General features: G+C 43.5%; 1 protein-coding gene across 2 annotated transcripts; it reads right to left on the reverse strand.

Moving 5' to 3' along the window:
- Positions 1-10134: 10134 nt before the first annotated feature.
- On the reverse strand, positions 10135-89937 carry FLNC (filamin C). Of its 2 annotated transcripts, XM_044279950.1 has the most exons (48): positions 89073-89937; positions 63128-63376; positions 60611-60708; positions 45773-45923; positions 44537-44655; positions 40997-41074; positions 39861-40023; positions 39517-39717; positions 34460-34597; positions 34219-34345; positions 33272-33408; positions 32712-32905; positions 31936-32049; positions 31673-31816; positions 31121-31244; positions 30858-31018; positions 30211-30301; positions 29770-29939; positions 29518-29635; positions 29115-29377; positions 27531-28128; positions 26017-26190; positions 24913-25075; positions 22805-22965; positions 22550-22717; positions 22338-22461; positions 22100-22256; positions 20471-20660; positions 20350-20373; positions 19958-20205; positions 19766-19861; positions 18321-18420; positions 17586-17726; positions 16993-17121; positions 16667-16840; positions 16394-16555; positions 15843-16046; positions 15602-15754; positions 15245-15367; positions 14877-15116; positions 14487-14756; positions 14251-14388; positions 14005-14120; positions 13750-13882; positions 13476-13652; positions 12966-13184; positions 12671-12880; positions 10135-11262 (listed from the first exon to the last, which is right to left on the reverse strand). In XM_044279950.1, the coding sequence occupies exons 1-48, from the start codon at positions 89422-89424 to the stop codon at positions 11075-11077; spliced, it is 8172 nt and encodes a 2723-aa protein (XP_044135885.1). In that variant the 5' UTR covers positions 89425-89937; the 3' UTR covers positions 10135-11074. The 2 variants fall into 2 exon arrangements, with proteins under 2 accessions (XP_044135885.1, XP_044135886.1); XM_044279951.1 differs by lacking the exon at positions 19766-19861.
- Positions 89938-144179: the final 54242 nt, after the last annotated feature.

Consider the following 144179-nt stretch of genomic DNA (forward strand, 5'->3'; position numbering starts at 1 on the left):
TCATAGATGTTAATAGAGTAAAAAAGTGATAAGGCAGGTAAGCAGCCGGGAGAGAGAGAATTAGATGGCAAAGTCACCGATCAGTAAACTATTAGTTATCAGAGTTTGACAAAGATAACACTCTACTTTTCCGGATATAATAATAATATTGTCCCGCAATACTACATGCATTAATACCATTCGATTTCTGTACCCTCTACAGCTTATATACCCATCCGTCCACCAATATGGAATCCACTCATAATGCACATAAGTCACAAGCATATACACATATATAGACTCCTCAGCAATATTTAAAGGGCTTCTGTCAGCCCACTAAACCGTTTTTTTGTTTTGTTTACTAATAATCCCTATACTGCGATCTCTGCATACATAAGCTAAATAATCATTTTGGTTCAGTAGAATTTGATAAAAAGGTATTTTTAAAATTTGTAAATTACCTTGCTACCAGCAAGTAGGGCAGCTACTTGCTGGTAGCAGCCGCATCCTCCGATCCTAATGACGCCCCCTCCACATTGTGATTGACAGGGCCAGGGAACGGAATCGTTCTCTGCTGGCCCTGTTTGAATTCCAAATCTCGCGCCTGCGCCGTACCTGTCTTCAATCGGCGCAGGTGCATTGAGGATGGAGCGGCCGAGCGAGCGGCTGCCTCCCAGTGCGCCTGCGGCGATTGAAGACAGGTACGGCGCAGGCGCAAGATTTGGAATTCAAACAGGGCCAGCAGAGAACGATTCCGTTCCCTGGCCCTGTCAATCACAATGTGGAGGGGGCGTCATTAGGATCGGAGGATGCGGCTGCTACCAGCAAGTAGCTGCCCTACTTGCTGGTAGCAAGGTAATTTACAAATTTTAAAAATACCTTTTTATCAAATTCTACTGAACCAAAATGATTATTTAGCTTATGTATGCAGAGATCGCAGTATAGGGATTATTAGTAAACAAAAAAAAAAACTGTTTAGTGGGCTGACAGAAGCCCTTTAAGTGAGAGGTTAGGAGAGTTAGTGAATTAGTAGATGCCAGCAAAATTGCAAGTTGCGGAGTTAATGCGGTTACAGAGTCAGCGTTCCGGTATCCCCGGTACTCAGAATATACGTTACTCACAATACTTCAGCTGGGCAGGGTAAGTCCATGTCCTTTTTTTTTTTTGTATCCCCTTAAGCTTCCATCCAGAGCTTTCACCGGTTCAAATACCGTAATTCCCAATAGGAGCATCTGCTGGTAAAAAGTAGATTGATTGCAGCGAAATTATTGACGGACTTTAGATAATTATGTCCCCAATCAGGACTCCAGCCGATCTTCTAATCGAGAGCCACAAAGAGAGCTCCCGTCCAACTCACATCCCAACCCACAGATCGTTCCCCCAAAACAGACCCAAAGTGTGCCGCTAATATGGCAATAGGGTTGTCTGTTTAGATCAATAAGGCTAGTTTCACACTTGCGGCAGGACGGATCCGACATGCTGTTCACCATGTCGGATCCGTCCTGCGGCTATTTCGCCGTGCCCGCGGACCGCCGCGCCGTCCCCATTGACTACAATGGGGACGGGGGCGGAGCTCCGGCGCAGCACGGCGGTGCACGGAGAAAGCCGCCGGACTAAAAAGCCTGACATGCAGTAATTTTAGTCCGGCGGCCTTTCTCCGTGCAGCGCCGTGCTGCGCCAGAGCTCCGCCCCCGTCCCCATTGTAGTCAATGGGGACGGAGCGGCGGTCCGCGGGTACGGCGAAATAGCCGCAGGACGGATCCGACATGGTGAACAGCCTGTCGGATCCGTCCTGCCGCAAGTGTGAAAGTACCCTAAAGCAACACTGCCTTATATCATACAAAGGCAAGTGTCGCATGCAGTTATAAAATACTGCTTGGAGTAATTCAACTATGTGGGGGCGTGCTCGTCTGCCCGGAGTCCTCTAGTAGTATCCTCACACCTCTGCCCATCCGGTACCGTCACCCAGGTCTCGGTCGGGTCACCCACGCCAGCACACAGCCCGCAGGTCTCCTTCAACAGATCTCCAGGATCGACACCCGCAGACAGAGGGAAAGGGGCCAGCAGACAACCGGTAAGAGACAGCTGATCCGGACACACCCGCATACAGTAGCGCACAGGCCGGCAACTACAAAATTTTTACCGCCGGTGGTCCATGACATCCAGGGCTCTGTAGCCGGGACAGCAGAGAGCAGGTAACTAGTGGCAGGCAGCGGATAGTTGGGAGCGGGTGGCCGCCCAAACCATCCGCATATACCCCCGGCAGTCAGGCACACTCCCGAACTCCTAATCGGCATTCAACGGGTCATTCCCAGGAGCGCACAGCAGCCACAGGACATGAGGCAAGCGGGGAGGAGAGCACGACACGTTTACGCTGCTACGTCATGCCGTCCTGCCTCCAGGATGAGACACAGTTGACAAAAAGTTAGGTTCTTTTTAGGTCAACAAGTCAGGAGGATGACCAGAGTGAGGAAGTGGTGGATGATGAAATCACTGACCCAACCTGGGAAGGGGGCAAGCCGAGCGAGGACAGCAGTACAGAGGGGGAGGGATCTGCAGCACCGCAGCAGGCTGGAAGAGGCAGTGGGGTGGCAAAAGGGAGAAGGTGGGCCACACTAAACAGGCCCGCAACTGTTCCCCAGAGAAGCCCCTTGTGGCAATCTCCCTTGCCAAGGGGTAGGTGTTCCGGAGTCTGGTGCTTTTTTGAGGAAAGTGGGGACGATAAAAGAATTGTCATTTGTAACCTGTGCCATACCAAAATGAGCAGGGGCGTGAACACTTTTGGCCAGGGACGCTACATTTGCCTGACAGCACACTGGGTAAACGTTGTGGAGGCCGGGAGCTAGTCGTACCCTGGGATGGCACAGGTGCTACCGACGTTAAGGATTGCAGGCCCTACTTCCATCAGGATTTCGACCACCAACATTAGTGGCTGCAACCCCCCTTTCTCTTCCTCCTCCTCCACTTCCACCTCTGAATTCTCATCTTGCAGCACCAGTCAGCCATCAGTAGCTGGAAGCAGTGTAGCACTGCAGTGGGGAATACTACACCTATAAGATATAGTTTATAAAGCTAAAGTGCCATGCACAATGCTGTACTATAAGCCTCACCAATTAATTTTGCACGACAAACATGGTAGTATAAAAATAAGTAACTCTTTTATTAATACATATAATAACATAGACATAGGCGATAAAATACACAGGACAAAAATAGGGACCCAATATTAAATGGAGAAATTAATAAGATAAGACTGCTATCCTCCTACAAGCATGTTCAAGCAAATACTTATACCACCCCATAAGCGACAGCTTCACAGTGATAGGGTATAACAAACATCAGCAGCATGCTATATAAAGTGCCAAGTGCATATCCAACATGTGGAGGCAAGAGGATAAAGGCAGGTTGTAGTATACTAACCAGATGAATGTCCCAGACACCCCGACGCACATTTCGCGTTAGCTTCCTCAAGGAGATATGAGGGCTGTCGCTTATGGGGTGGTATAAGTATTTGCTTGAACATGCTTGTAGGAGGATAGCAGTCTTATCTTATCAATATCTCCATTGAATATTGGGTCCCTATTTTTGTCCTGTGTATTTTATCGCCTATGTCTATGTTATTATATGTATTAATAAAGGAGTTACTTATTTTCATACTACCATGTTTGTCGTGCACAATTAATTGGTGGGACTGCAACAGGCCATGCTGGAACTAATTTGCTTAGGTGACAAACAGCACACTGCGGCAGAGCTGTGGCAGGATATAAGGGACCAGACTGAGCTGTGGCTCTCACCACTCAACCGAGAACCAGGCATGGTTGTGTCTGATAATGGCCGTAACTTGGTGGCGGCTTTGGAGCTCAGCAAGATCACACACATCCCATGCCTAACCTACGTGTTCAACTTAGTGGTTCAGCGGTTTCTCAAAACCTACCCCAATTTGCCTGAGCTACTGGTGAAGGTGCGCCGCGTGTGTGCCCATTACCAAAAGTCATCTACAGCTGCCGCTGGTCTGGCAACGCTGCCAGCTCACCAACTGTTGTGCGACATGAGCACACGCTGGAACTCCACGTTCCACATGTTGGCCAGGCTTTGTGAGCAGCAGAGGGAAGTAGTGGAATACCATCTGCAACATGGTCGTCGCCTTTCCAGTCAGCTTCTGCTCTTCACAAGCGACAAGTGGGCATGGATGTCTGACCTCTGTGAGGTTTTACGTAACTTTGAGGAATCAACACAGATGGTGAGTGGCGATGCCGCTATTATCAGCGTGACCATCCCACTTCTGTGTCTACTGAAACACTCGCTGCTCACAATGAAGGCGGACGCATTGCATGTGGAAGAGGTGGAAACAGGGGAAGACAGTACACAGGGTGATAGCCAGACTACCTTCAGCTCATCTCAGCGCGAATTGAATGATGAGGAGGAGCAGGAGACGGTTGCCTCCGCTATAGAGGGTAGTACCCATAGCAGATTTATTCCATCTGTTCAGCGTGGATGGGCCGAAGAGGAGGAAGAGTATGAGGAGATAGAGAGTCATCCTCCTGATGAGGATAGCAAAGTCTTGTCTGTTGGGACTCTGGCACACATGGCTGACTTTATGTTATGCTAACTTTCCCGTAACCCTCACGTTATATGCATTTTGGCCAACACCGATTACTGGTTGTTCACCCTTCTCGATCCCCGCTACAAAGAGAACTTCTCATCTTTCATTCCTTTGATGGAGAAGACGAGCAAAATGGTGCAATAGCAGAAGGTCCTTATGGAAAAATAGCTCCAAAAATTTTCATCTAACAACGATGGTAGCAGAGTACGTAGTTCCTTGGGCAACCGAGGAGGGGAGACAAGGGGAACACACAGCAGTTCCAACAGAAGCAGGGCAACACTCTCCAAGGCCTGGGACAGTTTCATAACACCCCGCCAGCAACCTCACCCTGATGCACGGCCTAATGTCAAAAGGAGGGAGAAGTTTCAGAAGATGGTGAAGGAGTACGTAGCAGACCTTGTCAGCATCCTCAGTGATCCGTCTGTGCCTTACAACTATTGGGTGTCCAAGCTGGATACGTGGCACGAACTGGCGCTCTACACCTTGGAGGTGCTGGCCTGCCCTGCCACCAGCGTTTTGTCACAGCATGCATTTAGTGCTGCTGGGGGCATAATAACTGATAAGCGCATCCGCCTGTCAACTGAAAATGCTGACAGGTTGACTCCTATAAAAATGTGGATGTCACTGTCCCCATGAGATATTCCCACCATCCTTATACCAGACACAGTACCCAATCCTTAGTGTCTTTCAGGAAGGGATAATGCAACTGTGTGGTACAAATCTATTGTATGGTGGCCATAAATGTGTATGGTCCGATACTGGCTTCATAGGGGTAGAGTTATACGCTGGTCTTACTCCTTTTCCTGCTGGCGTCAGATGCACTATTAGGCTGGGGCTTAATAATGCCACATTGCAGCTTGTGTAGATCAGGTATAATTTACCCCAGTTTGGCCTGTCCCTGCATCACCCAGTTTTTGGAAAACTGCCCTATGAGTTTGATGAGTGTGGACCATACTGTATCTCCATGTCTTATTACATGGAAGCACAAAGAGGATTTTTTCCTCATGGACAAGTAACAAATTGTGATATACTGTCATATGCTGAATAACATGGACTGCATGTAAGGCTCTAATTACCCTGTGGGGTCTTCCATCACCCCTTCCAGTATTTTATACAGCAAGAAAAGCAGTCTGTGAGGGGGTCTATAGCTTCTCCAAGCCATATTAAATAGAGTATTATATGACTAGTACTGCTTCTACTAACCTCAGATCACTAATTTATATGTCTATACTCACCCCCAATGTCTCCACTGTGCTCCAGCCAGAATACCGTGAGAGGACTTCTCATTGAGTCCTCTCCATTATGTGAGCTTCCTCATGAGTCCTCCCAATGTATTCCAGCACTGGTTTGTGGGAACTCAGTGGGGAATGGGGGTGAACATGGACATATAAATTACTGATCTGGAGTCAGTGGGAGCAGTAGTTATAGGAATCCAGCATGGCCACTACACAGTGTGTGGAGATGTGTGCAACCATGCTTCCAGCTCCAAACAATGTTAGCTCTGGTGGCCGCGGGTCCTACTAGCTGCTGTTCAGTTAGGGTGCCAGGTATCACATCCACACTGATCTGGTGCTGATGGCCTATCCTAAGGATAGGTCATCAATATCAAAGTCCTGGAAAACCCTTTTCATAGTGCTTATGAGAGGTGACAGATGTATAAGGCACAGCGCTGTGCATGGAGCCTGTAGATGGCGTAGACCAGGGATGCTCAACCGGCGGCCCTCCAGACGCAAAACTACAACTCCCAGTATGCCCAGAGAGCCTACTGCTGTCAGCCTACAGCAGGGCATGGTGGGAGTTGTAGTTTTACAACAGCTGGAGGGCTGCAGGTTGGTCAGCTCTGGCGTAGACTTAGGCTCTGTTCATATTTCCATAATTTCTTCCTTATTTCTGTTCCATCAGAGGAGCAGAAACAAGGAAAACACAGAATGCCAGATCCATCATATGATAGAGACATGGGGTCCACCGGGTTCTGCCATGGTGTCTGCCATTAACAGGAGAATAGTGCTGCATTCTGCGCTATTCTTCTTGTCCAAATGGCAGAATCCTCTGACTGAGGCTCTGGATGGAAATGTGAACAGAACGTTAGCGACTCTAAAGGTGCACCAGATTTATGACAGTGGCTCAGGCTGGATGATAAATCTGGCACACGGCTAGACACATTTCTCTAATATTTTTCCACCGATTAGTTTGCTTACTATTAAATAAAATGTTGTGCCAACTTTTTGGTGCAATTTGGTTCAAAATGGTGCATTTTAGGCCACAGTCATTTACTGCTAAGTCATGCCTTCGTTGTGAGCTAGGTGCAGCAGATTTTTCTAAAGCTAGATTCATAAAAAATATGCCAAACTGCGCCAGATACAACAAGGGCTTAGTGCAATAACATTAGTAAATGTGGGCCAATGCTAGGAGAGGGGAGGACTGGGAACCTAAAATGACCCTGGATTTTTTTTTTTTTTTTTATAAAAGTGGTCCCATGTTGTAGTGGGAGAGGTCCAAAATACCATTCCAGCAGAACCATATACCACAGTGCAGCACAATATATTGCCCCAAAAGCAGCCCCTCTGTTTTGGCCATCAATAGGTGCCGTTTTCTTTCCTCCTCCTCCTCCTCCAGTTCTCTCTGATTAAGACATGGTGCAGGGGGCTTAGGAGGCGAGACGTGGGCCACAGCAGTTGAATTCAGGATAGAGGTCGCTGGCTGGGTACATAAGTATCTGATTCTTACAGTGTTAATTACTGCTGAGAGCTCAATATGTACCAGGCCAGCGGCAGAGGGCTTGGGCAGCCCCATGGGCATCGGCCCACCAGGAAATTTCCCTTTAGGATTTATGGTTTTGTTCAGGGATAGCCAACCTGAGGTTATCCAGCTGCTGCAAAACTACAACTCCCAGCATGCCCAGACTGCCTATAGCTATCAGCCTACAGCAGGGCATGGTGGGAGTTGTAGTTTTCAAACAGCTGGAGAGCCGCAGGTTGGCCTTGCCTGGTTTAGTTAAAGAAACACTCTAGTATTTTTTATTAAGTCCCCCTTTTGCAACTTACACCAGGGACAGTGTACTAAAGTGCAATCCCTTATCCGCTACTTTATTACAAGGGACATGAACTGCGCAGGACTTCTGCCGCATCAGCTGGAAGTAAGCCTTTGTGTGCAAAGAGGTATCTATTGAGAAAAGAGAGCCATCTCGCTAGCGCCACCTTATGAGTCACAAACAGATCTATGAGAGTGAGTCTCATAGACTTGCATAGAGAATCCTACTTCCCGGTGACACCGCAGACGCTGTAGAAGTCCAGTAGGCACATGTTGTGGCACCATCTGAGGTCTTTTCTCATGCAGTAAAGCAGCCGGTAAAGTATCGCACTAGTACCCTCTCCCGTGTGTAGACAGTGCTTCTGGAAGGACACGGACCCCCTGCACCCCCCTGGGTGTTGTATATTTTACTTTCCTCGTATGATTTATAACCATGTTATACCAAGTTTATTTTCATTGCAATTGGATATGACATGTTGTTTAATTCAACTTTGCTGTAGCAAATGCACCAAGCATAGCAGACCTTTCCCGGAAAAGTGCAGTATTTCCAGATGATACTCTATCTATTGCGAAACATCATAGTGATAAGCCAGAAAGAAAAAAGCAGATGCACACCCCTTATTAACCGGACACCCCAGCAAATATAATTTCCAATATGTTTTTTTACTTCGTAATCAGTGACTTCACTACCTGCTCCCTATGGGACTTTGTAGTGCGCATGGACCCTATTGGCAGTTAAATTTAACAGCATAGAGAGCATGCCATTGATCAGACTGACCAGAAATTTGGGCCTCAATCCTACTAGACCTTGCTCACTTTAACTATTATATTTTGGTGATATTATATTTAACCTCTATGGAAGCCATTTTATGGTTGTATACAAAATGGAATCGGAATGTCATGTATGGTCCCTTTGGCATGCTAATGCCTCCATATAGTGTTCATATAGTACTCCTACAGCTAAGGTAAATGGCTGATATAGTGCACATTGAGCACCTTTACAGCACAGGACCATGGAACAAGACACTGCCAAAATAACAATATAGGATCATGTCTGAGGTCACAACTAATGACTATGCCCCACTATTTTATGTCCAGCAGTTCTGTTCCTAAGAATACTTACCCTCCAGTTACTGAGGAAAGTATATCATTCTGGACCTTTTGGCCAGTGTCAGTGGCATGAAGCTTCTTCCCTATGGCAGGAAATGATGGTAGTACAGTATGTATATTTCTTGATCAGTAATCTTTTAGGACCCTCACTCACCAATTTAGGGTGGATTCCCATATATCTGGTCATCGGTTATACTTTCCCTCTGGGGTAGTAGAGAAATTCCAGAGGGAAACTGATGGCTGTTCCCATGGTGCTCTGTTGGATCGCTCATGTCATCTTGTGCATCAGTGTTGATGCCAGACGCCTCCCAGGACAAAGTACATGTAGTATCCAGTGGTTTTGTGTCTGTCTGGTGTCCATAGCCTGAAAGTGCCAAAGTGTCTAATTCAGACTGTGTTATTCTCTGTCTGAAGGGTATTGATTCCAGAACCAGTTGCAGGAGGTAGCAGAGGACCTAGATCCCCAAGAGCAACTAAGAGGTGGAGTATGTAAACCTTCATTGCCTTGGATAACCAGGGAATTTACTATTAAAGGGGTTGTCCAGTTTCTAATATAGATGACCTATCCTCTGGCAAGGTCATCAATATCAGACCAGCGAGAGTCTGGCTCCTGGCACTCCTGCCAATCAACTGTATGAAGAGAACGCAGCTCTCCTAGCATTGCGGGTGACGCTAGGGAGGCTCGTCCACGTCCCCACCTGCCATTGGCTGATCCCCCCGACACCGGATGTTTTCATCCGCGTACAGGGAGAAGCAGCGATGCGGGGACCAGGAGCGGCGCCGGGAGTGGGGTAAGTATATTACCGATGAGGAGGGCTGTTTATGATATTGGAGAACCCCTTTTACTCCTGGCACCCCCCTAACTACCAGCACCCAGCAGATCTGATATTGATCACCTATCCTTTGCTCTCCGGTATGAGAACGGAATGCATTTTGGCGCATTCTGTTCTGTTTAGTTACGTTTTGTCCCCATTGACAATGAAGCTTTTTTTCTGGTATGATGGATCTCAATACCGGAAAATATTAACGCTAATGTGAATGTAGCCTAAGTGCACCGAGGGCAGACCCAAGTACCTCTGTGCACCCTTGCTCCTCCTGCTTCCTCTGCCAGCCCCTCCCTCATCTCAGGTGAGATGACTCTAAAAGAACCTTGTCAATCAGGAGGGGCTGGCCGAAGAAGCAGGAGTAGTAAGGGTGCACAGAGTGGTACTGTGTCCAGGGTTCATTTTCTCTAAAAGTCTAATCACAAGGCTGGTGCCAATTTGGTAAATCCAGTAATGCATTAATTGTTGAATGAAATGTCCGTCATCTGTTTTCTTGACTTTGGCCGTCTGTGCTACATACAGTAGATGACCGATCACTTTTGTAGACATAATGGATGACGCAATAAAGAAATCACTGTAGACATCGGGCACATTAGCAATGCATTTTTATTTTGTTCAGTATGCACCAATCATATTATCAGTAACAAATGACACAATGTTATCATTGTCATTGATGCATAGAAAATATCTTCCTATAAAATGCAGTCACATAGTAAGCACCATGTGATATTGGCTCCGCCCTTATAACAGTGCTACGACAACCAATTATATTATTTAGAGACTGTCCTGATAGAGGTCATAGAGCTAAACATGGATATCGACATTAAAAGAGCTAAACTTCAAGTTAACAGAAACTTGCATCACTTTATCATGAGAAGTAAAATAAAAAATAAAAAACATTTTCAAAAACTGCAAGATTTTCTCCAGACCACATGTTCTCATACAAAATGTATGGCTAATAGAAATCTCTGAGCTCGATTTTTCTGCGTGGGTTTTACTAATGCTGGTTGGTTATTGTTGTGCTTCACTATCAGTGATACTCTTGTGATTGAGGACATAGAACAAACTAAAATATAAAAGAGCCTTTAAGAAAATATTAATATGGAAACATCATTGTACCTTCCCAATAACCAACAGGGACCATATTATGACTCCATGACCTCTATCGCCTCCCCCTTACCCATTTACCCAAAAAGTACCCTCCCCACAAATAAAAATAGAAAACAAAGCGCATATAAAACAACACAGGTAGCAACAATAGAAAATATAACACCAACCATAATATAAAGGAAGATTTTGTAAAAAGCAGAAAGGACATGGACATTGTGGGTGATGTGCACACTTGTTTTCCATTACCATGCCATCAAAGTCCTTAGGTTGGATGAACAAAAGCACTTTGTGAATTATAGCTATGACAGTTTATTTTTATTTTTTAAATCAGTGCATTTGCATAAAAAAGATAAGAACTTGTCCCTCACTGGCAAGGTAGTAGGCTTCTTGCAGAGCCTCTTGGGTTATGAATCATTTTTCAAGGCACTGAGACTTGGAAGGGACTTCCAGGAACATTCTGGTCACCCCACTTGACAATGAGAATATAATCCCCTTTGTCTTTTACAGTGTAGGTCACATTGTACAATCGATTCCCCATGTGCTTCACATATACTTCCTCGCATGGTGTCTTTGGCCCATGGACTCCTACCATCAGCATGTTGGTGCCTGTGGAATAAAAATGTAAGTCAACTGTAAGTTAATCTAGTTTTAGCCATTGACTGTAGCTATATACAGGCATTTAGTTGCCTTTCTAGCCGCCAAAAATTCTCTTGGCACAATATTGTTTTGGACAGTAATTTTTTAGCAGTCTAGCATTTACTAAAGTGTTTACAGCACTATTGTGGCACAAAAAGTCATACATTATGGTGCACGCCATAATTTGCGACTTTTTCAGCTTCTTGACACTTTTTATAAGGATAGGAAAAGGGGGCAGGCTTAGCATGAGGGGCTGGCCTTCACACGGCCCGAAAGATTGACTGCAATTTAAGACAGACATTGGCATAAATTATACCTGAAGTCGGGCGTATACTTCAGTTTCTGTCACACGGAGTGGCAGAGATGAGCCCCAACTTATTAAGAGGCATCTGCCGCTTATAAAATTAGGCACATCTCACTCACCGGGATTAAGACTGAAGTATGGGAACGCCAGTCTTGAAAATGCCCCTCAATGTTTGTGTTTAGTCTTAGCTTTATCCATCAAAATGCAATTTTACAAAACTTTTTAATTAGGCAAATGACACACCATAGTAATACAGTTCAGAGATATGCAGTAAATAGGGATGTCATTGTATGCATCTGTATGCCTATAGGATTAAATACAGTACATCTGCAACTGACTTACAATGTAAAAAAATGTATATTTTTACAGAAGGGCATAGTAGCCTATGCTTGTAAAGTACTGTAAAAATAGAAGACATAGACCTAACAAACACACATCAAAAGGACACACTTTTGGCATGTTAGCAAAAGAGAAGTCTATGGCTACGGTACATTACAGCATACAAATTATATGTATTTTTATATACTGCCATATACATTAAAAATGGTGACATGGGTTTAATACTTAGTTAATAAAAGCATGTGTTATAATTAAAGGGAAGATTTAATTAGCCATAGACATGGCTCCTGAAACCCCTAGTGATCAGTTGTTTTTTTACTGGTGGAAGCTGCACTAGGGGAAATGTAGTACTACACGGCATCCATTCCATCTAGGCATGGTCAACTGTATAATATATGTTTGGGTTAACTGGTTCCCCCACCCATGACATCTATACAGCACGTCCAGATCAGATTGAAATGTTTTTTTCTACTTTAAAATAGAAAATATGTGAGATGATTGAGAATATATGCATGTAAAGGCTTGAGAAAGTCTCTAATTTGAGCCGAGGCATTGCATAAATTCATGCAGTGAATAAATGGAAGAAGCAATTTACAAAGAATTCTCTTTGCTGTTGTCTTTTCTACATGCTTTGAATAAGGGTCTCGTCCATCTCATGCAGTTTTTACATTAATTACTGAATATGAACATATGTACACATGTAACTGAACCTACATATATAACTAACACTCTCACCTGCTTTGCTGCAGTCTACAGTAAAAGTGTTTTTCTGTCCAACAAAGGCTTTTGAAAGACCAGGGCCTCTAGAGACTACTTTGGAAGCATCAGATGCAAATTTAGGCACTGCCATTCCATAGCCTCCTACAGAGGCAGAGGATTTTGTAACTGTCTCTACCAGCACTGTAGAGGTTTCATGCAGGCTGTGACCACCAGAGAGCCTCACTCCTGTTTAGAAGAAGACAGAAATGTTGGCTTAGAGAGAAATAAGAATAACATGTTTAGGTTGTGGTCTTAATTCATTATACGTTACCTGTCACACGGGCCTTGAATGGACTTCTAACTATGTGTTGGGGTCCTCCATATTTGATTGAGATTAGATAATTCCCAGGAGCCATTGGAGTATAAGATAATTTATAACCATCAGGACAATCTTGACAGTCCAGCTTCACCTTTGAAGGTCCATCAATTGTCACAGATAAAGATCCAGACCCAGCATTCAAAGTATTCACTACAAATTCAGAAGGTCTCCCTATATCAAGAACATAACAGAGAAGACAGATGAACATTAGGAAGGGCAAGACCAACTGTATCAAGTTCATACGAAGAAAAATAATACTATAGCACCACTCAACTCGTAAAACTATAACTACATCTAAGTGGCTGAATACGTGAACAAAGGTGTAACAATCAATGGCTGTAGAAATGAATATTCTATCAATTATGTAAATCTATAATTTTGTGAACCACAAATATTTACACACATAGAATATTTTATATTCATCATGAAATACCGTTTTATAAAATGTGTAAAAACGCTTACCGGTGACTCCACCCTCAAGCCCAGGTCCATATGCCGTAACCAACCCAGGATCACCGGCTTGACTTTGCTCACCCACACGAATTTTGAAAGGGCTTCCTGGGATATGGCGTCCATTAAATTTGATGTCAATTGAATGAACTCCATTTTCACGAGGAATGAAACGTATTGAGTATTTATCTAAAGTTACAATAAAAAATGATGGTCATAAACTACATAAACATTATACTAGGTTATGTCAGTCTCTTTAAGAGTCATCAATGATAACTTCTCTTACCACTGTCCACTTCTGACACATAGCATTCTTCTACAATACCAGATGGGGTGTGTACTTTAGCATCTATGATCCCACGAGCTCCATTTAACTGAACTGCAAAAGTGGCTGGCTGACTGACCTTCAATCCAGTCTCCTAGAATGATATATTGAGAATTTTGAATAGTGTTGAAGGTATAGAATTGTTTTGAAACACCAATTGAGTAAAATAGTGTTAAAATATATTCTAAAAAAATAAAAACATAAGTAATATTTTACCTGTAGACTAGTGACATTCAGTCTGCATGCATCATCTGAATGGGAGGCTACTGGCACCACAAAAGGGCTGTCAGGGATGTGCTCATCATTAAATTTGATTGACACTTCATAGTCACCTGAATTACAGATATGGTTACTTAAATGGAATCAGTGTACTACAAACATTACAATATATACTGAGGTTGGCCGAGAACAATGCTGCAAAGTACACTCATTCATGTTTGATTTCAAAATGCATGAGCTCACCAGCTTCCTGTACAATGTAGGAGACTCCACAGGACCCATCTTTGCGATCTTCAAAAGAGATCTCTGCTTTACTAGGACCTTCAACTGCAATGGACAGACCACCAGCTCCAGCCTCTCGAGTCCATATGCTGAATTCAGCTGTAAGATTGAATTGCAGACATACAGAAAACTTTTAGATATCATTTTCACAAAAAAAAGTCTTGTACATTCTTGTTTATTCTTTCATGACTGCTCACCAGGGACACCAGCAACTCCACGCTCCAATCCAGTGCCTCCTGCTCTCACTTTGTGGGCTCCTCCTTCACCCATAGGCCCTACTGTGAACTGGAAAGGACTTCCAGGAACATGTTGACCTCTGTACTTTACACTAACAGTATGAGATCCCATCTCTTGTGGAACAAAACGCACACTGTATGTGCTGTCTTCTCCATCAATAATCTCTGCATCTGCTGTTTTTCCAGAAGGGCTGGTGACTTGAGCTGTCATATCTTGAGAGCCTACTTCACCTGAAAAGAATATTGAATATATTCAAATACATTTGCATCATTAATCATTGAAGTAAAGTACATGCATCACTTTAGGAACAGTTTGCATCAGTGAGTGCCGCATTAATCTGCAGTACTTACCTTCCTGTCGTGCAATGCTGCCAAATGAACCTAGACTCTCCCGGCCAAGGAAGTCTCCAAAAACATTGTGAAAGGGGTCACCTCCAACCTGTGTAGATTCTTCAACCCGCACTTCACGCTTTGTTTCACCTCCACGTGTCTTGCTGATCTCTGTGCGTTCAGTGCGTGTATATGTATGACTGCTACGTGTGAATGTGCGTGTGAGGCGCTCCTGGGCTGAGACCATCTGGAACCAGTTGCCTAAAAGAAAACAAGGGGAAAACACAGCACATAGTTCAGAGGTCAGTTTTGACTAAGGCTCAAACAATCCAGTTTTCAGTACCATTGTACCAAGCTTATTTGCATCACAGTTTATTAAGGCTCCATACCTGGAATCTTGAGGTTGAGATCACATGTGCTACCGATACTGGCAATAGAAGAAGCTTGACGTTTTCTGGTTATGCTTTCTTTCATACGTCCTTCACCTGTCACCTTCACCATAAAAGGACTTCCTGCAGGATACATGGGGGTTCATTGGGAGCATTGATTAGCATTTGCTTTTCACAGACAGATTACATATAAGCAAGTCTTTATATATCTGAGTGAAAGTACAGTGCCATTCAGCATTAGTGAACTAAAAATCTAGGTATTTCACACACTTATGGTAAAATGATTCATGTTATATAAGTACATAAAAGATAAGGCACTTTGAGTGTCATATGTACTGTATGTATATAGCTACACACCTGGTACGTGTTTATCTGCAAACTTGATGTTTATGATGTATGTTCCTGGCTCAGTAGGACAATAAGACACTTTACATGTTCCATCTTCTACATCCTCACAATTTATATCTACTTTGCTTGGGCCTTCAATAGACAAACCTAAACCTCCGTAGCCTTAAATAGAAAGAAACAAATAAACTGTTATTCACAGAAGCAGATGAAACACATATCAAATAGGTTCAGAAGAAAATATGAGCCATACCTGCATTTCTGGTGTCAACTATGAATTCAGACACCTCAAATGTAATGCCTTCCAGCAGTCCCTTCCCTGAAACTTTCACTTTGCTTGCATCACCAATCTCCGACTGTCCAACCAGGATCTTGAATGGGCTGTTTGTAACATGTTTTCCATTCTTCTTTACACTTACCACATGCTCTCCCACCTCTTTAGGCGTGAATGAGATTCCTGGAGTTCATGATAGACAGTAATCAAAAATCAACGTTTAGTTGGGTAGTAGTGTAGAAGTGAAGTTGCCAACATTTTTATGTGGCCTATGGAATGTATGGGCTGTGTTATTCACTTTGCTCTTTCATTTTCAGTTCTGAATAGTAATGTAATTTGATCATTATCATTTCCCTTAACTTTGACCATTCGCTATTTGGTAGACTTAAAAAATGATACAATATTCGTATACAGAAATATTATTTCTAATGGCTCCTCTCTTTTCCCAACTTCCTAGATGTCTTTTTCTTAATTGTTCATAAATAACGTCATCAGAGGTTTCCATATAAATGTATAATACATTTTCTTACCAATATGCCTATTAGGCAGTCTCTTTAGTAGGCAAGGTTCCTCGTTGCCAGATGGGGCTCTGATACTGGCAGTTAACATACTTAAATCTGTCTCTGTGATCTTGAGGGACACATCGGTTGAGGTTCCCACGTTGAGTTGGGAAGTTCTCATGGAGTCATCACCTATTGATATAAAATATTTTAGAAATCTGTAAAAAGAACATATGTATAGACAAAGTATATGGCACCTTAAGAGAATGACAGACCATAGGAGCTGCATTCCATTAAAATCACCTGTAATCTTTGCTGTGAAAGGACTGCCAGCAATGTGCTTGTCATCAAATCGCACAATGATGTTGTAGTCTCCAGGAGCCGTGGGCAGATAAGACACAGTGCATGTACCATCTTTATTGTCCTTGCATGTGATTTCTGCTTTGGATGGACCTTCTACAGCCAGTGATAAGCCACCTGTTGGAGGACAGACAGTTTAGGAGATATTTGGTTCTTATGTGTAAAAATGAATCTTTTAAGATCAAATATAAACTAACAATAAAACAGCGAGTTCAACCTTTATTTTTCACAAAAGAATGGAAAACTGTGGTTTCAAATCAGCCACATACCTTCTCCAGCATCCTTTGTAATAATAGTAAATGTGGCAGGCTTGTTTACCATGCCGTGGCTAAGCCCTGGTCCATATGCGCTCACATGTCGGCTGTTAATGGCATCTACGTAAAACTGCAGTGGGCTCCCTAAAAGTAAAACATTAATAACAACATTAATGTAGGCTTCTAAACTTGACAAAATTATATTTTATAACAAAGCAATAAATTACGTTAGGAACATTACAGGCCTAAGTGCAGGAAAAGGGAATTATTCTGAGGACCTACCCTCCAGCTATACTATACAAGTGGACAGCTTCTATTTATTTTTTTATTAATCAAACATGTCTAATATCTTACTTGAGAATCAACCTATAAGAAATAGACAATAGTGAGAAGTGACTGGATCCCAATAGGGTTGTTTTCTGCAGGACCTTCCAGGCCCAATATTATCACTTTAGAACTTGAGTCTACCAGAAGTTGGACAAGTCAAGCTGTGGCCTTATTTATATTGTTTTCTACCCTAAGCTTTATGGCCTAAAAATTCCACCACACATGTCCTTCTCATGTTCAGTTCTTCTAAACCATGTCACTGTTAATCATAAATGAGTTACCTGGAATGTGATTTCCATCATATTTAATGTCCATTTCATGCAATCCCTTTTCCACTGGAGCAAATTTCACAGTAACTGTGCCGTCTTTGTTGTCAGTGATGTTGGGTCTAGCAGTCTTGCCAGATGGCATGCGGACCTCACCTAGATACAAATATAGGAACATGTATATCATTTTTCTGTAAATGATATCCTATAATTTGAGTCAAAATATAAGCTATGAAAATGGGTGGATATTTTACAGTAGATGGCTAGACAGACAGACATACAGTATACATAGTAGCACAATCTCTTATTCTGAGTTATAGCAGTCCAGGGCTGCATTCACAGTTCTCCTGGTTGATTTTGGAAAGTGTAAACAAGCTTATAGACATTGTCCAAACAGCTTCGCTGAGATCATATTATGCATTTGCGTACTTTGGTTTTCCTACCTGAGATTATAGCACAGTGTCTGTTGTAAAGACCAGAGTTCACAGAATGCAAATCACCAGAGAAAACTCTTTAAACATAGATTGTCATAATGTAGCAAATTATTTTATTCGAAGTATCCATTACCTAAATTTGTAATGTTGTAGCTCATGTATAGGTATATACTGCCCTGACTTGTTTTAAATTTCAACTATTTGAATTGTCACTAATTTATGAAATCAACAAAAGGTTGTCATAGGCTGGCTCGTGTTACTGGCATCACTGTATAGTAATCTAATATTATTCAGGGTCCTGGCTGGATTACCATACCTGTAATCTCTCCTTTCTGCACAGTGAAAGGAATCACTAGATTGAATGGCCTGAGCATGGTGTCCAGATTATCAACGGGAACAACAGGTTCTTCAGTAGCCTGCAAGGAGTCAAGCAGAGCAATAAGCCATCATAGTCAGCACCGAAATTGACAGCATCAAATATTACATTTGTGAAATACAATAAAAGAGAAAAAAATGAATAATTTAAAGAGAACCTGCCAAGTTGTAGATGTAGTTTATTGACGGGCAGCATGTTACAGAGCAGAAGGAGCTGAGAGGATTGATATACAGTTTTGTTAGAAAAGTTCCAGTATAGCTTGGCATTTAGTTAAATTCCTGCTCTTTCTAGGCTTAGGAGTCCAGTGGGTGGTCCTAATCAATGATTGACAGTTACCTCTGCATGCGCAGTTATACAGGGCAGGCTGTCATCCAGTTTCCGCCACTGAAAGAGTAGGGATTTAGATAAATGAATCCTTTCCCACAAATATACATATCAATCTGCTCAGCTCCTCCTGCTCTATAACATACTGCATGTGCAATGTGACAGATTCCCTTTAAGGGAAGCAAGGTATAGAGGATGAGAAGATAAAGGTGGATACAAGAAGACATCATAAAATAGTCCGCAGAACAAATGTGAAGCTTAAAGGGGAAATCCACCCAAAAGTGATCTCCTGGTAGATGGAAGAAACAAGTAAACAGATAACAGTAGGGGAGCTACCAATTTACAAAATGTTGCAGCAACCAAGCCCCTTTTGTTGAGTTCAGTGATGTCTGTTCCTGTAATTCCCAGGCTTTATAAGAGGAGCCTCCACCAGGGGCCGGTGCTTTGCTGTTTTTGAACCTATCATTGATAAACCATAAGTTTACACTGTTGTTTGTTTGGCATCTACTGTTTGGTCCTATACTACAACCAAATATATTTAGTGTTGCCCACTCAAGCTTCTTCTAGTGTACTTAATTGAGTCAATATTTTAAAATGGATATCCCATTTAGACAACCTTTCTGATACCATTTAGACAAAGTATCTGATAGGCTGGGGTCAATACTGATGGGACCCTGCTGATTAAGAGAATGGGGTTTCGTGCTCCTCATTTGAATGGTGCTGTAGACACACATGCCAGTCCGCTACTCCATTCATTTCTACGGGATTGCCGGAGATAGCCGAGTACAAGCATTCAGTTATTGCTGGCTCTATTCATGCACAGGTCCCCGTTCTCATGGTTGTCAGTGGTCATACCCTCACCAATCAGACACTATCCTAACTATATGATCATCCAGCCCATCATAGCTTTAAGCATCTCTTATGAATAAAATGGACTGAACGGTGTAAGCACAGGATAGAAGCAAATAGTATAGGCTGTATATAGGAAAGTAATGGATGAAGATCAGAGTTCTAGATTGATAGGGATACAGCAAAAGAGCAGAGCGTTCTCTCTGTTATACCCAGTGAGTTGGATAGCCGGGGAGGTGTGCAGCATAGGGCTGATGTAGCTGCACAGTGTCACATGGCTCCTCTATGATTGGGATGGTATCACAAGCCTGGCAGGAGGGAGGCAAGTGAATAGTTAAACGATGGTAAGGGCACAAAGTAAATGGGGAATACTGGACATGAATCAATGGCCTCTGGAAACTTACCACCACATGGAAGGGACTGTTGGGAATGTGTTCTCCACCAAAACGAATGGTGATGATGTATTTCCCTGGTTCAGGTGCTGTGTAGTAAATATCAAAAGTACCATCCTGGTTTTCTACCACATCTACATCGAGTTCTGCTCCATCGGGTGTAGAAACCTTGCAGGTAACCTTTCCCTTTCCTGCAGCTTTAGCATCAACTGTGATGACTGTCTCCTCTCCAATTTGAATGGTGGGTCCGAGGCAAGCTCCTGAACAACCCAAGAAACAATATTATTTTCTAGATAGCAGTTATTGAAATATATTAGAAGACGTTTGTGCCAACACATTTATTCCTGAATGCAGTGAATTTATCATCAGACATATTTTTATGAACAAATACATAAAAAACTTACCTAATCCATGTCCTCCAAGGGACACTGAAAAAGATTGGAGAAAATGTCTAAATGTAAATAATGTATTCTGCATTATATATTAGATTATTTTATTTCAGAGATCGTTCATATCGGAGCTCACCTGTCACTAAGCACTTGCTGGCATCACCAGTGGGCACTGCATGAATACGGAAAGGAGAATAGGGAATTTCATCTCCCCCGTACTTAATGGTAATAGTGTATCTTCCTGCCATGTCCGGCACGTAAGACACTGTGTATGTACCGTCACCATTTCCCCGAATATTAGCTTTCTTTGGCTTTCCTTCAGGGTCCTATGGATCAAGGAAACGTAATAAAGTATTTGCTTATATACGCTTTTAATTATACTGAAAAAAACTATATTATACAGATATATGCCTTCTTAACTCATTTGATGCCAATGTCTTGCAACAAAAAATATTCCAACTCCACTTCTAATATTCCATAATTTCCATTCCATGCAAAGACCATTTTTGGTCATTACCAGTTTAGATCCTACTACCACAAACTAACAGGGGTCTTCAGCTTATTATGACCTCACCTACAGTGCCACTTTTTGCCACTTTTGTAGCTCGTTGGATTGATTTTAGCTTTTCAGTGAGGCTGGGTTTCTACTTTAAACTTTTTTTTATATGCAGTTTTTAAAGTCAAAGCTAGGAATGGATCCTAAATGAGGGACACATATAAATAAAAGTTCTTTTTGAATCCATTCCTAGCTTTGGCTTAAAAAACTGCATAAAAAACTTGAACATGGAAACCCAGCCTGATGTATTCCATTGGACTGCAGCTGCGGCTTGATAGTTAAAGTTAATCAGTAGCGGTACAAAAAGTCTCAGAGTAGCCCCAGCCTTAATCATGTCCTAAAGATGGCAAGGTACCCTTTCTGTCTGCAGAATATCATGTATCCAGAGTTGTGTGACTCACTAATGCCTGTGCGAATATTTCACCCCTGCCAGATGGTTACTGTTAGCTGGGGATTAATTCTGGTATTGACTGAGCTCCAACTTCTCTATCACATTCCCACCTATTTAATGTAAACCATCAGTGGAGTATATGAGTAATGGGATTGGACACTTAGAGTGTAACTATGATATATGTTCAAATACTAACTTTTATAAAATTCTAACACTCAGACTGTGAGATCACATGATATATTATATATACGTATGTAATATACATAAAGATAATGACTTCATATTGAAGGAAAGCTGTGAAATGACACATATATTATTATCACATGCCCACTTTCTTTATATGGCAGCATACTAGAAGTTAAAGTGATATCTCAATTGAGGGTATTTCTGTAGTTTCAATTTAGCTGGGGGTTTTCTGTCTTTTTCTTTATCATTTTCTATATTTTCCTTTGTAATTTAGACTGAAGTATCTCCCCTTGTGTCCACTAGGTGGAGATTTAGCGTGGCTCTCAGCAGTGCTTAAATATGAATGAGCTCATCCTAACGGGATGTACAAATCTCCCAGCTGCTCGAGAAGTCTTCAAAGGGGTCACGTGTTTTTATAAATATACCATATGGACAGGGATTGTGTTTCTAGATAAGCAGTGATTCAGTTAACTGTTTTATGGCTTTCACAAAGGTAAATGTGGTTGGTTTAAAAGCAACTACAGTGCTATGGTTTGTATATTGTTGCTATACTGACCATTAATATAAAAAATGGTTGAATACATGAAACACTATAAACTCTACAAGGAATAAACCAGTAGCATTGTACTCACTAGAATCTGAACAGTCAGGAGCCCCTCTCCGGCATCACGAGCATCAATGGTAAACTCAACAGGTAAACTGGCTGGGATGCCTGCTGTGTTGAGTCCTGGGCCACTGGCACGCACTTTGCTTGCATCATGTGTTGGCAGTACCTTGATCTTGAAAGGGCTGTATAAAAATATATCTCATCTTAAAGTCTGTCGATACTATATTTTATAAGGCTTACAGGCTCTTAGTTGACCTTCTTACCTGCGTGGAACTTCCTGGTCTGCATATCTTACAGACACAGTGTATGGACCATCTGTGGCAGGAGTATAATTTGCTGTGTGAGTCCCATCACCATTATCTCGTACATCAACTGGCTCTGCCAAACCTATAGGATTCAACAAAAGAGGCACGTCATATTTTTCTGGAGTCAATCTCTTCATTTTTGTACTTCTACTTTTACTGCTCTTAAGTACCTGACGGTCCATGCACCAACACCTCTAGAGGTGCCAGGCCAGCCTTGCTGCAGTCAACAGTGAAGGTCTGAGGGACATGTGCCCTAACACCAGTCCCCAACCCAGGACCTGAACATTTCACTTTGCTGGGGTCCACCACCTCCTTTACTGGCACACGGAAAGGACTTCCTGCAAGAAATAATAACTTTGTAGTCCCGTATCAGTTCAAACTTTGCTTTCTTTTGTAGCAAAACATAAAAGTTACATTTAATATACCTGGGATTGGTCGCCCACCAAAGGTGATATTGACATCATACTCTCCTGGTGTGAAAGGAATATATTCCACACTACAGCTGCCATCTTTATTATCTTTACATGACATTTTTGCTTCAGAAGGACCTTCAATTGCAAGTCCAAGACCACCAGTGCCAGCACCCCTGTAGTAAGAGAAGCAAGTTTTTTTTAGTTAGCTGAAAAATAACTTTATAGAGATTTTTGGGTTACGTAACTAAAGCTTATCGATTTCAAGAATGTGAAAAGTAACCAGAGGGCATCATATCAAGACTTCAGAGGCTGTCATCACCATCTATAGCAGCAAGTGAGCTCAGAGTGAAAAGATTCAGATAGTTAGGTCTCTACTCTGTGTCATATGCCTATTGCTGGTCATATACATAAGATGTAAGTTAGGCAAAATGGCCGATTTTGACTCTAGTGGGTATTTGTGTCAAAATTCTATTTGGATTTAATTTGTCTCTTTTTCTCTCGCTCCCCAAAATTTGCCTGAATCAAACCATTAGCTATTCAGATAGAACTCTAATTTTTACAAAATCAATCTTAAAGCCAATTCATTTTAGAATCAATATGCTCATCTCTAGTGGCCTACCACTGTTTTAAAATTAAGATAAATTTGTGATAACCAATGCCAGAATGCTTCCTGCTGAAAAACTGTCATAATGGATATTTTTGAGCATTGTCAGCTAAATCTAAACATGTATTTTGTGCAAACCCATTCTGATGTTATAGACATTTTTAAAGGGTCACTGAGTTTTTAAAATTGTTTTGATATGTCATAGAGACATATCAAAAGTTTTGATCAGTCGATTGGTCTGAGAACCCCATTGATGGCTAGAACGAGAAGAGAGAAGTGCGCGGCATATTGCACTCTCTTTACTCTCTGTGAGAGAGGAAGTGAGACAGACTCAGTAGAAAGTCTATGGGCCTGTCTCATTCCAGTCTCTTGCAGTGAAGGAGTGTAATATGTGAGCCTACTTTTAGGCTACTTTTACACTTGCGTTCGGGGTTCCGCTTGTGAGTTCCGTTTGAAGGCTCTCACAAGCGGCCCCGAATGGATCCGTACATCCCCAATGCATTCTGAGTGGATGCGGATCCGCTCAGAATGCATCAGTCTGGCAGCGTTTGGCCTCCGCTCCGCTCAGCAGACGGACACCTGAACGCTGCTTGCAGCGTTCGGGTGTCCGCCTGGCCGTGCGGAGTCAAACGGATCCGTCCAGACTTACAATGTAAGTCAATGGGGACAGATCAGTTTGACGTTGACACAATATGGTGCAATTGCAAACGGATCCGTCCCCCATTGACTTTCAATGCAAAGTCAGGACGGATCCGTCTGACTAACAATTAGACAGACTTTTTTCTGAAATATAATGCAGACGGATCCGTTTTGAACGGATACCATCGTTTGCATTATAGGTGCGGATCCGTCTGAGCACATACCAGACGGATCCGCACCGAACGCAAGTGTGAAAGTAGCCTTAATGACATATCAAAAGTTTTACAAAAACTCAGTGACCATTTAAATTATGTCTCTGATTTTCCAGATTATCAATGTTCCAGTTTACAACTGACTGGCCACATTTGGGTCAATCCTGACCTTAACTGCATGGGCAAATTTGTTCTTCCTTCATTCCTCGATCAACCAGGTTCTCAAATGAAGTTTCTTCTCCTCTCTTCCATAATCTCTGATAATCTGCACCTCATCACGAAGAGATGGTGAACCCCCTTAATTCCTGGATCCCATACCAGCAGCTATGGCTGCTACTATGGAAGTTATTCCCATGTTTATGAAATACTTTGGATAGCCATTACTTGCAGTTGGAAACATCCATTCATACATTAAGGGTACCACAACCTGTCCAGATCATGTGCTGCTGACACAAACACCTACCTAATTAGAATATACAACCACATAATATAAAACTAGTACCTTGTAATATGTCTTGGAACTGAGTGACCAGCACATTTTCAGAACAACTTTTGTTCACTGACTACAATGTTTTCATTCACTGACTACAAGCACACATCCAGAACAGCTGTATATTATGACAATGGCATTTTAATACATCTGAATGTCTACACAATGCTCTCACCTTGTTTCCACAGTGAAGCGATTAGACTTGTTAAGAAATCCACCTTCCAGTCCAGGGCCATATGCTCGTACACGGGTTGGATCACAGCCTTCGGTGACGGAGACACGGAACGGACTCTTAGGCACTGGAACGTCATCGTATAGTATCTCTACTAAATGAATGCCTGTGGGTTTAGAAGACAGAGGTGAAAAAATGTATCCTGAAGAGAGCATACAGCAATAGCAGAAACTAGAGTAACAGGAGGAAACTGGCTTAGTTGCCCATAGCAAACAATCAGATTCCAACTTCTATTTTTCAGAGCTACTTTGAAAAATGAAAAGATTCAGTAAGCTAGTTTCCCTTTACACCAGTTTTGATAAATCTCCCCGATAGAGTTTTGCTTATGATGGGCATAACAGACAAAAATGACTGCTTTCTGCTTATTCTGAATATAGCACATTATTTGGATTAAAAAAGACCTGTCACCACTCCTGACATGCCTGTTTTAATAGCTACATGCATCCCCCATGTAATACCAATTATGGAAAATCTATCCTTCTGTCCGTATGTTGTGCCATTCCTTTATTATTTCTATTAGAAGTTATGAATGAAACACTAGCAGTCTGTAGTAAGGGTACAGAGGGGTGGTAACCATTTGGGGGTGTGTACCTGCACAGTCTGACTCTATCCAATCAGTGTTGCCATTGTCAGACTGTGCAGGGACACACCCCTAACTGGTTACCTCCCCTCTGTACCCTTACTGCAGACTGCTGGCAATTCATTCATAACTTCTAGTAGAAATAATAAAGGAATGGCACAACATAGAGCCATAAGAATAGATGCTCCAGAATAGTTATTACATGGTGGGTGCATGTAGCTATTAAAACAGGCATGTCAGGAGTGGTGAAAGGTCCTCTTTAAAGAACCTCAAAGTCAGTGTCGATTTTAGACATATGCCAATAATCTGCATGTCGCATGTTTATTACCGGATTCTTCTGTCCACCTCTCTTTATACTTAAATATATCAAGACGACAACATAGTTAAAATGATAACATCAAAAATGATTGGTTGGAAACAAAATGGTATTGTGTGATTTCATGCCATAGTTTAGACTTGCATCTTACCATCCTCATAGGCTGTATACTGCACATGATATGTTCCATCCCCCTTATCCGATATAAAGCTTTCAGTGACGGCACCAGAAGGGCTGATGATACGGGTGGTCACATGACTTCCACCAGTTTTAGTTAATGAACGGGCGTCCACAGTAAATTCTGTCAGAACCTCACGTAATACACCTGGTGGAAGGAAAAAAATGAATGACGTGTTCCTTATGTACTATTTAAATTTTCTATATTACTGCTTACAGAAAAATGTATTCCCATATGGTAATTAAGGTTAAAATGAGGGTTGATCCTGCTGATTTTTCTTGTGAAAATCAGTTGTGGCGTTCCTGGGGAAAAAATATGACTTTTTTAAGATTACTCAGTGTACTGTGGGGCATAAAGCTGGGGAGCTGAGGTGCAGTGAAGCCCTCATTTGCATAGTGAATAAAAGTATATATTTCTTCTTGGGAACACCGCAATTGATTTTCAAATGTATCATTTTAATCAGCAGAATCAACCCTACTAGGCAACATGTCTGGTTTAATGGGGTTGACTGGTGTTCTTTAAAGTTGTTTCAAGTTTGCAATCACAGACTTTAAGCTTCTGAGCTGAAATTTCCCAGTATCCCTTGCTGCTTCAGTGTCTACAGTACACAGACTTTATTCTGGGGATTTGCATCCAGTAAAGTGAGTTCTTTCTACTAGGGGCTGTAATGTAGAAGCAGCTAACCATCCCACTGCAATGTAGAAGCTCAGCCACCTTATATTATAGTATAGCATGTAACTTGGAATAAAAGACGTGAAGCAATGTATCTACAAAGCTACTCAACTTTTTTCTAGACTACATCCAAGCGTAGGCTATAAATTGCTTTTTTGAGACTAGATGTAACCTCTTTAAGGCTACTTTCACACTATTGTTTTAGTTTTCCGGTATTGAGATCTTAGGGGCTCAATGCTGGAAAAAAAACGCTTCCATTTCGTCCCCATTCACTATCAAAGTGGACAAAACTGGACTGAACAGAACGGAATGCTCCAACATGCATTCTGTTCCGTTTAGTTGCGTTCCCATACCGGAGAGCAAACCGCAACATGTTGTAGTTTGCTTTCCGTCCTGGGAAACTGATCAAGACGTCGTGACCCCCCAATGCAAGTCAATGGGGACGGATCCGTTTTCTCTGACACAATCTGGAACAATAGAAAACGGATCCGTTCCCCATTACCTTTCAATGGAGTTCATGACGGATTCGTCTTGGATATATTAAAGATAATACAACCGGATCCGTTCATAACGGATGCAGATGGTTATATTATCAGTAACGGAAGTGTTTTTGCTGAATCCTGCCAGATCCAGTAAAAACGCTAGTGTGAAAGTAGCCTACGACACTACCTCATTTTTAAAATCATAGATACAAGGTAATCCTACAGTCTACTGTATAATAAGCTACAGCCATTATAGAGATAATTTATGATTAGTGCATATGTTTTGCGTTAGACATACAAAGTATATTTTGATATTGTACCCAGTTTACCTACCTCTGGGCTCTACCCCTGGGCCATAAACCTTCACTCCGCTGGTGTCCACAGCTGGTTCCACATTAACCTGGACTGGGAATTTTGGCACTGCATGTCCTCCATATTTGATTGTGATGGTGTAAGCCCCAGGGCACGATGGGATGTATGTAATACTATAGGTACCATCACTGTTATTTTGAATGAGAACCTCAGCTTTAGCGCCCGAATCTGATAGGATCTCAATAGTGAGCTCAGCATCACCAGCTTTGGAGCAATCCACAGTAAAGGTGGCTACCTCGCCAGCCTTTCCTCTTTCTAGGCCAGGTCCACTTGCGGTCACTTTGCTTGGATCAAACACAGGCCTGATGTCAGCCTTGAATGGTGAACCAGGGATATGGGCTTCAGCAAACAAGATGTTGATAGAATATTCTCCTGGCTCGGTGGGGAGGTATGAAACGGAACAAGAACCATCTCCGTTATCCTGGCATTCAATCTTGGCTTCACATGGTCCTTCTACCGTCAAGCCAAGTCCTCCTGTACCAGCCCCTTTGGTGTCAATTGCAAATGGAGCAGGCTTACCCACAAAGCCTCCTTTCAGTCCTGGTCCATAGGCACGAACCTAGACAGGAAATATGGTACACATTTATCCGTGTGAACGCTTGATAACACATCCAGATTGAACTGCTTAGTATCGGAGATGCCTTTACTTATTGCTGTTCTATTATGTTCTCTATTTCCTTAAGTTGCAGTCAATTTAGTCATTTCCTTTAACCAATAATGCCTGATGTTTTACACATGTACAGGATCCAGGCACAGACTAAGTACCTACAGTATGTCTGCCAAAATCCAAGCCCACATTTTTGTACAAGCTGCATTAATGCTTTGTAGAAATAGTGATTGTGAAAAGGTGTTACCGGTACAACAACCTATACAAGGCAATGATGATTCTCTGCCAAACAGGAACACTTATGGTAGGAAGTAAGAACAATACATCCATCCTACAGTGTGTAGTATTCCCAGATGTCAGAATTCAGCTATTTTTAGGACAGAGCATTCAGTGTTGCTTCAAATCCATTTAGAATGATGTACAGTTATAGAGAAGAAAATTTATCTAACCTATTACCTAATTATCTTTGAATCCAATGACCCCAGAGTATCAGTGTCAAAGGACAGTTCCTTTACTTTGTCTTGTCTAAACTTACACTTATTTATCTTAAGATGACCTGTCATAACAAGCTGGCAGGAGTAATATTGTATAGGAAATGTAAATGGGAGATGTTTGGGGTATACATTCTCCACCCCTGAATCTGATGTTTCTCCAAAGATTTATTTAAACATAGATATGTCTCCCCCTCCTTTCTGGCTGCTCCAGCCTGACTCTCACCCTGCATCTTGCACACACAATAATGAGAAACATATGGCTAAAAACCATGTACGTGCCAGAAATGAAAAAGAAAAAACCATCAGGAAAGAAGAATACAGACCACATTTGAATGATATAGGTGGAGCAGCGATGTGACAAATAAAATAGGTAAAGTACAGAAAAAAGCAGAACTTATAAGAGCTACACACTAGCATTACATATGAAATATTTCATATTATTACCTTAGAAGGATCAGGTGGCATGACGGCCTCTACAGAGAATGGGCTTCCAGGCACAGGGTGGCCATCATAGCTGATCTCCACCTTATATGGTCCCTCCTCAGGAGGCATATATTTTACAGTGTGAATTTCACTGGTGACACCAGTTTCCACTTTGCAGGGAATAGGACGACGTGATGGAGATGTGATCTTCACATCTACCTTGCCCTGACCACCAGCTCCACTTGTATTTATGGAGAACTCTTGATCCTTTCCAACATCCACCTCTGTATAAATGAAAGGAAAACATCAGATTAAATTGCAAAGAAATGGCACGAACAGAGCCTACATATTTGGGTGCACACATTTATTCATTCCATATAATAAAGATACTAAAAGAAAGGAATTGTATTGAGATGCTACTTACTATTGTTAAGGCCTTGCACTTTCACCTTGCCAAGATCAAGAGGTGGTGCTACATTCACAATAAAAGGACTCTTAGGGATGGGGTCCCCTCCATATGTTACTGAGATGCTTATATTACCCTGTTAAAGCAAAGGGACATGATTGATCATGTGTATAGAGATATTGCATTGCTACCTGCTACTTCTACAAGGAAGCAATTACTAGCAACTAATTGGTGTACTATGTTGAGGTTGATCATAAACAGCAAGCATACCTCCTGGATAGCTGTGTACTTCACAGTGTATGAGTAGTCATGGTTGTCAATGATTTCAAAGTCTTGAACAACTTCACCCTTCACGGTCCCAGTAAATTGAACGTCCAGCCGAGCCTTTCCAGCACCCTTGGTGTACACTGTGAAATGAGTGGGCTTACCGACCTCCACTCCTGTATGGGAAAAAAGAGGTATTAAGGAAACGTATCTTTTCCTTCATCCCATGCATGATACAGAACAATAAAACTATGATAAAAGAGGCAATAATGTGAAAATATATATATGTACAATGCGTAACTACTGCAACACACTTTCTTGCTACGATTTTGGAGCATTTTTGAATTAATATCAGTATCTATAATCAATGCTTTTATTACAATGTATCTCTTCACTTAATACTTTGTATGAGCTAACCATCTAATAAAAGCTGACAATATCTCTTACCTGTGCGGTTGAGCCCTGGACCTTCTGCTCTTACTTTGTTAGCATCATGTGATGGGTCTACCTTGACTCGGAAGGGGCTAATTGGTATTTCCTATAGGAGATAGAGGTATACAGTACATGTACAGGTACTTTTAGGTAAAGAGATGATACAACTTAAAATATTGTCACTTTTGTATGTTTTTTAATTATAAAACAAGGTCTTGAAATAGGTACAGAGTTATATGCTGTTTTAAAGGAATATTTCCATCTCAGCCATACCTAGCTGAGAACAAAATATCTGTCATATGCGGTGACCAGAAGTGGCTGGGATTACAGAAACACGCTATTCTATTTCTATTACTCCAGTTGAAGTGAATAGAAGCTATAGAAACAGCATAGTACAGCAGGCTACACTGTTTCTATAACTCAGGACCTACAGATCCAGCATAGCTTGTGGGGCTACGCTATTTCCATACAGTAGCTCTCATTCACTTATATTGCAGTCTACAGATACAGTGTCCGCTCGGCTGTTTCCTATCTCTGGCTGCCACATACGAGAGGTATTCTGATCTCTGCTGTGAATGCCTAATATAGGAATACTTATTTCAAATGTAACATAAAGTCTTAATTTATTAATACAAATTATTTCCGCACTAATTTACTCTTACCTGGTCAGCGAATAAGACCATAATGGTATATCTCCCAGCTCCTGGTGGAGTGTATTTCACAGTGAAAGTATCATTATCATTTTTAATTATGTCAAAGTCAATATCTGCTTCTGCCGGTCCCACAACACCAGGGGCACATTTGATTCCAATGCTGACATCTCCTGCAGATAAATAAACGCAATGAAATAATCTTAGTAGTACTGTATTAACTCTAGAACTCTTCTGGAATGCTGTATATGACATATTTCCCCATATTGCCTTACCTTGTCCTGCCTCACTGCAGTCCACAGTGAAATAAGTTGGCTCATTGGCTTTCAGACCTGTCTTTTCAACACCAGGCCCATAAACTTTAACTTTGCTGGGGTGACTTCCTTCCCCCACTGCCACCTGGATTATTAATATATAGGGTTAGGGGACAGTACTAAATATTTATTGGGTACACAAAATATTTTAAAGGGAACCTGTTAGGTTCACTATGAAGCCCTGTCTAAACTCTCAGGATATGGAATAGGGTTTCTTAATAAAAAGCAGAGTAAATCCTGACCGGACTCCTAGAAGAGACAGTGAGAGTCCTGGTTGCCCCACCCACACATAATGATTGGCAGCTCTCCCAGTATCGGCATATGTATATCGATTATCCTGTGTGGGAGGATGTAATCAGGACTCTCACTGTCTCTCCTAGGAGTCCTGTCAGGATTTACTCTGCTTTTCGATATAGGAATCCTGCTGAGTTTCTCTCCCTTTTTAATATCCTGCTTTCAGATAGGGCACCAAAAATCACCTGACAGATTCACTTTAAACAACTAATGCCTTACCCGGTATGGGCTGTTAGGGATATTGACTCCTCCCCATGAGATGATGATGGTGTGTTTGATTGGTTTGATTGGTACATACACACACACATATGTGTTGTCCCCGTTGTCTTTGATCTTGATGTCAATGGGTGTTCCCTCTGCATCCTAAAAGAAAAAATGAAACGTTAATATATTTTTTATGTTTTCCCCCCCACAAATACTCATTCATGTTAAGTGGGATGTATGAAATCTAGGGTACATCAATATTCCATGTGGTCAGTTACCTGAGCATAGATCTTCAGCTCAGCAGTCCCAGCAGCACGGGCATCAATGGTGAATTCAGCAGGATGTTCTACAATGACACCTGTGGGTTCCAGACCAGGACCATAGGCCTTCACCTGGAAATAGAAAAGACTATGAACTTGAACCTACAGTAATATTAATTTCTTGGCAACTCTACATGTGGAGCTTTTTTGATCTTGTAAACCTATTTATATACTTCCAAACTCGTTTGAGAAAGAGTCCAATGTATATTTTGAGTAATCCAAAGCAGGATTATCTCTGTCTCCCTGGCAGAATGCCCCACAAGCCCCTAGTCAGCTTCCAGTTCATGAGTTGGATATATACTCTGTTCCTTTGATGGTAGTAATAGTTTTGCAGTCATATAATTTATGTTTGGAAAGGAACGAGGGATTAGAAGATGAGCCTACAAAGGTCAGAGCCCAGTTAGACAAATGTGTCCTCCTCACCCTCCCTCACAGCAGCTGGTCTGAGAGCAGGGATAACTGTGAAATAGGAGAGGGAAGTAAAGTGAACAGAATGGTGAAGGTAAATAGACGTGTTAACGAAAAACCACTGACCTCAACTTTCTTCATAGAAAATATTCCAAAAATCTATTTGCTCCACTATTCAATTCCCTAATGCAGAGATTAAACCTGTAGATGTTCCCACTGTGGCTATTTAAGACAAACTTAGCCTAAAAATGACAGGTAACTAATACATCTACCCGTGATGTGTCATCTAAAACTTTACACAGTCTATATTATCACCAAGCTATTACCTTCTCCGGAAAGGCTTTGTTGCTGGCTGGCAGAATGTGAGCAATGAAGGGGCTATCCTTGATATCTTCATCATCACAGATCACATGCACGGCATACTCGCCAGGCTCAGTTGGCCAGTAGCGAACATCACACGATCCATCTCCCTTGTCATCACATTCAATTTTTGCCTGTGAGGGCCCCTCAATGGAAAAGCCTAGAGAATAGAGATCAGGAGTAGTAAAGGTTCATGGATTCTCTGTAGAGGAATTGCTTGGGGAAAATCTGCAACATTTACAAAAGTAGCAAAATGGATGAAATTTAAAAGAATCTCATTCGCACACTGCTGTATGTTTTTCACAATGAAATCTACACGTAGAGTACATTAATGTGCACTGCAGATTTCAAATCTACATCATTTTTTAATTTATGCTAAGGATTTCCTCCACTGCCATGCAAAAGGTGAAATCTGCAGCAGATCGTCAGCATTTCAGCCAATTTTGTAGCAAATTTTCAGTTTTCCGTATGTTTGGCCGTTCATATCATTGGCTTTTTGTATCATGTTTACTCTTAAGACACTTACCAAGTGTTCCAACTTCTGTACCGATGGCTTCCACTACAAAATCTGCTGATTTGCCCACCATTCCAGTTTCCAGGCCTGGACCCCATGCTCGCACTTTCTGTATTCCTACTTCAGGGCTTACATAGACCTCAAATGGGCTGTGTACGATGTAAGAGGTAAAATGAGAATGTAAGCTGGAGAAATATAGCACTAGAAGACGGTATACGGCACATATTAAACAGTAAACTGAACTCTCTTAGGCTGAATCCATACGTTTGTCCGAAATGCAAACAACAAAAAGGGCAAAACACTACAGAAACATGAATGAAACCAAAAACTAACATCCTGGCCCAGATTTACTAATCCTAAAGATGGTGCAACCTTAGTCAGGTTGTCTAGACCTGCACCAGATTTATCTCAGGGGCTCGGGCTGGATCATACATCTGGTGCAGGGATAAAATAGACACTTTTTTTGTCACTCTCGACCAACTATTGGTTGACTTACTTTGGTAAAGAATTTTACACCATTTGTGCACGAAATGGTGCATCTTAGGTGTAGATATACTGTATACATATATTACACAATGTACATACATTGCCAATACATTTATCTAACATTTGAGGATATTTACGGTAATCAGGGACTTCTCATAGCTACATAAGCCTATATTAGGCCATGTCCCTTTCCCACAAAACCTCCGAAAAAAGTAGAAGCCCTAGCTGTGCCACATTGTATCAAAATTGCATCACATTGTGCCACTTTTTAGACAGATATTTAGGCGCAGACACATTAGTAAATCTCTGCCAGAGTCTTTTTTTTATCCCTGATTATTAATCTAGACCACCAGAAAGGTGTTTGCAATCTAAGGAATTTAAATGTTGAATATTGGAAGTTCTGTTTGGCTTAAAGGGAGGAATACCCCTTTTATAGAAAGTCTGTTGTGGTACAGAAAGCTTTTTAGCCTAACCTTCTAGGAATTGCGTATCCACCCCATGTGATTGTTACAGTGTACTTTCCGGGCACCACTGGGTAATAGTCACACTCGTACACACCATCCCCGACATCACGGACTTTCACCGGCTCCTCTGTGCCCTCTGTTGAATAGGAAATAAGTGACTTAATAGCTTTCAAGCATAGTATTATCATCGTGAAACTATGAATGATCGTTGGCTGGGGTTTGATATACAGTTTGTAATTTATTTACTTACTGGGTCCTTTCACTGATACTTTGAGTTCTCCACTTCCAGCTCCTTTGGTGAATACTTTAAAATCAGCAATTTCCTTGACACGGACACCTTTTGGCTGAAGTCCGCGACCTGAAGCTCTGCAGGCATTAGGGTTACATGCTGCAAGAAAAAGAAAATGTGTTCCTCCCAAGACAAAACTACCACAAACCACATCCACTTAAAATCTCATGTAACTATAATTTACACTGCAACACTCATGTAACAAAAAAGTTTTTCTCCTGAGGATAGTCAGAAAAACGGATCCCCAGCAAATATGCACGTATCATATAACATGTGCCCATTCCTTAATATTGTGTATTTGCATAACATGAGAATTCAAAGCCACATGCAAAAGCAAACAATAGACATACAAGGTATCAGTTTTAATTTTAGAAGACTGGTCCCCAGTGGTGCATCTGACTCCCCTGACAAACTCTTCTATGACATGGGAGGAAACAGAGCACAGAGAAAATCTTCTTAAAGGAGTTGCCCAACCCCAAAGCCATTTTGATTATGGAGCTGAAAGTGATCAGCATACGGATGCAGCACAGTTATTTTTAACTCAAATGTCTTAACTCATCGTGATATCCCGAAACAAAAGCCATTGAAAAGCAATTGAAGGTGTCGGCTTAACACAACTAGTTAAGCATGTGTGTTAACTCTACTACATCTGTAAACTAAAAAGCCACTCACTTATCCAGCGGTCATTTGCCGCTTGGGGATACCTTTTCACCGAAGAGACCAGTGAATGGCTGCAGCAGTTCACTTGACGATGGATGGGATTTCCCACTTTTCTCTCGGTACTGGAATGGGTGGCTTTTTTTTCTTTAAGCTAATCATTTTCAGGGCCATAATTAAAATAGCCTTGGGGTTGGACAACCACTTTAAATACTGTAATTATTATTATATGATATTCAGTAAGCGGTTATGATAGAAAACAATTACTACATATACAAATAATTTAAGAGGTTGTCTTACATCAGAAAACCTGGTAGCTTATTTCCAAAAGTACTGCCAAACCTGTCCACAGGTTGTGTGCGGTATTATATCTCAGCTCCACTGAAGTGAATGGGACTGATCTGCAGTGCCGCACACAACCTGTGGATATGTGTGGAGCTGTTCTAGAACAAAGCAACCATGTTTTTTGAAATCCTGGATCACCTCTTTAAACGTTGGATTTCCCAAAGCAAGTGGCTATTACCATTGGGACACACAAACGTAATAAAAAAAATACACTACTTTACTCTATTTAAGCATAGATGTAAAATACAGTCCAAGCTACAGGCAGTATGCTCTTTCTATGATTAGTTCAGTGAGCAGGCCTGCTCCATGACTGACAACCTCCTTTGTAGGCAGTAAGTGTGAACACAGAGATAGCGGTCAATCACTGAGCAGTACTGCCCCCTAGACTCCTAAGCATAGAAATAGCAGGGACTTGGATCACTAAATTACAAGTCATACCCACATCTTTTCCCACAGAACTATTATATGAATCTACTTATCTCCTCCTGCTCTATGACATGCTGCCTTCAGATAGGACTGCAGGTACAATGTGACAAGTTCTATTTAAAGGCATTTTTTGGGGGTTTAGCATATATATCAATATCAGATTGGCGGGGGTCTGACCTTTGGTACCACTGTCGATCAGCTGATTGAAGGGGCCACAAAGCCCACAGTCTTTTCATTGTTTACATTGGGTTGTCTACCTGCATGTCATCTACTTAGTAGCGGTGGTGCAGGGTTCTGCAACTTCATTCCGTTCACTTTATGAGACGAAGCTGCAATAGTCTTCAACTCTGCACCATGGCTCCTAAGTAGGCGGCTTGTAGATAAATGGACCAATGAGGAGGTTGCAGTGCTTGCCCAACCACCAAGACCCCTTGAAACGGCTGATCAGCATGGGTGCTGAGACTCAGACATCCAGTGATGTGATATTGAAAACCAAAAAATCCCATTGATGCATTGATTATTTCGTAAATTAAGAGCAATGTATCAGATCTGAACCCGTTGGCGTGCTGGTGTCGTATTTCGGTCGCTGCAGAGCTGCATGATTTCTGGGACATGCAGAAGCCTACTCAAACCTCCTGTCAATGGTATTTTTCCGTATCTTCCCCATTGACGCCCTAACAGGCAATAGGTGGGCAGCTCATGCTTACAGCATGCAAGGACAAAGTTGTCACGAATTCTAATGTAAGTTCACAAAACGACTCCCATGCACAGGCTATACTACTCTCTCTGGGCACGCCATGCTAAGGCTTTTGCCCTTTCACTCTTGCCAGGCCATACTAACTTGACTTGCGTGGTTTAGGTTTGGGTGGAGGTGGGGGAGCCACTTTCTTGGCTTTTTCGGGAGGCAGGGTAGCAATAGCCTGAGGGGTGACCTGAAGGGGAGGGGTGCTGAGAGCCGGGGGCAAAACCGCAGCTATTGGAAGAGCAAAGAACATAGGGGAGAGAAAGTCATGTAAAGCAAAGGCGGAATTATGCAGCGCACTTACTGATAAAAAATGGTGACCGATTATATAAGCAAACAAGGACAAGTACATACATGGTCAATGGCAGACAATGACAGCTTGACATCCGTACACACATGCAGTGATTCATGCAAAATATTGGGTAGAGTATATCTCTGAATGACTGCGAAGTAAATCAGTGCCATTGGTCACCATTTGCAGTGTCTTACAGTACATTTACATAAAAAGCTGAATAACTTTTATGATATTTTACTTTGTTGAGTTTGTAGTGATTTTGACTTACATGAAGGTTTTTCCTCTATTATTTATAAATCTAAATTCTCAGGGTTTCCCTTTATTAGAGACAGTTTTTCAATTAGGTTGGGGCTACACGGTGATCTTGTCCACGACACCCATTGCACAACCAAAGATTGCTGTGTAGCAGTTCAGCCATTGAACTGAATGGAGATGCAGCACAGCTCACAGAAAAATCCAGCAGCCTTGGGTTCATCTGTGATTCTGGGGTTACGGTCGCTGCAACCCCATTCAGTTCAATGGCTACACAGCGATCTTTGGTTGTGTGACAGGTGTCGTGGCCAAGAGCGCCGTGTTGCCTCAGCCTAAGGGCTAAGCTGTTGTTTTGAATTAAAAAAAATATATATTTTTATCTAACAGGAAAAAAAAATACAAGAAAAATCTCAGAATTGTTATAGACCTGTAAAATACAGAACTTGCTAACCTTTTCAAGTGTGTATGCAGATATACATATATGGTGAACTGTGGTTAAAAGTGGAAGGATGTTTATTGTTAAAGGGGTGGTGCCACAAAAAATATTCTAAGTTTTTCAAACCAGCACCTGGATCTGAATACTTCTGTATTTGCAAGAAAATAAAAATTTAGCACAGCCTCTAAGCTATTCACTATAATCTATCTGTATAGCGCCACCTGCTGTTTGCTCTTTTTCTAATTTCTCTGTCCTGCTCACATATTCAGTTCCAACCTTAAACTGCCACCAGCTGCAGTAGAAAGTGCATGCCCCTGAGAATCTAGCAGAGAAATTGGAGCAATGAACGGGGAAATCTCTGGATCCATGTCAGGCTGGTTCTAAGATTCTGGTTCTTAGCTTCTTAGAAAGAGACTGTCATATACTATATGATTTTTATATGGATCATGGAATAACCCCTTTCAGTTTGCATGTTACTGATTTGTTGTAGATGAAATCTGCACCAAAGCCGCAAGTAAAACTGGTCAGTTGCATATTTAATTGCTGATTTAAACATTATTAAAGTTAATTTAAAAAATCTGTAAAAAACGTGTGAAAAAGAAAAAGACAAGAAAAGGGGCCTTCATGTGGATTTGAAAGTCCAATCTGAGTAAAAAATCTGTAGCATGTAGACGGAGATTGGAAAATCCTTTAGACTTGTATTGTATTGTGTATTGTTCTTTAATTTGGTGCAGAATCTGTACCCCAAATTGGCAAGCAATTCACAACATGTGAACTTAGCCTTGATGGGATTTCTTCCAAGGACAGGGGCGTAGCTATTGGGGGTGCAGAGGGAACAGTCGCTACCGGGCCCAGGAGCCTGAGGGGCCCAAAGACCCTTGTGCCACATAAGAAGACACTGGTATTACAGAAAGTGTATGCAAGTTACACCTCTGGCTGGACAGAAGGGGTTTGGTCAGTGTCGGACTGAGGTACCTAAGGCCCACCAGTAAAATTTATTTTGGGGGCCCACAGTACGGACACATTGAGATATAATAAATAATCTAACAAGTTTTTTATATGAACATAGGCTGGTTGAGGTGCTGTACATTGAATATATGTATGTAGTGCAGTAAGCCTACTGTGTTATGTGCCACTTGTGCAGGGGGTGGGAGACTAGGGGCCCACCTTGCTCAGGGGCCCACCGGGGGATTCCCCTGTACCCCTGTGGGCCAGTCCGAGCCTGGGTTAGGTTAAAAATTTAGTATGGAGGAGGGGGAGTGCAGTTTAAATTTTTGCCTCATGCAGCACAAAGTTTTGAGGGAAGGGGGGCCCAAGCTGAACTCTTGCACCAGGGCCCATGAGCCTTTAGCTATGCCCCTGCCCAAGGACAAACCCTATTAAACTATTTGCTTCAAGTCTGACTTTTCTAGCACCAATCAGTCAACTGTCTTCTCTGGGGGAAGCCATGACTGGCCATACATTTTCCTTGTAATAGATGAAAGCATTTAAAAAAGAGTTGTCTCCATGAGTTCAGTAGCAAGGTAAGACAATGCAAGTTATTGTGTCACTGATAACTGCATCTAAAGTCATACTTGCACATCTCTAATATATCTAACATTATGACCGAAAACATGTAAAATGGAGCTCATAATCATATTACTTATATGCATAGTCAACAGGTCTTTGATGAATGGTTGGAAAAAAGAAGCTGGTTAATCGGTTTTTAAGTGAGGAGAGTGAATACTGTTAGAAAAAGAAGAATATGATGTATGACATAAAAACAATCATGTAGAACAATTAGAATAATTTAGAACATGAAGTGTGATGACACAGGACATGGATATTTGTTCTCCACAATGATTTCTCAGATGATATCAGCTTACCTTCTGCTATGTTAACAACATGTGGACATTTGGGAATCTGAGCTCCAGCGAAGTTAATGAAGACCTTGTGAGGTCCCTCCATATTAGGTCTGTAAGTGCAGCGATAGATATTATCACCTTTATCTTCCAGAATAACTTCCACTGTGTCATGACGATTCTGGGGATCAACGATGACCACACCAACATCACCAGACCCAGCACCTAAGGAAAGAAGGTAGACAATGTATCTATTACAAATCCATATAATAATTTACCCAATATGTTAAACTATTCCTTTACTATACAAGTTACATTTATTGTGATTAATTACTGTCTACTAAAATTATCATTTTGGTGACATTAACCTGCAGTGTAGATATCAAAATACGTAGGCTTGTTCGCAACATTTCCCACAGGTTCCAGACCGGGTCCTCGTGCTGTAACCTTGTTAGCGTCTCCAAGTGCCATGGCTACATTGACGTCAAATGGACTCTTGTTGATGTTCTGACCAGCAAATAACACCGTGACCTATAGATTAAAGGACAAAATCAGGGTCCTTGCTTATAAATGTGCACATACCATAGTTCCAATAGATGATTATCTGAACATTTAGGCTATGTTCACTTGTGGGATAATAATCTAATGTATATTTGTGTCTAAGGCTGACCCTCCAATTTCTACTATGGATGTAGAGTCTGCAGAGTTTCAAGAGGATAAGACCAATTGTCATTAATAGGCTAATCCTTGGGGATCCAAATGGATTATTCATGTAAACCCCATTCCCACGTATTATTGGGGACAGATTGTCATGAGAATTGATGTGGGGTTCGGCACTGAAATCCAAGTCAAATTCAATCTGAGTTAACAGACTTAAGTGTAAAATAAAGAAAATTAAAAGATATGTTCTATACATTGCTTTTAGAGCTCTTTGAAACTTTGAGGCTCCTGGGAAAAAAGCACTGGATGGGATGGAAAACTGAATTAAAACTGCCTAAGGACACTTGGCATAAGGTAAAATAAAGCAGTTAACACATTTTGAGAATTACAATTTTTTTCCTTTCCCTAAATTGGGGTATACCATAGTAGAATTTTTTATACCTTATCGTACAAGGGTTGAGAAATATTTATTATAAACTGATACAGAATAAAATCAATATAGTGCCAGAATATAAGAAACCTAATATAGGGTTCAGAATATTCTTCATACCCAGAAAAGTAGTGACTATTACATTTAGGGTCCATTCACACGTCCGTTGTTTCTTTCCTGATCTGTTCCGTTTTTTGCTGAACAGATCTGGACCAGATCTGGACCCATTCATTTTCAATGGGTCCTGAAAAAAAATCTGACATTGTGCTGTCCGTTTTTTTTCAGGACCCATTGAAAATGAATGGGTTCAGATCTGGTCCAGATCTGTTCAGCAAAAAACGGAACAGATCAGGAAACAAACAACGGACGTGTGAATAGACCCTTACAAGAAGCCCTCATAGATTTGTGTCCTACCTTGTGGAGGCCTGCCACTTTTGGCACATAGCTGACTGAATATGTTCTTTTCTTGTCATTGTTGGGGATAACTTTGGCCTGTTAAAAGACATATAGATTAAGAGATAGGAAAGGAAACACATCTGCTGAATGTCAGCAGCACTCATTTAAACAAGATAGTACGATTACAGGTTAAGCATGGCCATCTCTTTATTATTTCTTGAGATATTTTTCAGAAAGCAAATCTGATTAACATTATTTTTATTTAACCACTTTACATCTGGGCCATTTCCCACTTCCAATCAGAGCCATTTTTTGCAAATCAGACATGTGTCACTTTATGTGGTAATAACTTTAAAACGCATTTACTTATCCAGGCCATTCTGAGATAGTTTTCTCGTCACATATTGTACTTCATGACAGTGGTAAAATTGAGTCAAAAAATGAAATTTTTAATTATAGAAAGAATACCAAATTTACCCAAAATTTGGAAAAAATTCAAAATTTCTATTTCTCAACTTTTATAATCGATAGTAATACCTCCAAAAATAGTTATTACTTTACATTCCCCATACGTCTACTTCATGTTTGGATCCTTTTGTGAATGTCATTTTATTTTTTGATTAGAAGGCTTAGAAGTTTAAAAGCAAATCTTGAAATTTTTCTGAAAATATCCAAAACCCACTTTTTAAGGACCAGTTCAGGTCTAAAGTTACTTTGTGAGGCTTACATAATAGAAACCACCCCAAAATGACCCCATTTTAGAAACTAAACCCCTCAAGGTATTCAAAACTGATTTTACAAATGTTCTTAACCCTTTAGTTGTTCCACAATAATTAAATGAAAATGGAGATTAAATGTCAGAATTAAACTTTTTTGGCAAATTTTCCATTTTAATATTTTTTTTCCGCTAACAAAGCAAGGGTTAAGAGCCAAACAAAACTCAATATTTATTGCCCTGATTCTGTAGTTTATAGAAACACCCCATATGTGGTTGTAAACTGCTGTATGGCCAAAATGCAGGCCGCAGAAGGAAAGGAACGCCATATAGTTTTTGGAAGGCAGATTTTGAAGACCCCCTGGAGTAGAAACTCATTTTACAAATGTTGTTAACTTTTTAGGTGTTCCACAAGAACTAATTGAAAATGGAGATTAAATTTCTGAATTTCACTTTTTTGGCAAATTTTCCATTTTAATCTGTTTTTACAGTAACAAAGCAAGTGTTAACAGCCAAACAAAACTGAATATTTATTTCCCTAATTCTGTAGTTTACAGAAACACCCCATATGTGGCCATAAACTGCTGTACGGGCACACGGTAGGGCACAAAATGAAAGGAGTGCCATGTGGTTTTTGGAAGGCAGATTTAGCTGGACTGGTTTTTTGACACTATGTCACATTTGAAGCCCCCCCTGATGCACCCCTGAAGTAGAAACTCCCCAAAAATTACCCCATTTTGGAAACTCCAGGATAAGGTGGCAGTTTTGTTGGTACTATTTTAGGGTACATATGATTTTTGGTTGCTCTATATTTTACTATTCGTGAGGCAAGGTAACAAAAAATAGCTGTTTTGGAACAGTTTTAATTTTTTGTTATTTACAATGTTCATCTGACAGGTTAGATTTTGTGCTATTTTTATAGAGCAGGTTGTTACGGACGCGACAATACCAAATATGACAACTTTTTTTGGTTGTTTGTTTCAGTTTTACATAATAAAGCATTTTTACACAATAATATAATTTTTGAAACAAAAAAATCCTTTTAGTGTCTCCATAGTCTGAGAGCCATAGTTTTTTTTTATTTTCTTGGCGATTGTCTTAGGTAGGGTATAATTTATGCAGGATGAGATGACGGTTTAAATGGTACTATTTTGGGGTGCATATGACTTTTTGATCGCTTGCTATTACACTTTCTGTGATGTAAGGTGACAAAAAATGGCTTTTTTGACACCGTTTTTATTTTTATTTTTTACGGCGTTCACCTGAGAGGTTAGGTCATGTGATATTTTTATAGAGCAGGTTCTTACGGAAGCGGTGATACCTAATATGTATACTTTTTTATTTAGATATTTTAGTGTCTCTATATTTTGAGAGCCATAGTATTTTTTTTTTTTTTGTGTGTGATTGTCTTATGTAGGGGCTCATTTTATCGAGGTGACTGTTAGATTGGTACTATTTTGGGGGGCATACGCCTTTTTGATCGCTTGGTGTTTCACTTTTAGTGATGTAAGGTGACAAAAAAGTGTTTTTTAGCACAGTTTTTATTAAAGAAAATTGACAGTGTTCACCTATGGGGTTAGGACATGTGATATTTTTATTGGGCTGGTCGTTACGGATCTGGCAATACCTAATATGTCTACTTTCTTTTATTTATTTAAGTTTTACATAATAATATAAAAATAATGATATTTTAGTGTCTCCATATTCTGAGAGTCATAGTCTTTTTATTTTTTGGGTGATTGTCTTTGGTAGGGATGAGATGACTGTTTGATTGGCACTATTTTGGGGTGCATATTACTTTTTGATCGCTTGCTATTACACTTTTTGTGATGTAAGGTGACGAAAAATTGCTTTTTTGTGGCACTGTTTCTATTATATTTATTTTACGGCAGTCACCTGAGGGGTGGGGTCATGTGATATTTTTATAGAGATGGTTGTTACGGACGCGGCTATACCTAATATGTCTACTTTTTTTTTTATTTCACTTTAACACAATAATAGCATTTTTGAAGCAAGAAATTATGTTTTAATGTCTCCATGTCCTGAGAGCTATATATTTTTTATTTTTTTTTGCGATTTTCTTATGTAGGGGCTCATTTTTTGCGGAATGAGGTTACTGCTTTATTGGTACCATTTTGTGGGACATATGCCTTTTTGATCACTTCGTGTTGCACTTTTTGTGATGTAAAGGTGACAAAAATTGCTTTTTTTGACACCGTTTTTATTTGTTATTTTTTATGGTGTTTATCGGACAGGATGGATCATGTGATATACTTATAGTGCCGTCTGTCACGGACGCAGCAATACCAAATATGTCTATTTCATTTTAAAAAATCCTATTTTTTAAATTACCAAATTGGGGAATTCTTTTTTTTATACATGTGAAACTTTTTTTTTATAAAACACTTTTTTTTTTAACACTCTGTGTCCCTAAGACCTTTAGGGGACATTTGACTTTATTTTTTCACTATTGATTTCTCCTGTAACTGGGGCTGACAGCTCATGCACTCTCCCGGCCCCGGCATAGCGCTTCCTGATCTGTATACACAGGGCTTGTTGAGCGCTGTGTATGCAGTGATCCAGAAGGCAGGGACACCTGGGAACTGTCCTTGCCTTCTCTCTGGGTTGCCCTGCTTTCACTGACAGCAGGCAACCTGCTCTGCAGCTGCACAATTAGCGTGCAGCTGCGATCTGTGAATAGACTTTCCAGAACGTCCATTCAAAGTTAAACATCCACCCATAGGACGTTTATATCCTATGGGCGGATGTTAAGTGCTTAATATCATTATTAGTAGTAGTAGTTTGTCCATGAGTAGACCACAATGAAAGTATTAAGTCTTCACCTCTTCAGTGTGCCCCTCAGGATCTTCTACATAAACCAGCACTTCTCCAAGACCAGCTTCAATGGTCTCCACTGTGAAAAAGGCGGGCTTCAAAACCATGTTTCCGTGAGGTTCAATACCTGGAAAGATATACCATTGTAGCAGTGGATCATAAAGACAAAGTCAAGCATTTAATCACCTAGAGCACTTAGTGGTTCATGGACTTCACTCATGAGACCTCATGTGTGTCTTCCATGTTCTATCCTAGAAATAAAGCTTCTATAGGGTATATATGGCAAAATTAGAGGGTGCCGCCATTTATTTCTCATAAATTGTAGGCACACAGACATACAATATGGTCGTAACATTTCTATAATCTCTGTACATTGGATATGTGTTATTCTCCAACGACCAGGAGCCCTAACAGGAGCAACAGCTTTGCTGGACAGCAAAACAATAGTCCTGTAAAATGTGTACAGCAAACATCAATGTTCTTAAATAGTACATATAACTTGAAATAGTGTAGCAAGACACAGAAAACTGGTGTAGAGACTTATCAAAACTGGTGTAAAGTAGAACTGGCTTAATTGCCCATAGTAACCAGAGTCCACCTTTCTTTTCTAGAGCTCCGTTGGAAATTAAAAGGTGGAATCTGGTTGTTTGCTATGAGCAGCGAAGCCAGTTTTTCTTTACGCTAGTTAATCTTTACATGCAGATGTACATGTAGTGATGTGTAAGCTTCTGTGTGGAACATTATCTTTGTATTCCACTATATTTTAAGGATGTTTCAGGAGCTGTAGCGCTGATCTAGCTGTGTTCTCATCCCTTCCTCTGCAGAAAGGCATGGCGATGCTGGGTCTCAATAAGGCCTCATCGGAGCTTGTGTTTTGGTCTTGCCTGTCTCCTAATTGTCCACATTTGGGAGTTTTGGCAGCAGGCAGTTTTACTGCTACAGATCAACATATTGTAACAATCGTGATGCTGCCAAGTAGAGATGGAGCAGAGCGGACTGAGAGCATGAGCTCACCCAGACATCGTGTTACACGAAGAGAGCCAGCTGAAGAAGAACTGCGGGGGCTACCTGATTTCCCACTTTAACCCTTAGCTACTAACACAAGGGGTCTATTTCAAAAAGTGATCAAAAATCCACCTCTAATATGAATAATTAAAGAAAACAGTTTGATGTCTCCAATATTGTGTGAAAATAATGGTTAATATAGAATTTAGAAAAGCACCGGTAACACATAATTCCCATACCTGGACCATAAGCATTGGCTTTCTTAGGATGCAGCTGCTTAGATCGAAGAGGTGCTCCAGGCTTCAGCTTTGCTTTGGGGAACTGGGACAGATAGGTCATGACTGAGTGTTCATCTACGTTGGGATCCACAATCTCTTCAGGGGCGATAACCTACAATACACAGTAAACATAAAAATAGATTTTATTAAAAAATCTATGGATTTTCAGTGATTAATTTGTTCTTTTTAAACGTAGTTACTAATAATGATATGTCTCTGTTGAAAACACTGTGGGGCAGATTTACTAACCCTATAGATGGTGTAAGCTTAGACAGGGGCTCAGCCTGGATGATAAATCTGGTGAAGGGACAGACACTCTTCTAGGACTTTATACCAAGTATCGGTTGGCTTACTTTGAGAAAGAATTTTATGCCAGAATTGTGGTTCAATATTGGTGCAAAATAGCACATTTTAATTCATACACCTTTCTGACAAAACCACAAACAAGCTGGAACATTTTGAAAAAAAAAAAACCTAGTTCTGCCACATTGCAGCAAATTTCACCAACTTGTGCCACTCTTTAGAGAGATTCTAGGCACATTAGTAAATCTGGGCCTGTGTTTAGTTTCATGTGTGTAGAAGGATTAAGCTCATACCAAAAATAGACCTAGTGCTACGAGTACAGTTGGTGCTTGTGAGACTGTCAGCCAACTTGGCCAGACACACCAAAATTGGATGAAGTCCTGACAGTGGACGTGCAGGCGGTTAATCTAGACTACTTCTGTTATTTGGGACTAGAATGTGAAGAGACATACAGCTCAATGGTGATCATCTGCCCATTACTGTAACACACATGATGGGAATGATCTAATCAAGCTTACTTCTCACAGAAGTCCACTCACTTCTACATTTTCTTCTATGTCTCCTCCTACATCAAATGTTATAAATTCATTTCTTGCTGAATGTTTTTATATTTCTTCATCTGCTCTGATTTTCCCCACTTTGTCCGGGATTATCTTTGATCTTCTGTGTTTATCTAATTTTCCATCAAGTGCCCACACAAGGAGATGAAATCATATCCGATGATATCTCCCAGTTATATGTGCAGTTAGTATGGGCTAAAGAATAGGGATGAGCGAACTCGAACTGTATAGTTCGGGTTCGTACCGAATTTTGGGGTGTCCGTGACACGGACCCGAACCCGGACATTTTCGTAAAAGTCCGGGTTCGGGTTCGGTGTTCGTCGCTTTCTTCGCGCTTTTGTGACGCTTTCTTGGCGCTTTTTGAAAGGCTGCAAAGCAGCCAATCAACAAGCGTCATACTACTTGCCCCAAGAGGCCATCACAGCCATGCCTACTATTGGCATGGCTGTGATTGGCCAGAGCACCATGTGACCCAGCCTCTATTTAAGCTGGAGTCACATAGCGCCGCCCGTCACTCTGCTCTGATTAGCGTAGGGAGAGGTTGCGGCTGCGACAGTAGGGCGAGATTAGGCAGATTAACTCCTCCAAAGGACTTGATTAACTGATCGATCTGCAGCTGTGGATCATTGAGCTGCTGATCCTCAATTGCTCACTGTTTTTAGGCTGCACAGACCGTTTGTCAGTCTCATTTTTCTGGGGTGATCGGCGGCCATTTTGTGTCTTGTGGTGCGCCAGCACAAGCTGCGACCAAGTGCATTTAACCCTCAATGGTGTGGTTGTTTTTTGGCTAAAGCCTACATCAGGGTGAAGCTGTCACACCAAGTGCATTTAACCAGCAATAGTCTGTTCATTTTTTGGCCATATACAAAATCAGGGGCAAGCTGCGCCTGTCACCAAGTGCATTTAACCCTCAATGGTGTGGTTGTTTTTTGGCTAAAGCCTACATCAGGGTGAAGCTGTCACACCAAGTGCATTTAACCAGCAATAGTCTGTTCATTTTTTGGCCATATACAAAATCAGGGGCAAGCTGCGCCTGTCACCAAGTGCATTTAACCCTCAATGGTGTGGTTGTTTTTTGGCTAAAGCCTACATCAGGGTGAAGCTGTCACACCAAGTGCATTTAACCAGCAATAGTCTGTTCATTTTTTGGCCATATACAAAATCAGGGGCAAGCTGCGCCTGTCACCAAGTGCATTTAACCCTCAATGGTGTGGTTGTTTTTTGGCTAAAGCCTACATCAGGGTGAAGCTGTCACACCAAGTGCATTTAACCAGCAATAGTCTGTTCATTTTTTGGCCATATACAAAATCAGGGGCAAGCTGCGCCTGTCACCAAGTGCATTTAACCCTCAATGGTGTGGTTGTTTTTTGGCTAAAGCCTACATCAGGGTGAAGCTGTCACACCAAGTGCATTTAACCAGCAATAGTCTGTTCATTTTTTGGCCATATCCCAGTCTAATTCTGTCACTAAATCCATACCGGTCACCCAGCGCCTAAATACTAGGCCTCAAATTTATATCCAGCTAAATCTGTCCCTAGTGCTGTAGCTGGGCGAGTTATTTAGTGTCCGTTCAAGCACATTTCTTGTTCTGGGTTGAAATACAATTCCCAATTTAGCAATTTCATAATTTAGTGGTTCCTGCTATATCAGAGCTCTTTGAAATCTATCCCAAAAAGGGTATATAATATTGAAGGTGCACATAGGGTCATTCAGAGTAACTTCACACACACCCGCTACTGTGTATTTCCAAGTCTAATTCTGTCACTAAATCCATACCGGTGACCCAGCGCCTAAATACTAGGCCTCAAATTTAATTCCCTCTAAATCTCTCGTTACCCACCGCTGTACTGTTGTTGCTGGGCAAGATATTTAGTGTCCGTCAAAGCACATTTTTTGTTCTGGGTTGAAGTACAATTCCCAATTTAGCAATTTCATAATTTAGTGGTTTCTGCTATATCAGAGCTATTTGAAATCTATCCCTAAAAGGGTATATAATATTGAAGGTGCACATAGGGTCATTCAGAATAACTTCACACACACCCGCTACTGTGTATTTCCAAGTCTAATTCTGTCACTAAACCCATACCTGTCACCCAGCGCCTAAATACTAGGCCTCAAATTTATATCCAGCTAAATCTCTCGTTACCGTTGTCCTGTGTAGCTGGGAGAGTTATTTAGTGTCCGTTCAAAGCACATTTCTTGTTCTGGGTTGAAGTACAATTCCCAATTTAGCAATTTCATAATTTAGTGGTTCCTGCTATATCAGAGCTATTTGAAATCTATCCCAAAAAGGGTATATAATATTGAAGGTGCACATAGGGTCATTCAGAGTAACTTCACACACACCCGCTACTGTGTATTTCCAAGTCTAATTCTGTCACTAAATCCATACCGGTGACCCAGCGCCTAAATACTAGGCCTCAAATTTAATTCCCTCTAAATCTCTCGTTACCCACCGCTGTACTGTTGTTGCTGGGCAAGATATTTAGTGTCCGTCAAAGCACATTTTTTGTTCTGGGTTGAAGTACAATTCCCAATTTAGCAATTTCATAATTTAGTGGTTTCTGCTATATCAGAGCTATTTGAAATCTATCCCTAAAAGGGTATATAATATTGAAGGTGCACATAGGGTCATTCAGAATAACTTCACACACACCCGCTACTGTGTATTTCCAAGTCTAATTCTGTCACTAAACCCATACCTGTCACCCAGCGCCTAAATACTAGGCCTCAAATTTAAATCCCTCTAAATCTCTCGTTACCGTTGTCCTGTGTAGCTGGGAAGTTATTTAGTGTCCGTCAAAGCACATTTCTTGTTCTGGGTTGAAGTACAATTCCCAATTTAGCAATTTCATAATTTAGTGGTTCCTGCTATATCAGAGCTATTTGAAATCTATCCCAAAAAGGGTATATAATATTGAAGGTGCACATAGGGTCATTCAGAATAACTTCACACACACGCTACTGTGTATTTCCAAGTCTAATTCTGTCACTAAATCCATACCGGTGACCCAGCGCCTAAATACTAGGCCTCAAATTTAATTCCCTCTAAATCTCTCGTTACCCACCGCTGTACTGTTGTTGCTGGGCAAGATATTTAGTGTCCGTCAAAGCACATTTTTTGTTCTGGGTTGAAGTACAATTCCCAATTTAGCAATTTCATAATTTAGTGGTTTCTGCTATATCAGAGCTATTTGAAATCTATCCCTAAAAAGGGTATATAATATTGAAGGTGCACATAGGGTCATTCAGAATAACTTCACACACACCCGCTACTGTGTATTTCCAAGTCTAATTCTGTCACTAAACCCATACCTGTCACCCAGCGCCTAAATACTAGGCCTCAAATTTAAATCCCTCTAAATCTCTCGTTACCGTTGTCCTGTTGTAGCTGGGAAAGTTATTTAGTGCCCGTCAAAGCACATTTTTTGTTCTGGGTTGAAGTACAATTCCCAATTTAGCAATTTCATAATTTAGTGGTTCCTGCTATATCAGAGCTATTTGAAATCTATCCCAAAAAGGGTATATAATATTGAAGGTGCACATAGGGTCATTCAGAATAACTTCACACACACCGCTACTGTGTATTTCCAAGTCTAATTCTGTCACTAAATCCATACCGGTGACCCAGCGCCTAAATACTAGGCCTCAAATTTAATTCCCTCTAAATCTCTCGTTACCCACCGCTGTACTGTTGTTGCTGGGCAAGATATTTAGTGTCCGTCAAAGCACATTTTTTGTTCTGGGTTGAAGTACAATTCCCAATTTAGCAATTTCATAATTTAGTGGTTTCTGCTATATCAGAGCTATTTGAAATCTATCCCTAAAAGGGTATATAATATTGAAGGTGCACATAGGGTCATTCAGAATAACTTCACACACACCCGCTACTGTGTATTTCCAAGTCTAATTCTGTCACTAAATCCATACCTGTGCACCCAGCGCCTAAATACTAGGCCTCAAATTTAATTCCCTCTAAATCTCTCGTTACCCCGGTGTACTGTTGTTAGCTGGGCAAGATATTTAGTGTCCGTCAAAGCACATTTTTGTTCTGGGTTGAAGTACAATTCCCAATTTAGCAATTTCATAATTTAGTGGTTTCCTGCTATATCAGAGCTATTTGAAATCTATCCCTAAAAGGGTATATAATATTGAAGGTGCACATAGGGTCATTCAGAATAACTTCACACACACCCGCTACTGTGTATTTCCAAGTCTAATTCTGTCACTAAACCCATACCTGTCACCCAGCGCCTAAATACTAGGCCTCAAATTTAAATCCCTCTAAATCTCTCGTTACCCGTTGTCCTGTTGTAGCTGGGAAAGTTATTTAGTGCCCGTCAAAGCACATTTTTTGTTCTGGGTTGAAGTACAATTCCCAATTTAGCAATTTCATAATTTAGTGGTTCCTGCTATATCAGAGCTATTTGAAATCTATCCCAAAAAGGGTATATAATATTGAAGGTGCACATAGGGTCATTCAGAATAACTTCACACACACCGCTTCTGTGCATTTCCAAGTCTAATTCTGTCACTAAATCCATACCGGTGACCCAGCGCCTAAATACTAGGCCTCAAATTTAATTCCCTCTAAATCTCTCGTTACCCACCGCTTGTACTGTTGTTAGCTGGGCAAGATATTTAGTGTCCCGTCAAAGCACATTTTTTGTTCTGGGTTGAAGTACAATTCCCAATTTAGCAATTTCATAATTTAGTGGTTCCTGCTATATCAGAGCTATTTGAAATCTATCCCTAAAAGGGTATATAATATTGAAGGTGCACATAGGGTCATTCAGAATAACTTCACACACACCCGCTACTGTGTATTTCCAAGTCTAATTCTGTCACTAAATCCATACCGGTGACCCAGCGCCTAAATACTAGGCCTCAAATTTAATTCCCTCTAAATCTCTCGTTACCCACCGCTGTACTGTTGTTGCTGGGCAAGATATTTAGTGTCCGTCAAAGCACATTTTTTGTTCTGGGTTGAAGTACAATTCCCAATTTAGCAATTTCATAATTTAGTGGTTTCTGCTATATCAGAGCTATTTGAAATCTATCCCTAAAAGGGTATATAATATTGAAGGTGCACATAGGGTCATTCAGAATAACTTCACACACACCCGCTACTGTGTATTTCCAAGTCTAATTCTGTCACTAAACCCATACCTGTCACCCAGCGCCTAAATACTAGGCCTCAAATTTAAATCCCTCTAAATCTCTCGTTACCGTTGTCCTGTTGTAGCTGGGAAAGTTATTTAGTGCCCGTCAAAGCACATTTTTTGTTCTGGGTTGAAGTACAATTCCCAATTTAGCAATTTCATAATTTAGTGGTTCCTGCTATATCAGAGCTATTTGAAATCTATCCCAAAAAGGGTATATAATATTGAAGGTGCACATAGGGTCATTCAGAATAACTTCACACACACGCTTCTGTGCATTTCCAAGTCTAATTCTGTCACTAAATCCATACCGGTGACCCAGCGCCTAAATACTAGGCCTCAAATTTAATTCCCTCTAAATCTCTCGTTACCCACCGCTGTACTGTTGTTGCTGGGCAAGATATTTAGTGTCCGTCAAAGCACATTTTTTGTTCTGGGTTGAAGTACAATTCCCAATTTAGCAATTTCATAATTTAGTGGTTTCTGCTATATCAGAGCTATTTGAAATCTATCCCTAAAAGGGTATATAATATTGAAGGTGCACATAGGGTCATTCAGAATAACTTCACACACACCCGCTACTGTGTATTTCCAAGTCTAATTCTGTCACTAAATCCATACCGGTGACCCAGCGCCTAAATACTAGGCCTCAAATTTAATTCCCTCTAAATCTCTCGTTACCCACCGGTGTACTGTTGTTGCTGGGCAAGATATTTAGTGTCCGTCAAAGCACATTTTTTGTTCTGGGTTGAAGTACAATTCCCAATTTAGCAATTTCATAATTTAGTGGTTTCTGCTATATCAGAGCTATTTGAAATCTATCCCTAAAAGGGTATATAATATTGAAGGTGCACATAGGGTCATTCAGAATAACTTCACACACACACGCTTCTGTGCATTTCCAAGTCTAATTCTGTCACTAAATCCATACCGGTCACCCAGCGCCTAAATACTAGGCCTCAAATTTATATCCCGCTGAATTTGAATACAATACATTGGGCCAAATAATATATTTGTTGTTGTGGTGAACCATAACAATGAGAAAAACATCTAGTAAGGGACGCGGACGTGGACATGGTCGTGGTGGTGTTAGTGGACCCTCTGGTGCTGGGAGAGGACGTGGCCGTTCTGCCACATCCACACGTCCTAGTGTACCAACTACCTCAGGTCCCAGTAGCCGCCAGAATTTACAGCGATATATGGTGGGGCCCAATGCCGTTCTAAGGATGGTAAGGCCTGAGCAGGTACAGGCATTAGTCAATTGGGTGGCCGACAGTGGATCCAGCACGTTCACATTATCTCCCACCCAGTCTTCTGCAGAAAGCGCACAGATGGCGCCTGAAAACCAACCCCATCAGTCTGTCACATCACCCCCATGCATACCAGGGAAACTGTCTCAGCCTCAAGTTATGCAGCAGTCTCTTATGCTGTTTGAAGACTCCGCTGGCAGGGTTTCCCAAGGGCATCCACCTAGCCCTTCCCCAGCGGTGAAAGACATAGAATGCACTGACGCACAACCACTTATGTTTCCTGATGATGAGGACATGGGAATACCACCTCAGCATGTCTCTGATGATGACGAAACACAGGTGCCAACTGCTGCGTCTTTCTGCAGTGTGCAGACTGAACAGGAGGTCAGGGATCAAGACTGGGTGGAAGACGATGCAGGGGACGATGAGGTCCTAGACCCCACATGGAATGAAGGTCGTGCCACTGACTTTCACAGTTCGGAGGAAGAGGCAGTGGTGAGACCGAGCCAACAGCGTAGCAAAAGAGGGAGCAGTGGGCAAAAGCAGAACACCCGCCGCCAAGAGACTCCGCCTGCTACTGACCGCCGCCATCTGGGACCGAGCACCCCAAAGGCAGCTTCAAGGAGTTCCCTGGCATGGCACTTCTTCAAACAATGTGCTGACGACAAGACCCGAGTGGTTTGCACGCTGTGCCATCAGAGCCTGAAGCGAGGCATTAACGTTCTGAACCTGAGCACAACCTGCATGACCAGGCACCTGCATGCAAAGCATGAACTGCAGTGGAGTAAACACCTTAAAACCAAGGAAGTCACTCAGGCTCCCCCTGCTACCTCTTCTGCTGCTGCCGCCTCGGCCTATTCTGCTGCTGCCGCCTCGGCCTCTTCCTCCGCCTCTGGAGGAACGTTGGCACCTGCCGCCCAGCAAACAGGGGATGTACCACCAACACCACCACCACCACCTCCGTCACCAAGCGTCTCAACCATGTCACACGCCAGCGTTCAGCTCTCCATCTCACAAACATTTGATAGAAAGCGTAAATTCCCACCTAGCCACCCTCGATCCCTGGCCCTGAATGCCAGCATTTCTAAACTACTGGCCTATGAAATGCTGTCATTTAGGCTGGTGGACACAGACAGCTTCAAACAGCTCATGTCGCTTGCTGTCCCACAGTATGTTGTTCCCAGCCGGCACTACTTCTCCAAGAGAGCCGTGCCTTCCCTGCACAACCAAGTATCCGATAAAATCAAGTGTGCACTGCGCAACGCCATCTGTAGCAAGGTCCACCTAACCACAGATACGTGGACCAGTAAGCACGGCCAGGGACGCTATATCTCCCTAACTGCACACTGGGTAAATGTAGTGGCAGCTGGGCCCCAGGCGGAGAGCTGTTTGGCGCACGTCCTTCCGCCGCCAAGGATCGCAGGGCAACATTCTTTGCCTCCTGTTGCCACCTCCTCCTTCTCGGCTTCCTCCTCCTCTTCTTCCACCTGCTCATCCAGTCAGCCACACACCTTCACCACCAACTTCAGCACAGCCCGGGGTAAACGTCAGCAGGCCATTCTGAAACTCATATGTTTGGGGGACAGGCCCCACACCGCACAGGAGTTGTGGCGGGGTATAGAACAACAGACCGACGAGTGGTTGCTGCCGGTGAGCCTCAAGCCCGGCCTGGTGGTGTGTGATAATGGGCGAAATCTCGTTGCAGCTCTGGGACTAGCCAATTTGACGCACATCCCTTGCTTGGCGCATGTGCTGAATTTGGTGGTGCAGAAGTTCATTCACAACTACCCCGACATGTCAGAGCTGCTGCATAAAGTGCGGGCCGTCTGTTCGCGCTTCCGGCGTTCACATCCTGCTGCTGCTCGCCTGTCTGCGCTACAGCGTAACTTCGGCCTTCCCGCTCACCGCCTCATATGCGACGTGCCCACCAGGTGGAACTCCACCTTGCACATGCTGGACAGACTGTGCGAGCAGCAGCAGGCCATAGTGGAGTTTCAGCTGCAGCACGCACGGGTCAGTCGCACTACAGAACAGCACCACTTCACCACCAATGACTGGGCCTCCATGCGAGACCTGTGTGCCCTGTTGCGCTGTTTCGAGTACTCCACCAACATGGCCAGTGGCGATGACACCGTTATCAGCGTTACAATACCACTTCTATGTCTCCTTGAGAAAACACTTAGGGCGATGATGGAAGAGGAGGTGGCCCAGGAGGAGGAGGAGGAGGAGGAGGAAGAGGGGTCATTTTTAGCACTTTCAGGCCAGTCTCTTCGAAGTGACTCAGAGGGAGGTTTTTGGCAACAGCAGAGGCCAGGTACAAATGTGGCCAGCCAGGGCCCACTACTGGAGGACGAGGAGGACGAGGATGAGGAGGAGGTGGAGGAGGATGAGGATGAAGCATGGTCACAGCGGGGTGGCACCCAACGCAGCTCGGGTCCATCACTGGTGCGTGGCTGGGGGGAAAGGCAGGACGATGACGATACGCCTCCCACAGAGGACAGCTTGTCCTTATCCCTGGGCAGCCTGGCACACATGAGCGACTACATGCTGCAGTGCCTGCGCAACGACAGCAGAGTTGCCCACATTTTAACCTGTGCGGACTACTGGGTTGCCACCCTGCTGGATCCACGCTACAAAGACAATGTGCCCACCTTACTTCCTGCACTGGAGCGTGATAGGAAGATGCGCGAGTACAAGCGCACGTTGGTAGACACGCTACTGAGAGCATTCCCAAATGTCACAGGGGAACAAGTGGAAGCCCAAGGCCAAGGCAGAGGAGGAGCAAGAGGTCGCCAAGGCAGCTGTGTCACGGCCAGCTCCTCTGAGGGCAGGGTTAGCATGGCAGAGATGTGGAAAACTTTTGTCAACACGCCACAGCTAACTGCACCACCACCTGATACGCAACGTGTTAGCAGGAGGCAACATTTCACTAACATGGTGGAACAGTACGTGTGCACACCCCTCCACGTACTGACTGATGGTTCGGCCCCATTCAACTTCTGGGTCTCTAAATTGTCCACGTGGCCAGAGCTAGCCTTTTATGCCTTGGAGGTGCTGGCCTGCCCGGCAGCCAGCGTTTTGTCTGAACGTGTATTCAGCACGGCAGGGGGCGTCATTACAGACAAACGCAGCCGCCTGTCTACAGCCAATGTGGACAAGCTGACGTTCATAAAAATGAACCAGGCATGGATCCCACAGGACCTGTCCGTCCCTTGTCCAGATTAGACATTAACTACCTCCCCATAACCATATATTATTGGACTCCAGGGCACTTCCTCATTCAATCCTATTTTTATTTTCATTTTACCATTATATTGCGAGGCTACCCAAAGTTGAATGAACCTCTCCTCTGCCTGTGTGCTAGGCCTAAATATATGCCAATGGACTGTTGCAGTGGTGGGTGACGTGAAGCCTCATTCTCTGCTATGACATGCAGACTGATTCTCTGCTGACATGAAGCCAGATCCTCTGTTACGGGAGCTCTCTCCTCTGCCTGGGTGCTGGGCCTAAATTTATGACAATTGACTGTTGCAGTGGTGGGTGACGTGAAGCCTGATTCTCTGCTATGATATGAAGACTGATTCTCTGCTGACATGAAGCCAGATTGTCTGTTACGGGACCTTTCTCCTCTGCCTGGGTTCTGGGCCTAAATTTATGAAAATTGACTCTTACAGTGGTGGGTGACGTGAAGCCTGATTCTCTGCTATGATATGAAGACTGATTCTCTGCTGACATGAAGCCAGATTCTCTGTTACGGGACCTCTCTCCTCTGCCTGGGTGCTGGGCCTAAATTTATGACAATGGACTGTTGCAGTGGTGGCTGACGTGAAGCCTGATTCTCTGCTATGACATGCAGACTGATTCTCTGCTGTCATGAAGCCAGATTGTCTGTTACGGGACCTCTCTGCTCTGCCTGTGTGCTAGGCCTAAATATATGCCAATGGACTGTTGCAGTGGTGGCTGACGTGAAGCCTCATTCTCTGCTATGACATGCAGACTAATTCTCTGCTGACATGAAGCCAGATTGTCTGTTACGGGACCTCTCTCCTCTGCCTGGGTGCTGGGCCTAAATTTATGACAATGGACTGTTGCAGTGGTGGCTGACGTGAAGCCTGATTCTCTGCTATGACATGCAGACTAATTCTCTGCTGACATGAAGCCAGATTGTCTGTTACGGGACCTCTCTCCTCTGCCTGGGTGCTGGGCCTAAATATATGCCAATGGACTGTTGCAGTGGTGGCTGACGTGAAGCCTCATTCTCTGCTATGACATGCAGACTAATTCTCTGCTGTCATGAAGCCAGATTGTCTGTTACGGGACCTCTCTGCTCTGCCTGTGTGCTAGGCCTAAATATATGCCAATGGACTGTTGCAGTGGTGGGTGACGTGAAGCCTCATTCTCTGCTATGACATGCAGACTGATTCTCTGCTGACATGAAGCCAGATTGTCTGTTACGGGACCTCTCTGCTCTGCCTGTGTGCTAGGCCTAAATATATGCCAATGGACTGTTGCAGTGGTGGGTGACGTGAAGCCTCATTCTCTGCTATGACATGCAGACTGATTCTCTGCTGACATGAAGCCAGATTGTCTGTTACGGGACCTCTCTGCTCTGCCTGTGTGCTAGGCCTAAATATATGCCAATGGACTGTTGCAGTGGTGGGTGACGTGAAGCCTCATTCTCTGCTATGACATGCAGACTGATTCTCTGCTGACATGAAGCCAGATCCTCTGTTACGGGAGCTCTCTCCTCTGCCTGGGTGCTGGGCCTAAATTTATGACAATTGACTGTTGCAGTGGTGGGTGACGTGAAGCCTGATTCTCTGCTATGATATGAAGACTGATTCTCTGCTGACATGAAGCCAGATTGTCTGTTACGGGACCTTTCTCCTCTGCCTGGGTTCTGGGCCTAAATTTATGAAAATTGACTCTTACAGTGGTGGGTGACGTGAAGCCTGATTCTCTGCTATGATATGAAGACTGATTCTCTGCTGACATGAAGCCAGATTCTCTGTTACGGGACCTCTCTCCTCTGCCTGGGTGCTGGGTAGTGTTGAGCGCGAATATTCGAAAAGCAAATTTTTTTCGCGAATATCGCAACTTCGCGATTTCGCGAATATTTCGAATATAGTGCTATATATTCGTAAAAACGAATATTCGTTTTTTGTTTCCCCCCCCCCCCCCCACAAAATTACAGTACACATATAATTGATTGTTTCCCAAAGGTCCAACAGCTCAGATCTTACTCACATTGCCTAGAAAGTGATTGAGGCGCGAATCTTCGTAAGGCGATTTTATTAGCGCACATGCGAATATCGGCACGTCCCAGAACAGAGGCAAAGGGCTTTGCATTCATACATTAGTGAATTGAGTTGCGAATCTTCGTAAGGCGATTTTATTAGCGCACATGCGAATATCTACACTTGTCCCAGAACAGAGGCAAAGGGCTTTGCATTCATACATTAGTGATTGAATTGAGCTGCGAATCTTCGTAAGGCGATTTTATTAACGCAAATGCAAATATCTACACTTGTCCCCAGAACAGAGAGGCAAAGGCCTGTGCATTCATATAGTATAGCACCATATTCGCGAATACGTAGAACTTCGTAAAATTCGATTTACGAATATTCGTATTTTTTATTTTACTTTCCACCTTACAGATTACATTGATCTGTACTCTGTCAACTACTGTCATCACCCCCCACTGTATCTCGATTGATTCCCAAAAGTCTCACATTCCCTAGAAAGTGATTGAGGTGCGAATCTTCGTAAGGCGATTTTATTAGCGCACATGCGAATATCTACACTTGTCCCAGAACAGAGGCAAAGGGCATTGCATTCATACATTAGTGATTGAATTGAGTTGCGAATCTTCGTAAGGCGATTTCATTAGCGCACATGTGAATTTTGCATAGCATATGTATTATGCGATAATTCGAATTATCGCATATGCGAAATAATAACGAATTTGAATAATCGCGAATATTTTACGAATATTCTTTCGAATATTCACAAAATTTCGCGAATTCGAATATGGGACATGCCGCTCAACACTAGTGCTGGGCCTAAATTTATGACAATGGACTGTTGCAGTGGTGGGTGACGTGAAGCCTGATTCTCTGCTATGACATGCAGACTGATTCTCTGCTGACATGAAGCCAGATTGTCTGTTACGGGACCTCTCTCCTCTGCCTGGGTGCTGGGCCTAAATATATGCCAATGGACTGTTGCAGTGGTGGCTGACGTGAAGCCTCATTCTCTGCTATGACATGCAGACTAATTCTCTGCTGACATGAAGACAGATTCTCTGTTACGGGACCTCTCTCCTCTGCCTGGGTGCCGGGGCCTAAATATCTGAGAATGGACTGTTCCAGTGGTGGCTGACGTGAAGCCTCATTCTCTGCTATGACATGCAGACTAATTCTCTGCTGACATGAAGACAGATTCTCTGTTACGGGACCTCCCTCCTCTGCCTGGGTGCTGGGCCTAAATATATGCCAATGGACTGTTGCAGTGGTGGCTGACGTGAAGCCTCATTCTCTGCTATGACATGCAGACTAATTCTCTGCTGACATGAAGACAGATTCTCTGTTACGGGACCTCCCTCCTCTGCCTGGGTGCTGGGCCTAAATATATGCCAATGGACTGTTGCAGTGGTGGCTGACGTGAAGCCTCATTCTCTGCTATGACATGCAGACTAATTCTCTGCTGACATGAAGACAGATTCTCTGTTACGGGACCTCTCTCCTCTGCCTGGGTGCCGGGGCCTAAATATCTGAGAATGGACTGTTCCAGTGGTGGGTGACGGGAAGCCAGATTCTCTGCTATGGAACCTCTCTCCAATTGATTTTGGTTAATTTTTATTTATTTAATTTTTATTTTAATTCATTTCCCTATCCACATTTGTTTGCAGGGGATTTACCTACATGTTGCTGCCTTTTGCAGCCCTCTAGCTCTTTCCTGGGCTGTTTTACAGCCTTTTTAGTGCCGAAAAGTTCGGGTCCCCATTGACTTCAATGGGGTTCGGGTTCGGGACGAAGTTCGGATCGGGTTCGGATCCCGAACCCGAACATTTCCGGGATGTTCGGCCGAACTTCTCGAACCCGAACATCCAGGTGTTCGCTCAACTCTACTAAAGAACACTATTTTAAAAGTTAGTTCAAAAATGTCCATGCCCAATGGTAATAGTTGTGATGAGTACTTTAAACAAAGTATCAGTAACCGGTGATTGTTGATTACTCAGATTTCCTTTGATTTCATAATGCTGCTAAAAAAGTGGTTTCTGGCGTCCTGGCAATAGTAGCTGATCACATGGGGTTCTGCCTAATCTCTACAAAGACAGGCTATGCATAGTGGGCACCCTTTATCAGTAATTGATCCCTTTGTATGACCAAAATCTATGCAGGCATACAACTTATAAGTCACTGGCGTATACAAATGGTGTAAAATATATTTTATTTAGTTTACTATTCATAATTAATATTCATTTGGATTGTGCCAGGGCAACAAAAAGTCCTGATCTCTCACCTGTGGTACTCCTAGCCAGTCGTCTGCCTGCTGCATTGCCTCCCTTGCGTTCTCCACAGGTTGGTTGGGGTCCCATGCCTCCCAGTCTGGGCAGAGACCTAGAAAAAAAAAAAGAAATGTGAATTTTTACTGCCGGTGTTACAATTATTATTATTGTTACTATTACAGTCAATCTGACTGATCCGTACATTTGGTAGACACACTGGTAATCTTAAAGGGGTCGTCCCATGTCACTGTTAGTCCCATGTGAGATAGGACTGAGTGCCAATTTTACAGTATAGCAAAATACAGTGGTGCTGTGAGATATAAGAAAATACGTAATGAAGACTAAAATCATATTAAAGGAATGTAAAATTGATATGTATGCATGTGACTTGTTTTATCCACTTGTAAGTGATTGTGTAAACTGCGATATATTCTCTGCCTCTTGCCTTATATGAGATTACACACTTCTCTCCTCCCACCCTCCCTCCATTTGGCAGGCGGACAGTCTGCTAAACTGGATAATGTTACAACAGCATTTCTCCCTTGTCATGGAAAGGAACAGGCAGTAGCATACGGATACCCTGAAAACTGCTCTATGCCTACACATAAAGGCACATTTAACATGACCTTTCCACTACAAACTGTAAAACCTTATTAATGCATTCAAAATCTGTCTTGCAAAAGCTCTAGCTGTGCCATAGACTAATGTAACAAGAGATTGTTTGGTCTGGGAAATATGCTGTGTGTGCCGGCCACATTTCCCCGAACTGAACATTGCTCCTCTAACCCAATCTTACAGCATCATAATGATTTATGATGCCATCAGCTCCTGCCTGATCATGGATCTACTATACTGTACTCACCGTATTATTTGAGTACAGTACAGTAGACCCGTGGTCGAGCAGGAACTCACAGCTCATTAAGATGCTGAGAGTTCGCATTAGAGGAGCAGTGTTCAGTTCAAGAAATGCAGCCATCACCTAGAGCAGGGATGCTCAACCTGTGGCCCTCCAGCTGTTGCAAAAGTACAACTCCCAGTATGCCCTAATAGCTGTAGGCTGTCCAGGCATGCTTGGAGCTGTAGTTTTGCAACAGCTGCAGAGCCGCAGGTTGGGCATCCCTGACCTAGAGCGTGTTCCCCAGAAATGAACACACTGGCCATAGGTGAACACATCACATGATATAGGATTTATAGGCAATATAACATGCTATTCATTGTATAGCAAACTGTGTTTTTAGAATGATTACTTCAGAATGCAATTAAATTATTATAAAAAACCTTTTTTTAGGTTTTGACAATTAATATTGCATTTCCACAAACAATAAGAGAACGCAACAGGCTAAAGCAATACCACATTCACTTTGGTAGTAGTTATGCTGATAGGGCCATTCATCTTCTCAGCTGCCTATGAAACAATTGTATTTAGCGTATGCATATCCATAAGGCAGATATTGAAAGAAAGCAGGAGCGCACATAGCACTGCCGGCAATTCCCCATCCCAAACTATTCAGGGGGAGGAGATGTTCCAAGAATATCTAGGAATATTTCTGTCTATTACCTCATACTTGGATGCCGATCACAAGGATCCAGATCACCCATGGCAGGGAGTGTGATCTTTAAATTATACTTGTTAACCTATTTATTACCAAAAGAACCTTAAGTGTAAGCATCGATGAGACTCTGTCGGGAGTTACAGTATTTGAAAAGACAATGGGCGTCCAAATTCAAAATTCTTTCTTCGGTGTAAAAAAAAAAAAAAAGTCACACCATTCGGTGCAAACGCCATTTTGATCCTAACTGGCGTGGATTTCAGTGCCTGGCACACAGATCTCACAGATGAAACAAATTATTTAAGAGACCTGCACATCTTAATAAATTGGTTAAATCTTTTGCCAGTGGATCTTTCACTAATATTGGCATGTGATATGTCAGTCTTTAGTAAATGACCCCCAATGGGGGCTATTTACTAAGCTAAATGCACAAGATTTCTTGCCTAATTTGTAACAAACATGGCGGTGCATTCCGGGCACAAGATCTGTTATGTGTTGTAGGCACTCTCTGCGCTTGCCTGGACAGTTTGTCTAGGGTGTCTAGAAATAGTCATGTCACTTAGAAAGAGGAGCTTGGCTTAACCAAGTTGCAGTAGAGGTTTGATGCAAAATATTGGTCAAAAAGTAAGATGCCATGATGAAGGATGGTAGTGTTTAAGATCTAAAATGCGTTGGGTTTTTTGGGTACTGCCATGTCCTTATCCAGATGATCTAATAAAGTTTCTGGATCTTATTTTTTTCCTTTAAATGTCTCGCAAGATGCACCAAATCTATCACACAACATGAGCCGCTGCGATAAATTTGGCATATCTTCTGCCTCTATAGTCTAGTTTTAAGCTACGTTTTAGATGGTAAGACATCTCAAGATCTGTAAGATGGTACAATTCCCTAAACTGGCAGCTGAATTTCTATATTCCTTTTATATCATCTAATCTGCATTACCAGTAAATACCCAACATGCACTAAGGGTTCTTCACTTACCTGGTGCACAGTTGTCCACCAGTGCACCCAGTGCCTTTCCATCCTGCCAGTCCCTGTGGAAGTTAGTGATAGGTAGCTGCGGTATCTTGTTCTGAATCCATCCCAGAAGTCTTTGCTTTGGTGTTTGCTTCTTGATATCTTCCTCATCCTCATCTTCCCACATAGGCATAGAGATAGAGTAGTGTAGAATAAGTGTCCAGATAAGACCCAGGATCAGCTTCAGGTTTCCATCTACAATAGCTTTTGAATCTGCAAATAAAAAGAAAATGACAAAGCTTGAACAAGATTGCTGACAAAAAGTTATTTTTAGGATTAGTACATTTTTGTATTTTGAATATATTCAGTATATACAGTATATGATTTTTTACTATGGACAATGGGCATATTGTGGGCAGTTTTTCTCATTGCATTTTACTCAGTTTGGGCTAAAATCATTTTTTTCAGTTGGCCTTTTTAAAAAAAAATTCAGCAGTCTTTCCTCTACAGGCAGTTTCTCTCTGCCTCACAGTGAATGTGTCATGGAGCTGCTCTGTCTCCTGGATCTGTGGCTTTTATCTCTGAATTCCTGACAGCTAATAAACACTCTCTGTAGCCAAACTCATCAAACCAATAAGAATATGGCTTAAATTAGTATTTATGAGCTGTCAGCAGTTCAGAGATGAGGGCTACAGCCATCAGAGCAGCTCCCTGATGAATTCAGTGTGAAGCAGAGAGCAATAGTCTGTAGATGTAGTGAAAGTTAAAGCTGTAAAGGAAAAATTGTTCGTTTTTGTTTATAAAGACAAACTGTAAAATTATTTTAGCCCAAAATGAGTAAATACAGTAATAAAAATGCCCCCCTCAAAGGTATCCGTGGCCTTAAAGGGGTTGTCTCATCTCAGACGATGGGGGCATATCGCTAGGATATGCCCCCATTGTCTTATAGGTGAGGGACCCACAGCTGGGACCTGCTCCTATATCGGGAACGGAGCCCCACAAATCGGTGGCTGGAGGACTCTGGTCCGGCCACTACCAAACGCTCTCCCCATAGAAGTGAATGGGAGCACACCGCACATGACCGGCCACCGCTCCCATTCACTTCTATGGGCCCGACAGAAATAGCCAGCGCTCTGCTATTTTCAGCGGATCCATAGAAATGAATGAAGGGCGTGTGCGAATGCGCAGTGCACCCTCCACCACTTTGCTGGGCTCCGTTCGGGAGCAGCGAGACCTGCACCTATCAGACAATGGGGACATATCCTAGCGATATGCCCCCATTGTCTGAGATGAGACAGCCCCTTTAATGATTTCACTGTAATATAGTACAGCATAGAGTGTAACCCCACTGTATAACCGTGCTAATGTGATCACTATGCTACATAACTCTTAGTTGGTTATATGACTGGAGCATTTTACAGATTGCATAATGAGGCTCATTTATACTGTACAGCATGTTTTATTAACCATAATCTTTATAGTGTAATATGGAGCAGAATATAAGAAGCTGGCAGTAGCTTTAAGAAATGCACCATGTAGCTGGAAATTTTGGAAATACATCGTAATGTAGTAATCATTGCTATATTTGTATTCTTTTTATGTTATTTTATATTAATCTCTGGGTCAATCTAGGTCAGTTTACAATATTTTCACTCAGTGGTAGCAAGGCATTCATTCATAAGTGTGATGACATCACCGTTTCCACAGGGTGATCAGGTTTATTATCTATGAATCAGCCACATGGTCTTCATGTTGTGCAGTCAACAGGTTAATAACAACTTTACATTCTCCAGGACTATCCTTGTCCTCTATGTGTTTGCTGAGTATTCCTCGGGACACACCCTGCCCCACCATACACCCAAATCACTAGATTACAGTATTATCTATTGTCTATTGAGTCACTGTCAGTAAAGAGATTCTCTGCGCAGATAGCTTGGATTTTAATCTGCTTTAATCATTTTTGAATTATGATATAATGACTTAATGTATGCATAGTGCTGTATGAACCTATACGGTGTCTGACCCACCTCGTCATTGTGTGCTACGTAATCCCTTAATGTGCAAATAAAACATTACTGTATTTTCACACCTGCAAAGATTGTTAACGCAAAGGCTAAAGTATTATGTCTAGACAGAGTCATCAGCCGGTGTTCTGCCTGACCTGAAACCAGTACAAAACAGAAAAAGGAAGGGGGAAAGTCACTGAGCTGCATGTATAAGGCTGGTCTCAGGCATAGTAATATTTTCTTTTTCATGTTTTTAGGTGTTTTGGTATTTTTTTACTGCCATTTTTGATGGTTTTTTTTTAAGCAATAACATCAGCTCCAGATGTTGCATGGAAGTCTATTAAAAATATTAAAGGCAGGATAGACAGGTATTCTTTTTGTAGTGTCATTTTATGGTAAAAGTTGCATTTCTTGGGTCAATGTGACTAAGTACCACCCCTGGAGTCCGAAAGACCAACTAACACAGCAAGCTTGGAACCATTGTCATACTGAATGGATTTGGCTTGGGGATCCTCCAAGGTGGTCCCCTGGTTTTTATCCTCTCACCCCACATGGAGATCTGAATTTCTCTGCAAGGTCCACCAAACCACTACCCCTTAGAGTAGTCTCCACTTAGGAGATTTTCCCTCCTTTCTGCTGGTTTTTCCCATAGACATGCATTACTTTTTTGCCCTGTGGCAATGTGTATTTAGGAATGGCTCTTTTGCGCGTGTGTGTGTGTGTGTGTTTTTTTTTTTTTTTTATCAATGTACAGTAGTATTGCCATGCTGCTGTACAGAGGAAGTGACATCAGAAGGGGGTACATACTTTCCTATATAAAAAGGCATGCCAAGCAAAAAAAGCGTGCTCAAACACAGTGAGCAAAAATGGGGGTGAAAGAAAGCCAAAGTCAGTTTGATAGCGCAATGGTGCTGTCTGAACAGGAAGCCACTGAAAAGGAGGACACCCCAGCGTCCATCCAGACCATGCATTGGACAGGGAACAGTCCGGACTGTCCGACCTAAAGCCGAATGTCTGGCCACCCTATTGACAAGAAAAGACAGATATGAACTGCGTAGGTAGTTTCTTCCTGTAGTTTAAGATAGATTTTTATTTTTTTGTAGTTTGCTGCTATGATTAATTTTATTTATTTTAGGCTATGCTGTTCTGTCCAGTAATAAAGGAAACCTGATGGACCCGTCATACTGTAAGTCAATGAGATACTGTATCAGTCAAAACTAAACCTACTATATCTAATTATTAATATACTGTGGTTTGTAAACTATAGAAATCTGTTTGGTAGATTATTATTACTGCCTTCCTATGAATAAAGTAATACCTTTGCATAAACATAATGGAGACATGATGATTTTGAGCTTTTAAGATGGAAGAAAATATAGTAAACCAAAATACTGTACATAGCAAGTATACAGTGTGCAATAGTTCAGATGCAAAGACTGAGTCATGCATCCTCTCCATTCCAATCTCTTCTCAATATTTCCATCAACTAAACAGAACAAACGCAATGAGAAAGCCCAGGAATATGAAGCGGGGGACGTGGGCTGTGGGGGGTGTAGGGGTGGGGTAACAACGTCTCATCTCCCACCGAAGCTGGAAAAGACAGAGGAATTACAGGATATGTTGGGAAGTGACAGAACTGTTGTTTGGATCACAGAAACCCCCCTCCATTCTTTAAAGAGAACCTGTCAGGAGCTTCATGCTGGCTATGAAATCCCGACCGCCTCCCTCATTACAGACTGCTATGTTTTACTCTTAAATCTTGCAACATAGTTTCAAAATGAGCCAGGTGGGGAGAAGCAGCCGCAAGGCCGCCCCATGACTCTTGACTACGTTTCCAGATCCCTTTTGGATCTATGGCCCATCTTTATTATTGTGGATGCACCTGGATTCTGGCATGAGATTTTGTGACACCCCTACCAATCCGCTGTTTTTGGAAGCCTCAGGCACTGGAAACTAAACGCTGGACAGAGCCAGAAGCAGTAGGCTCCATATACTGTGGCCGTGCGGGGATAGTACACCTTAGCTCCTACTCACTTGAGCCGCGGTGGGCTGGCACGGCCATCACACAGTGGAGAAGCTTTCTGCTTCTGGGTCCATTCACTGTTTAGTTTCCAGCACCAGCGGATGCAAAAACAGCTGATTGGTGGGTTGCCTGGTATTGCACGCCCACCAATCTGCTATTGATGATGTAGGCCTCATTCACACGTCAGTGATCTCCATCAGTGATTGTGAGCCAAGACCAGGATTGGAGCCTCCACAGACATAAGGCATAAGGGAAAGATCTGCCCCTGTTCTGGGTTTACAGACGCACCTGGTTTGGGCTCAAAATCACTGATGGAAATCACTGACCGAACACTGACTTGTGACTGAGGCATTATCCTGAGGATGGATCATCATTATCACCAGGATGGAAAGCTCCTTTAAATTGCTCATAGACAGAATCCATGAGCAATGTCATGTGTATGGGCACTATGTACACAAAAAAGGCCACACAATAAAACTATTGATCTACATCTAGTAGGCATGCCTAAAATAGTCGGTATTGGTATGTACTGTACTACCACTGCCTGGCAGGCTCTGTTATCTGGGCACAAGACGGTGATAACACTCTCTCCAGGCTGACGGGAAACTTCTCCCCAATGTTTGGTCCATTTAAAATGTCCTTCGACTACTGAATAAGCAGTGGTTTTAAAAATGATTTCCCATAATACAGGAACATCCGCAGTGTGCTCAAAAAATCATATATACGAGAAGTAGTGATAAGTTGTTTTTTTAGAATTATGTTTGAATACACATTGAAAGACAGTTTTTGTGGCTTTTTTTGCATGTAAAAGCCACCACTTTCCAATCATATTTCATATTTTTGTTTTATTGCTTTGTATTGTTTTGTTTTATTTTGCTTTGTTTTACTTGCAATTGTTTTATTTAAAAAAATTCTTTCCTGTAGAAAAGTCTATGCAAAAATGCCTGAAAAAATACTGTACATAGAACATGCTGCACTTAAAAACAACTCCAAAAAGAGGTAAAAATGCACAAATACAACAAAAAACACTGTATATAGTGCAATTCATCATTCTCTACAGCTGCAAGGAAAAACACAACAGCATTATTCCTAAAAAAAAAAAATTCTGTGAAACCTTCTATAGACATATCTAGTTACCCAACAAATTGGTTTACTAGTCAATGATTACTGTAAGTAGACACCTATAGTGTGGCACTAATCTTCTAGTGATTAATACTTCAAAAAAGTGGTATCCACACTTAAAGCTGCCAAAAATATTGCAAATGCCATCCTTTGGTATACTTTTGCCCTGTGGAAACATAACGATAATTGGTATGGTGTACATATGTCAGACGTGTGAAGAATATATTAATATAACATTAGAAGTTCCTAAAGACTCTAGGACTTCATGATGTTTTATTTGTATGAATGACGTCATCGATGCATAACTAACATGTTTGCAGCATTCCAATGTTTTAAGCCATCACTAGTGCCACAGAGGAAATTTTAGGATAAAGTAGTACATGGGTACGTGCAGTGCACAAACTTAACACATTCACACTAGATGGTAAAAGATTGTCTGGAGACAGCTGCCATAATAGAAGAATGCTGTTGTGACTCCAGATCTACCGACTTTCGTATTCTCAGCTGTTTTGTGCTGCAGTATCAGGACCAACTGTTGAAGTGGCTGGACCATGTGGATGACACCTGTCACTGAGCCAGCAAGCCCACACCACCTGCCCCAACAGTCCCACTCCCATCACACCCATAGTCCTGCCTTATCCCTCATTTAGCCAAAGAATGCATGAGAAGAGTTTCTACTACCTAAGGCTGGATTCCGATGAGCGATGTAAAGTATTTAGCGCCACAATTTTAAGCCACACCTCCCTTTCCTAAGCCATGCCCTTATCCTCAATACTTTTAAAAACTGATGTGGACACATAACAAATATGGTGCAAATTGAGCCCAAATTCTGTCGCACTTTGCTTAGTAAATCTCTCCTTATATGTTCAATGAAATAACTCAAGTCAAAATATTCCAAAACTTAGCTTCGAAGGCCTATTAACTGCTCATGCACATGACTGTTCTTTGTCTGGGAAACAAGACCTGTGTGTTAGCCTCAACTCCTGTGAGGACAGTACAACAGATCCCTGGTCAGATAGGAATTAACTGCCAACATTGGAGACATGGCCAACACACAGGCCATGTTGACTGGACCAAGAACAGGCGTGTGCATGAGCCCTAATGAGGGATTTATCATAATAGACAACTTTTTTTATTTCCATGAAGCCCATCTAAAACATGGACCACGTTGCAGGATGAATCCAATGGTTCTAACAAACAGTGGACACTTGACATATCTCTGGCATGCCAAATGGTAGGCTACAAATTAGTCATTTTGACTTGCACAGTAATCATGTTGGGTGAGGGCACAGGTGATCTCTTTTAAGGAGAGCTACACAGCTGTTAGATATGTCACCTGTCACTTAGGCACTAGTGACAGCTGACTGCAAGCAGCTGGGCCTTCTAGGTAGTCTTCGTCCTCGTTTACATAGAAATGGCTGTAGACTGCAAAAACACTTTAAGGTATAAAAAGTTTCAGACAATTGCTTGGTGTCGTTATACTGCTGAAAATGGCTGAAACACATGCTTGAATGCCATGTCTACAAGTAGAGGGAGCACTGCATCCTGGGGAAGTTCACAATGATAGTTTAACTTACAAGAGACATTTCAGTCCTCAATTCAAAGACCTTCTTCAGACACTATCAGAAATGTACTCGTATATAATATTTTATAAGTGTACAAGAATACTTGTGTTCTATGCTGGTATTACTGTGCTATTATGTATCTGCTTGTATTGCATTATGTCCCTACATTCTGTATTTATTATAATGTCTAAGGAAGGCCCCTAATTAGTAGACTGAAACGTAACACTACATTTTGACTGTCTCACTTGTACAGTAAGTATGCTATCACTATGATAGAGGACCTTTGTGTGTACTGTGGCCTGGAACCCTACTCCACTCTATACAGATGCCCCGTTTATATAGTGTCTTCATGTCTGACAGTATTCAGTATGCATATATGGTTTATTTGTTCATGTCCTACCAGATGTACATTGTAGATGAAACATTTGACTCATTTTATAATACTTGGGTAACAATTTCATTGTAGTGAGCATGCCCCCACATACTGAACCACCTCATTATCATACATGTATGTTTTGCACATGTCCAGTAAATTTTGTGCCTTTTTCTGACTTCAGAATTTTATAAATGTGCCTCCCATGCCTCTGCTCCGAAGTGTGAGTACTTTAGTAGAGTGGAGAGATTCACTCATCTCCAAATTCTATGGGACAGATTTACTACAATTAGGACAATGTAAAATTGTGTAAACCAGTGGCGGATGCTGGATGATAAATCTGATACATCTTTAGACTGTAAACTCTATGTTTATGGCATCTATACGTTGGCTTAGCTTTACTTTTGGCACATTTGTTTGGCGCACAGAGGTATATTTAAGCCATGCCTCTTTCCTGCAAAGCCAAAAGGCCAAAAAAGGGTTAGAAAAGTGTCTAAATTTAAAACACTTGATAAAAGCAGTGCAAAGCATGTACACCAATTTGTTTGGTGCAAATTGCGCTAAAAACTGGCACGTTTCCATTAGTAAACTTGCCCCTAAATATTATTTCAAATGTGGAACAGGTTTGGCATGTATAATGCCAGTTATTCTGATGCACGGATATATATATAACACCATGACAGCATTCATTTAAAAAAAGATGAGTGATCTATGTGCAAAAGCAACAGGTGAAGCAGCTCTATCCATAGGCTAGAGCTGCCTGCTGAAAGCTAATAGACAACTGAAGAAGGAGAATTCAGGAAGCAGCTACAAGGAGAGGTTAAACGACAGGAGACCAATGTAGGAGATCCCAAATAACAGGCACCTAATAAAATGTTCATGTGAAGCGGTGCTCACAGCATAGTTCTGGCAGCTTGTAGCTTTTCTTAAGACCATTCCAGGCTTCTAAATCTAGCAATAATACTTTTATATGATATTTTTGAAGGAAACTTCCAGCAGGGTGAGAATGTCACTCCTATAACCCATCCTTCTCCTGCTGATAGATTGCACAGATGGAAAAAAGAACTACCGATAACCATCAACTGGCAGCATGGTAATGGTGGAACTTGTGCTGAATACAATGCTGGCCACCACAAGGGCATGGAGATCCAGTATTGTTATGTTTGCTGGTTGATAAGCTTCTGACCAAATGATTGCTGCTGGTAAATTAACATATCCATTGGGGAACAAAGTAGGAAGCTTGGGCAAAACATGTTGGCTCTGGGATAGAGTGGGACATATACTTTTGAGACAAGCCATGTGGCTTCAATGGGGCTCTTGGTGAGACAGGGAATGCTTTGGTTGGTCCCATTTACTACCTGCTACAGGACCTCTTTTCTACATAAGAACTGTGGTGTTATAATATAAAGGTTAAAGGTAACCTGTCGTCTGGTTTGGGATCACTAAACCAGCAGCATACCGTTACACAGCCGGAGTTTAGGGTTCCAAATCTGTCTATAGTAAACATACATGATCCCCATAGTAAGGGTACTTTCACACTTGCGGCAGAGAGATCCGGCAAGCAGTTTTCTCTTTTGCCTGATCAGTCAAAACAACTGAACTGAAGACATCCTGATGCAAACTGAACGGATTACTCTCCATTCAGAATGCATGGGGATATGCCTGATCAGTTCTTTTCCGGTATAGAGCCCCTGTGACGGAACTCAGTGTCGGAAAAGAAAAACGCTAGTGAGAAAGTACCCTAAGGCCTCATGCACACGGCCGTTGCCCGGCCGTGGCCGTATTGCGGCCCACAAACAGCGGGTCCGCAATATGCGGGCACCAGCCGTGTGCTTCCCGCATCATAGATCCGGACTCGTTCACTTGAACATGTTTTATTTTTTGGCGGTGCGGACAAATCACGGACCCGGAGAATGGGTCTCGATCCGTCCCCGCCGCCACCGCACGGACATTACCTGTGGATTGGGGGCCACAAATTGCTGTCCCCAATGCACGAAACAGCCGCACTACGGCCATGTGCATGAGGTCTAAATGAAAATAAAACTTACCAGGAGAAGAGTCCAGGACTCTGCTTTAGCAGTATCAGGCACTTCCACACTGACAGTACCCTTCACTACACTGCACATGGGGCACATGCACAGTGAAGAAATCTGTACTGCTCTCAGCTTCATCGGTGCAGTGTGCATGTACCTGATGCCGTTAGAGAAGAGTCCTGGACTCTTTCCAACACATTTCATTTTCATTTACTATTTTTTTGCAGGCAGGGATGAATGAGTTTGCTGTGGGCAGGTTTGGGACTCTAACCCTCAGCCGCATAATGGTTTCTGGGCCCCAAATCAGGGTTGTCCACTTCGTGCTGGATTGTTCTTGTAGGTATTGCCTTTGATACACTTGGGTTCATGCATCTTTGCAATTTGATTAATTGAAACTATCTGAAAAACACCTTAGAACCTGTCTAACATTTTAAGGGTTATGGATGTTTAATGAATTTTCCTGAGATTTATTAAACAAGATGTCTACTTTTTTCCTTAATAATTAAATTTAATGCTATAAGCAGTTTTCATCATGGTTACCTTTTACCATTTCTTTGGTTGGTAATGTACACCACATGTTCTTCATTCTATGTATACCATGAAATAATCCTCCATCATCTATACAAAGCTTTATATGTCAGGTTGTAATGTAATATATTACCCTTACTCTCTAAATTGTTCTTGGGTTACTTGAACGCGGGGCCTTTCCAAGCCTGACTTTCTCGAACGCTCTATGCTATTTGCTGTGTCACTGGCTGAGACTTTTTTATCCCCATTGGCAGCCTTTGGAATGCGAGGACAGGAGACCAGTGACAGCTGTCCCCCAGGATGCCAGGGTGGAAAATGGAGCAATGTCAAGACCAGCCCATTATACTTTTCACCGCCAGTTTACAATCTGCCATCTAGAATCTGTTAGATGTATTATAATTAGTTATTTCAGAATAGAACACCGGGAAATGCTGGGTCCAGTATATTATAAAATATAAGGGGCCTTACACATTATGGTTTACATTTTATATACTGTGTAGGGCTTCTACAGTCATTTCAAAATCCAAAGCAAAATGGTCTGTACTAACGAGAGTCAAAATGAGGGATTTTTATTACTTTACTTTTCTCTGTTCTTTCATATGACCACTATGTAGCTGCATGCTTAAAAGAGTCTTCCAATAGGTGATCAGTATCTGATCGGTGGGGGTCCGACACCTGGGACCCCTGCCAATCAGCTGTTTTAAAAAGGCAGCAGTTCTCCTGTGAGCACAGCTGCCATCTCCCAGCTCACATTGTATACATTTTATAGCGGCTATGCTTGGCATTGGGGCTGAGCTGCTCCCAGGCCATGTGACACATAAATGTGCTTTCACATGGCCTAGGAGAGGCAGAGAGGAGGCTGTGGCACTGCTTTCTCAAACAGCTGGACCCCCACCGATTTTTTTTTTTAAAAAAAACTGAAAACCCCTTTAATTATATAACAAGCTTCTTCAGGGATTTTTTCTTTTTTAAGGAAATTTCTTCTATTTCTATTTACTTCTATTAAGCAGTCAGCTACCAATGTTCAGCCGGGTCACCCTGCAGTGTCTTTCACCAGGCGTCTGGTTTATTTTTATTTTTTATGCTATAACAAACTATTAAGAGGTCTACATATGTTTTATTTTTATTTGGTGTTTTATGATGTTTTGTAAGTTTGTGTGGTCAGGTGTCTTTTTTTTCCCTTAGGCTTTAAAAACACAGCAAAAACCTCACATGTATAAAATGCCAGCTTCTTTTTATGGTCCTGACACTATGCAGCTCTGATCGCTCTATGATGATGGTATAGGGCCATTGTGCAAGGACTATGGTTAGTTTCCAGTGTGGTATCTGGGATCACTCTTTTCAGTGTGGTTGCCCCACTTGACACACCACTGTTTGGGGGGGTAGTTGAAATTGAATGGTCGGTGCTTTAGGGGTATGTAGGTGCCACTGCCCTTTATATTCCTAAATACCACAAGGAGGATGACCTGGATGACCTTAACCCCATTGAAACTCATGGCATTTTTATTACAATGCTGAAAAAAATACATAAATAAACAAATAAATAATGTATATATATATATATATATATATATATATATGGTGTGTGAGAGAGAGATTACTAGCGTTGGATATGCGTTATAGGGTAGATAGGTATGATAAATGTGTTTTCATGCCTGACTGGATGGAGAGGTGATCCTATAATACCTCGCTGTAATATTATCCTTGTCGGTGGATACTGAAGGCAGAGCACAATGGGTGGATTTATCCTTTAATTATACATACGGTACTATGACATATCAGGATTCAGTGACTGACTGACAGGGTAGTGGTTGTAACAGGATCTCTATCTATTTTGGTTGTCATAATTAAGACTGATGCTCGGGGTTGACACTATGGGGTGTAACTGTAGGGGTGCAGAGGGTGCAGCAGCACTTGGACCCTGGTTCATATGCCTCATAAGAGAACAGCCGTACTATATATAACACATTATTGCTGGGGAGACATGGTATAAACTATTCACCAGCTTCAAGTTGCTTCACACAGACTTGTAAGGACTTCTTCACACTCAGTTTTGTCCATTTTTTTACCAAAAACACCTAAAAAATGCCTGACTTCCTCATTGGTCTTTGTAATGTTTTTGAAGCATTTTTAAGGTGCCCATATAGTGTGTTTTACAATCTGGTGTTTTTAATGGCATTTCTGGCAAGCTTGGCATTTTTTTTTAGAATATGTGCCCCCCTGTAATGTCCCTGTCCCCTAGGCCAGTTGCACACGAACGTGTGCTGACCGTGCCCGTGCTGCAAACCGCAAATTGCGGTCCACAATGCACAGGCACTGACCATGGGGATGCGGAATGCGACCCCATTCACTTGAATGGGGTCCGCAATCCGTCTGTCCCGTAAAAAGATAGGACAAGTGCTATCTTTTTGCGGAACGGAACCCCACGAAAGCACTCCTTAGTGCTTCCGTAAGGTTCCATTCCGTGCTTCCGTTCTGCATCTCTGGATTTGCAGACCCATTCAAGTGAATGGGTCCGCATCAGTGATGCGGAATGCATATGGCCAGTGTCCCGTGTATTGCGGACCCGCCGTATGCGGGCCGCAATCCCCGCCACGGGGGGATACTTGGCCGTGTGCAAGAGGCCTTACTCTGTAGAGCTGTTTGGAAAAAAAGCACTGTTAAAAAAAAGTCAACAGAAAAAGCCCTATAGGAAAAAAAATGCTAGGGAATAAGGGGAACAAATCACGATTGACCTAAAAAAAGCACCTCAAGGGTCAAAAAATTCCACTAGAAGAAAATGCCTGTTGCCATAACTGCATGCCGGATCCGGAAATCCGTTTGCAAACGGATACCATTTGTTTCCGGATCTGGATGCGGATCCATTTGACAAATGCATTGAAATACCAGATCTGTTTCTCCGGTGTCATCCGGAAAAACGGATCTGGTATTTATTTTTTTCACATTTTTAAAGGTCTGTGCATGCGCATACCAGAAAACCGGATCCTTTTTCAGGAACACTTGGTACCGGATCCGGCATTAATACATTTCAATGGGAAATAATGCAAGTGTTCTGGAATTTTTGCTGGAGAAAATACTCCATACTCCAGAAAATACTCCGTAAGAGGGACTGAACTGAAGACATACTGATGCACACTGAACGTATTGCTTTCCATTCAGAATGCATTAGGACAAAACTGAAGCGTTTTTTTCCCCCGGTATTGAGCCCCTGTGACGGATCTCAATAGCGGAAAACTTTAACGCTAGTGTGAAAGCAGCCTGAGATTGTTTTGGAAGCAAGCACTTGGATTTCTGCAAGTCCCATTCAGATGAATGAAATTGATATTTAGTCGCAGAATATTTCTGCAACAAAATCTGCCACGTGTGAAGGATCCCTTATATAAGAGTCTGCATAGGACGTTTTTGCTGAATAATTTTTTAAGTGCTTCCGTGGGTTTTCTGTCCATGCCTCTGCACAGCAAAAAAGAAGTGCATGCACTACTTTTTTGCAGTGCGGACTATCGGATGCGAATAGGGACCCCATTCAAGTAAATGGGTATGGGTCAGCGTCCGCATGCAGATCGCAATTTGCGTTCTGCAGCACGGGCCCGGCCGGCACATGGTCGTGTGCATGAGCCCTTAGCTTGAAATTTCATCCATGGGTCATAAAGGAGCAAACATTTCAAATACACATGCCCACGTCATGCCCACTGGTGGCCAGCACTGCAGTATATAACCTCACACATCCCCTTTATGTCAGCCTGTTCACACTTTTTATGTACGTGCTTTGTATCTGTTATTTCCATGGAAAGTCCCAATACAGCTTGCATCCATCTATGAAGACACACTGTATCTGCTACAGACCTCTAGATATTAGATCAGAGCCAAATACAGTCATTATATCTCAGTATACCAGCACATAAGGTACGGTATAAATCCAGCGCAGCCTCCGGCAGTTCATGCGCCTGAACTACAGCGTAGTACAGTACTAGAAACTAGTGTTGAGCGAACTTGTGTTTTAAGTTCGGCGTCTAAAGTTTGGGATCAGGTTATCGAAGAATCGCGTTATGGATTCCGCTACCCCGGACCAATTTATGGTCCGTGGTAGCAGAATCCATAACTCGATTCTTCGATAACCCGAACCCGAACTTTAGACGCCGAACTTAAAACACAAGTTCGCTCAACACTACTAGAAACGTGAATGAGATTTGCCAGATCTCATGTACATGTTGAATATTTTTTTTATGTGCAGACATGCCGTGTAGATTTTTTATTGTTTGTGTGATTCCCCCATTATGCGTAGTGATTTTCCCCATAGACTTCAATGGGGTTGTTAGCAGAAACATAAAATCTGCAACAAAAAATTGTATAAAAATGCATCAAAACTGATAAATAGTACTAAATTATGTGCATTTTTTCATGCGGATTTGGCGTGGATTTTATGCGGTAGAGCGCTGTGTATAGAGCGAAGGGTAAGGCAGGAACACCGGAAAACCGTCCCTGTCTTCTCTATGGGGAGCATGACTGTAGCTACGGACAAAGGGGGGCATTTATTATTAGATATACTCCATTTTTTGGCGTATATCTGTCACAGAATCGGTCGCAAAGGGGATTTGTGACCAAATCTGCAACTTTTCCCATGCCCATGGTTTAAAAATGAGGGAGTTGTGTGGGCAAGGGGGTGGGACGGCCGGCTGGTCTCATTTATCATTTTCTACTAGATTCTACATAACTTAGGCACATCAAATGCCAGCACAAGGGGTATTGAGACTGGCATCTAAAATGCCGCTCTTAATAAATGACCCCAAAAATGTCTACATAAAATTATTATATATATATATAAAACATACAAGTGATATATTCCGTGTCAGAGACATATGTGAGCCCTTGGTATTTCTACACATCATTTTGTACATTTATAGACACGTGCTCAGTTGAAGGGTTATTTATACCCATAAAATCTAGAATGCGTGCCGATCCAGCGCAGACAGATGGCTGTTATACATAGAATCCTCTGAGGAACGCCTATATAGAAATCTGTGGATTTTTCAGATATTTATTTGTCCATTTATCAACAGTGAAAATATAACTTCAAGATGCTGGAAAAAAACATATGGGCATATAACTAAAGTCAAGCCTCACCCGGACACAGCTTTATCCCATAGTATACCAATTCCTGAGGGAACAAGTGATGTGTTATCGGCACAGGCCCAATTATTTGTATTCGTTATATTGGAGCCTGTGCCCCTGTGATAAAACTGGAGCAGCTCTAGACTGTGTAAACTGGTGTAAAGTAGAACTGGCTTAGTTGTCCATAGCAACAGGTTCCACCTTTCAGTTTTCAAAGCTCCTTTGGAAACTGAAGGAAGCAATCTGATATATTGTACATACTGAAATATGATTACATCTGCTGCTTCTGCAGTCACCATGCTTGATGTCTAGCCCTGCAGAGCAGAGGAGCGTTACAGCAGCAGTGCTCCTGCCGCCCCCCTGGTGCTTGAACCTGCTCATTTCCATATGAATAGAAACACAGATATCTCTGCAGCTGTTTATCATTCGGACAAAAGAAATGTATTGTTTCAATCAGCATGATCAACCTTACCAGACAGTATGCCTGATTTAATAGGGTTGATTCTGCTGACAGAGGCTCTTTAAAAAGACATTTGCGTCAAACTAATCCTACCTGGGCGCCAAATGGAAACCTCTATACAGAGTTGACGCCTGTGACTGGAGACTAGCGAAGTTCTTAAAAATTAGATTCGCCGAATTTTACATTGAACTACTCAGATGCCGCATTCATCTCTGATTGCGGCATCTGAGATTAATATCAAGGCCTTTCAGGGGTTGATCAGTTAAAAAAAATTTAATTGTACTTACCTTCTCTATTTGGGTGCAAAGAGGCCATCTTGCTTGAAAATCCAGCATAAAATCTTGCGCCATCACACATGAGATTCTTCGCGAGATCTTCAAGCAAGAGGGCCGCGGCAGCCTCTTCGTGTTCAAATGGATCAGGTAAGTTTGATTTAATTTTTATTTTTACTGCCATTTCAGGGAAAATTGATTTGTTACCACGAAGCAAGGAGGAGATCCGGCTTCACGGCAAATCGAATTTCCCCAGAAATTGGTATCGAAGTACTCTTCAGATGCTTCAATTCGCTCAACACTACCTGTGACCACCACAGACACAGCAAGCTTCGGGGCGTGCTATCGCCCTAACAAATGAACGTTCATAAGATGGGACACTTCATCATCATTTGAAAAGTCCAGTGTTTAGCTTTAGGCCTCATGCACACGACCGTATTTTGTTTCCTTGTCCGTTACGTTTTTTTTGCTCATAGGATGGGGACCCATTCATTTCAATGGGTCCGCAAAAAAAGGGATACAGCACACCGTGTGCTCTCCGCGTCAGTATGTCCGTTCCGCAGCCCCGTTTAGTCCGGGTCCGGTTGTATTAAATTGCAACTGAACAAACCAGATTCGGCATTAAAATCATTGTAAGTCAATGGGTGCTGGATCCGTTTTTTTTTTTCGTTACCGAAAAGAATGAATCTGTCACCAATGACTTAGGGCTTGTTCACACGACCGTATGGCTTTTTCAGTGTTTTGCGGACCATTTTATAATTTTTTTTTGTTTCTGTTCTGTTTCCGTTTCTGTTCTGTTTTTCCGTATGCCATGTACAGTATACAGTAATTACATAGAAAAAAAATGGGCTGGGCATAAAATTTTCAATAGATGGTTCCGCAAAAACAGAACGGATACGGAAGACATACGGATGCATTTCCGTATGTGTTCCGTTTTATTTGCGGACTCATTGACTTGAATGGAGCCACGGAACGTGATTTGAGGACAATAATAGGACAAGACTCAAAATGTAGCGGAATGGAAATGCGGACATACGGAAACGGAATGCTCACAGAGTACATTCCGTTTATTTGTGGACCCATAGAAATGAATGGTTCCGTATACGGACCATATACGGAACGCAATAAACGGCCCGTATACGGAACGCAAAAAACGTTTGTGTGAACGAGCCCTTACATTGATTTTCATGCCAGATCGGTTTGTTCAGTTTCGCAGACCGGACACAAAACTGCAGCCTGATGCATCCTGATCTGGTTTGTTCTGTTTTGTCCCCATTAACAATAAATGGGCACAAAACGGAAGTGTTTTGCCCTGTTCTCTGCCGGATCTCAAAACCGGAATGCGTGAAATTAGCCTTCTAAAATGTAATCTACAAGAAATGAATCCGGGTTTCTATAATCCTTTGTCCTGCTCATTCCGTTCTCACACAAAATGTCAGCTATATCAGTAGTGGCAGCCCTGCTCTGTGTCACAGACACCTGTCACATCTCCTCACGGTGGGGGATAGGGGCACAGGAAGGGCTTATCTCTCCCCGCTCCATGCATACAGAGGAATCACGCTGACCACATCCAACATTTCTAGAATTCATTCACATTGCACGTTATTGCCAGTAATCCCAATGAGAATCATCTTTACAATATTCTGCTCGCATGGTAATAAATGGTTATGTGCGTTCCAACTTCCAACCGAACGTAGACGTAGCCCAGTCGTTCCTTGCACGTTTTTACATTGAAAATCCTTTAGAGGTTGTGGTACTGACAGTGTGTCACCGTGGGGAGGTGTATGGAGATCTTAACAAACAACATGTATCAGCAATCCACAAGATAGGCTATAAGTGCATGGTCGCCGGGAGTCCAACCGATGGGACCTCCATTGATCATGAGAACATGAGTTACGTGTCTGCCATTTGAATGGAGGGTTGGTCACCCATGTGAACTCTTGCTCCATGCATGGCCTTGGCTACCTCCGTCAATCCCCTAAACATTGAATGACGCTGTAACATGCATACATGACCACTTCTCCATTCAGACATTCTGGGGGTATCAGCGGTCAGACTCCCAGCAGTGATAAATGTTGCCTGTGAGCCAACTAAAAAACTTAAAGGGGTTGTCTAGGATTTTAATTTTGAGGCCATCACTATCTGGTCACCCTGTCCCCCCGCTAATTAGTTACACAGCTCGGTCCAGTGGATGGAGACGGTAACTGCAGAGCTACGGCCGTTCACTTTAATGGAAGCAGCCCTGCAGTTACCAGCTCCCTCCACTATACAATAGATGGAGCTGTTTAGTTCTGGCTCCAACTTCTGACTGTGGGGCTACTGTGAAGCAGCTGATCGGGGCGATGGGCCTCCACTGACCAGATTCTGATGGGATACCTATCCCATACTGTATACCGGCTGATACCTCATGGCTGGAAAATTCCATGTATGACACTTTCTAAATACTGATCCTCTTGTCAGACATCCTGCCACGCATGGTCAGCTTCATTGGCATAATTGTTCAGCATTCTCCATTTATATATCTAAAACGTATGTTGGCAGCAGGGGGTAAAGTACAGGGTGTGTGGAATTCCTCCAGTAGAAGAGAACTAAGTGGGTGGAATTTGAGGAATCCTCCAGCAACTGGTGTTTGTGGAGAAGCAAGTAACATACGTTACACATGCTTTTATGTGGCACGCTCCCTAGTGTGCATGTGTGCCTGTGGTGGTGGTGATCCCCGCCGGGGGAAGGGCTGCTGTACTGAGCAAGCGATATGTTGGTGCTGTATAAGCGGATGTATTTATCTCCCTGTGTAAGAGTAGGACTCGTTTGTTTTCAGAAGTACCACCAGAATGTTCATTCATTTAGGAGGAGGTCCATGAAAATAGAAAAGCTGCCTCAGGCTACTTGCACACGGGCAGATTTTCCATGTGGATTTTCGTGCAGAAAATCCTCCGCGTAATACAGTACCAGTTACTTAGATGAGATTTTTAAAATCTCCAGTAGATGATGTGGACATTTTCTGCGCAGCATGTCCATTGTTTGTGTGGATTTTCAGTTTGCAGAGTGTGAGATCTGGTGTAAATCTGAGTCAAAATCCGCAACAAAACCCACATGTAATACAAGTAAATTTTGGTGCAAATCTGGTATAGAAACTCCGCAAAAAACGCACGAACAAACACAAAAACTACACTGCCATGTGAATACGCCCTCATTCAGTACCTGAACCTCACTCCCCAGTGTCATAAGGAAGCAGGGGCGTAACTACCATGCGACTGCTGTGGGGCCCAGGGCAAGAGGGGGCCTAGTCTTAGTTGGGATTATCTCCTCTTCTACTAGAGGTGAAAACTTGGTCAGGACTCTACCCTCTAAACCAGGCATCCTCAAACTGCGGCACTCCAGCTGTTGCAAAACTACAATTCCCAGCATGCCTGAACAGCTGACAGGTATCTGCATACAGCAGGGCATTGTGGGAGTTGTAGTTTTGAAACAGCTGGAGGGCCGCAGGTTGAGCATGCCTGCTCTAAGGCCCCTTTCACACGGGCGAGTTTTCCCTTATAACATGGTTATAAGGGAAAATAATAGCATTCTGAATACAGAATGCATAGTAAAACAGCGCTGGAGGGGTTAAAAAAATAATAATAATAATTTAACTCACCTTAGTCCACTTGATCGCGAAGCCCGGCATCTCCTTGTGTCTCCTTTGTTGACTAGGACCTGTGGTGAGCATTAAATAGAGGTAAAGGACCTTTGATGACGTCACTCCGGTCATCACATGGTACGTCACATGATCTTTTACCATGGTGATTCACCATGGTAAAAGACCATGTGATGACCGGAGTGACATCATCAAAGGTCCTTTACATGTATTTAATGCTCACCACAGGTCCTAGTCAACAAATAAGACACAAGGAAATGCCGGGCTTCGCGATCAAGTGGACTAAGGTGAGTTAAATTATTCTTAATTTTTTTTTAACCCCTCCAGCGCTGTTTTACTATGCATTCTGTATTCAGAATGCTATTATTTTCTCTTATAACCATGTTATAAGGGAAAATAATACAATCTACAGAACACCAATCCCAGACCCGAACTTCTGTGAAGAAGTTCGGGTCTGGGTACCAAACATGCGCGATTTTTCTCACGCGAGTGCAAAACGCATTACAATGTTTTGCACTCGCACGGAAAAATCGCGCATTTTCCCGCAACGCACCAGCCTCTTATCCGGGCAAAAAAACTGACGCCCGTGTGAAAGAGGCCTAAAGGAACAACTTTTAGCAAATGAAGCAGTGGAAAAATGGCCCAAGGGTCAGTGAAAAGGGTTTAGCCAGAAACCCTTCTGTCCTGTGTGGGGGGCCTGGTTTGATCCTTGTTATGGGGCCCTTATTTCTCTATCTACACCACTGTAAGGAAGATTAACATTGACATTTTGTTGCTGAATGTGTAAACGTTCTGATTTGTTGCCATAACATCTGTATATTATGGAGAAGGAATAACCTCCTGAAGACTTTGAAGAAAAATTAAGTTAACTGTTGAGACACCAGGTTACAGATTTTGGATAGAGCGGTGCGTGTTACACAGACAACATCTTGTAGTGTCAGTAATAAGAATGCGCCACCAAATAAAGACAGATGGAGCGGTACATTTATAAGGAGTCATAGGTGTGTGTAAAAACTGAAAGGAGATGCATGCTGAAGTATTTATGTTGAAGTTCATCCTCATCCCCCACTGATAATGAAAGGAGCTGCCAACATTTCTGTCTCTTGACTGCCAGCAAATATCTCTGAAGAAGGGAGTAACATAAAACTGAATTAAGGGTACGACCACATGGCACGGTCGTGATCCGGCCGGGTTGTGGCCGTGCTGCAGTCAAGAATCACGTGGCCCATTTAGCCTGCAGCTGCCTTCCATTTAATTAAGGCTTATTGCACACGAACATGTGCGCTCCGTGGCCGTATTGCGGACCGCATTTGCGGATCCGAAATACACGGGCACCGTTCTGCGTGTATTCCGCATCACAGATGCGGACCCATTCACTTCAATGGGTCCGCAAATCCGGAGATACGGAATGGTGCGTGACGGAAGCACGGAACGGAACCCTATGGAAGCACTACGGAGTGCTTCCGTGGGGTTTCGTCCCATACTTCCGTTCCGCAAAAAGATAGAACATGTCCTATCTTTTTGCAGAACAGCCGGATCACGAACCTATTAAAGTGAATGGGTTTGCGATCCGCTGCGGCTGCCCCACGGTGGGTGTTAGTGCATTGCGGCCCACAATTTGCGGGCCGCAGCACAGCCATGGGGTGCATATGGCATTAGTAAAACATTGCTGCTTTCTGCCAGTGCCTCTGCTATCCTTGGGATATGCCTGTTGCTACAGCCTATTTAATTTAAGGGAGCCATCTCACAAACCCCACTGCAGGCGTTTTGCCACATTTTTTTTGCAAAACACACTGCAGCCAGATATAAGTCAATAGGAAATTGTTACAATTTGTTGTTCTTTTTTATTTTTGTAGCATTTTTCTTTGCTTGGCATAGGGAAAAATGGCTCCAAAAAATGCACTTATCAAAGGTGTGACCAAAAAAACACAGGAATTTCATGGTCTGTTTTACAAACCCAAAATATTAACTCAAAATTGTGTGAAGGAAGTCTTAAAGGGGTTGTCCCACGAAAAATATTCTACAGGTTTAAAACCAGCTCCTGGATCTGAATACTTTTGTAATTGCATGTAATTAAAAATTTTGTAAAGGCACTGAGTTATTCAATAAAATCTATCTGTATAGCACCACCTGATGTTTGTTCTTTTTCTTATTTCTTTGCCCTGCTCACTGATATGGCTGCACATGCTCAGTTTCATCCTTCAACTGCCTCCTGAGCTGTGATAGGGAGAGCATGGACACGCCCCCTTAGCTGCAGCAGAAAAACACTCCCCTTGATCTGTCAGCTTGATATCAATCTAAGAGAGCAATGAATGAGGAGATCTCTGGATCCATGTGAGGTACAGGGCTGGTTCTAGCTTTGTTAGAAAGAGATTGTTATAATTTTCATTTTTTTACAGTATTCATGGGATAACCCCTTTAAGGATATGGCTACATAATGACACTGGCCGCAATGCAGTAGTGATCCTATAGAACTGAATGGGGCATGTGTACCGCGATGGCGACCCCTGAATCGCAAAAAATGCAACCCTCCGCAGTCATGGCACATGTGGGACTCACGCTACGACCTCATTCATTTCTATGGGATTACAGCTACATTGTGATGCCCCGCGACAGTGTTGCCCTGTAGCCATATCCTAAGGCCTCTTTCACATGGGCGTCATGTTTTTTCTCCGGATAAGATGCAGGTGCGTTGCGGGAAAATGCGTGATTGTATTGTAATGCGTTTTGCACGCGCGTGAGAAAAATCTGCATGTTTGGTACCCAAACCCAAACTTCACAGAAGTTCAGGTTTGGGTTAGGTGTTCTGTAGATTGTATTATTTTCCCTTATAACATGGTTATAAGGGAAAATAATCGCATTCTTAATACAGAATGTATAGTACAATAGGGCTGGAGGGGTTAAAAAAAATTAAAAAAATTTAACTCACCTTAATCCACTTGTTCGCGCAGCCCGGCTTCTCTTCTGTCTTCTTTCTTCAGGACCTGGGTAAAGGACCTGTGGTGACGTCACTGTGCTCATCACATGGTCCATCACATGATCTTTTACCATGGTAATGGATCATGTGACGGGCCATGTGATGAGTGCAGTGACATCATCACAAGTCCTTTACCCAGGTCCTGAAGAAAGAAGACAGAAGAGAAGCCGGGCTGCAAGAACAAGTGGATTAAGGTGAGTTAAAAAATATATATATATATATATTTTTTTTTTAACCCCTCCAGCCCTATTGTACTATGCATTCTGTATTAAGAATGCTATTATTTTCCCTTATAACCATGTTATAAGGGAAAATAATAAAGATCGGGTCCCCATCCCGATCGTCTCCTAGCGTGCGTGAAAATCGCACCGCATCCGCACTTGCGTGCGATTTTCACTCAGCCCCATTCACTTCTATGGGGCCTGCTATGCGTGATAAACGCACAATATAGAGCATGCTGCGATTTTCACACAACGCATAAGTGATGCGTGAAAATCACAGCTCATGTGCACAGCCCTATAGAAATAAATGGGTCCAGATTCAGTGCGCGTGCAATGCGTTCACCTCCCGCATTGCACCTGCGCGGAATACTCGCCCGTGTGAACTCAGCCTAAGTGTTCAGTTTTCCTGCAGCGCCACCACAGGAGGAATTAAAAATTACATAGTGCTGATTCATATCAATGGGTTCTCTGTGTAATACAGGACAGGTCCTCCTGAGCAAGAGATACTCGTTGTATCTGCTCTCCACTCTGACCAAGAGCTGAGAATCCGAGATAGAGAACCCTCCTCTTTTATTCCTTGATATGGCATCCTGTATCAAAATGAGTTTTATTAAGGCCTCTTGCACATGAACGTACTTTCTTTCCGTGTCCGTTCCGTTTTTTTGTGTGAACCGTATACAGAACTATTAATTTCAATGGGTCTGCAAAAAAAACGAAAGATACTCCATGTGCATTCCGTATTTCCGTTCCGCAAAAAAATAGAACATGTCCTATTCTTGTCCGCATTACGGCCAAGGATAGTACTGTTCTAATAGGGGCCAGCTGTCCCATTCTGCAAAATACGGAATGCATACGGATGTCATACGTATTTTTTAGGGATCCGATTTTTGCAGACCGCAAAATGCATACGTTCGTGTGCAAGAGGCCTGACTGGACAAGCCCTCTCAAGTCACTTGAGACTTCAGAGAAATTGCAGTCGCTCAACATGTGAATTTTCTGACAATTAAACCTTTCCAGGCAGGTTTTCCCATGGTATTTTAAGTCTCCATGTAACCCTGGCTGGATTAGATTCCTGGTGACCCAATGTCCATCTGTTGTTGGACATGTTTTTGTCTTACAGTAGTCCACAACCTGCAGTTCCATATAGAAACATAGAAAAATGATATTAGAATAAGCCCATCTAGTCTGCCCTTATATCATTTCTATTATGTTTTATCTTAGGATAGAAATATATATATATATATATATATATATATATATATATATATTCAGGCAAGTTTCTAGTCTCTTACTGTTGATCTTCCAACCACATCTGTTGGAAGTTTGCTTCTAGCATCTACTAAAGCTCTTATGGGCAAAGACCTTTCTTCTTTTCTGTCATTGTTTATCTTGATAAATTTTGCTCATTTCTTACTTTCTCAACAGTAAAGCGCTGCAGACTATGTTACAGCTATATATATATATATATATATATATATATACACACACATTATTATCAGGTGGATTATCTATGAAATGTACATAATACCTGCAGCCACACGGCTAAAGAGTCTGCTGGCATCATTACTTTAGAATTCTGCACATTGAATACATGCCTTCGGGTATTTACATTGTATCACAGAGTACCATGGTTATAATCCTAAACAGTGTAATATTTACGCAGTATGTCGGTAATCAGCAAGATGTTCAATACCTATGATGGCGGATAGATGACAAACTCCATAAACTGGATTTTAGTAGTGATTTTGTCATAAATATCCCACTGTACACCTGATAATTGTATACTCACTAAAGAAGGTCACACAATGGATTTGTGCTTAAGCAGTAACAGTATTTTGGCTGGATTTAGATGGTGATGTCATGTGAAGACACCTAGTCGAGTCTTATTAAGGCTTATTTATGTAATTAGTCATTGTAGGCCATTCCCATGTATACAAATCCTACGTACAAATCATTACAACATAGAAATATAGGATCATTTTTGTAACAAAGTGTAACTCTTGACCTTCCACTAGAGAGTAGTAAACTGGAAGGTCCATTACAGTCCATTACAAGTGGTACCAGCCATCAAGAACCTTGATTCAAAAAGGTAGTCCACATGCTATTTGTAGTAAAGAAAACCCCACCAATGGGCATAAGTGCTTGGGTTGTTCTCTTCTGTCAATCTATTCAACCCAGTGACCACAAACAAGGCCACCATCACAGCTCCCACAAGAGTTGTCGCCCCACTTTTCTACAGTTCTCAAGTGTATCGGTGATATCCCCAAGACAAGTTGGAAAGGTTGCCATATTGGTTGTCACCCAGCTTTCACAGAAGCAGAGGCCACTAAAGCTCGTATAGGACTTGCGTATGACGGAAAAAGCTCCTAACGTAGACAATAGGGTTCCATTACCCTAAAGAAGGTCAAAAGAATGTCTTTTTGGTATCCACCTTGGTGGTATCCATCTATACACTGTAAGTATAAACTATGCTATTAATTACAACGGTATACAGTAATTACAATCAGACCTGATAGGTGACTTCTGTAAACCTGAGCAGTAGAATACAGACCTCTGCCAGAGGTAAATGTCAGGAGGTTATTCTGGTATATAAGTCTGAGTGATGTGATCAGAGCCTTAGAAGGGACTGAATAGATATTTCAAAAACTCTGAGGCATTATTATCCAGGCATTGATAGCAAAACTCAACATTATAATTTTTTTTTATGTAATACATGCTAATAACGGTCTAGTTATTGTCCTGTGTTATCAGCCACTTTGCACGAGGAACCTCTGACTTTGAAGTGTGATCTTGCAGGCGTTCCTGTAATCACACACAACCCTTGCTAGCTACCACATGCCTCCATGAGCTGACTAAGCTAGCTGACGAAACCCATGCTTCATTGTGATACAGAACCTTTATGAAACTATATTAAATTGAAATGGATGAAATAATGTCAACTTATGGGAAGGATCACCTAGGAAAATGTTATTCATAGTATTGTTATGGCATATTCACACACAGCACATTTGTTGCATTGAAAGTCAGTTCCATTCATTTTTATTGTGGCAAGCATATGGATTTCTGCAAACCCCATTCAACAATCTCAGGAATTACTGTAACAAGTATGCCACATGTGAATATACCCTTTAATGGACTTGGTGCATGTTAGCCCACAAATTCCAGGTGGCGTACCCTGACGTGGTACACCATTACTAATCTTCCCCTGCAGAGTCTGTGACGTTGATTTCTCCTAATTCATGAAAATTGGTGCCCACCATGTTATAAATAAAGGCGGAGATTTATCAAACTGGTGTAAAGCAGAACTGGCTTAGTTGCCCATAGCAACCAATCAGAGCTGAGAAAATGAAAGGTGGAATCTGATTGGTGGCTATGGGCAACTAAGCCAGTTCTGCTTTACACCAGTTTGATAAATCTCTACCAAAGTATCCATATGACACACAAGAGGAGAATGCCTCATAATGGATAGAAAATTTTGGAGCCTTCCTTACAACATCTCAATATTATAACCTAACACACTGACACTGTGATACATGCTTCCCACATTTTTCTAAGCTGCTTGCAATTTCATTTTCTCTAATAAATGGTTATCAAGAGTCAAAATGTGTTAGTAAAGGATCAGTGAATGACCACACATCCTTACCTATGGACACCAGCTTGATATGTTCTCTGTCCAGGAATTCCAGTGCCACAGAGACATTCTCCAGCTTCATCTGCCTGAAGTTTGGTCTAGAGTGGTACTTTCTGTACATTTTCTTCTGACTCAGTACCTCTAGGAGGGCAATGAGCTTAAGGCCATCAGTCAGGTCTTTCTGAAGGTCCCCTATGCGCTTGTTCATACATTTGAGATGTTCATTGCACCACCTTGTGAAGGTGTTCTGCTGGATCTTCTTCCAGGGGGCATCTTCTGCAAGGTCTTTCTCTGTAGCTGGCATCTCCTCTGCTTCCTCACCCTGGTGCAGCTGATGCTGGTCGTAGTAATCGTTAGTGCTCATGATGACTTTTTATTTGGAGCTTTGTGCTTTTTTATATGGGGATCAACAAGGGTGGAGAAAAAGAGAGGGTGTAAAAAATTGCTGGATCCAAACCCACACTGTGAAATCAAGTTCAAAATGCTGAAACCGAGCTCAACAATCAAATTAGTTCCCTTATTATTCGTCCTCTTGTTGGAAACAGTGAGATGTTTCTTGGCAAGTTCTGGTTAACCCTTTCACGCCTTCTCAGTGGTAGAACAGAGCTGGGAGGCCTGTGAGAGTTATCGCAGTGCAATAGGCTTCCACCTTTTCCACTCCTTCCTGTCTTCTGTTTCCTTTCAGGGAATCCTTTCTTTGTGGAAAGCAGAGGTGCACAGATAAGTAAAGCAGAACTGCGATAAAGATGACAAATGTAAAATAATGTTGTAGAGAAGCTGACCCAAGAGATGGAGATGTCCCAGCAAACAGGAAGAAAGAGCAGGAGAGACAGCTGACAGCTGAGAGCAGAGGGATTTAGCAACTTGTTTGAAAGTGTGGAGTCCTGGATGGAGATGGTTTTAAAGAAAACTGATCCCCCCTCCCTCTTTAGCCCCCTAGCAGCTTCCCTCCCCTCAAACGTCAGAGGCATGGACTCCCAGGAATGCCTTAGCCATGACCATATACAACTAAGATGAGTATTTTCTAATCCCAGTGCGATAATGAGCAGGGTCTGGATTGGGTGCTATGGATAGCGGCACTTGTGATTGGTTTTCATGGACCATGCTCCAACTGCTTGTAACATCTCAGTATTTTTAGATACCCCATGTCAGTGAGGTCTGTCTGTGAAGGGAGAGGGGGTAGAGGGAAAGGATCTTACAACACAAGTTAACAAAAGCAGCAGATGTAATGCAAAGGAGACCACCACCTCCCCAAATGAATCACCTCCCCCAGTATATTGCCATTAATATGTCAGCTACCTATGCCAGTATATGGGAAATATATTTATAACTAGGAAAGGCTGTCGTCAACTCAATCTTTTAAAAATATTATACAGGTCACATGCAGTGATGCAGAGCGGCTCATGTACTATAAACTGTGGTGACACTTTTGGACATTGCTCTGACACTACCAGCAAAAAGTGTCAGGCAGTATACGGTAAAGCCTAATATATTGGCGTCATTTGGAAGTATACAGAATATTGGACGCGTACGATATGGGACATTGTTCATGTACACTGTGACCCATGAAGCTGTGCATCTGAGACAAATTTGTGCCAATTTCTCAGGCAACACAAAGAAGTCCAGAATACAGATTTCGATCCCACCAGAAAAGTTCCACTAATTTAGTGAAAGATAGTTTACAGACACATGCATGGTTCAAAGCAGCATGAAGCAAGCAACTTTACTGCGCAGGCTGAGTTTATTTTCTAATGTCGGTTTTAATAAAAAGTAGCAGAATGTGAATGGAAATAGCTCTCAGCTGGAATAATTAAGGAACCTGGTTCTAATCTGGGCACCGTGGATTCTCTTAGCCTGGATTATTCTAGTAAACGCCAAGCAATTCTCTCATTTTGTCTTTTTAGATGTGAATGGTGTGCGTTTTGTCACCTTTCCAGTCACTGATCTTGGCATATGAGTTACTGTGCTTCCAGCATATTCTCCTTAGTAAGAATTCTCCAGATAGAAGGACAGTCATGTACTTAGTGCTGCTGAGGTACCCACTGGTGACTTCACTTTGTGAAGGGTCAAAGGCGAGGTTACTGACTCACAAAATGTTTCTGTGGTTAAACAGAGCTGCAGGCATGGAACATGTTAATGTACGGTAGGTCACTGTTTGGGAATGCTCTTTAACTGTCCAGCAGCAGAATAGGGATGTCCTCTGGACTTCCCCTTAGGAGTCCCAGTAATCATTTCCACAAGCCTATTTTTTTACAATTACTAGACAATGTTGAAGACCATTCCTGTGTGGGGACATGGGGCATTGACTAATATAGCTTTTATGAGATCCCATTCTAAATCTAAAGGCATTAATATGAAGTTGGTCCCCCTTTTGCAGCTAAACAAGTTCCAGTCTTCTGGGAAGGTTTTCTCCAAGATTTTGGACGGTCTGTGGGCAGAAGAAGATTTGTGAGGTCAGACACTGATGTTGGACGAGAGGACCTGGCTCACAATCTCCATTCTTGTTCATCCCAAAGATGTTTGATGGGGTTGAGTTAAGGAATATGTGCATGCCAGTCAAATTCTTCCAAACTCACCCAACCATGTTTTTATAGACCTTGCTTTGTGCCCTGGGGCACAGTCATGCTGGAACAGAAAAGGACCTTCACCAAACTATTCCCACAAAGTTGGAAGCATACAATTGTCCAAAATATCTTGGTATAATGAAGAATTACGTTTTCCATTCTGTGAACTACGGGGCCTATCCCAGAAAAAACAAACCCATAGCATTCTCCCTCCTCGACCAAACTTTAGAGTTGGCACAGCTAACGCTGTCCTGGCATTCATTAAACCCAGATCCATCTATCACATCACCAGACAGAGAAGCGTGATTCACATTTCCAAAGAGCATGTTTCCACTGCTCCAGAGTCCAGTGGTGGCAAGCTTTGCACCATTTCATCTGTAGTGTGCCTCAGGAGAAGTAAGGAGGAACAGTAGCAATAATGGTGGTTGTACAGTAGTACCCACTCACTCTGTTGCTCCCCTAGGCCATGCAGTGATGGGAAGGGCGTACCTTTCTTCCCTTCGGAACACACTCTACCTGCTTGATGACAGTTTAGTAACTCTTGATATTGAAGGTTTTGAGGCACAAAACAGGGTTCATCATGCCAAAATTTTGCACTATAGCAGTGCAGGAAGCAATGATGGGGCAGTTGTGTGGCAGAACAGTTCTATATTGAGGAATTCAAATGCCAACACATCAGGACAGTTCTTTTAGCATGCGTGGACTGGCAGTTGGTACACAAAATTCACTTCCCATGTCCTCTTCTTAGTGAGAAATCCAGTGCAAGTGCCGTTCAACAGATTCGCCGCGCCTGCGCACAAGAGCGTATAATGCGCATGTCCCGGCCCTACATCCCGATCTAGCCGGCCTTGTGCCTCTGCTCATAATGGGGAATGAAGTGTGCAGGCGCAGTGAATCTGTTGAACGGCGCTGGCACTGGATTTCTCACTAAGAGGAGGACATAATCAGAAGAACCTAGGACGGCCAGAGAGGTGAAAGGGGAGGGGTTTCGTATGAAAAGCGACGAGGGGCCTGGGCAAAGGCCGCATAAACGCCGCCCTTGGGCACCTTCAGAAGCTAATTAACATTGAATAAAAGTGTTTTTCTGAGAAAATCAGCGATGGACAGCAATATGGAAGGTAGCATTGTAATATGGGGAATGTAATGGAGATATCCTGATTATGTTCTATAATGATGATTTTATGTGAAAGACTTCCTTTAAAGGTTACACAGTTGCACAGGTAGTTCATAGGCCAGAGTGGCTCTTAAAGCGGTCTTCCTCCTTTCTCACACTTCACTTCTTTAGCAGACTTGTACTTCAGCATCCAGGCATGAGGTGAAATACTTCTTCTAAAGCAATGCAACCAATAGGGCGGCCTGTTAAAGGCAGGCTATGTTGTGCACCTTTTTGAACAGGTTGCAAATTCACACTTTCACTGTGGGATGTGGGCAATATACTCACACAATCTGTGAAGTGTGTTTCCAAGTACCAGAAGAATTCCTTTTTTATCTAAACTGCTTCTCCAGCATTCACATATAAAAGTCCAGTATGGAGTAAACAGGCCGTAACCTCCAGCCCACTAGATGGGGTTGTTTATTCTTTTCCCATAAGGTAATGATTGTTAGGATTAGCTTGCTCTGCTCTGGATTTAACCAGGGAGAGTCAATCAGTAGATAACAAAGTGGAGGACATCTCTAGTGCTATTGCAAAGAAATAGTCCAGATGCCAAGGTCATGTGTGATGAAGTCTTTGGAGAATTGCTGTCTGATCAGGACCTCTAGTTTCCATAGCCCTGTGTCAAGGAGTTGAAAGTCTTATGGTGCCTAGACACACTCATGATGCAGATTGATCACCTGTGTACATTTTCATATCCTGCAGAGGACATCTGTGGAGCATTTGTACTGTGAGTACGACAACCTGCCTAAAAAGGTGCAGCACTATGTCTGACATTAGGGACCGCCCCTGGTAGCATCATCTCATAAACCTTCTAATATTGCACCTTCTTATTCATGGGTATTTTGCAACAACAGTCACCTAGTGAAGTGCAGTGTGAACATAATAGCTCTGAAGAGACAACCGAGTCTGTTCACTCCAACTGGAGCCATAAAATGTGTGAGATCTGTGACAAATTGCACTTGTGTAGGAACTGCCAGTCCATGCATGCTGACTGAGAACTGTGTCCAATGCAGTTGAACTTGCATCTTCAGTAAAGAACTGTTTGCTGATAATCTGATCTGACCTACTTATTTCCTGCACTGTTACACTGCACCAACATCTACAGCTGCACCAAGGGACCCTGTTTTGCACCTCGAGCACCTCAACCATTATCAGGCAGGAGAGCCCTAAAACCAGAGTTCCCCGAAGGGAGTAAAAGGTGTGCTATTTATCATCACTGCATGGCCCAGGGATCATCAGAATACAACTACTCCCATCCGGCCACCCTCACACATGCCCCAGTGGCTCGCTGCACACTTGGGTATGGTATTAGAGTATGTGGATGTCATAGTGGTGGTCTCATGCTTCAAACCTCCCCTAAATGACAGAGCAAGTATGAGCTACATAGATCAACTTTTGCGTTGCTTTTGCTCACATAATACATGGTCCATAATCTATATGAATAGGTACTCTTTAATACACTTTCATGCTACATTCGGGGGTGCACCTAGCCTTTCTGCTGCCTGAGGTGAAAACTTAAACAGTGCCCCCCATGCCAATTTCTTAAAGGGAACCTGTCATCTAGATTTTGGGTATAGCGCTGAGGACATGGGTTGCTAGATGGCCACTAGCACATCCACAATATCCAGTCCCTATAGCTCTGTGTGTTTTTATTGTGTAAAAAAAAACAATTTGATACATATGAAAATTAACATAAAAGAGTCATATCTTACTTGTGTGACCAGAGAAGAGTCATATTTTCAAGCTCTGACTCATCTCAGGTTAATTTGCATATGTATAAAATCTTTTTTTATACACAATAAAAGCACACAGAGCTATGGGGACTGGGTATTGCGGATGTGCTAGTGGCCATCTAGCAACCCATGTCCTCAGCTCTATACCCCAAATCTCGGTGACAGGTTCCCTTTAACCTAACCCCTTTGCCACAATCAAAGCGCTCATTGCCCATGGCTCCCCTCTTGCCCCTACCTGGTGCTGCCTCACCTGGCCTCATTGGTGGTGTACCCCTGGCTACATTCTCAGTTGCATTGGAGTTTTCCAGGCTCTTGCAGCTTCCTCTGCCACTAATGGCAGATCGAAGGGGGGGTTCCAGAATCGGAACTTTATACAGTCTGTTCAACAGCGCTGCAAATGAAAGATGGTTGTCTCAATGCAGAAGTCCCCTAAGAAATCAGGCATAATGGAGAAGAATAACTTTATCCAATGACCACAGCAAGGGAAATGTGCTGTACAAATGAAACTTCAGTTTCCATAGAACTTTTCCAAGTCGAGACTGTCCCTTAAAATCAGGGGCAGTTGGCAGACATGGTCTGATACTGTTCCTTCCATCTGGTGATCCCACCTAATAAGGATATGTGATGTTTTAGGCATCTCTGTGAAGCAAGGCAGCAGCCTCCCAGCTCAGTAAATATTGGAGTGAGGTAAAAGTATGTGCTGTACGAATAAGATTCTGTCGTTTATTTTACTAACACCTTGCCATGCTCGGATTACAGGCAGAATTACTTCACAAATAAACTGAAACACTTCACTCATTTTTGTCTGGTACATTGTTACCTTCAAAAAAATGAAATAAAAAACTTCACACAAATATTTTCATGTTTTTGACCTACTCCTACTAAGGACATGTACTGGTGATTTCTTCTACACCAACACCGCACAGCTGGCATAGAATTCAATCTAGGCGTATGGCCTGCTGGAGTATGCACTAAATTTACCTCGTCATAAATTAAGCACATCCTCCAGTGGTGCTGGGGGATATCAAGACCGGCATTTAATTTCAAGTCTTCATAAATAAGCCCTATATTTTTATCCTGTACATGTTGGGCAGCTGAAAACTGCAACGCTTAACCACGATGATTGTCTTTATGACCCTTCAGCCCATGAGAATACGTGCTCTGCCCTGTGTATTGAAACATTACTCCCAATATAAGGTACCCAAAAGATAATGAAACACAAACTGTTTGAATGGCCCTGTGCTGTGAGCAATTCATACGTTAATAAGCAGAGTTGACCTTCTGTAGGTATTCATCATCATGCCTTAGATTAGAGTCTACAATGACATTGCCATGTGTACAGATCCTGGTACCAAATTATAGATACTCTATGTAAGGCGTCTCAAACTTGGTCTCATATATTAGTCGCACGTTGAAAATTTTCCAGTCGATGGGCCGCAATATTCACATTTATCATATGTTCAGCACATATATTTGTCACACTCACCACCCCAAACTTAGGCCTCATGCACATGAACGAATTTTCTTTCCATGTCCGTTTCATTTTTTTTTCGGACTGTGTACAGAACCATTCATTTCAATGGGTCCACAAAAAAAATGGAAGTTACTCCGTGTGCATTCCATTTTCGTATGTCCATCTTTCCGTTCCATTCTGCATTACGGACAAGGATAGTACTGTTCTATTAGGGGCCAGCTGTTTGGTTCCGCAAAATGCCCACGGACGTCATCTATATTTTTTGCGGACCGCAAAATACATACGTTCGTGTTTATGAGGCCTTAAGCTCAGCCGACAACACCTGGGAATGACACCAAGAGCTCCCCTAGTGGTGACATTGAGATTAGAGAGAGGTATCACTACTTTTTAGAGGCATTCTAGTCAGTTTTCAAAAGAAACTTTCACATGGATGGAAAACAACTTCTTAATAAAGACCCCAGAAGAGACCCTAAAATGAATGGAGATTCCCAGATCAGACCCCAGTTTTTTACAGACCTCAGATCAGACCGCAAATCTATATAGACACAGTCTTCTCTCAGCTCACCAAGCACAGCGATGTATATTGTATAGCGGCTGTGCTTGGTATCGCACTGGTATTCACTTTAATGGGGCTGATGAATGTGACATCACATGGCCTAGAAAAAGCTCAAGAAGGCTGCAGCACTACTGCGAGCTCTACTGCCATCTGAAACAGCTGATCGATGGAGGCAGGCGCTCCATTGGAACTTATGTGTGACAGCCTCGTATCATTCAGGAGGACCAGCCAGGAGCGCTCGCTCCCGCTTTCTGACCTCCCAAATGCTGTGGTCAGTTTAGTCACTCTCCTTTGTACTTTTTCCAGTTCCAAAGCATCCTTTCTATGGACTGGTGCCCAGAACTGAACTGCGTATTCCTGGTGAGACCGCACCAATGCTTTGTAAAGTGTTACATAGTTACATATTTAATACGGTAGAAAAAAAACATACGCCCATCAAGTTCAACTAAGGGATAGGTGGGGATGCAAATCCCAGAAGGAAGTGAGACTCAGATTTCTACACTTTTTCATAAGAATTAATGTTTTTTACTTTTCAGAATTTGTCTAAACCCTTTTTAAAACTGTCTACTGTTCCTGCTGTGGCCACGTCCTGAGGAAGTCTATTTCATAGCTTCACAGTTCTTACAGTAAAGAAGCTTTGACGCTTCCGGAGACTGAACTTTTTCCTCTCCAATCTGAGGCAGTGCCCCCTTGTCTTTTGAGATCATTTTACACGGAACATCTTTTCACCGTATTTTTTGTATGGCCCATTTATATATTTGTATAGGTTAATCATGTCACCCCTTAGACGTCTCTTCTCAAGACTAAATAAATTCCCCTTATCATTTTAGTCGCTCTCCTCTGTATTTTTTCCAGCTGCAGTGCGTCCTTTCTATGTACTGGTGCCCAGAACAGAACTGCATATTCCAGATGAGGCCGCACCAACGCTTTGTAAAGTGGTACAATTACATCCCTGCCCCTCGAGTCCATGCCTCGTTTAATGCATAACAAAATCCTGGTAGCCATAGAAACAGCTGATTGACATTGTATGCTGTAATTTAATCTACCATCCGCAAGGACACCCAAATCCTTCTACTGTAAGTGACTCTACCAGTGCTACATCCCCTAGGACATATGAAGCACAGAGATTATTACTACCAAGATGCATAACTTTACATTTGTCCACATTGAACTTCATTTGCCAAGTTGATGCCCAATCACTCAGAGTGTTCATGTCAGCTTGTATTTTATAGACATCTTCCATAGACTGCACAGTACTACGTAGCTTGCCTTGGTGTCATCTGAAAATGCAGCGACCCATGAGAAGCCAGAGCGGATGATGGGAGTGATAATTGCTCAGTCTTACAGTCAATCACAGTGGCTGTCCTCTCACTATAGCTCTCTAGTGCCAGTGCAACATAAGGAGGGAGCACCCTTTCTTCCCTTGGGACACATCCTGATTCTGGGGCTCCTGCCTGATAGTAGCTGGGCTGCCCTTGACATTAGGTGTTTGGATGTGTGCAAAGCAGTGTGTATAGACTGCAAAAGCCAGCATATGGTGTAGGAATCAGGAGGCCAAGCCAGAGTTAGAAAAATATTTATCTCTCTGTACTCTAGTGCAAAATAGGAGTAGTAGTACATCTAGTTATAGAAAACACAGTTCCAACTTTTCACAGTGCAACTCTCTCCCAGAAAATAGTGTATGGAATTTGTCAAGGATGGGGGTTATGGACTTCTTTTCCCTCTTTCTCAATAGAATCTACGGCAGGCAATAGTACTCTGGCAGTAATTGCTGTAATGTCAACTGTGGGATAGTGTTGATCACGAATATTTGAATTGCGAATTTTTATCGCGAATATCGGCACTTCGAGAATTTGCTAATATTTCGAATATCGCAAAATATATTCGGAATTGCAAATATTTGATTTTTGGGAAAATACCAGTTCATGCAAATTTTATGTGAATTTTCGCAATCAAGAAAATAATGCCTGGAGATCATGAATTCGCGAATTCGCGAATATATGGCGAATATTAGCCCAAATATTCGCGAAATCTCGCGAATTTGAATATTGCCCCTGCCGCTCATCACTACTGTGGGATACAGAGTTTTGATGACATGTCTAGCCAGGATATGTCCAAGTGTGCAGGGTGTCTTAACCGTGTGCCTCCACTGCAGTATGGTCTAAATGACTGTAGTTGCAGATTACCTTACTGATTCCTATGCTTGGCCATGCAGAATCCAAGTTCTCCTTTTCTCTATTTTATATTATCTAAGTTATAAGAGATCAGAATATGTGTAAGATCCTCACCTGCTTTGCACTCCAGGGGAACCAAGAGGGGTCCTCGTGGAGTTGCGGGACAGGTTATGCGTGTCTCTGATGCACCAGCGCTGACCCCTTTGCGAGCCAGTGCGGAGATGCGTTCGCGTGGACATCGGAGGGGAGGACCGTCGGAGTCCCGGGGACAGAGTGGCCAGGCGAGTGACAAGACGCCGCGGCCAGGGTTGTCTCCTGCGACTTCCGTTTCCGCATCTGGGTCCACGCGCTCGCATACTCGCGCTGAGTCAATCATGCGTCCGTGCGTACGCACGAGGGCAGGTTCGCAAAGGGATACATGGTCGCGAGTACGCACTTCTTATGCACTTCGTCGACCAGTGGCGCATATTATACTGACTCACAAGAGCAAAGTGGATTAGGGAGCCAGCCATGGGTTAATCAACTTGTGATTGCCTTAGGCCTTGTACTCAGGTGCAGGGCAATTTGTTCACTTATGGTAGTGGACACTTGGCACCCTGGGATTGGTCAGCAGGCATTTAAAAGGAGGTCTCTCAGGGTGATCAGTGCCCACTGTTATTTTCCCTCAACCAGGTATAGGTCACAACTCCTAGTGACTGAAGACTGCCAGGAACTTTGTCCTTACAGCGGACCCAAGATCTGGAGTGACTCGACTGCCAAGTGCACAGCATCATTCAGCACTGGTTGGGACTATTCCTGGAATCTCCTTGCCTGTTTTTTTGTTATTATTCCTTGTTACCAGCAAGTGTCCTGGACGTTTATGAATAAACACCTTTTTGCTTTCATCACTGGTCTGTTTGTTGGTGCCTTGCATTACAATATGGCTATTGTGACACAGTGAGAGGTTTTGTCGGGGAAAACATGTATTTTCCTCCCAGCATATGCTGCTTGGGCTGATTTACAGCCAGGTGAGGTCAAATACTGGACTGGATTTTAAGTGCCGGTCCGGGTTTTGGCAGTACCTGGCTGTCCTTAACCGCCTCCAGACCGCCTAACGCAGGATCGCATTCCGGAGGCGGCTGTCCCAGGCACAGTCACGCATCTATGCGTCATCTCGCGAGACGCAAGATTTCCTGTGAATGCAAGCACACAGGCGCGCGCGTTCACAGGATCGGAAGGTCAGTGAGTGGATCTACAGCCTGCCAGCGGCGATCGTTCGCTGGCAGGCTGTAGATGCGATTTTTTTTAACCCCTAACAGGTATATTAGACACTGTTTTGATAACAGCGTCTAATATACCTGCTACCTGGTCCTCTGGTGGTCCATTTTGATTGTAACGACCACCAGAGGACACAGGCAGCTCTGTAATAAGTAGCACCAAGCACCACACTACACTACACCCCCCCCCTGTCACTTATCAACCCCTTATGAACCCCTGATCACCCCATATAGACTCCCTGATCACCCCCCTGTCATTGATCACCCCCCTGTCATTGATCACCCCCCTGTAAGGCTCCATTCAGATGTCCGTATGTGTTTTACGGATCCACGGATCCATGGATCGGATCAGCAAAACACATACGGACGTCTGAATGGAGCCTTACAGGGGGGTGATCACCCTATATAGACTCCCTGATCACCCCCTGTCATTGATCACCCCCCTGCAAGGCTCCATTCAGACGTCCGTATGTGTTTTGCGGATCCGATCCGTGGATCCGCAAAACACATACAGACCTCTGAATGGAGCCTTACAGGGGGTTGATCAATGACAGGGGGGTGATCAGGGAGTCTATATGGGGTGATCACCCCCCTGTCATTGATCACCCCCCTGTAAGGCTCCATTCAAACGTCCGTATGTGTTTTGCGGATCCGTGGATCCGCAAAACACGGACACCGCGGATCCGCACAAGTTAGCGGGAATTTTTTTTTATTTTTTTCACTAACTTTTTTAGACATTTATATTCCAGACTTCTTCTCACGCTTTAGGGCCCCTAAAATGCCAGTGCAGTATAAATACCCCACATGTGACCCCATTTCGGAAAGAAGACACCCCAAGGTATTCCGTGTGGGGCATATTGAGTCCATGAAAGATTGAAATTTTTGTCCCAAGTTAGCGGAAAAGGAGACTTTGTTAGAAGAAACTAAAAAAAAACAATTTCCGCTAACTTGTGCCAAAAAAAAATAAAAAATTCTATGAACTCGCCATGCCCCTCATTGAATACCTTTTCCCATTTTTTTTATACAAAGTTGGCATTTGACCAATATATTTATCTCACCCAGCATGGGTATATGTAAAATGACACCCCAAAACACATTCCCCAACTTCTCCTGAGTACAGCGATACCACATGTGTGACACTTTTTTGCAGCCTAGGTGGGCAAAGGGCCCCACATTCCAAAGAGCACCTTTCGGATTTCACAGGCCATTTTTTACAGATTTCGAATGCCAGGGCAGTATAACTACCCCACAAGTGACCCCATTTTGGAAAGAAGACACCCCAAGGTATTTCATGATGGGCATAGTGAGTTCATGGAAGTTTTTATTTTTTGTCGCAAGTTAGTGGAATATGAGACTTTGTAAGGAAAAAAAAATAAAAATTCATCATTTTCCGCTAACTTGTGACAAAAAATAAAAAGTTCTATGAACTCACTATGCCCATCAGCGAATACCTTAGGGGGTCTACTTTCCTAAATGGGGTCATTTGTGGGGGTTTTCTACTGTCTGGTCATTGTAGAACCTCAGGAAACATGACAGGTGCTCAGAAAGTCAGAGCTGCTTCAAAAAGCGGAAATTCACATTTTTGTACCATAGTTTGTAAACGCTATAACTTTTACCCAAACCATTTTTTTTCCCCAAACATTATTTTTTATCAAAGACATGTAGAACAATAAATTTAGAGAAAAATTTATATATAGATGTCGTTTTTTAAAAAAAAATTACAACTGAAAGTGAAAAATGTCATTTTTTTGCAAAAATTTCATTTAATAACAAAAAAAAGTAAAAATGTCAGCAGCAATGAAATACCACCAAATGAAAGCTCTATTAGTGAGAAGAAAAGGAGGTAAAATTCATTTGGGTGGTATGTTGCATGACCGAGCAATAAACGGTGAAAGTAGTGTAGTGCAGAATTTAGTTATATATATGACATTACAGGTCTTATACAGTCTATTAAAAGTATCCCCCCTGTCCACCTTATAAATACTGAAAAATAAAGTTTTATAACCTGCCTGTCTCGTCACCAATCTGCCCAAGGGGCGGCGTTTAATCTCAAATTGCGCCCAGCCGCTCCCAACTGCCGTTCTGAAGCCCCGCCCAGCTCATCAATATTCACTTTGCTGGGCGGCGGCTACAACTCTCCCCAGTCAAGATCCTGCGCATGGGCAATTGAATCCTCTTGGCATCGTCCGCGTCTAATCTTCTGCGCTTGGGCCCGGCCGTGGTTACATCGTGTCTGCGCAGGATCTTGATGGGGAGAGTTGTAGCCGCCGCCCAGTAAAGTGAATATTGATGAGCTGGGCGGGGCTTCAGAACGGCAGTTGGGAGCGGCTGGCTGGGTGCAATTTGAGATTAAACGCCGCCCCTTGGGCAGATTGGTGACGAGACAGGCAGGTTATAAAACTTTATTTTTCGGTATTTATAAGGTGGACAGGGGGGATACTTAGATGCTTTTAATAGACTGTATAAGACTGTAATGTCATATATATATATAACTAAATATGCTGATTTGGCCTGTCAGTGTCCCTTTAAGGCATCCATCTCCACAATGAAAGGTCTCTCTTGACCTGGCTGAATGAACACAGGAGCGCTACTGAAGGCCTTTTTAAGAGTTTCAAATGCTTCAGTAGCTTCAACAGACAAGTTATCCAGGTCTGCCCCTTTTTTTGTGAGGTCGGTCAAGGGTCTAGCAATTACGGAAAAATTATTTATAAATCTGCGGTAATAATTTGCGAACCCCAAAAAACCTTGTAAGGCCTTTAAGGACGATGGCCTTACCTAATCCATAATTGCTAATACCTTGCTACAATCCATTTTAAAAGTGTGAGGAGTGAGAACATACCCGAGATATAATATCTCTTGTACCCCAAAAATACATTTCTCCTGTTTGGCCAATAATGTGATAAATTTAAATTTAGATTTATCACATTATTGGCCAATTTGAATATCAATTATCGTAATTATATCCCGTTTTAAATACAGTAGATCAAATAAACTTTATGATTTTAAGGGTTTGCTTATTCTGTTGGACCACATGTTTTGTTTCAAGTAACTCTATTACATCAATTGTATCATATTACTGGATTTGTTGTTTCTCCTGTTTGGCAGCTAATTGATTCTTCCTCAAAATCTCCAACCCTTGTTTAACATGAAACACATGACTCTCAAGGTTAGGGGAAAAAATCTAAACATCATCCAGGTAAACAATCACACATTTACCCAAGATATTGGATGTTTGAAGAGTCTGTAACTCTTTACAGTACCTGGTGCACTGGAAAGGCTATGGACCGGAGGAAAGGTCCTGGGTACCAGCTAAGGATGTTCATGCCTCTAGACTTGTTAATAAATTTAATGTGGAACATCCTGAGAAGCTGTCTCCTGGAGCCTTGGGTCCAGTGGCCCCGCGTAAAAGGGGGTGTACTGTCACAGTGTGCTCTGTGCGGAGGCGGGGACGGCAGGGGCATGCTCACGTCATCAGAGCGCCCAGCGTCACCAGTTTCCATGGTAACCGCAGCTCACTCGGTGCTCGGCTATATTAGAGCTCAGGAGTCATATGATACTGGCCACTTCACATGACTCCACCAGCACCCTATTTAAACAGGCAATCTGCTGGCCACAGATTGCCTGTTATTGAGGTCCTTTCTGCGATTACTTACATGGTTTGCTGTTCTCCTGCTCATGTTAGACTTCCGTCCGTCTCATTCCTTGGGCTTGGCGTTCCTTCCTGGTTCTGACTTTGGCTTTCTCCTGACGATCCTCTGCTTGCTCCTCTGGTACCTTGCTGCTCTCCAGGTTTTGACTCGGCTCGTTTGACTGCTCTGTTGTGTGTTTTGTCCGTCTTCCCTGAACTTATCCTAGTTGAGGGTTTGTCGACCAGTTGTCCCTTGTCACTAGGACTTGCGTGGCATGTAGGCAGGGACAGGGGTGCGGGTTTAGCTCAGTGGTCCCTTCCCTAACCCCTATGTGTGTGACACCAGGTCTCTGTGTTGGGATCTGGGAGCCTTGTGTCTGGATGAAGGCTTGCTACCTGTTTGGTGTGAAAACAGGTTGGTGCTGCTATGGTCAAGGACTCTTTGAAGCAGAATTATCGCATGGTGTGAATTACCACCAACACCGCAAGGTGACTATTTGTTTGATTATTACTGCTTGTTTTGTCACTTGTCTAAAGTGTGAATAAAACACTGAACTGTTTGAACTTGTTGTTGCCTCTATACTGCGCCCACTAATCCTGTCTACCAGAGCGAAATCCCACAATTGGTGGAGGATGCGTGCATGAGCAGTGAGGTTGGTGTGAACGCCGATTTTGGGGGGGGTTTCTGCATTTTTCAGGCACGGTTGTTTGTCGTACATTAAACCAGCTGTATTACAACCAGTGGCCCTTGACAAAATGGAGGCCTTTGTGAAGGCCCTCATGGAGCAGTGAGAGACAAACCTGCAGCAACGCGAGGCTAATAAGCAGCAGCAGGAGACTAACCAGTTGCTGCTACAATGCGTGATGGCTTTGCAGACAGCAAGAGCAACCCCGAGCGTCCACGATGCCCGGAAAGCAGTCTGTGCCGCGATTCCTAAGATGACCCCCGCAGATGACATCGAAACCTACCTGGCGATGTACGAGAAAGTGGCCATCAGGGAAAAGCTACCCCGTGACCAGTGGGCTGAGGTCGTCACTCTGTTCCTGACACCCGATTCCCAGCGGGTGTATTTCGACTTGCCGGACGATCAAGCAGCCGACTACCAGAAAGTCAAGGGTGAGATTCTGGCAAGACTGGGGGTGAATGTGTTGGTCCGGGCCCAGCGGGTGCATCATTGGGGGTTCAACCTCACTGAGCCTGCAAGACCCCAGTATTATAACTTGCTTCACCTCTTGCAAAAATGGCTACAGCCTGACGTGCTGAGTCCCACTGCTATGCTGAATCGTCTGTTAGCCAATATGTTCTGAAGGGCTTTGCCATACCCTCTCCAGCGCTGGATCGGTCAGGTGTCTCCTGGCATTGCCCTTGAGATGGTGAACCTGGTGGAACACTATGAAGCTACCAGGAATCTAAGGGAGGGTTCTGTTGGGAGGGGTATCGGCAAACCCCGGAAATCCCCATCCCAGGCCCGGAGATTTGAGCCAATAAAACCCACCCGGGATGTACCCACGGCAGTGAGAGACACTCCGGCAGAGGCTCTGCTGGACTTAGGGAGTCTAGTGACCCTCGTAAGGGCTACCCTGGTGCGGTCCCCTGAGTATACTGGCCAGAAAGTCAGGGTGATGTGCATCCACGGAAAATTAAAAGACTACCTCACTGTGCTGGTGTCTCTAACTATGGTGGCCGGTAGATGGACCCATGAGGTGGCTGTCGCCACAAATCTACATTATGAACTCATAATAGGGAGAGACTTCCTGGGTTTCCCAGCACTTTGGCCTGCTATGAGAGTGACTGATACCCATGAGACAGGGGTAACCCTAGCAGAGTGGCCCAGCTCAGGGGGGATACCAGAACCCTGGGAACCTGAGACTGAAGGGCCAGCGGTAGGGGTGACTGCCACTTCGGTGGAAGAGGGGGAGACAACCCCACTAAGTGTGATGGTGGGAGACGTGGAGGACTTGCCACCGGGTCCTGAATTGACAGACCTCAATGTCTCTGGGGATAATTTTAGTTCTGCCCAACTTCGGGACCCAACCCTATCCCGCGCCTGGGAAAATGTGTTAATAGTAGATGGCGGACCACAACAACCTGGGGCAGAGTCAGTGTTTCCCCGTTTTGTGGTTCATAAGGATATTTTGTATCGGGTAAACCAACTACGGGGTGAGCCTATTGAACAGTTGGTGGTCCCCAAGGCTTATCACAAGCTTGTGTTAGATCTAGCCCACCAACACGTTCTCGGGGGTCAACTGGGGCTGCAGAAAACTCAGGATCGTATTCTACAGCGGTTTTACTGGCCCAGCATATTTAAAGAAGTGGAAGAGTTTTGTAAGTCTTGCCTGACCTACCAGATAACTAGTCCCCAGCCACATTCTGTAGTCCCCTAGTACCTCTCCCGATTATCAAAGTACCGTTTAACCGAATAGCTATGGACCTCATAGGCCCAGTACCGAAGTCTGCCAGAGGGCATCAACACATCTTAGTCATTTTAGACTACACCACTCGGTACCCGGAACGGGTGCAACTGCGACATACCTCGGCCAAACTCATAGCTAAAGAGTTAATGGAGATGTTTTCCCAAGTAGGACTACCTAAAGAGGCTCTGACCAACCAAAGGACCCCTTTTATGTCCAAGGTGATGAGGAAACTCTGTAAGATTCTGCACATAAAACAACTACGGACATGGCCAAAGAGGCATGGGAATAACAATCCACATAAAAGTGTCATTAATTACGTTACCCAGATGCAAGATCGGATAGAGACAGTGTTGCCTTTTGTTAGGGAGCATATGGAGGCAGCTCAGCGAGCCCAGAGTCGGGTCTATAATCGTCAGGCTCGGGTCTGGATCTTTACCCCGGGTGATCAGGTTTTGGTTCTAAGGCCGACCGTGAACAGTAAGTTCCTCGCTAGGTGGCAGGGGCCCTACGAGGTACTCGAGAAAATTGGAGATGTAAACTACAAGGTACACCAGCCAGGGCGGCAAAAGCCGGAGCAGGTTTACCATGTAAATTTATTCAAACCGTGGAAAGATAGGGAAACCTGTACAGAAGACAGCCCGCGGCCAGGTTTTCTAGTAAAAGAGGTACCGTCCCCTCTGTTTGATGCAAGAGAGGAGGCTGCCACAGTAAAAATGGCTGACAGCCTCTCCTCTAAACAGACTCAGGAGGCCAGGGAGTTTGTTAGTCGGAACACGGATGTGTTCTTGGACCTCCCTGGACGCACTTCCATAATCCAGCATGACATTGTCACTGAGCTTCAGGCAAAAGTCAGATTAAAACTATACCGGGTACCTGAGGCTCGGCGAAAAGCCATATCGGAGGAGGTGCAGCTAATGTTGCAGCTAGACGTCATTGAGGAGTCAAAAAGTGAGTGGGCCAGTTCTATAGTATTGATACCCAAGCCGGACGGGACGTTGCGGTTTTGTAACGACTTTCAAAAACTTAGGTTAGGACAAGCCTGGTATTTTTCTGTTTTGGACCTCACGAAAGGGTACTGGCAGGTGCTCCTAACAGAGGCTGCCAAAGTCAAAACTGCCTTCATCATGCCAGAGGGGCTGTATCAACATAAGGTCTTACCCTTTGGTCTGCGTGGTGCCCCCACCACTTTTCAGCAACTAATGGACATCGTGCTTCGTCCACATCATCGGTATGCTTCGCCTTACCTGGACGATATTGTCATCCACAGTACCGACTGGGAAAGTCACCTACCCAAAGCGCAGGCTGTAGTGGACTCCCTTTGGAAAGCTGGCCCCGACCTGTCTACACTAGGCAAATAAAGTAATTCCTGGGAATGGTGGGCTATTACATGAGGATTGTTCCCCGCTACTCTAGCCACGCCGTTGACAGGACTCTTGAAGGGACACAAGTCAATGATGGTTCGCTGGGATGATCGGGTGGAAGAGGCTTTCTCCGCTTTGAAGTCGTCCCTGTGCGGGTGCCCGGTTTTGGTGACGCCCATCTTCAAAAGGGAGTTTATAGTACAAACCAATGCCTCGAAAGTAGGCCTCGTGTCACGTTATTCTGACCGTGACACAGTTGCCGTGCAGACTGGTTGCCGGTGGCAACGTGTAGTTTTCAGTTTGCACGTGCACTTACCCTTTAAGGTGGAGTGAGTCTTCCTGCTGTTTGGTGTGTGTGGGGTAATTTCCTGACTAGGTGTGATCAGGGTGTGGTCTCTTGGAGCTATTTAGCCTAGACTTGTAGCATGGAGGTTAGTTGTGCTCTAGCCTTGCTTTGGGCTGGAATCTATGTTCCATTATTGGGCAATTCCATCTGCCCAGTCATTCAGGGCCACCTTGTTGGACATCTAGGTCTTTTAGCAATGTCATCCCTATGTCTTCTCCATGTCTCCATCCTTCCTTATGTGTCTATGTTTGGTGTGGGTTTGGTTGTTATGTCTAGTGCATTTTTACATGTCTGGTCTGTGTCACGGCTGAGGATGGGGAAAATCCTCAGCCGTGCGATGCCAGCTGACGTCCGGTTGCTGCTCGGCCAGGGCAACAGAATTAGGGAGCTGGTCACCTCCTATAGCGTCCCTAATCTGACCCTAACTCCTATCTACATGGGCCGACCTTAGAGGTAGGAGGACCCATGCGCCGGAACCTAGGAGCCCTGACTTACCCTCCGTCCGGTCCCTAGCTAGGAGTCAGGGTAAGACGGCCTGTTCCTACTGGACACGGAGGAACTGGGGTCTCACGGGCCGAGTAGCCAGGAAAGGGGGAACACCAACAGTCTTATGGATATGGCAGGTGAACTAACTAGTTCCACCTACCTGCCACAGCCTTGCTGACTGGATCCATAAGCTGCACAGAAACCAAGGAGATAAGACATCAAGCATACATCAGGGAAAGGAATCTTATGACCGGAAGGGTGGCCCTTACAAGAAGGATGGAATCCACATGAGGCTGCTTCAGCCAAGCATGACTGAAAGCAACCAACTGAGCAGTGCTCCAGACACAGGCTTTATAGGGCTAAATGGCCACACCCACCGGACAGACACACCCAGTGACATCACACACACTGGGAAGAGGGTTAACCCTTCCAGCACCACAGGAAAGGAAAACACCAAACATACAGGGGAAGTGACCAAACTAAGATCACCCTGTGGCTGTTGCCGCTGGCAACAACATGGGTGGCAGCCGTCCTGGGAGACAGCCCGAAGGCCGAGACACTGCCACCACATGTACATAATACCAAACGTTGCCAGGGGCAGCCACAGTGAAAGGACGATGTCCGTGCGCACCAAACATAAACTACAGTGCACACCAGACATACAACACAGAGTGCACACAAACATAACACAGTGCACACAACACACAGACACCTAACATAGAGGTTGCTAGGTGCAACCGCATGCACAGCAGGAAAGCTGCGACCAGACTAGCGTTGTCAGCGGCAACCACAGGTGAGGCAAATACCAGTGCCCTCACCTGTGATTGACAACAAAACCAAAACCGCTGACAACCACATGCGGTTGAAGAGTCACGGTCATAGCCATGGCCGTGACAGTCTGTTGATGTTGTGTCCAGCATGTCTGCTAGACATTTTCCCTTTTTGTCTTTTCCTCCGAAAAGGGGTCCCTGAAAGTTCCCCGGAGGGGGAACTATTGCCAGCGCTGCCTGGGGCTGCCATGCATAATTTCGCTTGGTGGTCCAGGTAGTGACTACTGGATTCAGTGTTTGGGTGTTGGTGCTGGGTCCTTCCTGGTGTGTGTTTCGGCATAGGCGCATTACTAGTATCCAGGGGTTTTGGCGTGGACGGCTCTGGTTCCTGGTTGCAGCTGTGTCAGGTAAGTGTCCAGGTTTGTCTTGTTGGCCGTTGTGTTTGCTGCTTCTGGACACTTACCTGTCGTGTCGTCCGCCGCTAGCTGCCATCTTCCCCTTTGTTGCTAGGTCTGTGTGAGACCCTGGTTCCTCTCTTTCTTGGTTGTCAGTAGGGCCGAGGTTCCTGAGTATGAGCCCCCCTACCATCGAGGGCGGCTCATACAGTCAGGAGGTCAGGGATAGGATTTAGGGAAGCTTTAGGAGGTGACCTGGTCCCTTTCCCTGATTTCAGGCCTAGTTGCTTTATCACCTGATGACATTGTACGGTGGGGGGCTTTCCCCCACTCCCAATCGTGACACCTTGGTGCTGTACTGTCTCAGGAAGTTAGTGGGGAGGAGCATCCCGTTGTCTTCCTCAGCCGTAAGCTCATTACAGCTGAGACCCGGTATAGTATAGTGGAGAGAGAGTGCCTGGCTATCAAGTGAGCACTAAAATCTCTCTGCTATTATTTATTGGGGAGAAAATTCCACCTGGTGACTGACCACTCCCCTCTCAAGTGGATGAGCCAGGCCAAGGACAGAAATGCCTGGGTCACCCGATGGTTTCTCTCCCTACAAAACTTGAAGTTTTCGGTGGAGCACATGGCAGGTCAGTTACAGGGAAACACAGATGCCCTGCCCCGGGTACACTGTCTGGCATGTGTTCACCCCCTCAGGGTTGAACAAAGGGGGAGGGGGTATGTGACACAGTGAGAGGTTTTGTCTTGGAAAACAGGCATTTTCCTCCCAGTAAGTGCTGCTGGGCTGATTTATAGCCAGATGAGGTCAAATACCGGACTGGATTTTAAGTGCCGGTCCGGGTTTTGGCTGCACCTGTCTGTCCTTAAATAGGCAGTTGGGCTCAGAAGCCAGGTCTCTGTGTTGGAATCTGGGAGCCTTGTGTCTGGATAAAGGCTTGCTACCTGTTTGGCGTGAAAACAGGTTGGTGCTGCTATGGTCAAGGACTCTTTGAGGCAGAATTGCTGCATATTGTGAATTACCACCAACACCACAAGGTGACTTTTTGTTTGATTATGACTGCTTGTTTTTGTCACTTGCCTAAAGTGTGACTAATACGCTGTGAGGGATACCACCCCTTATGCCCGCTTGACGTCAAATATGTCGAGCTCACGAGCGCGGTATGGTCACTGGTTACCAAGACGTGACGTTAAGCCCTCCCAGAGGAGCATGTAAGGTACAGTTTACACAGACACCTCCTGTCCACGCGGGCACAGAGAGGCAACAAGCTGAGAGAGCCTTTTCACTGCCACAGTGAAACAGCGCTTTCTCAGCCTTCTCGTTTGATATAAGCCCGGTCTGCTAACGGGATTATATAGGGTGAGAAACCAACCCGCGGTAGCTTATAACTAGGCCGAAATACAGACGTGGGGATTCGTGATCGAGATACAAGACGGCACAAGATTCAATTATATATTTAATCGCCTTAAGGGAACACTAGATAACACAATATACACAAGGAATATATACAGTGGTCTGAGGTTACAAATACAGGTAGTATGGTACGAACAGGATTAGGCAAAGTACAAGTCAGTTACCGGGTAGATGAATGTTCCTTTGGGTTATGATGGTGGAATAGTCCTTGGCTGCAGTAACGTGATGGCAGTGATAACAGCAGTTTCCAGGTCTCTCCAAACACATGGCACAATGTGACCCCCTTTCAGAGAAAGACCCCGCCATCTTGTTTGCATGGGCTTTTGACCTGTAGCCGGCCGCTCCCATCCCCACCTCTGGGAAGGATCCCCTCCTCCTCTTCTGGGCTGGCAGCATAGGACCTACAAAACCCATTAGGGCCATAGCTCCAGACCAGGAGGTCACAGGGAGATGGTTCTGGGACCAACAGACCCGCCTGGGTTCCGGCTACAATTAGAGTCCAAGCATGGTACCATTATTGGGTTTCTGTGGGGAGATATGTATATCTCCCCTCCCTTGCCTCCCACCACCACACTAAGCAAGGGCCTGTTCATCGTGGCCACAGGGACACAAATATGTATCCAGTTTGCACCTGTGATGGCCGGGCGATTCATAATTCCTTATGAATCGTCGGTTCCATGCTGTCTGCTAGATTTGATTGAACTGGGGAATGGCTTAGACCTCATGCTGAGAGATTCTTCCTGTCACATCATTTCGGTTCCTGGCTGACTGGAGGACGTGTGAATTTGTAAACAAGTGGCTTGCTTGAAGCCAGGACCCATGTGGAGTTCAGTACCTCTGCTATCTGACAAGCCGTGGGTTGAAGTGAGAACTTATTTTGCATGTACACTGACAAAGGTGAATCAAATGAAAAGCATGGCTGCCATTGAACGATAATCCATATTCCTGACAAACACTGAACTGTTTGATCTAAAGAACTTGTTGTTGTTGTTTTTTTAAAATATGTGTGGTGTTGCTGTAATCGTACTGACCCAGAGAAAGTGACCCAAAGAATGAAGGCAACAGGTCAGTTTTACTGCATATGGAATGCCGTAAAAATGCTGTAACATAATTTCTTCATTGCTGCGGGGCATTTTTTGACCTCTTTTCATCTTTGGAACAATCTTTGGGGCTGGAAATAATCAAACACCTTTTGCACTTCTTCTGTTAATTATTCTGGAACAAGAATCTCTGGAAAAGGTACTTCTCCAAGTCCTTACCGTAATACATGTCTTTACACAGAGAATAAGTTAAAAAATCAGGGGCATTAGGGTGCTGCCACACAGTTTTGTGTTGTGCCTCATTCAGTGTTTTTTTGCAGCATTTTTAGGCAATTTTTACCATATATTGTGTTTTACCTCCTGACATTTTTTCATGGAGTTTTTTTTGCATGACTAGTGTTTATTTTATAGGAAAGTATGTGTCCTCCTGTAATGCCACTTCCTCTATACAGCAGTATGGGGATAATCCCAAAAATACCATTAGAAAATGTCAACAAACACTGGCACTTGTCTGGCGGTTTTTATCCTGTGGATAGGTGATGTTTTTGTAATGGGACAACTACCTTTTAAAAGTGCTTTCTCTCACTATTTCCATGTCACTTCTAAGGGTACGGCACCTAGGAATTTATGAGTGGTGTAAGGGTTGCCCATAATGTCCCTTTGTGTGTTGTGGCTGTGCACGTGTCACGGTGCTCCTACCTGGATATCCTGGAACCCCAGGCGTGGTCGCCATCGCTGAGCAAGGGATAGTTTTTGAAGAAGGGGGGATGAAGAAATGAGTTGATTCCAGACTGGCATCGAAGTTGATAACAGCTTTACTTGAATAAACTTGCATCAAGGAACAATCTTCCAACTTTGTCTTGGTCACCAGCAAGCTTTGGCATAAGTTTTGTCAGGCAAACGCATTCAGCTCTGCTAAATCAGTACTCTCCTTGGCTCTGCTGTGTTATTAGAATTAAATAGAAACTTTTCCTTTCTGCTGAACTTAGCCTTCTGTAGTCTTTATCTTTATTTGTATCTTTCTCTTTATCTTTATCCAGGGAACCTTTCCTCCTGGCTTCTGAGGCTTTCTGCTTTCTCCTCTTGCTCCAGCAGAACTGATGGTGCTCTGCTGGCTGGGACACGATCTCCTCTTTGGAGGGGGTATTTTAGACTCACTTCTGCAGGGCTCGTCCAGCAGGCACGAGGGCCTGTTGCCTCCCCATACAGGGGCTACTCTGAACTCAACCTCTCCCCTAGATGGGGTAGGTTAGACTGACCTGCACTAACTAAACTCCTCCCTCTCTAGAGAGGACTAGAATGGATAGAAGGGTTCCATTCTAGACAAACTAGCTCTGTTAAGCTTGCTGCCATTTGCTGGTGAACCAGGTACATTACACTTTAACAGTCACAAAATCAGAAATACAGATTCACATTATGCAGGATCTGTCAATAAATACATATGATGGCATTAAATCAACCATAGGAGATAGTGGAGAGGTGTAGAAGGTGGTAAGGCACCTCTGGGGCGTTACAGATCCAGCCGTATTCTGGCAAAAATGCAGAAAATCAGCTGGACACAAACCGCTGCATGCTGCAGTTTGTGTCCGGCTGATTCTCGCTATTGTTGCTGGATTTCTATGCTGCAGATGTAAAAGTAGCCTTAGATGTTTCTGCGCTCACTTGAGTATTTATGATCACTAAGTGCTTCCTCCCTTTCTGGACTACATGTGATCTCCTGGAGATTAATCTGGCGCTGCTATTTCTTGGCTGACTTAGATACTTACAGAAGGTTGATGAAGAAGAGTTCATGAGATCATATTAGTAACAAGAGGAGGGGAATAAAACATTACAGCTGCACACTGCTGCTCTCCATGGCTTGTTTTCCCATTTTCATCAACCTGTAATCCATGTACGTTTGTGATGTGGATTAAATCAGCGATCTTGTGACTTGCCAGCTGTTCTAATACTACAACTCCCAGAGGCACCCATAACCTTTCAGGGCATGCTGAGAGTTGCAGTTTTGGAGCACCTGGACACCATGTTTTTTCTTTTATTTCATGTTTCATCCGAAGACTATCATTTTTTACATTTATACTTATTAAAGGTTGCCTACTGGGCCAGTGCTGCGCTGTGATCCTAGCCTGGCTATAACCCACAATGAATGTGTTAGCCATCTGTGACAACACATTCATGCCCTGCCCCATGTGCTTCATATCCACAGCGCATGCGCAGAGAGGCGACCTTGGGCACTAACTGCTGACATCATGTAGGTCAGTGTCTGAGGCTGCCTTACTGCGCAGGCGCATCTGGCCTGATTGGGGGCTGGATATTATTGTATGCTCTACAGTGCTAGCGAGAGGTTCATTCTTTTGCATGTGCTGTAGCTATGGAGAGCAGGCGACAGGACATGAAGGTGTTGTCAGTGATGACTGACACGTTCATTGTGGATTGTGACCAGGTTAGGATCACGTGTACTATGTACAGCATGTGATCCAGGAAGCGCCAGGAGCATATCATTTGACCAAGAGCACAGCACTGGTCCGGTAGGCAACTTTTAATAAGTATCAATGCTAAAGATGTTAGCCTAAATAAGGGGAGAAACATTTAAAAGGGTATTCCGGTAAAGTAACTTAAAAAAAATAATAAGTGCATTAAAGGGGTTATCACATCTTAGACAATACATAGTAACATAGTATATAAGGCCCGAAAAAAGACATTTGTCCATCCAGTTCGCCCTGTCTTCCTGCAAGTTGATCCAGAGAAAAGCAAAAAAAAACCTTGAGGTAGAAGCAAATTTTCTCCACTTTAGGGGAATAAAAAATTCCTTCCCGACTCCAATCAGGCAATCAGAATAACTCCCTGGATCAACGACCCCTCTCTAGTAGCTATAGCCTGTAATATTCTTACACTCCTAGGATATGCCCCTACAAGGAGAACGGAGCCGGGGAGAGTTGTGGCTGGAGGTCCGTCCACCACCAGGCGCAGCTCCCCGCCTCTCCCATTGAAGTGAATGGGAGCGCACCACGCATTTTCAGCTGCTCCATAGAAATGAATGGAGGGCGGCTGAACATGCGCAGTGTGCCCTCCTCCACTTTCTCTGCTCCGTTCTCCTTGTAGGTGCGGGTCCCAGAGGTGGGACCCACACCTATCAGACAATGGGGGCATATCCTAGCGATATGCCCCCATTGTCTAAGATGGGATAACCCCTTTAAGGCGGCAAGCTGTGACCCAACCAGAACCCATACCTATACATATAACCAGAGCTTCAATTTACCTTGCAATCCATTTGCTTAACTCCTGTGTGAGCCTGAAACACACTGAGTATCATGGCGCCTGATCTTCTCTCATAAAACTACAATCCCCACAATCCCTACCTTTCCTGCTGTGAGTGTTGCTGTTTACTGATTGGCTGCCTGATATACAGTCCGTCACGCCCCCTCTACTCAGTAATAACCAGCAGACCAACACAAGACATTTAGCGAGAGATGTGATAGCAACACACTGAGCATGCTCGACCTCACAAAGGCTGAGAACTACAGGTCGATGCCATGGTAATTTATAAGTAAACACAGTGGGTAACAGAGGAAGAAAACTATTTTTATAACTACTGAACGGTAAATATCTGACATTTACATTGTATTAGGTAATTAATGAATTAGTCTAAAACATAAGTTATATTTATGGGAACCGGAATACCCCTTTAAGGAAATGTTTGAAAAATACACTCACACTCACTGACCCTCAGATTTCTGCCACAGATTTGCAGTTTATCATGCCACAGTACAAATGATCCCCTCACTTTAATGGGAGTAATATGCATGTGGACAACCTCTGTGGCTCCCACGCCAAGAAGGTACATGTTTCTTCTTAACAGGGACTTGAGATCCACGTGGAAAAAGTCCATGGTTGTATGAATGACAATGCAGATACCAATTGGAAACAATAGGACCCAGATGTACTGCACCAAAATCCATGCGAATATGCTTTTAAAGGTTTTGGACACTTAGATCTTTTTCTACTTTTATTGCATAGATTTCGGGTAAGGCCTCTTTCACACTTGCGTTGTCCGGATCCGTCGTGGGCTCCATTTGCCGGAATTACATACCGGATCCGGAAAAACGCAAGTGAACTGAAAGCATTTGAAGACGGATCCGTCTTCAAAATGCGTTCAGTGTTACTATGGCAACCAGGACGCTATGAAAGTCCTGGTTGCCATAGTAGTAGTGGGGAGCGGGGGAGCAGTATACTTACCGTCCGTGTGGTTCCCGGGGGCGCTCCAGAATGACGTCAGAGCGCCCCATGCGCATGGGTGACGTGATCGCATGGATTCAGAATGCATGGGGATAATCCTTCCGGCATAGAGCCCCGACGACGGAACTCTATGCCGAAAAAGAAATACGCAAGTGTGAAAGAGCATTTTACCTATAAAAAACAGGCCAGAATAAGCACTAGTGTGTTTCGAAGAGGGGGGTGGTGTTTTTTGGCCTTTTTGCACAGTGGATTAGTTGCCCATAGCAACCAATAAATTTCACCTTTCATTTTTCACAGCTCCTTAGATAAATGAAAGGTGGAATCTGATTGGTTGTTATGGACAACTAAGCTAGTTCTACTTTACACCATTTTGATAAATCTTTTGTCTTACCACTAATGTTTTCTTCATGGCGTTTTTCCCCTGGATGTGTCATGGGTCAAAGTTCTTAACAATGTAAAAGAATATGGCGCCGGCGGACATCGCCATATGTTCACCCATTCGGCAAATCGCGAACGAGCAAAGTTTGCAGCGAAACGACCGCCGGGCGAACCGCAAGGCCATCCCTAATCACAGCAGCATAGCATGAATTACAGTGACCTACACAAGCTCCAATAGAAACAAGATGTGATGAATTAAAAGCTGATTTAACCTGCAATAAAAAGACAACCCCTTACATTACTTATATTCTGGTTTAATGCGTACATCATATGCAGTTTTTAATTCCACATTTCAAAATACTAGATGGTAGGTATAGTCAATGAAGAAGACAAGGAACGTAACATGATACAACGTAAAGTGATTGAAAAGAAAGCACGGACTGAGAAAGAACTGGAACGATAGAGAAACAAAGTGGGGAGGGGGGAGTCTCATATTTCTCCTGTGATGCTGCTCCTAGAATAGCAGATGATGTGTGTGGTCACTGAGCAGGATGCATGCAACTCATGTCTGGAACCAGAGCCTCTTACTATCCCCCCTCCACCACCACCACCGCTCTGCCTCCCTAGTAGAGCTGCAAAGTCACACTATGACCTCCTCACTGACACTGTCACCTCACCATCATAATTGGGGTGATAGAATGCGGCGTCTCTAAGCGTTGGTCAAGTTATTCTGTATGAAGCGGTATTATATACCGGTATAATGTGATTGTGCTGATAGCAGCATGTATACACTGTTTTCCCAATATCCACTCCCGTCCTGGAGACTCGGGCTCTGTGGATAATACTTCAATACAATATTAGCCAACCTAAATGGAAGAGATTCACGTGGTGACTCTATAGTGGAAGTGTTAGAGACAATTAAATGAGATGTCCAGTGGAGGCAGAAACGACTGACCATCTCCGCATGCCTCTCGTGTCTGAATCAACATGTAAAGCAATAAAATAGCTCAACAATCAATAATAAAGCAGAAGGCCGATGATTTCATGGAGTGGGAATGTAACAGAAGAGATCTGGTTTGGATTCAATAACATATCAGTTCAGGTCCTAAATTTTGCTAATTTTTGCTTAATAAAAGTGTTCTACATTTAATAAGCATTTTAGTCGCTTCTAGAAACTTTCTGTTACTCACTTGACAAGTGTGTATGGCTTAACTCAGAGAATGTGGTCTCACAAAGAAGGGACATGGTTTCGGTGTGACACTGTGTGCCAAAAATGTGCCAACAATTTGATGCGCTTGGAGTAAACTAAGCCAAGTAACGCTCGTTTCACATTTGTGGCACAGCATTCCGGCAGGCTGTTCCAGCAGAGTTCTCTATAATGCGGCCACTATCCAGCAGATATCCCGGGATTCGGATGGAAAAAAACCATTGCACGCAACGTTTTTTGTCCAGCCTATTCCTGGCACTCTATGCTGGAACAGCCTGCCAGAAGACTATACCACAAATGTGAAAGAAGCCTAATAGCTGCTGTAAAGTTAGAGTAGACAGTCTATAGGTGTACCAGTTGTATCATCCAGCATCAGTCACTGGTAGAGAAGAAACAAAAGTAGAACCACTAGTCTGGCGCTGGCAGTAGGAGCATTGATCGTGGTAAGTATTATAAGTATAAGTATGATACATTTTTTTATTTATTAATGTCAACTCGTTTTACAACTGTCCTGAAGAAGAGGGCTATTTGCCCTTGAAACGCGTTGACATCAATAAAAATCTTTTTATCATACTTATACTTATCATAGCTACCACTATCGATGTTCCGACTTCCAGAACCAGAATAGTGGTTCTACTGTTGTTTCTTCTCTACCTTTGATGTTATAACGGCATCTGTCTCATCGGTGCGGGCAGGAACCCAGGCAGCAGTGCAGTAACCCCGTCGGCTAATCGGGATAAACACCAGCAGAAGCAGCTATAGTTGTTGTTGCTCCCCACAATGACATCTGGTAAGTACAATACATTATTTAATATACATTAATTAATATATTTATTGTAACAACACTACACATGAGGCGCTGCCTCTGATCTCCCTTTTTTTCTCTTGTCCAGCATCAGTCACTGTGACAAATCTGATGCGTCTTTTGACTGCCTAAATTTACACTGTCTAGACAGGATTAGTAATTCTGCACCACTGTTTTCAGAAAAGAAGAGCTTATAGGGTAAAGGCCCCCATGCACATTAGGGCCCTATTACACTGTTATGGTCGGGCAGTGTGAGCACCTATGGATGATAACACACCTGTGATGCTGTGTCCTGGGAGTAATGGTTCTGGCTGCAACAGTTATTCATATAAATCACTGTGACAATCATTCCACTGGTCCTCTCCTGATGTTGGGGCACCTGCCTGATGGTAGTTGGGGTTCCCTTGGTGTTATGAGTTTAGTACTGGGGCAAGGCAGGTGCTGTGACCGGCGAATGGTGCTGGAGTCAGTAACCAGGCCAGTTTTAGGAAATAAATGTCTCTTTATACTAAAATGCAGAATGTACGTTGTAGTACATCCAACAGTATCAAACACAGTTCCAAACAATCCATAGTACAAATCTTCCCTGATCGCAATGTATTGATGTAAGCAATGATGGGGGTTGTAGTACTCTTTCCCTCATTCTCTCTTTCTCCCGCTGCAGAATTCAAAGCTGGCAATAATGTTCTTGCAAGTTTGTCTGCAATTCCCAGGCTAAGGGGTACAGGATTAAGATACAGCTGGCCAGAAGTGTGGAAGGGTGTATTAGCAATGTCCCACTCACTGCAGTAAAGTCTTTATAAGCCTAAGGCATCTTGCACACAACCGTATGTATTTTGCAGTCCGCAAAAAACATATCCGCCTAAAATACAGATGACGTCCGAGTACATTCCATATTTTGCGGAACGGAACAACAGTACTATCCTTGTCCGTTATGCGGACAATAATAGGACAAGTTCTATCTTTTAGCGAACCGGATATACGGAAGTACGAAAATGGAATGCACACTGAGTACATTCCGTTTTTTTTGAGAAACCAATGTCACGGATGGTGTAACAGAAAACAAGAAGTTACAAATAAGGATCCGACTGGCTTGATCCGAAACTAAGGAACAAAAGGGTGACCCCTATTTAAGCCCTGAAACTCTCCCTGTCTTCTCAGCCCATGCAAAGATCTCTATGATAGAAAATTGCATGCCCTCGTGCCTCGACTGTATGACACCTGAACACCCTATAATAGTGAGGGGACACGACCACCGGCTCTCTACACTTAATACGGAGGGAGTCAGGGTCACCTAGGATCAAGGCAACAGGAAAACACAAATAAATGAACAGACTTATCTGTAGAAGCATCAGTTGTAGCTTGTAGCTTGCAGCTTGCAGCATGCAGCATGAGCACACTCCAGGAAGTTGTATAAACCGCAAGGTGAGGCAGTATGGAGAGGAGATATATAGGGAGGCAATCACTGCTAATAGATGACAGCTGGGAGAGGGAGGAGAGATGTCAAAACGAAAGCAAAACAAAAGAAGATCATGCAGGAGGTACTGAAGAGCGTCTATTAGAACTTCTCAAAGATCTGGTCGTGACAGTACCCCTCCCTCTACGAGTGGACTCCGGACACTCAGAGCCCACCTTCTCAGGATGGGACCTATGGAATGCCCTGAGAAGACGAGTGGCCTTAATGTCCGCCACTGGAACCCACATCCTCTCCTCAGGACCATAACCCTCCCAATGAACGAGGTACTGAAGAGAACCGCGGACAATACGAGAGTCCACAATCCTAGAGACCTGAAATTCAAGATTACCATCAACCACAATTGGAGGAGGAGGCAAAGAGGAGGGTACAGTGGGTTGGACATAAGGTTTTAATAGGGACTTGTGAAAAACATTATGGATCTTCCAAGTCTGAGGAAGATCAAGACAGTAGGCAACGGGATTGATGACGGACAAGATTTTGTAAGGCCCAATAAACTTAGGACCCAACTTCTAGGAGGGTTTTTGCCGCCTAGGGGGGGAGATCACAGGAGGAAACTCCTTAACAGGGAGGCCTTCTGGATCTTCCAGTTAGAATCTCGCCAGCCCTGTGGGTTGAATAGACGCCATGATCTCATTTTACAGTACTAATGTGGGATCGTGCCGTCTTTTTTCTTACACACATTCTTTGTCATTAGTATTTTTGCTCTCTTTGTATTTGTATTTTTATATATGATCACTGTTTTAGGCTGCTTTCACACTGGCGTTCGGGGCTCCGCTTGTGAGTTCCGTTTAAAGGCTCTCGCAAGCGGCCCCGAACGGATCCGTCCAGCCCTGATGCATTCTGAGTGGATGCGGATCCGCTCAGGGTGCATCGTTATGGCTCCGTCTGTCCTCCGCTCCGCTCAGCGGGCGGACACCTGAGCGCTGCTTGCAGCGTTCGGGTGTCCGCCTGGCTGTGCGGAGGCAGACGGATCCGTCCGGACTTGCAGTGGAGGTCGGTGGGGACGGATCCGTTTGAATTTGATACTATATGGCTCGGTTTTCGGACGGATCCGTCCCCCATTGACTTTCGGTGTGGGGTCGGGACGGATCCGTTTGCGTTGCCGGGGAGAAGGGAGAAAAAAGGGAAAACATATTTTTTTGTTTTTTATTTTTGTTCCTGGTGATGCGGGCGGATCCGTTTTGAACGGATCTAAGCGTTTGAAATATAGGTGCGGATCTGTCTGTGCAGATACCAGACGGATCCGCTCCGAACGCAAGTGTGAAAGTAGCCATCGTGATTTAATTTACCTGTATGCAAGGTTCTTTTCCTTTTTTCCTCTTTCTTTTTTTTTTTTTTTTTTTTCCTTTTTGCTAGTGTTTGCCCTTGATTAAAAAGGGTTTTCTTCTGTGTCATGTGCATGGGAACGCCCCCTTGGGTCTCCACCTCCCAGGTGATACCTATCAGCCTGGGGTTAGTATGTGCTACTTAAGAGGGAGCTCCCATTTCATAAACACGTTTGTCATGAGGAAGGACCCATATTTCTCTGAGGTCTGAAACGTGTTGACTGCTATTTGTACACCTGTATGGATTTTAAACTTGCTGGATTAAAGTTTTTCATTTTTTCACCGGAGAGAGCTGGATTTTCTTCTTTTTCTTACTGTATATACCGCATCCAGGAGCGGCATCCGTGCACCTCTGGTGATTTTACTACTGCAGGTGAGAGCTGCCTTACGTTTTCTTCAACTTCTAGGAGGGAACCTTTAATTTGATATTCTTAGTAGACAACCATACCAGATCACCAACATTCAGGTCCGGACCAGGCACACGTCTCTTATGCGCCACACGCTTATATCTCTCACTCATGCTCTTTAGATTATCCTGAATCTTTTGCCAAATAGATGACAAAGATGAGGAGAATCTCTCCTCATCAGGTAAACCAGAAGCCCCCTCTCCAGAGAATGTCCCAAACTGCGGATGAAACCCATATGCACCAAAAAATGGTGACCTATCAGAGGACTCCTGACGACGGTTATTTAAAGCAAACTCAGCAAGGGAGAGAAAGGAACACCAATCCTCCTGATTCTCCACCACAAAACAACACAGATATGTCTCCAGATTCTGATTGACACGCTCTGTCTGGCCATTTGACTGCGGGTGGAAAGCAGAAGAGAATGACAACCGAACCCCCAAGCGAGAACAGAAGGCCTTCCAGAATCTGGAAACAAACTGCGTGCCCCTATCAGAGACTATGTCTGAAGGGATACCATGCAGTTTGACAATGTGATCAATAAATGCCTGCGCCAGCGTTTTAGCATTGGGCAAGCCAGGAAAAGGAACAAAATGCGCCATTTTGCTAAAACGGTCCACCACCACCAGAATCACAGTCTTCCCCGAGGAACGAGGCAGGTCCGTAATGAAATCCAAGGACAGATCTGTCCAAGGACGGGAAGGAATGGGTAACGGAAGGAGAGGACCCGAAGGCCGTGAATGAGGGACTTTCGCAGGCTGCCACAAAACCCTCGACCGACTTACGAAGAGCCAGCCACCAGAATCTCAGAGCAATGAGATCCACTGTGGCTCTACCCCCCGGGTGCCCAGCAAGGACAGTATCGTGGTGCCCCTTAAAAACCTTGTGTCGTAAAGCGAGAGGCACAAACAACCTCCCAGGAGGACAAAGATCAGGAGCCTCTGCCTTGGCTGCCTGAACCTCTGCCTCCAATTCAGGATAAAGAGCCGACACAACCACCCCTTCAGCCAAAATGGGACCAGGGTCTTCAAAGTTCCCCCCTCCCGGCTAACAACGTGACAAGGCATCCGCCTTCACATTCTTAACCCCAGGGCGGAACGTGACAACAAAATTAAACCGTGAAAAGAACAAAGACCATCTGGCCTGTCTCGGGTTCAGACGCTTGGCTGACTCCAAGTAGGCCAGATTCTTATGGTCGGTAAACACGATAATAGGGTGCCTGGCTCCCTCTAGCCAATGGCGCCATTCCTCAAAAGCTAACTTGATGGCCAACAACTCCCTATCACCCACATCGTAATTTCTCTCTGCGGAGGAGAGTTTCTTCGAGAAAAAGGCACACGGTCGCCATTTGGCAGGAGAGGGACCCTGAGACAAGACGGCACCCACACCCACCTCAGAAGCGTCCATCTCAACTATGAAAGGCAGAGAAATATCAGGTTGTACCAAGATGGGAGCGGAAGCAAAACTCTCCTTGATACTAGAAAAGGCCCTACGCGCCTCTACCGACCAGGAGGAAAAATCTACCCACTTTCTAGTCATATCAGTGAGTGGTTTAACAACAGAGGAATAATTCAAAATAAACTTCCTGTAATAATTGGCAAAACCCGAAAAGCACATCAGCGCCTTCTGATTCTCAGGAAGCTCCCACTCAAGCACAGCGCGGACCTTCTCGGGGTCCATGCGAAAACCAGAAGCGGAGAGAAGAAACCCCAGAAATTGAATTTCTGGAACCGCAAACACACATTTTTCCAGTTTAGCGTACAATTTATTCTCCCGCAGAATGAGAAAGACCTGACGTAGGTGGTCCTTATGAGTTTTGAAATCAGGAGAAAAAATCTAAATGTCATCTAGATACACTAGTACAAATTTCCCCATTAAATGATAAAAAATGCTGTTCACAAAATGCTGAAAGACGGCTGGAGCATTCGTCAAACCAAAAGGCATAACCAAATTCTCAGGGGTATTGAAGGCCGTCTTCCATTCGTCTCCTTCTCTGACCCTGACCAGGTTGTATGCCCCTCTTAAATCCAACTTGGAAAAAACTTTAGCCCCAACAATCTGGTTAAACAGGTCCGGGATCAGATAAAGCGTATAAGGGTCACGAATTGTGATACTGTTCAGCTCCCTGAAATCCAGACATGGTCTTAAAGAACCATCTTTTTTCTTAACAAAGAAAAAAACAGCGGCAACAGGTGACTTCGAGTGTCGTATGTGTCCCTTTCTCAGGCTCTCAGAGATATAAGCACGCATAGCGACACTTTCAGGTTTGGAGAGATTTAGGCAGCTTGGCGCCTGGGATGAGATTAATAGGGCAATCGTACTCCCTGTGAGGGGGCAGCTCCTGAACACCACTCTCAGAAAACACATCCGAAAATTCAGAGAGAAAAGATGGTACAGTCTTAGTAGAAACCTCTGAAACAGATGTCGTGAGGCAATTCTCTCTGCAAAAGTTACTCCAACCATTTATTTGCCTCGCTTGCCAATCAATGATGGGGTTATGTTTAGTGAGCCAGGGTAGCCCCAACACTAGAGGAGTAGGCAACCCGCTTAGGACAAAACATGACACATCCGCAACATGAGTATCACTCACAATCAAGCGGATATTGTGAACTATGCCATTTAACGATTTCTGAGAAAGTGGAGCAATAGCAAAAACAGGTATATCTTTTCCCAAAGTGCATACCTGGAAACCATGTGTTATCGCAAATTGATTACCAATGAGATTGACAGCTGCTCCACTATCTACAAAAATCTCACAAAGAATGTTCTTGCTCTCTAGCGCCACCCTGGCAGGTAGGACAAAACGGAAACTACAAGCAAACGGAAAACCTTCAATTTCCGCATCAACCTTGCCAATAGTAACAGATGGAACATTTTTAAAGGACTTTTTTATTTTTGTTTCTTTATTACTCTCAAAAAACTGCCTGAATCTCCTAGAGGGGCAAACATTGGCCACATGATTTATACCTCCACAACAGAAACAAACCCTCCTCTGAGAGCTGAATCCTCTGTTGTCAGAGACAAGCAAACCCAGCTGCATGGGCTCCTGCTCAGAGAGGATTGAGAGAGACAGGCTCCTGCGCACTGAATGAGACCACCCCATTGTCCTTGGACTGAGTATGACAGGAAGGAGTGATCTCTCCTCTCTCTCTAAGACGCCTGTCAATACGAACAGCCCGAGACATGGCAGAATCCAAGGAGGTAGGTCTCTCATGAAAGGCAAATGCATCTTTCAATCCCTCTGAAAGACCATGGCAAAATTGACTTCGGAGTGCAGCATCATTCCAACCAGTATCAGCTGCCCATCTCCGAAATTCTGAACAGTATATCTCTGCGGACTGTTTACCCTGGCATAAAAGACGCAGTTTAGATCCCGCCAGAAAAATACGATCCGGATCAACATATATCTGACCCAGGGCTAAAAAAAATTAATCCACTGAACGGAGGGGCCATGCCCCCACCGGCAGCGAAAAGGCCCAGGACTGAGCGTTATCCCTGAGTAGCGAGATGATGATCCCCACCCTCCGCTCCTCATCACCAGAGGAATGGGGAAGTAGGCGAAAATGGAGTTTGCAAGCCTCTCTAAAACGAACAAAATTCTCACTACCCCCGGAGAACATATCCAGAAGCAAGATTTTAGGCTCAGAACAAAATCCATGAACGCAAGCAGAAACGGTCACCTCAAACTGAGAGACAGTTTTCCGGAGATCTGCTACCTCCAGTGAAAGACCCTGCATGCGGTCAATCAAGGTTGAAACCGGATTCATGCTTAAGATGGTTTTGGCGGTTTATAATGTCACGGATGGTGTTACAGAAAACAAGAAGTTACAAATAAGGATCCGACTGGCTTGATCCGAAACTAAGGAACAAAAGGGTGACCCCTATTTAAGCCCTGAAACTCTCCCTGTCTTCTCAGCCCATGCAAAGATCTCTATGATAGAAAATTGCATGCCCTCGTGCCTCGACTGTATGACACCTGAACACCCTATAATAGTGAGGGGACACGACCACCGACTCCCTACACTTAATACGGAGGGAGTCAGGGTCACCTAGGATCAAGGCAACAGGAAAACACAAATAAATGAACAGACTTATCTGTAGAAGCATCAGTTGTAGCTTGCAGCTTGCAGCATGAGCACACTCCAGGAAGTTGTATAAACCGCAAGGTGAGGCAGTATGGGGAGGAGATATATAGGGAGGCAATCACTGCTAATAGATGACAGCTGGGAGAGGGAGGAGAGATGTCAAAACGAAAGCAAAACAAAAGAAGATCATGCAAGAGGTACTGAAGAGCGTCTATCAGAACTTCTCAAAGATCTGGTCGTGACAACCATTGAAATGAATGGTCCCGCATACAGACTGCAAACGTATACCGCAAAAACGGAACGGAAATGGAAATAAAATACATTCGTGTGCAAGAGGCCTTAAACAGTGAATACCTTACTGACTGACTCGAGTGCTCAGCCATGCAGATTGTGGACCTTTTGATTCTTTCTTTTCTCTCTTTGGAGTACTGCAAAGTAGAGATGGCCTTCTCAATGCAAATATATCAGATTCTCTGGGACTCAGGCCTAGTTTTTTCAAGGAGTGAGCACACGTAGCTCCTCCCACTTCCTCACCTAGCACTAGACCTAGGACCTAGGTCCATCACCTATTGTCATGGTCTTACCTTCTTGCCGTTCTCCTTCGTTTGACATGTGCTGGCGGCCATCTTGGTTTCTGGGTTTCTTGTAGCCTCCCACCCTGCGGCTTCTCCTTCCCACTGGGAGGAGCTGGATGCCTAGCTCATATATATAGGAGGTCTGTGGCTTCAGTTCCTTGCTTGGTCCTCCTGTGTTCACATGCTTCTAAGACTGCTGCTGCTTCTGGTTCCTGATCCTGGCCTCGTCTGACTACCCCGCTGGTTCCTGATCCTGGCTTCGTCTGACTACCCTGCTGGTTCCTGATCCAGGCTTCGTCTGACTACCCTTCTGGTTCCTGACCTCTGGCTACGCAAGACCCTGCTTCGGTTTAGCCATCCGTTTGGACTTTTGCTTACAGCTTGATTTTCAATAAAGCCTTCTTATTTCCACTTATCTCTTGTTGTACGTCTGGTTCATGGTTCCATGACATTAGGACCAAGCCATGAATTCTGACGGTACAGGGCCATCCTCGCTACCTACGCTGGTTGCCAGACTTGATCAGCAGGATCACCTGTTGGGTCGGTTCGCTGTGGCGTTGCAAACCCTGCTTGAACGCACGGCTCATTTCGCTTCCGTTGCCGATGGGTCGGTTGTCGCTCCTGGGCCTGCTCCTACTGCCGCTCCGGTTGTTGCGCCAGAGTCTACCCTGACACCTGTTGCTGCGCCTGCGGTGTCTCGGGGTATGACCGGTTCTGCCCCCCTTCCACAGCGCTTTGGGGGAGAGCCAACTCAGTGCCGAGGTTTCCTTAACCAGGTGGGCATTTATTTCGAGTTGCTGCCACATGCCTTTCCTACTGAGAGATCAAAGGTGGGCTTCTTGATCTCGCTGCTCTCGGACAAGGCCTTGGCCTGGGCCAGCCCTTTATGGGAGAACAACAATCCGGTGGTTGCCGAGTTTTCCGGTTTTGTTGCTTCTCTTCGGAAGGTATTCGATGTGCCGGCTCGTGCTGCCTCTGCTGCGAAGCTCCTTATGTCCATCAGACAGGGTTCACGATCCGTAGCTGAATACGCCATTGAGTTTCGTACCCTGGCAGCAGAGGTGGGCTGGAATAATGAGGCTCTGGTCGCTGCTTTCTCTCATGGTCTCTCGGATGCCTTGAAGGATGAGGTTGCAGCTAAGGACCTACCAGTGGAGCTCGAGTCTCTTATTTCTTTCCTGATTTTGATTGACACCAGACTCAGGGAGAGACCTTCCTTTAAGGAGAGCCTGCGGAGGCCTTCTAACAGATTGGCGCCTACATTTGCTGTCCCACCCGTTCCTCCCTCTCCTCCCACGCCTCCTGGGGATGACTTGTCTGGGCGTGAACCCATGCAGCTGGGGTTTGCTCGCCTGTCCGAGGGGGAGAGGGTACTCCGGAGACGCGAGGGCCGATGCATGTACTGTGGTCTCGATGGGCATTTTCGGTTGGCATGTCCGAACCGTCCGGGAAACGCTCGCACCTGAGATCCTGTCGGGGGCAGATCTTGGGTGGAGTCTCCTCGTCCCCGGTTTCCCGTGTTGACAAACCACTGATCACTGTTGTCCTCTCCTGGGTCGGGGGCTCGGTGACGACCCAGGCGTTGGTGGACTCTGGTGCTGGTGGTTTGTTCATTGATAGTGTGTTCGCTGCCGCCAATTCCATTCCTCTGCAGCCTCGAGGTTCCCCACTGGCTCTTGAGGCGATAGATGGCAGACCCCTTCTGCCGCCACACGTGACTCATGAGACCCTTCCAGTGGGGATAGCCATTGGTGCCGTTCACAGAGAGTCGGTCTGTCTCCAGGTTATTTCGTCTCCACACTACTCGGTGGTCTTGGGGTACCCCTGGCTCCAGAAGCATAATCCGACTTTCGATTGGAGATCGGCCGAGATCCTCTCGTGGTCACCGCAGTGTGGGGCTAGTTGCATCCATGGGCCTGTCAAGTTGCTGTGTACTTCCTCGGACTCTCTGTTGCCTCCTGAATACGAAGAGTACCGGGATGTATTCGATAAGGTGCGCGCGGTTGCCCTACCTCCGCACCGCCCATACGATTGTGCCATAGAGTTACAATCTGGTGCCGTTCCTCCTCGTGGCAAAGTCTATCCACTGTCGGTAGCGGAGAATGAGGCCATGGAGGAGTACGTGAGGGAGGCGCTTTCACGCGGACACATTCGCAAATCCTCGTCCCCGGCAGGGGCTGGATTTTTCTTTGTGAAAAAGAAGGGCGGTGAGTTGAGGCCTTGCATCGATTACAGGGGTCTCAATCGCATCACGATCAAGAACGCTTACCCGATACCCTTGATTTCCGAGCTGTTCGATCGCCTCAAAGGGGCCACGGTCTTTACCAAACTCGACCTGAGGGCGGCATATAACCTGGTAAGGATCAAGGCGGGCGATGAGTGGAAGACCGCGTTTAACACCAGGACCGGTCATTATGAATCCTTGGTTATGCCCTTTGGGTTGTGCAATGCGCCCGCAGTCTTCCAGGAATTCATCAACGATGTTTTCCGTGACCTGTTGCAGCAGTGTGTGGTGGTCTATTTGGATGACATCTTGGTATATTCTGAATCCATGGAGGCCCACATTATGGATGTCAGACGAGTGTTGCAACGGTTACGAGAGAACAGGCTGTTCGGTAAGCTTGAGAAATGCGAATTTCACCGATCCCAGGTAACCTTCTTAGGTTACATCATATCCGCTGAGGGGTTCTCCATGGATCCTGAGAAGGTTTCGGCTGTCTTACAGTGGCCCCAGCCCAGTGGTCTCCGTGCCCTGCAGCGCTTTTTGGGCTTCACCAATTATTATCGGAAGTTCATCAGGGACTTTTCTATGCTAGCCAAGCCTCTCACGGATCTGACCAGGAAGGGCAGTAATTTCCAGGTCTGGCCGCTCGAGGCCATCCGAGCTTTTGAGGCTCTAAAGTCCGCCTTTGTGTCGGCTCCGATTCTGTCGCATCCCAACCCTGGGTTGCCCTTTGTCCTCGAGGTGGACGCGTCTGAGACGGGAGTAGGCGCCCTTCTGTCTCAGCGTAGAACACCAGAGGGTCCTCTGCTTCCTTGTGGGTTTTACTCCCGGAAACTGTCTTCCGCGGAGTGCAACTATCAGATTGGTGACAGGGAGTTATTGGCCATCGTGCAGGCCCTTAAAGAATGGAGGCACTTGCTCGAGGGTTCGGTGGTTCCGGTTCTCATCCTGACGGACCACAAGAATCTGACCTACCTTTCTGAGGCCAAGAGATTGACACCACGTCAGGCCAGATGGGCTCTGTTCTTGTCACGTTTTAATTACGTGGTCTCCTACCTACCCGGTTCCAAGAACATCAGAGCGGATGCCTTATCACGGCAGTACTCCGAGCTGTCCGGGGAGGAGTCGATTCCGACTTCGGTCATACCTCCGAATCAGATCCTGGCCGCCATTCGCACCAGCCTGACCTCTCCCCTGGGTGAGCAGATTTTGGCGGCTCAATCTGGTGCTCCCTCTGGGAGACCCAACGGCAGATGTTTTGTGCCTGAGGAGTTGCGCACTCGGTTGTTGCGAACCTACCATAACTCCAAGGCCGCGGGGCATCCTGGAAAGAATCAGCTGTCCTGGGCTGTTTCACGTCTGTTCTGGTGGCCTTCTCTACGTTCCGACATCGCCGCATATGTAGCGGCATGCTCCGTTTGTGCCCAGAGTAAGTCCCCTCGGCACCTTCCGTTGGGCCTTTTGCAACCCATAGCCACCGAGGAGCGCCCATGGTCACACCTGGGGATGGATTTCATTGTGGACCTCCCTGCATCCCGAGGCCATACGGTCATTCTCATGATTGTGGATCGGTTTTCCAAAATGTGCCACTGTGTTCCTCTCAAGAAGTTACCCTCTGCACAAGAGTTGGCCACGATTTTCGCCAGGGAGGTCTTCCGGTTGCACGGTTTGCCCAAGGAGATTGTGTCGGATCGGGGGAGTCAGTTTGTGTCCAGGTTCTGGCGCGCCTTTTGTTCCCAGTTGGGGATTCATCTCTCTTTCTCCTCGGCCTACCACCCTCAGTCCAATGGGGCCGCAGAACGATCCAATCAGGCTTTGGAGCAATTCCTTCGTTGCTATGTCTCCGATCACCAAGACAATTGGGTTGACCTCCTGCCTTGGGCTGAGTTTGCCAGGAACACGGCGGTGAACTCTTCCTCTGGGACGTCTCCCTTCTTGGCCAATTATGGGTTCCAACCTGCCGTGTTACCGGAGGTATTCTCTCCCCAGGATATTCCGGCTGTGGAGGATCACCTTTCCGTCCTACGTGCTTCTTGGGTACAGATCCAGAGGTCCCTTGAGGTCTCTGCGCAGCGCCAGAGACTCCAGGCTGATCGCAGACGAGCGCCCGCTCCTTTCTACCAGGTCGGAGACCGTGTATGGTTGTCCACCCGCAACCTCAACCTTCGAGTGCCCACTCCCAAGCTGGCGCCTCGCTTTGTTGGTCCCTTCCGAGTGCTTCGCAGGGTAAACCCGGTAGCCTATGCCCTTGCGCTTCCTCCTGGCATGCGGATCTCCAACGTGTTTCATGTCTCCCTGTTGAAGCCATTGGTGTGTAATCGTTTCACTTCCTCGGTCTCGTCCGGTCCAAGTGGGCAATCGTGAGGAGTATGAGGTGAGCAATATCCTGGACTCACGCCTGGTCCGCGGTCGGTTGCAGTTTTTGGTCCATTGGCGTGGTTATGGTCCAGAGGAGCGTTCCTGGGTTCCCTCCGCAGATGTCCATGCTCCTGCTTTGCTCCGAGCCTTCCACGCACGCTTCCCTCAGAAACCGTTCCTTACTCCGCGGAGGAGGGGCCCTTGAGGGGGAGGTACTGTCATGGTCTTACCTTCTTGCCGTTCTCCTTCGTTTGACATGTGCTGGCGGCCATCTTGGTTTCTGGGTTTCTTGTAGCCTCCCACCCTGCGGCTTCTCCTTCCCACTGGGAGGAGCTGGATGCCTAGCTCATATATATAGGAGGTCTGTGGCTTCAGTTCCTTGCTTGGTCCTCCTGTGTTCACATGCTTCTAAGACTGCTGCTGCTTCTGGTTCCTGATCCTGGCCTCGTCTGACTACCCCGCTGGTTCCTGATCCTGGCTTCGTCTGACTACCCTGCTGGTTCCTGATCCAGGCTTCGTCTGACTACCCTTCTGGTTCCTGACCTCTGGCTACGCAAGACCCTGCTTCGGTTTAGCCATCCGTTTGGACTTTTGCTTACAGCTTGATTTTCAATAAAGCCTTCTTATTTCCACTTATCTCTTGTTGTACGTCTGGTTCATGGTTCCATGACACCTATCCTCCCACAAGGGCTAAGTCAAGATTGTTAACCATGACTAATCCATACACAACTATATGGTCACAATACAATACATCAGGATATTACGTAAAACCAAATAATATTAAAGGGGTTGTCCGGGCTTTTAATATTTTACGCCCCTGCCTTTTCTTAGGGGACAGTTGGATGCTAATTTCTGTAAAACGCTTTGGAATATGTCAGTGCTATATAAGTGCATAAAATAAATAAAATTAATTTGTATTTTTTAATGAATTTCATGTATCAATATGCTGCACATCTAAGGGTATGTCCATGCATTACTCAAATGCTGTTGAGTTGTCATTGCATATGTTCATGCAGTAAATCCGCACAGTGGTACAGTACCTGCAAATACTGTGCAGTTTTTCTGATCCACATGCTTTGGAAAATGACCTGTGGCCCAGATTTTTAAACAGCAATGTCAATTTATTTTGTAGATTTCACCCTTTGCAATGCAAAGAGTGAAATCTGCATCAAATCATCAGCATTTCCACAACAAAATACTCCAGTATCAGACTGGAATTCCTTGGACCCACCAGAGGAAATTATTCTCGAGGCCCAAACCCTATATCATAAATACCGTATTTTTCTCCCTATAAGACGGCACCGTAGGTTTTAGAGGAGGAGAATAAGAAAAAAATATTTTTTATTACACCTCAGGTCAGATCACCAATCAGACCCCCAATGTTAATCAGACCTCAGCTCACAGCCCCAGTCAGACCCCCAATGTTAATAAGACCCAGCACGCTGTGCTGTGACCCGACGTGCAAAGTGTTGACATCCTCATGCTGTGTGCAGTCACAGCATAACGAGCTGCCAAGGACCAGGAAGCGGTGAGTACAGAGCCTGGGGATCGCTGCATTCACCGCTTCCCGGTCCTCCGGTACTAATGTGTACTTCCATAATGAAAGCGCTCATTCATATTCACCCCATAAAATGCACATTTTTCCCCCACTTTAGGGGAAGAGGAGTTTATCTTATAGGGCGAAAAATATGATAACGTCTAATAGGTTCTTACTCAAAGAAATAGACCCTAGTGGCATGTGACTGGCTCCAAAGGTAGCCAAATGAACATTAGGGCCCACTATCGTATTAAAGTCTAGGCCCAGCAGAGGATCCTCTGCTTCTTCTGGTGGGCCAGTCCGAGCCTTAAATCCACAACAAAAAGTGCACCATTTGGTGCATATTTTTGCTGCCGATTTCTAGCAGGGTGCCTTCATACACAGCACATTTTTTGCAGAAATTTCTGTGACTAAAAAACACTTCTATTTACCTGAATGGGGTCTGTAGAAATCCATGTGCTTGTCGCAAAAACAACCCCATTGAGATGGAAGGAAAGATTTTTTTTTGTTGTTGCAGATCTCATTGTAGAAATGCTGCTGATTTCACTTTTTGCATTGCAAAGGGTAAAATCACAGTAAAAATCTACAACATAAGAGCTCATTCAGACGGCCTTATGCTGTCCGCAAAAATACTGAATGCTATCCGTTTTTTTGCGGATCCACAAAAAACTGATAGCATTCAGTATTTTTGCGGACCCATAGACTTCAATTTGTTTTGCGGAACCGTGGAATAGAAAAGGGCCCCATAGAAGTGAATGGGTCAGCATCTAATCCGCAAAAAAAAGGATCCGCATTTTTGTGGATAGCATGGCTAGGCTCAGTTCACACTGCCGACAAGAGATCGGGCAGGCTGTTCGGGCAGAGAACAGCCTGCTGGAGCTCTCTGGATCTGGCATTACCAGAAGGTACCAGAATGTCTGCCGGACCCATTGGCTATAATGGACATATACCGATGCGTGTCCTCTGCGTGTTCTCTACCAGATCATCTTTTGTCGTGGTAAGTTTTTCTGCAGCATGTGGATGAAAATTTCTAAAAACTCACTTTGCTGGTACTGTAACTGTATAAAGCTGTGGATTTGCCAAAAATCTGTGACAGCAAATCCACAGTATTTTAGTCACATATCAACATATCCTAGAAGTGACAAAGGAGCAACATAAACTGTTGACACCGTGCTCCATATTTTTCCAGGCAATACACTCAGATATAATAATCATGACATGCCAACATGTGTACCCAGATTGTAAAGTTTTGCAGAATAGTTATAAAATGTGATGACCGCATTTACACAATGTCGCACATAATCCACGGTGGTCACATGCAGACAAAACTCCATCCACCAGTGGCTGCCAATGGCCACATGATTTTGCAAGTAAAGCTGAGGTCTTCACTTCAAAATCATGCACCCAACTGGCCCTTGTGAGTAGGTGGAGTATTGTCCACATGTGGGCGCTGCAAATGCGGTCTAAAGGTTAAAGGGATTGTCCAGGTTCAGAACTGAACCTGGAGATATCCCTTTCTTCACCCAGGCAGCCCCTCTGAGATGAGCATGCTCCAATGCTCTCCTTTGGCCTGCGCTGTGTAGTGCAGGGCAAGGGCTTTTGTGTTTATAAACTTACACTGCTAGGTGGAGGCTTCTGCCTAGCAGTGTTCCCGGTGACGTCATTGGCACCAACAGGCGGGATTTAGCATGTAAAACAGGCTAGGGCAGTGCTAAAGCTCACACATCCACCCATTGGTGCAGGTGGTGTCACCCAGAACACTGCTAGGTGGAAACCTCCGCCTAGCAGAGACCTGGTACATCACCGGAGCCGCTGAAAAAGCCCTTACACTGTGTGATTAAGAGCAGGGCAAGGTAGAGCATGCTCCGATGCTCATCTCAGTGGGGCTGCTTGGGTGAAGAAGGGGATATGTCTGGGTTCAGCTCTATTTCCAATAGCAACTTTCCCAGTACACAAGATTCAATAGTGCTGCCTAATGTGTTATTTTAACATGTACTTGACTCTTACTCTTGTATATCAATCATATCTATAATTGGGTTATGATACTGGCATAGGTATCCTTAGAACATTCTGGTCATACATACTAACCTCTGATTCAGATCCAGTCACACTAGATCCAGCTACATAAAGGCTCTGAAACGTTACCAATGTCAGACCTATACTTAGTAGACACACTGAGATATATGAATGCTAGGAGAGATTTAACCTACTGTGTGACTGGTTCATAAGCTAGCATCATCATGCTGGATAGCATAATAATTCATATTGTATAATCTGCTATGTGTTCCCAGTTACAGAACATGTTCCCATGCTGGAGACTGAGAAGATCAGCATGTGGACTTGAAGGAATTGGCCTGCATTGCTTTGCACTGGTCTATCCAGGTTAGGATCACTGCTAAGCATGCAGCAGGTCCAAATAATAGTTTACTGGATCACTGGAATTTCCACTCATGTTTCCTGTATTATATACTGGACCTACATTCACAATTCTGCTGGTTGCTCTTGGAAACAATGGAGTAGCTTGCTTACAGATACACCCCTAACGGTACAGCCACACGTGGCAAATCCATTGCAGATGTATGTAGTGCAAGTACACATACATTAATATACCATATATACACTACATACATAAATACACTATATACATGGTACACATAAATAGACCATATACATGGTACACATACACATAAATAGACCATATACATGGTACACATACATAAATATACCATATATACACTACACACATAAATACACCATATACATGGTACACATACACATAAATACACCATATAGATGGTACACATACATAAATATACCATATATACACTACATACATAAATACACCATATACATGGTACACATACATAAATACACTATATATCCACTACACACATACCACCGAACTTTTAGAAAGCCTAAGGAGCTAAACTATTGAATGGAAGTGCTTATCTCCAGCTGCCGCTCTAATTTTAACAACCGGATATGGAGAACCTGAGGGAACTGGCTGAATCCCATGCCTGTGGCACAAGTTGGACCACCGATGCACCAAAGCTGAAATGTACTCCAGCCAGGACCTAGTGTACATTTCTGGTGTAATCTGTAGCAGTTTTGTGGCGTTGATTTTGCTAAAACAGTTGGGTGATGAAAGTTCCACCCACTTTTTTCAAAAAAGTGTCAAGGGTGTTGGAGAAAGTTAAAAAGTCACACATTTTGTCACAGATACGTGTGACAAAATTTTCAACTTTTTTATGCGAGACTATATAGTCATAATAAATCTCCTCCTACTTCTTTATGTAATCTCTAAAATAGTGTTTCATGATGGGCTTGTGTTTTATAGTATAGTGGTCTTTTCAGTGGTTTACTATGCTATACTATGCTATTGGTATCTATCTATTTATCTATCTATCTCTCATATCTATCTATCTATCTCATATCTATCTATCTATCTATCTATCTATCTATCTATCTCATATCTATCTATATACAAAAAAAGGGCAGCACAGCAAAGAGGAAAAAATGTGGCTGGGTGCCAGCGGCTGTGAGGGCGATCCACCCACCTTACTTACATAAAATATTCAATTCCACAGCACATCCCCAAAAAACGTGAGTTTTATTCACCAGAGATACAGCAGGGATCTTTCTCAAGTAATAGCACTATTGCTAAGGTAAAGGTGCGATATACATCTGTCAATGTCCCTGTCCAATGGACCATATAGGGAAGACAGTAACAAAGGTCAGGAGAAGAATCTGTGAACATGTGAATGATGTAGTTAAAAATAATATTACTGTCGCACTACATGTTAAAGAACTTCGTGGGGGAGATCCCAGGAGTTTGAAATTCTCGGTTTTGGAACTAGTTCCACCATCCCCCTGGGGCGGAGACTGGGATAGGAGGATCCTACAGAAGGAATGTGAATGGATCCACCGTTTCCACTCTCAGTCTCCCCTAGGTATAAATGAGAGACTAAGATTCTCCTGCTTTCTGTGACGCCACTACAATGTGTAGGACCTCAGTTGTGTACTAATTCTGGATATGTTTACTATCATTGGGATGTCATGCTCGGTAAAGATTTTGAATGTCCTTTAACTTGGCCAGATGAGAGAAGCATCTAAATGTAATTAATACAATAGTCAATACATCTGACTGTTTATTTCAATATGACAACCCTTCTATCTTTTGAGGTTGTCGGATGGCTTATTGATGAAGACCTTATCTGCATACTCATCAGATTTATCTGTTCTGTATCTTTTCAACATGTTTTTTTAGCCTTATTGTGAGCCGTACCTATCTATGTTTGTCTGATATCTGCATATTTGCATTCAAATATATCAGGCATATGCAGCTCTAGTGTTATAGATTAAAATGCTTTGAGGCATCGATTGTTTAGATCAGGGTGCACAACCTGCGGCCCGGGGTCCACATGCAGCCCTCGATATCATTCTGTGCGGCCCTCAACCATCTGGTGACAGACATGTATGTCTATGTCTTGTGACTTCTCACATGCATTTTTTTATGTATTCTCCCATTAGATGGGAGTCCTGGAGGTGTAAGCAGACATTTATGGTGTATACTGTATGTACAATATGCAATAAATACAGTATATCAGTTGGTAATACACTTTTAACTTTTATTTTCAGCTTTTATCTTTGTCTTTTAGAATATTACGAATATTCTAAAAGACGACGTTAGAGCAATATTAAGAATATATGTAAAAAGTTGAAATCGCAATCCGATTAATTCAAGTTATAATAATCGAATTGCGATTTCAACTTAGCACTGCTATATTCCATATTAGGCTAGAATTAACGAATATGGAATATAGCAGTGTTAAGTTGAAATCGCCATGCGATTACTTCGAGTTATATTAATCGCATTGCGATTTCAACTTTTTACGTATATTCTTAATATTGCTCTAACTTCGTCTTTTAGAATATTCGTAATATTCTAAAAGACGAAGTTAGAGCAATATAACAAATATTCTAAAAGACGAAGTTAGAGCAATATTACGAATATTCTAAAAGACGAAGTTAGAGCAATATTCCGAAATTTCGTAAAATACACATAGATTGTAATTTAGCTAATATACTGCTTTAGTAATTTTTTTAATAGTGTACATATTGTACAAAACTTAAGTTCAGAAGAGGCAAAAAAAATTCGAGAAAAAAAAGGATTATAGCACTATATTAGCTAAATTACAATCTATATGTGTATTTTACAAAATTTCGTAATATTGCTCTAACTTCGTCTTTTAGAATATTACGAATATTCTAAAAGATGAAGTTAGAGCAATATTACGAAATTTCGTAAAATACACATATTAGCCTAGCCATAGTCAATTGGCATAGGAACGTTGCCTTATACTATCAAAAGAAAAAATCGCAATACGCGATTAATTACATCGCATATTATTCGCGATAATTAGAATAATTACGAATATTCGATTTCAACGAATATAACACGAATATTCATTAGAATATTCGCGAAATATCGCGAAATCGAATATGGCACTTCCCACTCATCACTAGTAGGAACCTCTTCAAAACTACCCTCCCCATAGGAACTGCATTGTCTGCAAGCAAGGGGTTGGGGAATAGCTCTTTGCTCTTGGGTTCTTTGGCCCCTCTCTAGGTCATTATATTAATCTACATTTTGATCTTTTTTGTTTTATGTTATAAAGAACCTTAATCTCTGAAATAGTGTACTTTGTTACTTTTAAATTAAACTTGCACACATAAACTTTGAAATGATTTGTTCTGTTCATAACTGCTTTGGCAAAGGGCTGGATATAAGAAGCCACTGATAATTAGATATGGGAGAATAAGTTTTCCAAGCTAAAGAACTGAGGTGAATTTGCACAGATTTAGTTAAATGAAAAAAAACAAAAGCATAATTTTAACTGTCTGTAAATTTACTAAGAATAAACCACTTGGTAAAATAAAAAGAAATCTAGCTTAGAAGACAGTTTCCATTTCATTAGTCTCTCTAAGGTTTTCATCCCAGCTGGAATTGTCTTCAGGTTTTGTGTCGGAGACTTGGGGAATTTTCTAAAACGGTGAAGCCATCGTAGCTCAACTACCCAATGATATAGGAATGTAAACATGAATGGTGTGATTAATCCTCCGCTAACTTTCTTATTTGTGTGCTCACTGGCTCTCTCTGTAGCGTCTTGCTCTCAGTTTTACAGTAATGCACAATGTGTGGATAGATAAGCCATAGGCTTTGGTTTTGTCCCAATTTTGTGGACTACACACTGCTCCTTTCAGCCCACTCATAAAGAAGGATTTACAGTAAGAGGAACATGCCGCCTTTCTCACATCCCTTCAGTGTCACAAGGGACTGACCCCTTCACACATTAAAGGAGTCATTCATGACGTCACTTTATTCCCGAGAGGGACAGACCTTTTAACTCTTGAAAACATATCAGTGTCGTTAGGTCATTCAGCTCATATTTCATAGAAAGGGAAGTGCCAGGAAAATACTTCATGCTTGGACTAGAGGGAGAATACAGTAACTATCATGGTGTCTCTTTTATAAGTAAAAGACCATATGTTTAATGGCACTAAAAGAGATAAGCAAATCAAATAGAATTTTACCTAAATTTTTAAAAAATATGGGCCAAACCTGAAATTTTGCCAATTTGATTTGGGTGAATTTCTCAAAACAGCATTAGCCATTTTTCAGATGAGAAAACAGGAGAGATGAAGAAAGGGGATTGCATTATCCCCGTCGGTGTATGTGCATATAAAATTTTAGACCATTTTTTAATGGAAAAAATCCTACATTGCAGTTTTTAAAAGGGCTGTGACCATTAGTAGCCATACATACCGCTGTCACATATGGTTATTAATAAAACAGTGATCATACACCGGCGCTGGCAGTAAAAATGGACTGATGCTGCATTGAAAATCAAATAAATGATGTATGCAATATGTGTATTAGGTACTGCGCGACGTATACCCCCTTTATTTTCCCTGCCTGTCAGCACTTGGAAGGTCCGCAGTGTGTAAATACAGAAACTCACAGATTTTAGAATACCTTATCCTGGGTTTTCATCTGTGAGGGCTGTTTCTCCTGCGTCTTTCTTGATTTTCTGGATTTTCCTTTTTTCTTAAGTGCCGTTCGGGATGAGGAAAGGTGTAGGGGGCTGGACCCTAGTAGTTATTGGAGATTTTTTTTAAACTCCAGAGCTTGCCCCGGCCGGTGGCACAGCTCGTTGTTTGAAAAAAACTTTTTTTTTTGCGCTCGCGCGCTCGCACGCTCGCCGCGTGACGTCACGGCAGAAGCTACAGTGGACTAGGAGGACCAGAGTTACTCCAACGCGTTTTGATTAGTTCGCTAATCTTCGTCAATTTGCAATTAGAAAAAAGGAAAATCAAGAAAATCAAGAAAGACGCAGGAGAAACAGCCCTCGCAGATGAAAACCCAGGATAAGGTATTCTAAAATCTGTGAGTTTCTGTATTTACACACTGCGGACCTTCCAAGTGCCGACAGGCAGGGAAAATAAAGGGGGTATACGTCGCGCAGTACCTAATACACATATGATTATTAATGCTGGCTTGGCGTTAACGAGCTTGAAATGAGTTGCATACAGTCCTAGGGTGACATACAAAACTTTTCAGGTCAATTGGAACAGTTTCGATTGGGGTCGAATCGAATCAGAACCGAATCAAATCTGAATCGAATTTGAAGAAATTCTCTTTTTCACTTGTGTCTGCCAAAAAGATGCACTGTGTTCCAGTGGCGCAATACTGATTTGCAGTGTCAAAGAAGACCTGCTAAGATGTAGCTCTGTACTAATGTCGATATTCTCCAACATCTATAGGCACAGTGCTGGTAAAAACAGCTCTTACCTACTGACTAGACCAGGGATCAGCAACCTCCAGCACTCCAGTTGTTCTAAAACTACAACTGCCAGAATCCTCCTTTTACTTCTATGACAGTTACAAGAACAGCCAATTATCACTAACCTCTGGTGTCTTCCCCTCTGCTTTTAAACATGCTACCATTACACCCATCCTCAAAAAGCCTTCACTTGACCCATCTGCTTTGTCCAGTTATCGCCCCATATCACTTCTTCCATTTGCCTCAAAGCTACTTGAGCAACAAGTCCATTCTGAACTGTCCTCTCACTTCTCCTCCTGCTCCCTCTTTGACCGCCTACAATCTGGCTTCCAACCTAACCATTTAACTGAGACTTCCCTCACCAAAGTCACCAATGACCTACTAACAGCCAAAACCAGAAAACATTACTCTGTCCTCCTTCTCCTTGACCTGTCCTCTGCCTTTGACCACTCCCTTCTATTACAAACTCTGTCATCTCTTGGCATCACTGACCTGGCCCTCTCCTGGATCACATCATACATCACAGAATGGACATTTAGCGTCTCCCACTCTCACACCACCTCCTCGTCTCATTCCCTCTATGTTGGTGTCCCGCAAGGCTCTGTCCTAGGACCCCTGCTCTTCTCTATGTACACTTTTGGCCTGGGACAGCTCATAGAGTCCCATGGCTTTCAGTATCACTTTTATGCTGACAACACACAAATCTTCCTCTCTGGCCCAGACATCACCACTCTACTATCCAGAATCCCACAATGCCTATCTTCCATATCCTCCTTCTTCTCCTCTCGCTATCTAAAACTTAACATGGATAAAACAGAATTCATCATCTTTCCCCCATCCTGCTCAACCCCCCCCAAAAGACCTATCTATCACAATCAATGGCTGCACACTCTCCCCGGTCAACCAAGTCCGCTGTCTTGGAGTGACCTTGGATTCTGCCCTCTCCTACCGACCACACATCCCAACGCTTTCCACCACCTGCCGCCTCCAACTCAAAAACATCTCCCGCATCTGCGCTTTCCTCAACTTTGAGGCTGCAAAACTAATTGTACAGGCCCTCATCATCTCCCGCCTCGACTACTGCAACATTCTCCTCTGTGGCCTTCCATATAGCACTCTCGCACCCCTCCAATCTATCCTCAACTCTGCTGCACGACTGATCCACCTCTCACCCTGTTACTCCTCTGCCTCTCCCCTCTGCCTATCCCTTCACTGGCTCCCCATTGCCCAACTAATTCAGTTCAAAATACTAACAAATACATACAAGGCGGTACACAACCTGTCCCCTCCCTACATCTCTGAACTACTTTCCCGATACATCCCCACACGCAATATCCGATCCTCACAAGACCTCCTTCTCTCCTATCCTCTTATCACCTCTTCCCACAATCACCTCCAAGATTTCTCCCATGCATTCCCTATTCTCTGGAACTCGCTATCCCAACATATCAGACTCGTACAGTGGAATCCTTCAAAAGAAACCTAAAAACCCACCTCTTCAGACAAGCCTACCACCAGTGACCCTGCTGCCTCTATACCGCCATGACCAGCTTCACCCTCACCTACTGTGTCTTTCTCCTATACCATGTAGATTGTAAGCCCTCACGGGCAGGGCCCTCTCTCCTTCTGTACCAGTTTGTAACTCGTCTTGTTCATGCTTAGTGCAATTGTCTGTATTATGTATGTATACCCCTTTTCATATGTACGGTGCTATGGAATGAATTGCGCTTTAATAATAAATAATAATAGGTGTGCATGATGAGAGTTGTAATTTCACAGCAGCTGTAGTGCCGAAGGTTGCTGATCCCTGGACTAGACCATCAATCTGACGATGCAGCAGTCGATATATATGTCCACAACAAATCCTCAAACATAAGAAGCTTATTCTGTTATCTCTAATTTTAGGATATAACTTTGCTATTCACCAGTGTTACACATACAGTATTTAGGGATTTACGGTACAAGTGAAGAGGCAATACTTGCTGCACTTTGCTGATAATACTATAATTTATCAATTGAAAAACACTAAATCAGAATGTGAGGGTAGTTAGGATATAGCAATTGAGGCTGGTATACCAAGGATCAATATCTATTTATTATTATTATTCTTTTTTTATTATTATTATTATTATTATTATTACTTTCACATGCATTTTTTGTGATTTTAACATTTACCGAAAGGACTAGTTTGCTAAGAATTATGCATGATCCAAATTTCTGCTGACATGGGTGAAATTGCTAGTTGGCTCAACATGTTAATGTAGTTTTCCATTTCCTGAATACTGACAACCTATGTATGTGACTTGAACAGGAGCTGAGACATAGTAAGCTGGCGCTGTCACTACCCTGTGGACAGAGATGTCTGCCCCAGCTCCATCCATTGTTTTGCTTCTGGTGCTGACAATTGCTAAAAAATCGATAGGGGTGCAGAGTCTCAGACACCCAAAGATCTGATATTGGTAACTTATCCTGACAACAGGTCATCATTATCTAGGGAGTGGAAAACCTCTTTAAAGGGGTCGTCTCAGTCAACAAATGGCATTTATCATGTAGAGAATGTTATTACAAGGCACTTACTAACGTATTGTGATTGTCCATATTGCTGGCTGGATTCATTTTTCCATCACATAATACACTGCTCGTTTCCTGTCACGGCGCGGGGTGGGAGGATAACTCCACACCGACCACAAGGCGGAAGGAAAAAGGTACTAGGCCTGGAAACTAGGTAAAGGGGAAAAGGTCACCACCTAGTGAATCCCTAACCCGAGCCCTGACTACTATAAGTATGAACAGACCTTGATGGTAGGAATGTTCATACGCTGGAACCTAGGGCCCTATCTGAGCCTAAAGTACCCTGGAAATAGTGTCAGGGCAAGAGATGACCTGTTCCTTGCCAGCTGAAGGAACAGGAGACTTCCTCAGGCCTAATACCAATAGGTAGTGGAAAACCACAAACAAGAAAAAGGGAAAAGACGCTTAACTCCAAAATATGCAGACAAGCAGGAACTCAAAGGAGAACCAGACACCAGCTCTTCACAACCAAAAGGAGCTATAAACCGCATAGCCTGATGGGTGAGTTCAGACTAAATAGAGTAGGAATCACCACTTAAACTACACCTGAGACCAGAGGTGTGGTCAGACCCAGCAACAACACAGAAGATTGAAACCAGAGGCTGTCAGATCACATCACTTGCAGCCAGTCTCCTAGATCTGACCACTGTCACAGGAGAGCCTGTGACATTTCCATGGTTACGACCACCCTGCAATCCACCAGCGGTGGTCTTGCTTGCACACTATAGGAAAAAGTGCCAGGCTATGCTCGCTCCCGTGGTCCCGGCCACCAGAGGGGCCAGAGCTTTTTCATGTAGTGTGCAAGCATAGCCACCACTGATGGATTGCAGGGTGGTCGTAACCATGGAAACAAGCAGTGTATAATGTGATGGAAAAATGAATCCAGCCAGCAAAGGATGCAATATGGATACAATAGGGGTACTTTTTGGCTTCTGGTTCCTGCCACCTGCTGGTGCGGTGCGGTGCTGTGGCGCCAGTGGTCGCTGCGCAGTGCCTCACCAAATTTAGAGTAGGTTCCTACTTGAAGAGGCAACCTTGTCGTGGTGAGTAGGCTTATGCTTTTTGATCAAAATGTATACTAATGCCTTATTTAAGCATGCACCATAGGGGCCTATATACTAAATATGATGCTGAGAAGCGATGTTAATTATGCTGAAAAGCAGTTATTAGATCATAGCATAGCATGAGGAGGTGTAATCCAGGTTCATTCTTTTTTTTGGGATATGGACAATCACAATACATTAGTAAGTGCCTCATAGTTACTTTATCTATATGATAAATGCCATTTGCTGAAGTGAGACAACCCCTTTAAGGATCAGAGTTGG

This window comes from Bufo gargarizans, chromosome 2, assembly GCF_014858855.1.
Source record: "Bufo gargarizans isolate SCDJY-AF-19 chromosome 2, ASM1485885v1, whole genome shotgun sequence".
Lineage (NCBI taxonomy): Eukaryota > Metazoa > Chordata > Amphibia > Anura > Bufonidae > Bufo > Bufo gargarizans.

Coding starts and splice junctions, on each gene's coding strand:
- FLNC (XM_044279950.1), bottom strand. CDS start 89,424: ATGAGCACTAACGATTACTACGACCAGCATCAGCTGCACCAGGGTGAG. Junction 31,019..31,120: donor CTGCAGTGAGGCAGGACAAG/GTAAGGCAATAT, acceptor ATTTATCTGCAG/GAGATGTCAGCATTGGAATC. Junction 15,368..15,601: donor TGCAGATAAACACGTACCAG/GTGTGTAGCTAT, acceptor TGTATCCTGCAG/GAAGTCCTTTTATGGTGAAG.